General features: G+C 41.3%; 9 protein-coding genes and 2 long non-coding RNA genes across 15 annotated transcripts; 2 read left to right on the top strand and 9 right to left on the bottom strand.

Moving 5' to 3' along the window:
* Positions 1-2,318: 2,318 nt before the first annotated feature.
* Positions 2,319-10,880, bottom strand: LOC103460653 (ras-related protein Rab-35). The gene is made up of 7 exons (XM_008402928.3): positions 10,710-10,880; positions 7,525-7,985; positions 6,181-6,231; positions 5,163-5,286; positions 4,964-5,088; positions 4,228-4,352; positions 2,319-3,212 (listed from the first exon to the last, which is right to left on the bottom strand). The coding sequence occupies exons 2-7, from the start codon at positions 7,577-7,579 to the stop codon at positions 3,063-3,065; spliced, it is 630 nt and encodes a 209-aa protein (XP_008401150.1). The 5' UTR covers positions 7,580-7,985; positions 10,710-10,880; the 3' UTR covers positions 2,319-3,062.
* A 2,620-nt stretch (positions 10,881-13,500) lies between these two features.
* Positions 13,501-24,546, bottom strand: srrm2 (serine/arginine repetitive matrix 2). Of its 3 annotated transcripts, none has more exons than XM_081610344.1 (14): positions 24,328-24,546; positions 22,204-22,455; positions 21,934-22,029; positions 21,374-21,559; positions 20,882-20,965; positions 20,730-20,798; positions 20,617-20,643; positions 20,426-20,536; positions 19,467-19,602; positions 16,311-18,607; positions 14,580-15,191; positions 14,427-14,501; positions 13,993-14,100; positions 13,501-13,871 (listed from the first exon to the last, which is right to left on the bottom strand). In XM_081610344.1, exons 2-14 carry the CDS (start codon positions 22,449-22,451, stop codon positions 13,817-13,819), a joined length of 4,104 nt encoding a protein of 1,367 aa, XP_081466470.1. In that variant the 5' UTR covers positions 22,452-22,455; positions 24,328-24,546; the 3' UTR covers positions 13,501-13,816. The 3 variants fall into 3 exon arrangements, with proteins under 3 accessions (XP_081466470.1, XP_081466468.1, XP_081466469.1); XM_081610342.1 differs by having other exon boundaries at positions 19,467-19,605; positions 24,328-24,545; XM_081610343.1 differs by having other exon boundaries at positions 19,467-19,605; positions 20,730-20,795; positions 24,328-24,545.
* Positions 24,547-25,731: 1,185 nt separating this feature from the next.
* On the top strand, positions 25,732-34,050 carry arl6ip1 (ARL6 interacting reticulophagy regulator 1). Of its 3 annotated transcripts, XM_008402917.2 has the most exons (7): positions 25,734-25,899; positions 27,752-27,885; positions 28,532-28,651; positions 29,941-30,058; positions 30,793-30,877; positions 33,256-33,379; positions 33,791-34,050. In XM_008402917.2, the coding sequence occupies exons 1-6, from the start codon at positions 25,864-25,866 to the stop codon at positions 33,372-33,374; spliced, it is 612 nt and encodes a 203-aa protein (XP_008401139.1). In that variant the 5' UTR covers positions 25,734-25,863; the 3' UTR covers positions 33,375-33,379; positions 33,791-34,050. The 3 variants fall into 3 exon arrangements, with proteins under 3 accessions (XP_081466467.1, XP_008401139.1, XP_008401138.1); XM_008402916.2 differs by having other exon boundaries at positions 33,256-34,050; XM_081610341.1 differs by lacking the exon at positions 28,532-28,651 and having other exon boundaries at positions 25,732-25,899; positions 33,256-34,050.
* Positions 34,051-36,331: 2,281 nt separating this feature from the next.
* LOC145552647 (uncharacterized) lies at positions 36,332-41,017 on the bottom strand. Its single transcript, XR_014088784.1, has 4 exons — positions 40,980-41,017; positions 40,800-40,897; positions 38,950-40,618; positions 36,332-37,855 (listed from the first exon to the last, which is right to left on the bottom strand). It is a non-coding gene; the product is annotated as an uncharacterized LOC145552647 (long non-coding RNA).
* LOC145552649 (uncharacterized) lies at positions 37,854-38,961 on the top strand. The gene is made up of 3 exons (XR_014088787.1): positions 37,854-38,094; positions 38,166-38,749; positions 38,823-38,961. It is a non-coding gene; the product is annotated as an uncharacterized LOC145552649 (long non-coding RNA).
* A 77-nt stretch (positions 41,018-41,094) lies between the features above and the next one.
* On the bottom strand, positions 41,095-59,749 carry LOC145552684 (transmembrane protease serine 9-like). Its single transcript, XM_081610467.1, has 16 exons — positions 59,555-59,749; positions 56,051-56,071; positions 55,765-55,930; positions 53,212-53,480; positions 52,981-53,126; positions 52,589-52,898; positions 52,236-52,398; positions 51,625-51,899; positions 51,263-51,417; positions 50,915-51,173; positions 50,315-50,474; positions 44,123-44,391; positions 43,780-43,934; positions 43,417-43,690; positions 41,406-41,530; positions 41,095-41,226 (listed from the first exon to the last, which is right to left on the bottom strand). The coding sequence occupies exons 1-16, from the start codon at positions 59,607-59,609 to the stop codon at positions 41,095-41,097; spliced, it is 2,934 nt and encodes a 977-aa protein (XP_081466593.1). The 5' UTR covers positions 59,610-59,749.
* A 5,782-nt stretch (positions 59,750-65,531) lies between these two features.
* Positions 65,532-81,293, bottom strand: LOC108165988 (transmembrane protease serine 9-like). The gene is made up of 18 exons (XM_081610466.1): positions 81,130-81,293; positions 80,741-81,047; positions 80,388-80,550; positions 79,775-80,049; positions 79,413-79,567; positions 79,065-79,323; positions 78,466-78,625; positions 76,354-76,628; positions 76,011-76,234; positions 75,615-75,921; positions 75,265-75,424; positions 71,833-72,101; positions 71,602-71,747; positions 70,775-71,519; positions 67,581-67,752; positions 67,191-67,441; positions 67,009-67,106; positions 65,532-66,827 (listed from the first exon to the last, which is right to left on the bottom strand). The coding sequence occupies exons 1-18, from the start codon at positions 81,283-81,285 to the stop codon at positions 66,516-66,518; spliced, it is 4,434 nt and encodes a 1,477-aa protein (XP_081466592.1). The 5' UTR covers positions 81,286-81,293; the 3' UTR covers positions 65,532-66,515.
* A 3,051-nt stretch (positions 81,294-84,344) lies between these two features.
* On the bottom strand, positions 84,345-88,776 carry LOC145552646 (transmembrane protease serine 9-like). Its single transcript, XM_081610340.1, has 4 exons — positions 88,654-88,776; positions 88,307-88,565; positions 85,002-85,164; positions 84,345-84,665 (listed from the first exon to the last, which is right to left on the bottom strand). The coding sequence occupies exons 1-4, from the start codon at positions 88,696-88,698 to the stop codon at positions 84,371-84,373; spliced, it is 762 nt and encodes a 253-aa protein (XP_081466466.1). The 5' UTR covers positions 88,699-88,776; the 3' UTR covers positions 84,345-84,370.
* Positions 85,320-88,241, bottom strand: LOC145552673 (trypsin-like). The gene is made up of 5 exons (XM_081610446.1): positions 88,230-88,241; positions 87,965-88,158; positions 85,969-86,240; positions 85,742-85,886; positions 85,320-85,659 (listed from the first exon to the last, which is right to left on the bottom strand). Exons 1-5 carry the CDS (start codon positions 88,239-88,241, stop codon positions 85,320-85,322), a joined length of 963 nt encoding a protein of 320 aa, XP_081466572.1.
* A 387-nt stretch (positions 88,777-89,163) lies between the features above and the next one.
* Positions 89,164-116,489, bottom strand: LOC145552683 (transmembrane protease serine 9-like). Its single transcript, XM_081610465.1, has 12 exons — positions 116,295-116,489; positions 107,480-107,500; positions 107,196-107,361; positions 98,269-98,543; positions 97,907-98,061; positions 97,559-97,817; positions 94,256-94,418; positions 93,643-93,917; positions 93,281-93,435; positions 92,933-93,191; positions 89,625-89,787; positions 89,164-89,287 (listed from the first exon to the last, which is right to left on the bottom strand). The coding sequence occupies exons 1-12, from the start codon at positions 116,347-116,349 to the stop codon at positions 89,164-89,166; spliced, it is 2,070 nt and encodes a 689-aa protein (XP_081466591.1). The 5' UTR covers positions 116,350-116,489.
* Positions 94,574-97,525, bottom strand: LOC145552672 (mast cell tryptase-like). The gene is given in 6 exon segments (XM_081610445.1): positions 94,574-94,884; positions 94,887-94,914; positions 94,997-95,142; positions 95,221-95,495; positions 97,218-97,377; positions 97,483-97,525. Coding segments are annotated over 6 exon segments (963 nt in total).
* Positions 116,490-118,935: the final 2,446 nt, after the last annotated feature.

The following is a 118,935-nucleotide window of genomic DNA, read 5'->3' as shown; positions in this document are numbered from 1 at the left end:
AACGGGAAGATACAGGACGGAGGACGGGGCGTTCAGGGAAACGGGAAGATACAGGACTGGAGGACGGCGTTCAGGGAAACGGGAAGATACAGGACTGGAGACGGGCGTTCAGGGAGACGGGAAGATACAGGACTGGAGGACGGGGCGTTCAGGGAGAACGGGAAGATACAGGACGGAGGACGGGGCGTTCAGGGGAAACGGGAAGATACAGGACTGAGGACGGGGCGTTCAGGGGAAACGGGAAGATACAGGACTGGAGGACGGGGCGTTCAGGGGAAACGGGAAGATACAGGACGAGGAGGGCGTTCAGGGGAAACGGGAAGATACAGGACTGAGGAACGGGGCGTTCAGGGGAAACGGGAAGATACAGGACTGGAGGACGGGCGTTCAGGGGAAACGGGAAGATACAGGACCGAGGAGGACGGGGCGTTCAGGGAAAACTGGAACATACAGACTGAGGAGAAACACCTGACTGCTAAGATAAAAACCACTGAATAAAAGTTTTCAGTGTTTTGCTTCAGGAATTAAACTTTTGAGATGAAGATGAAGATGATGATATTTTTTTCTAAGTTTTCATTGAAGTTTCAAAACGTTATGAAGATTGACTTTATTTCTGATGACAGAATATCTGATATAAAAAAGTTGATTTAAAATCTGTAACTCACCAGGAGATAAAATTAAAACTCCAGATTTTACTAAATCGGTTTATTACTTATATCTGCAATTTAATTTGCACTAATTGATCAATAAATCTTATTTAAAATAAGATTTAAATAAGATTAAATGAGATTTAAATAATCTTATTTAAATCTCATTGTATATTCAAAATATACAAGAGATCGAATTTAGTTATAATTTAATACATTTTCACTACAGATTTGTTGATCTGAAGCCCATGCATCTTGTTCTGTCATTTTTAATCCACCGCAACAATTGACGGACATTTTTCTAACTTCTGAACCTCTAAAATAATTTAGACTTTAGCAAACTAATTTGTTTTTAATCAAATAACAGAGTGTCCACTCTAACCAGTATCACTTAGTGTGAAAGTCACATGACCTCCTCACTTCCTGCCTGAGGTAAACGTCAGTCACAAACCTGAACAAGTCAGTGAAATATTAAATGAGCAAATAGAAATAAAAATTTTGTACATATGTCTTTCAAGTCTTTTACTATATGAAGAAAACGAATCATCCATATTTTGATCATAAGCAGAGTGAATGTGAGACAGTATATATACTGCATGTGCCACGTTTGCTGTTTATTCTATATGCACAGATTTAAACTGTCAGATATTTTACATCTTCTAACCTGAAGGAAACTCAAACTGTCTTTTACATCCCACAGCTGAAGCTCCTCCTGTTTCAGTCGGCTCTCTACTCAGAATGTGCTTTTGCTGACTGAGCTGCGAGGCGCCTGAAGCCAGTCGAGAAAAGCTCGTTGGTCCGGTGGACGAGGACGACGTCCTCACATGCACATCTTCATACCAACATTTCACCTGATTTTGCCTCTGATGAAATAACATGAGGTCAAAGGTCGCTCGGCACATTGAGACAATTTTTTGTTTCTAAAATATTTCTGAACGCTCTTGTAACCGTTCTAACAGGTTATGCATGTCATGATTTTTATTGTTTTATGTGTGTAAATGTCAGATTTGTGCAGTTTAGACTGCGCTGCCGTTTCCCACCGAGGATAAAACCTGTATCTTAACCAACATAAAATCTAATAATCCAAGGATTGAAATCCAAGCACTTATTTTTCAGGAGAAACGTGGGGATATTTTAATTTTCCTGTATTTTTCCTGTATTTTAACCAACATAACATATTGGTTATCCCCACGTTTCTCCTGAAAAATAAGTGCTTGGATTTCAATCCTTGAATTATTATTGAATTATTATTCAAGGATTGAAATCCAAGCACTTATTTTTCAGGAGAAACGTGGGGATATTTTAATTTTCCTGTATTTTTCCTGTATTTTAACCAACATAACATATTGGTTATCCCCACGTTTCTCCTGAAAAATAAGTGCTTGGATTTCAATCCTTGAATTATTATTGAATTATTATTCAAGGATTGAAATCCAAGCACTTATTTTTCAGGAGAAACTTGGGATATTTTAATTTTCCAACATTCAGCCATAACCTAACAGCTGATTTTATGTTTTTTCATTTTCCTGCCGTTTCCTCTGAACAGAAGCTTCAGTGCGTCGGAAACACCAGAAACTTTAAACGTTTATTTTCTGTAAAAAGCATCACAAACAGCAGCAGACGGATGCATTTCTACACGCCAGGCAGAACATTTTACAGACATGAGGAGGATTTAGTGAACATCTGGGCTTATTGCTTTATTTGAACCTTTTCATGGCAGCAGACATTAAAAGCTCACAGGAGGTTATGAAGCCATTCAGACTGAAACGAGGCAGATTACCAAACTCATCATTTAGTAACAAACTGTCCCTTTGAGGATCAAAACAGAAAAACCCAACAGGTTCAGGAGTGAAGTTAAAGGAACAGGCCGGTGTTTTTACCCCGTCAGCTGCCGTCGGACCAAACGTCTGGAAGCTTCTCCAGAAGATATTAGTTCACTTCAGGAGGAATTATTAATCACAGCCTTTTTAATGTTTAGCTTTTTAACGATTACAGTTTTCAGGGGGAAAATAAATCTGATTAAATGGGATATTTCTACAGCTTCAGGTGGGAAAAGCTGATCATTTGTTTCATGTCCAGTTTAATCCATAAAACCACAAACTTTCATCTTATTGTCTTAAGTTATAAAATATGTATGAATGGATCAGATTTGCATCCGAGTGCATATGGAGGAATATTTAGTTTTCCTAAACGTGGCGGAGCCATGCAGAGAGCGTGAAACAGGTGAAACAGCGGCCTGCTGCCTCAGCTCCTGGTCAGTGCTGCAGACTTTTCCCTCAGGTTGAACCATGAACCGCCGGCCGCTCTGTGCCGCAGCAGCAGCTCCGTGCTGCAGCAGCGCCGCAGCAGCAGCTCCAGGTCGCAGCAGCGCCGCAGCAGCAGCTCTGCGCTGCAGCTCCGCGCCGCCACAGAGCCTCAGCAGCACTTCTTGGCTCGCTTGCGGTGGCCGCGGTCCTTCTGGGTGCTGATGTTGACCGTGTCTTTCTCCCGGAAGCGCTCCCTCTCGGCGCGGTCCCGGCTTTCCTTCTTGGCGTGGAGCACCATGCGGGTAAACGCCATGAACATCTGGAGAGGAAAACCGAACATGAGCAGCAGACCTGGATGTGCTTCAGAAAACGTCCCGGTTAAACCTGGAGGTTCTGCTGGTCAGAAAACATTAAAACATTTTAACTGGGAAACATCAGATGTGACCTAAATGACTAAATTATTCATGTTCATGGTTTTTAAATCAAACACTTTAGTTTTCTGCTGAAAATTCATTTTGTCTTTTATTCTGTTTGACAAAAAGTCATAATTCACTTTTGACAAACCAAAGACAGGAAGTATAAATAACATTTAGTTGGTTTTTCTGCAAATTAGTAAAACTTCATTAGATCAGTACGTTAGTGTTTATATTCATAGCAATTATATATTTAGGATGCAATCAATCCTTAAAAACATGTTTTTGAATTTAGATCGTTTTCCAGAAATTAACTTGACTTAAAAATTTACAATTTTTATTATTTTAATCATTTTTTTATTGCATCTTCTACTTTATTTCAGCTTCATTTTGAAAACGACAGAATGTGAAATAAACAGCCTTAGAAAGTAGTTTGTTCTTCAACATGAAAAATAAAAACCAGAAATTCTGATGAATAATTAAACATTTTTTCTCATCATTGGAAAAGCTAATGTTAGCAGCCTCTGTCAACATTAGCTTTTAGCAACAACTATGCTAACAGATGCTAACAGTAGCTTGCTAGCTGTCCTTGATTCTGAAGTCGAATCCATTTTAACCTGCCATCAGGTTATTTGGTAAAAATCAGGTTAAATGTTTTCTATCATTTTTTATGCAGGAACTGAGAATCTCGAGATAAAATCATTTTTTATCCATAAAAAAAAGCAACAATCCCATTAAAGTAAAGCGTTTCAAACGTTTTCAGGATTTCTGAGCGTCTGCTCAGGTTTTATTTGGACTTTTGTTGCTTTTTTTAGCTGAAAATAAACATTTAAAACTTTGACAGAAAATATAATTTTAGCTCCAATAAGTTGATTAGTTGGAATCTTTAGGTAAAAATGTCAAAATAATAAAATCCTTCACCTCTTCTACGTTTTTATTTTCTTTGGCACTCGTCTCGAAAACAGGGACGCCCAGCGACGCCCCGAACTGCACGGCGTCCTGGGTGTCCACCTTCTTCTTGGCCGGATCGTCGTTCTTGTTCCCCACTGAGCAGAAATGAAGAAATGAAAACAAACAAAAAGCTGGTTTTGATTTTCTGTTTTCAACGACTCCACATTCAGAAGGAAGTTCAGGCGGTTTGAACAACGTGAGAGCGCTTCAGGTTGCAGTATGTTACCTTTTCCTTCCTCAGAGCAGACAGAGCGTCTGCATGGTGCAACAGATTAACTAATTATAGCTGCAACATTTGATCAGCGTCTCCGTTTTGTCACATTACAACATAAACCTTAAACTTATTTTATGCTATAAACCAACAGAAAGAGAATCGCTATGAAATGGAAGAACTATTTTTTTTACAAATCTGAAAAGTGTGGCATACATACTTTGTAGAAACTGTTTGATGTAACAACAGCTGCAGAGTGCTATAAAAAACATCCAGCCGTTTTATGGTGTCTGGAAATTGAGCCCTTTCAAAATCCTCCTGATTACCCAACATGCTTCACCAGATGTTCAGGGTTTGTTAGTCTTTTTATTTTACGCACTAGTGTAAGTAGAAAAAGTGCTACTCTGTTTTAAATCCATCGCCTCCAAGTCCTTAAATCTGCAGAAGAAGTGAAAACGTTTCGGGGTGTGAACGCTGGCGGAGCAGCCGACCCACCCAGGATCTTGCAGACGTTGTCGCAGTTCTCCGAGATCTCGTTCAGCCAGCGCTTGACGTTGACGAAGGACTCCGGGTTGGTCACGTCGTAGACGATGATGACGCCGTGCGTGTTCCTGTAGTATCTGTCGGCACAAGGCGCAGGATCAGCGCTACGATGCGGCACGAGAACAGAAAGCCAGCGGAGAGGCAGCGTTACGTGGAGGTGATGGTTCTGAACCGCTCCTGGCCCGCCGTGTCCCAGATCTGCAGCTTGACGCGCTCGCCCTCCATGTCCACCGTCCGGATCTTAAAGTCCACTCCGATGGTGGTGATGTAGCTGCCTGCAGGAAGTTAGAAAAGCATCACAAACCTGCATTTTTACCGTTTTTAACTAAATATTTGAATCTGTTGCTTCATTTTTCTGTGCATCATTGATTCTATGCTGAATCCATTGAATCACTATAATTTATTCCTATTCAGTCGTTTTTACTGCCGATTTTTATCTCATGTCAGAAATTTAATCTTCTCTCAAATAAAGGATAAAAAAATGTTTTTACTAAAACAGACTAATTGCTAAAATTAGCTTTTTATTAGTTTGTTCAACATCAACAAATAAAAATGAGTATTTATATTGGACTTTTGTTACTCATAATAAAAATATGTTGATAAAAAGATTTTAAAAACATTTTTCTCATTTGGAAACAGATCAGTTGATGTTTCAGAGACTCCTGGGTTCAGAAATGTCCCCAAATAATTCAATTAATAATAAATAATACATATTTTATTTAACAACAAATACAATTTAATTACTAAAACTTCTTAAGTTTATAATTTCAGAGTTTGTATGGATATTAGCTGCACATGTTGAGGCCAAAACAACAAAAATGGCTGAAAATACATTTTCACTTTGTTCCTTTATTCTTATATTTGCTGTAAAGTTTTTATGCTGATGGTTTGATACGGATCAAATTCTTTGTTTTTTCACCGAATCGGTTTCTGACTTCCACGGAGCGTTTTGAAATAAAACCGGTTTGCAGCGCGGTTCCTTCAGTGTGGCGGGGGAGCGAGCAGGAAGCCTGCGGGTTGGGAAACAGAAGCAGCAGCAGAGAAGCGGCTCTGCGGCTCATTTCCAGTTTTTCTTCATAACTTCGCCCTGCAGGCGTGTCGGGACGCCGGCGCAGCGCCGAGGTGCCTGAACCTGATGAAACGGCCGACCTGCAGCCAGAGAAACTCACCGGAGAAGGAGTTGTCTGCGAAGCGCAGCAGCAGGCTGCTCTTCCCCACATCTGAGGAGGAACAGATGAGACGCCAGATTAGAGTCGCGGTCAAACTGGTCCGAGGAACCGGCAGGCGCCGCGCCGCGCCGCGGCTTCCTCCCAGTAAAACCAGCAGGGAGAGGCCAGCTGAACCAGAAGCTGCAGGAGCAAAACTCACACTCCGCATCAAAATGCTCATTTGCTTTAGTAAACCAGACTTTTACCTTCCACTAAACTTTCCAGCGACCTGTTGGCTCAACCAGCCTCACTGTCATGTGTCCTTCCTGCTTCAAGTAAAACCAAACTGGCTGTTGCTTCATGGAATCAATAAGATTTTTACTGCTGACTAAATTACTCAGAAATAAATAACCGATATTCTAATTTACTGAGTGGCATCAGTTACACATCAGCAGCTAATCAGGAAAAGCCGACAGCGAAACAGAAACGGTTCAGACTGAAGTCCAGGATTCTCCAGGATTCTCCAGGATCCGCCTGGTTTCTGCTGCCAGATCATTTTATTTATTAGTTATTATAACTTCACATAAAACTTTTTTAACATTTCTTTCATCTTAATATGTTGCTGTGGTTTAAAGGCTCAACAACAAAAATTACTTTCCGGGTGGAAATGTTTAAGATTTGGACAAAAACTGAAGGAATTAATGTTGGACTGAGATTTTTTTCCTTAAATGCAATAAGACACAATATTACCAGAATAAAGTTGTAAAATTACTGGAAAAAAGTTGTTTTAGTGAGAAAAGCTTCAGTTACGAGCAGCTCGTCGAATCATTTCAAACTTCTGCTGCTGATCATTTATTATTTTCATGTTTTACTTTTTGTGTAATTCTAAAAAAAGGCGACTTCATTCTGCTAATATTACAACTTTATGTCAAACTGTTACAGCTTTCTAGTATTATAACTTCTTTTTTCTCATATTATATAATAAACAGAAGTTTAAAGTTCTGTTTATTATTCAAACTTCATTGTCAGACATATTTATTCTCATATTATTGCGATTTTTAAAAAAAGACTAATGTATAATTTTGACTTTACTCTCTTATTTCAGCTTCATTGTTGTAAATTTGTAGTCTTGTCATTAATTTTTTTTAGGCTGGCTCTAACACTGAGCCATAAATTAGACTGCAGGTAAGATACTGACTGCTCCTACTTACTTCACACAACCACTATAAACGTGATAATTATGTGTTTGTCTTGATCTGTGGATCCTGCAGTTCAGGATAATAAACTCTCCTTTATGGGGAAATGAAAACATTGAGCTGATTCTGCGGTGAAGGAACTGAAGGAGTTTTAGTAAAACATACTAACTGGAGTCTCCAATGATGAGCAGCTTAAAGAGATGATTGTAGTCTTTTCCTGCCATCTGAATGGCCGCGTTTCCACTTTCCCAGTAAAACCAGTTTCATATGAGGAGGTGACCTCTGACCCCCCCAGGAGCACATGCAGTTTGCGTTTACTTCAGCAGCTCCGGTCGGGGAACATTTCCAGGTGAATCCAGACGCAGCGTTTCTGCAGCGCCGCAGCGTTCAGCATGTCACAGCCGCCCTCCTGCAGCCGATCCCCGTCCCGCCGGAGCAGCGCCGCACCCACGGCTCTGGACCCGCAGCTACTCCATCACCGAGGCATTGTGCCGGTTCTGGTCCCAAATCAGCCGGAGCGAGGCGTTCCCGTTTCTGTTCCCTTGTTTCACTTCGCTTTCCCCAGCGGTCAGGTGGAGTCACAGATCTCACTTCTTCTTCTTCTACTTCAGGGTTTCAGGATGAGGGAACCTGAAACAGACAGGAGGAGAAATGTGACGATTTTTACTGACTGAGCTGCAGGTGCAGCTTTCCGGACGATTCCCGACCTTTAAAAAGTCGGACCTGCCCAGTCCGATTTTGGCCCATAATTTTTTTTTGTCTGAAATAAAAGTTGCCGAGTTGGCAACAGGAGGGTCACTAATGTTACCTGCAAACCTGCAGGGCTCAGCCCGGTGGGCGGGGCTATGCCAGTGGGCGGGGCTCAGTCCGGTGGGCGGGGCTAAGCCCAGTGGGCGGGGCCAACAGTCAAACCTCTCATTGCAGAGCAGAAAAGGTCTGTGGCTGATTTTCAGACTTTTGTTGAGGAAGATCTGCTTCCCATGCAAGTATCAGCGATCACCAATCTCCCAAAACGAAGGAAATCGGCGCCGATAGAAGGTGCTGCCCTGGACTGAGCCGCTCCCGAGTCACTAATCACTTCCTGCTCTCTGACTCAGCTGGATCCGGTGCTGGAGGAACCCAGCAGGGCGCCAGCCGGGCCTTCAGGGCTCCATCCACACGTCACGGAGACGTAAATGCAGCAGCTTCTGTAGCAACTTCCTGTTTCCAGCGCCTGCCTGCTGGAGAACCGTCAGCTCAGCTTTTCAATCGGCCGAAAGGTTTCACCATTAAAAGATTTTTATTACGTTCCGTGAGATCCGACTACTATCCAAGATAATATCTTATTCATTAGGTTGGCAAAATAATTATTCATGCTTGAAAACAATTTAAAGTTACTCATTTGCATCAAAATCGACAAACAGATGCATTTATATCTGCCAAACTGCTGCTAACCAGGCTAACAGCAGCGTTGTTTGGTACTTTCCCCTGAAGCAAAGGAATAAAGGGAATACTGAAGGATTCCACATGCTAACATTGCTAATGCTACATCACTGACCATGGAGAGGATCAGATAAACTCAGTTAACTGAAACAATGAGGCTTTATCTTCCTGGTCGCGTTAAGCTAACGCTAGCTGGTCAAATATGACACTCCGTCAGTCTGAGCGCCGTCGAGATGCGCTTCCCAAAATCCCACAATGCTCCATTTTACTGCGGCATGAAAAATGTTCATCAGCTGCTCAGTCAGCTTTAAACAGTGAATCAAACAACCAAACCATTGCAAGCTGAATTTGATCACTACAGAAAATATGATGCAATAGAAAAACTTTACAGAGTTGCTGTTTTATAGATCTACCTGGAGTAGACCCGTGTTTGTTTTGTTTGTTTATTTTAATGATCCTTTATTTGTTCCTCAGTAGTAAAATTAATTTGTATCAACAGCAAGCAGACAGACAAACGGAAGCAAACAATATAGATAAGCAGCTATAATAAAATAAAACAACTGACTTAAATGTTAGAACAGAAAAAAATGAAAAAACCTTCTGATGGCCTTCAGACAGACGCAACGTTTGCTCCTCTTCTGACCAGCATCTTGAATATGATGTGGACCAGCACAAGCTTCCCCCAACATCTCTGTACTGTAGTCACAAACTGCGAAAATTTCACTTTTCTCCACATAACTGGTGCACATCTTACTCATTAAGCTGTTTAACAAAAAGTTATTCAGACAATAACTTCTGTCTCACCATTCAAAGTTTAACTACATGGTGTTAAAAAGCTACCTCAAGCTAATGCTAGCTCCTCAAGCTAATGCTAAAACACTCTCCTTCATTTAGCTTAGACACAGAGAAAAATGGTATGAACTGAAGGATGAAGCTAATTATCGCGGCTACACCTAAAGGAGAGAATTAGTTTAGCTTTGTTCTTGACGTGGTCCGGCTGTTGACTCCCTTCTCAAGCCATTTATGCTCAGTGCATCGTTTCTCTGTCGTCTATGTGCACACAGGTTATCCTGTAGAAAAGTTTGTTTTGTTAAAAACAAACTACTATGACAGATTTTGACAGGGTGCTGTGAGGCATGTGTCACTGCCCTTTTATGGAGGTGCGTTTCCGGTTTTGAGGGCATGACTCAACAGGCTCCTTTTGCTTTAACACTTAGGGAAAAAAACTATGGAAATGTTGATTATGAGTCTTTTTTTATTTACTTTCAAGAAGTTGTTTGGTTCTGGAGAATTTTGTTTTCCAAGGAAGTGTAGCCAAGAAGCGATGACATTATAACAATATTAATACTTTTAACATAGCTTCAAAATTTAATCAACGCATTTCACATTTAAACATTAATTATTTCCATATCAAAACGTTCTCATTCATCACATGATCCTTAAAATGGTTTCAGTCCATTAAAAGAAAAAAAAATGTTTATAGCTGAACATAAAAACGCAAAAACGATCATTTTCAGATCTCCGTATCGTTTCCTATCCCTGACATTAATCGGAATAACTTGTAGTAAAACTAGTTCTCCATTTAACAACATGTCACTGCGGACTTTTCTGGATGTGAAACTGATGTTTTGCACCAACGGTCAAAAGTTTCAGCTGCGAACCGAACCGGTGGGCGGGCGGGCGGGTGGTCGCCCCGGTCGGTCTTAAACCCCCAAAACACACACAAAACACGCATTTTAACAGCAGGACAGTCCAGCAGGGAAACAAATAAACATTTAAATGAGTTTGTTGGAGAGTGTGAACAGTCGCGCAGCCCTCCAGGTTTGTTTTCCCACCCTGGAATGACGGAGTGGGCCCTGAATCTGGAATGTCAGGAAACTTCCAACGGCCCGGACAAACTCCGGAGCAGCTGCGGGGAAATGGAGCACTTACTTCGGTCATCTGGCGGACTCGGTGCTCGGACGGCGGCTCATGTTTCCAGGCTCCGCGGCTAGTCGCTAGTTTTAGCCTCGGCTGGAACAGCGCTGTCTCCGGTCGGAATGCCTCCCCACCGCCGCGGCCACACCTGACTGACTGACGGCGGCGGCTGGTGATGAGCTGATGCTGCGTTCAGGAGGGTAGGAAAATCCAGAGCTCCGACGTGTTTCCCCGGGAAAATCATTAAATACGGTGAAAATGGAAATTTCTACCAAAATATATTTCTAATCTTAGTTTTTAATGCAAGATAAACTAATCTTACCTGTCGAGTAGTCAATAAACGTTTCTTTAACGTAGCTAAAGTACAATTCGGTGTCATGATCTATGGCAAGCTGTTAGTGACAAATATCTGCTCTTTTCCAATATAGACAATTTGTTATAAAAATTACCATGTCTGAATTGGGACACTATAAAAGTCAGAGAAAATAAACAAAACATTGTAAAGTGCTCAAGACTGCCAAATTCCCACTAATATTTTTATTTCATACATTAATATCTATACTTATTTTTTTACTGGTCTTTTTTATATTTTTTGTTTATTATTTTATTTTTTGCGCATTACACCAAAAATGTTCTCAATATGTGCTTCATAAATGTGCAGTTGAATGACAATAATGTTTGCCTATGTGCTTCAGAGCAGATAACAATTCTGCTAAATAGACATAAAAAGAAAAAGCTTGGAAAAAACACACTAAACACAGTAATAGTTGTTGAAAACTATGCATATGTTGCTCCTGGGTGATTTTGAATCCTTCCTACAGAGGAGACATGGATTTCTTTACCAGCAATTCAATACATTTTTCTGATACTTATATGGTAAGCTGTTAGGGTCAAATATTGGCTCTAGAAATCCATCTAGGGGGACAAACTATAAAACATTGTAGTTCAATCAGTCAAAATACTATAAATATGACTGAAACTCCATCAGATAGCCTGGGGAAAGCATCTTAACACTTATTTTTTTGAGCAGTGAGGAGAACAACGCTTTTTCTTGTCTTCTTTTATATCAACACATTACTTGATTGGTGGAAAAAGTGGTGTTCACAGATTAAATAGATTTGACACCAACGGCTTGCCGTAGCCTCCCACCAGTTGCGCTTCTGCACTGCGGGTGCAGCATTTCATCTCTATGCTGCATTCAAGTCAACTCGTACACTGGATTATCCGCCTTGATATGACTCAAAATGCCAAAACAAAGCCTTTTTAACTATTCCACATAAAAAATTATCACAAAATTTAAATGTGAACCCAATCTACACTGAAAACAAAATAAGTGAAGCTAATTTTTAAAACCTTTTCTGTATTGATAGTTACTGGAGTGTCTTACATTTTAGGGTATAAACAAAACACTGAATCCATTTAGTTAAAACATTGAGCTATACGTTTTTCTACGAAAGCATTTATATAAATTATAGATATGGATTTGGTTCAGTAAAACCTTTGGTAACATGATATCACCTGTGTTTTTGTTTAGTTGTTTCTTGGTTAAAGGTTCAAATTTCACAGCGAGACTCAAATGAAACCAGCAGAATTTTCTGGAGCAGATTTGAGCTTCAGCTGATTTGCGATGACAGACGCTGATGTGGACATCAGCTTCCTGGTTGCAACATCAGGGAGTCGCATCCTGTCACTGTTAGCGTTGAGAAACAGAGTTTTCCAAAACCTCCGAACTTCTGCTTCCTGCTCAAGGTTGAACCATTATTGAATTTCGATCCAAAATGTCGGATGAAATTCAGGAAATCGTATTTTTTAACCCAGAGAAAATGCAGATGGTTTTAAAGTGAGATTTCTTAGAGCACACATAGACTGTGTGTTAAATATGTAAAACAACAGATCAGAGTTTTATCTAGTTTGGGTTAAATAAAGTTTGGGTTGTAAATGTCGCAGATTCTTGCGCTAATCCGGGGTGTCCAAAGTGTGGCTCAGGGGCCATTTGTGGCCCTTGGAGCAGCTTTGTGTGGCTCTTTATCTTAGGAATGGTTTACTTTACTCCATTACTGAGGCAGATGGAGACTTTTCGTGGATTTTCTTTGTACATTTTCAATGACAAATTTACATCTTAGAAAAGTTTAGGTATAAAACAAATGTTTTTCTTTTATTAGCCGTGCGTTTTGTCTTTTTCATTTCATTTTAAAGTCATAGTAAGCAGGGCAAACATCTCCAGCATCGTTTTACATCAGACTTAGTCACACCCAATAATTACAATGTGTTAAATCCAATTACGGGTTTTCAAAGACGGTTCTTATTTTCGCTCCGGCATAATTTCCGTTTGCCTGATTTGTCATTTTTCTCTTTCTACCCAAAACTGGATGACAAAAGTCTTCAGTCTGTTGTTTCGGTCTCAACCAGACCCTTTTTCTGAAGGTTTACTGAAACTTCATTATTCATTTTATTTGCCGTTTCTGTTTGATTTATTCTGGATATTTAAGATTTCTTCCAGTTTGATGTAAAAATGTTAAGATTTTAAATTTTATTGGTTTTTGAGAACGTTTTCTTGCATTAATATTAGTTGAAATGGTCTCAAAACAACAACTTTGTTTATGGCAACAACTTCTGGGACAATTTATCATCCACCAAAGTTCATCACGACAGGCCAAGTTATATAAATAAGTAAAAATGATTTTTTAAGTTCTCCTTATAATACTGAGCTGGAATTTGAGATAAAAGCTGATAATCTGCATTGATCCAAGAGTTCAATTATTAAACTAGTAAAAATGCATAAAAACCAAGAAAATTTCCACCCAAATAAAATTTACAATTACTTTTTATTAATACGATGAATCATTTTCAACAAAAGACATTACCCTAGTTTCAGTTTCTGCTCACATTGCATGGAATCGTTTACCTGTTACATAATAATAACCAAAATACGGACAGCTCATATCTACAGGAAGGACGACATTCAGCACAGGTACAGTTGGGGTGAGGCGGCTGCAGCCTGCGACGCTCCACCAAAACAAAAACAGATCACTGCAGGAGCAGTTCTCCAGACCCAGTGCTGGAGTCCAGGCTGGCAGGAGGAGGAAGAGGAGAAGGAGGAAGGATGTGTTTCTGATGATCGCTCATTTTCTCCTCCTGCTGCTGGACGAGGATCTGGGCGACCGCCGGCCTGCGCTCCTGCAGGGAAAACAGAGACGCCTTCAGGAAAGTCTCACCGAGGCCGAACAACACGACGGAATGCAGATTTATTTATTCAGAACTGAACTAGGATTGGAAATCAGGAAGTTTTTCTGCTGACCTGGGAGCGGGAGAGGAGCGAACGGCTCGGATGTGTCTGGGAGGAGAATAACTGAGAGAACGGGAATCTCTGAGCGAGTCGGCCGGGACGCGGTGAGGCCGAGCAGGGCTGAGGGGGAAACAGCAGCAGCTGCATTAAACTCACACAGTACACTAAACATACACAGGACACGGAGGAGGCAGAGAAGGAAGGAAGGAAAGAAGGAAGGAAAGATGTCTGCCTGAAAGGAAGAATAGGAAGAAAAAGGACAGAAGGACCGAGACGAAGGAAGGAAGGGAAAAAGGGAAGAGGAAGGAGGTAAAGAAGGAAGGAAACAGTCAAAGGAAGGAGAGGATGCATTCTGTCTCAAACTTTAGTCCATCATAACTGAATAAACAAACTGATTTTATTCCAGATTTTGGTCTAGTTAAATCACATCACTCCATTTCCGTTACCTGTTTTTCTTGGCTTCCCCTTCATCGCTGGATGAGGAAGAGGAGGACTGGGAGCTTCGTCCTTTCTCTGGCTTCCTGTTGAGAAGGAAACAGTTTGATGAGGAAACCAACGGATCCAAAACACCCGTCGGTTCCTCAGCTGCTCCTGCTCACCCTTTGCCCTGCTCCGCCTCCGAGTCAGAGCTGTCTGAAGACGAAGACGAGGATGACGAGGAGGAGGACGATGATGAAGACGAGGAGGATGAAGAGGAGCTGGAGCTGCTGCTCCTGCTGGCCTTCTCCTTCCCGTTCACAGCAGCGTCCTTCCTGGTGGCTGTCAGTGACTGCTTCCCTTCGGGACCAGCTGTTGGCTGCCTGCCTTCTGATTGGCTGATGGCCGGCGACCTCCTGATGGCGTCATGAGGCCGGCGCGGGTCGGACGGCGAGCTCCTTCGACCCGGTGCCGCCGCGGCTCGGGCAGAGTCCCTGGGGGGACCTTGAGCCGACGAAGATCGACCCGCCGGCTTCCCGTCGTCCGGAAGCGGCCTCTCTCTCTCCGCCGGAGGCTTCACCTCCTTCCTCTCCGGCGGCAGGGAAGGAGACGAGGAAGAGGAGGAGCTGGAGCTGGACGAGGAGGAGGAAGAGGACGACCTTTGGGGCGGGGAGGCGACCTTTGCAGGCGGCGGTCTCTCTGGCTGCCGGCCCCTCTCTCGCTCCCTCTGCCTGTCTGTGGAGGGCGAGCGACTGGCCCGCCGCCGCTGCTGAGGAGACGGCGAGCGGCGGAACCTGGAGGCAGAAGCAGCAACATTTCAGGGCGTTGATAAAAAAACTAATCTGTTCTTTTCTAAACTGTGTGACGGACAAACAGGCTGATTTCCTCCACGTCAGTTAAAACGACATCAGTGACTCTCTTCCTGCGCAGGAAGGAAACGGCCACAAAATATGAAATATTTTCATTACCTCCATCAGCGCTACGCTCAAATTAAGTTCTCTGAATGTCAATATGTGGATAAAATCTCTAAGGAGGAAATTTAATCCATTAATTTAGAAAAATCTAAATAATCCATAAATTAACTAACTTTAGACTTTGGAACAGTTCTGGGTTCACTTCTGCTAATCAGCGAATAGCAGAGCTAATCTTTCTTTTAGCCATTTTACCGACTTTGAAAATGTTTATGTTTTAACAATTCATTTCAAAAATATTTTTTTGATCCCAAAGGGAAATTAATTGCTGATGTTTTATATTAAATGTCTGTTTTTTACACCAACTGGTTTTATTTTTCACATTGGGTTTAGTAACTGAGCCAGGTGAAGGTCGCCGTCATGACAAGCGTTCGCCAGCAGGTGTCACTGTTAGCATTCCAGCTAAATACCCTGAAACTCTGAACACTTGAACAAACATCCGAGTTCATGTAGAAAAACCGTTGCCTTCTGAAGGTCATTACATTATTTTTCTTTGAGTGTTTATTCAGGAATATCACAGATGAGAAGTGTTGTTTTCCTTAAATTTGGAGGTGAACCACTCTCTAGCTTTTGGTAAACACAAACAGCCTTAGATGTCTGTTAATGGAAACATTACAGTGGCTTAATAGCCAATAAAACCAGGTTATAACCTGCTTCATCAAAGTGAAGACAGCAGGTAAGACGTTCACTTTTAAGCCAGAAACCTTTCACATGTGGGGTGTCTCAGGGTTCAGTCCTGGGACCCCTCCTATTTAAATCTATATGCCCCCACCGGTTCAGGTTACAACAGGAAATAAGAATAGTTACCATAACTACGCAGATGATGCACAGCTCTACAACCCACCCAATCACTGATCAGATGCTTAGAACAGATAAATGTGTATGAACGCTTCCTTTTAGCTTGTATTGTTGACGGCATGTTCATAACTTTACTCGCATTACCTGCTGGGGGGACTTGGCCGTCTGAGGATTCTTGACGTGGATCTGCTGCGTTTCCTTGGACTTCTGGACCTAGATCTAGTGCGTCTCCTTGGACTTTTAGGCCTAGATATAGGCCTTGACCCACTGCGTCGTCTTGGGCTTCTGGGCCTAGAACCGCTACGGCGTCTCAGATTTCTCAGCCTGGACCCACTACGCCGCCTCGGACTTCTGGGTCTAGAACCACTGCGCCTTCGGGGACTTCTGGGCCTAGAGCCGTAGCGTCTTCTCGGAGGACTTCTGGGCCTAGATCCGCTGCGTCTTCTCGGAGGACTTCTGGGCCTAGATCCGCTGCGTCTTCTCGGAGGACTTCTGGGCCTAGATCCGCTGCGTCTTCTCGGAGGACTTCTGGGCCTAGATCCGCTGCGTCTTCTCGGAGGACTTCTGGGCCTAGATCCGCTGCGTCTTCTCGGAGGACTTCTGGGCCTAGATCCGCTGCGTCTTCTCGGAGGACTTCTGGGCCTAGATCCGCTGCGTCTTCTCGGAGGACTTCTGGGCCTAGATCCGCTGCGTCTTCTCGGAGGACTTCTGGGCCTAGGACTTCTGGACCGGCTCCTTCTGACTATTCTGTCCCATTCTCGTCCCTTGTCCCTGTCCCATTCTCGTCCCTTGTCCCTGTCACGGTCTGATGGGAATGGAGGCGGTGACGTTCTTCTGGACCGGGACGGGGGTTCCTGATACTGCCTTGGAGGAGTGCGGGCGGCTGGTGGGATGGTAGCGGTCCTCTGGGCTGGAGAGCGTGGGCTCCTGGCGTTGGGGCTGGCCCTTGTGGTCCTCTTGGAGGCGTCCTTGTCCTTCGCCCGGTCCCCAGCTCTGGCCTCAGGCGGAGAGAACCTCCTGCCTCGGTTGTTTTCGGGTCTCCTGGGTGTGGAGGGAGACGGACTCCGGCTTTCCACTTGCGTGGGGCTGTACCGCTCTTGTCCTTTAGCTTGAGACGGGCGATCCTGGGCGGGATCTCTGAGCGGTGGTCTCTCACGCTCGGGTTTGTCCGGTCCAGGTTCTCGGTGGGGACGTCTGGGTCCGTCGCCTTCAGAACCAGCGGCGCTTTCTTTCCTCCCATTGGCCAGAAACCTTTCAACAGCAGCTCCGATGGCCGACGGCACACTTTTCCTATGAATGCTTCTCTCTTGTTCTGGTGATGCAGTTTTATCGGCGTTATCCTCGTCCTCAGAGGAAGATGAAGAGGAGGAGGATGAGGACGAAGAGGAGGATGAGGAGCTGTCACTGTCACTATCGCTGCTGCTGCTGCTACTGCTGCTGCTGCTGCTTTCTGTTTGTTTCAGCTTCTCCTCCAGTCTTTTCTCTCTCACTGGGCTCCTCTGCTTCTCCGGAGGTCTGGACCCGTCCCCTCTACCGTCGGCAGTCGGCCCGCCGTCTTTCCTACGTTTCTCACCACTTTCTTCCTTTTGCTTATTCAAATGCCTGTCTGTCGATCGTTCTTTGTGCGTTTCTTGTCTCCTCTCAATCTGGCTTCCATTGGTGCAGGATGGGGACAAATCTCGACCGCCTGCCATCTTGTCTCCTTTCTGTTGGCGAGGAGACGGTTGTCTCTCTCTATCCTGCCGCTGAGCTTCACCTTTCTTGACGTCCCTTTCATTTCGTCCCCGTGTCTTTGACTGAATGTCCTTCTCACTTGTACGTTCTTTATCTCCACTCCTTCCTCTTTGTGCCCTTTCCTTTACAGGAGGAGGAGACGGAGATGAAGAGTCATGTCTCGTCGTTCTGTGTTTGCTCCCGTCTTTTTCCCGCTCAGGGAGCCTGCTTCTTTCCCCCCTTGTTTCCTGCTGAGGAGGAGGAGGAGGAGGAGGAGGAGGAGAAGGAGAACAGGAAGACGAAGAGGAGGGCTCCCGTCTGATCCTCTGAGGTACTTTCTCTTTCTCTGTGTTTCTGATTTCTCGACTCTTTAACCCCTTCTCATTGTTTCTAGATTGATCTCTTTTGTCCACCTCTACGCTCCTGGAGCGCCTCCTCTTCTCCGCCTCTACGCTCCTGGAGCGCCTCCTCTTCTCCGCCTCTACGCTCCTGGAGCGCCTCCTCTTCTCCGTCTCCTGATTCCTGGAGTGCTGTCTTGAGTCCATGTCCGTGCTCCTGGCTTGCCCTTTTTCTCGCTCCCTTTGTTTGCTTCCGGATTTTCTTGCTCTTCCCCGATCAACGTTTCTGTCTTTCTCTGGAGACGGAGAGGGGGACGAGGAGTCATGTCTCCTTTGGGTCTTCTCCGTCTCCCGGCGTTGCTCTTTCTCCCTCTCAGGATTGGGCCTCCTCTGCATGACAAGGGAAAACATGTTTGAAATCGTCCTTTAGACATTTTCACTCTAAATCACAACAGTACAGTTTTCAATAAGGATGCATTCACTCCAGCCCTGTTGGACCAAACTAGTTGGCTTAGGAAATCCGGTTCGGTTGTGAGGAGTGAATGCTAAGCTAACTCTGGTCCTCCAAACCTCGGTCTGTTTACGGTTGAAGTGAACTCGGGTTTGGTTTGAATGTGAATGGAGGACTGGAGACCGCTCCAAAAGCAGGAAGTGGACCACAGTGCAGGGCATTCTGGGTAAATACAACCAAAACAAACGCACTAGCCCAGTGCTAGCGGGAAAAGTGACTCGTGGTCTTTAGCCAGAGGCAAAAGAGAAATCCTCCAACCGCTAAAATCTGGCGCCTCCATTTTTGCTTCCATTTTGTGTTTTTTTTTAGAGGTTTTAGTGTCGTTTCCTTCAATAGTTCTTGGTGCAGCGCCCCCACAGGCGAGGAGGGGAACAGTTTGCTCAAAGAGTTTGGTTCGTTTGACTCAGTGCAGTGTGAAAGAAAACTGCACCAGCTGAAAATACAGCAAATGTAATTTTGGTCCTGAATCAAACAGAGTCTACTGGACAATCAGGTGTGAAAACACCCTAAATCTGTCTGTGCTGAATGTAAAAAGATAAAAGCTGATTACCCAGGCAGAAAACCACCCTGAACACTTCTACTCTGAATGTTACTCTAAACCTCATTTCCTTTAGTCACCTCAGGATCGGGGATGTAAGCTAGTAAAACAGAAACGCTGAGCGGAGATGAAGGTATTTCTGGGGGATGAAGGTTCGGGTAGCAGAATGGAGAGTTGCTAATGAATCGGTGAACTCTCACCCCGTCGCCCGCTCGACGCTGTGGGCTGCGCTCCTCAGAGCCACGGCGCCTCCTGTCTGGCGACCGCCCCTTTCTGCCTTCTGTGGTTTTTGCGGTTTGGTCCTTTGGATGCAATCTGGATGGAGGTGGAGATCTGCTGCTGTGATCAACAGGAACAAAATAAAACATCAGCTTCTCCCCGTCATTCTGGAAGTTTACAGTACTGGATAAAAGTACATTATTTTTTATTTAAATGGAGTCAGGCTCCCTCACAATCTTTAAAAATTATTGAAATGTTAACAAAATCTTAATTTATTCCAGCAAATTTAATTATCCATAAACCAAATTCATCGATGGATTTATAGATTTATTCAACACTGATATATTTAAGCCCTTATTTCTGCTAAATGATTTGAGGTAAATCAGTTTGTCTTATTAAATACTGTAATTTTAGAGCAACTTAACAGCCAGTATAAAATTAACAGTAGAAATGTATCACTAAGTATAATACACCTTGAACAGATTTAGTGAAATAAATCAACTTTTCAATAAATTTCTATTTAATTGCGATAGCATCTGTTGTTGTCCAGGCTTTCCGAATGTCTTACACATCAATTCAAAATCAAAAATGCTTTATTCGCCTACAAGGTCAATTAAATCTTGTTGCAACACTTATTAAATTAAAATAAGTGTTAAATATTTAAATCTCCAAGCAGAATTAAAGACGTGTGTCAACCAAAGGATTTTGTTTTTAACGGCTCAGAGATCTGATTAGGGTTTTGATCATAATCGTGGTTCTGGATGTTGAGCAGCTGGAAATATCTTTTTCTTCATATCTCTGATTCGTAACCATGGCAACAAGCCATTATTTTCAGAACTGCTGATTACCATCTCAGGAGCCCAAATAACTGCTGAACTACGACCACAGATGGCTGAATAAAGTTTTTCTGAGCTGAATATGAAGAGCGCTCGGTTCAGACCTGTGATCTGAACTCGAGGAGACGCTTCTGCGCCGACCCGACTTCGTTTTCGGAGGACTGGAACTTCCACTCCTTTTCTTCTTCGCCACTTTCTGCTTCTCGTCTGAGGAACTAAACACAAAGGATGGAACATTAGAAATCAGTCCACAGATGAACTCAGAAGACGTTAAAAAGAGTTGAAGAGCAGCTACCTGTCGTCTTCGTCCTCAGACGCCTCCCTGAAACAGAATCACATGAAGCACCAACATGAATACAAGCACAGCAGGAGAAACGTTTTGTTTAAAGGAGGAACTTGGAGTTGTACCGTTTCTTTTTCTTCTTTTTGGATTTCTTCTTCTCTTTGCGAGGAGATGAGGACGAACTCTCTGAGCTGCTTCAAAGTCAAACCAGAAAAATCTCAGATGGATCCTCATAATTCTGTCCTTCCTTCTTAACCAATCAGCGTCATTTCCTCACCTTTCTCTGCTCTTGTTTTTCTTTTTCTTCTTCCGGCTGCGCTTCTTAGGAGGAGAATCTGAGTCATCTGAATCTTCCACCAAGCTGCCAAACAGAGACACATTATAAACAGCGACTCCTTCAGCAGTGAAATAAATTCACACTGGCTGCGTTTCCATCGACATTTCGACAATAAGTTTCTTTAATAGAAACATGGCAATTTAGAAAAAAAACTCTTGTTTTTTGATCAAACGTTTTGGCGCTGGATGAGGTGTTTTTGTTCGGCCGTATCAAAATTTGTTTATCTTGCAAAACTGCAATGGAAAGATTTTTTGCCTCATGATCAACAAGTAGTTAGAGGATGATGGTATGGCATGTTTTTTACTGACTTATCACATGAACAAACTAATTCACGTGTGATTTTAATTGAGTTTTTCCCGACATTAGAGGAATATTAAAGTTTGTGGAGATTAGTAACAGAAATGCTGAAACATTGAGAGTGTTCCTGCTCACGTGTATTTCTGCTGCTGCAGTTTCTCCCGCTCCAGACGTTCCTGCTCCCGCTTCTCTTTCTCCTTTTCCTTGCGGTCGGCGTGGAAGGACGACCCGTCCACGTAGTCGCTGGAGATGCCGAAAGCGGCACGAAGACGGTCGTTCTTCTGCTGGTTGGCTGCAGCCAGGGCGTGTGTTTCTGTCACACTGGAAGGACAAGACATCGGCCAGTAAAAGAACAAATCAGAATCTGTATCTGTGCAGTAAAAACTCTCATTTGATTTTGTTGATATTGCCAAAATGTCACAGTTTCTTTTTAATATATTAGAAAACATTCTGGTTCCATCTAATGAAAGACTATGAGTCCATGATTTGTTTGGAAACATATATTATTGTTATTAAGCCAAACATATTTTAGAATTACATGAAACCTTCATTTCATCTGAGCAGAAAACATCGTTTTAGGGAGACTCTAGCTGGACTTGGAGGTTTTTCTTGTTATTTTCCTTCAGGTTCCTACAGAGATGGTGTCCAACATGAACACAGCCTGTGCATGACGCATGTTTTAGTTTCATGCTCACGTTGGTTTCTGAGCGGCAGCGGGAGGCGGCTCCTCCTTCTCCTGCAGCATCATGCGGAAACTGTTCACCTTCTCCTCGATCTCCTCGGCCGAATATCTGAGCAAGAGAAGAAACAGCAGTCAGATCGTCAGAATACAGAACAAGAATTACATTTTTTACATTTCGAATCACAAATCTAAAAAGACTCGCTTTTTTAAAGATCAAATTAGAGCAATAAATAGAAAAGCAGGAAATATTGCTAAAATGGTCAGTGAAAGCTTTTTTCTTCACCCCTGCTCCTCCATCATGTCCTGCAGCTCAGCGCATTTGACCTCCAGCTGCCGCTTGCGCTGGTGCTCCAGGATGTCGGCGTTGGGCTGCCGGTTGAGCTGACTCTCCAGCCGCTCGCGGTCCTTCTCGTCGCGCTCGCCTCCGCGCTCGTCTCGGGGCCTCTTGACCCGCAGGCTCGACAGGTTGCGCTGCACGTAGCCATTGGTGCCGCTGCCCCGAGGAGTGGTCAGGCCAATACCATTGTACATGGCTCTGGATGGATCAAACGTTATGATTGAACTGATAACGGCGTAAACATTCAAACAGAAAGTTATTTATTTTTAAATCTACTCACACTGTTCTCTAGTGAAATAACAATACATGACTGTAGTAAAGGGTATAAATCAGCTTGTTTGGTTTTAATCTGTCATCAGAACAAACTGGTCCAAACAGGGATTAAAATATGATGTTAGTCTCTTTAAGTACCCAAATACAAGAAATCAACTTGTGTGACATGTGAGGTGATTAATTAGCAAGGTCAAAGTTTGAGTCAATCAAAACTAAAAGATAAGTTCTGAGATGCCAGAAAAATGTGTGATAATTGTGACTATTTCATTTGAATGATGAGTAAATTTTGTTGCCGTTTTAAGTTATAAAAATACCAAATTCTCTACCAAAACTGATAGATAGGCTAAATTAAATGTAAAACGACATTTAATCCAACAAAAAAAAAAGAAAAAGAAAAAAAGGCAGAACATTCACCAAGGACCGTCTCATGAATGAATCACTGATGTTTTTTAAAATAAGTAAATTTTGTGACTGTCACTGATTTAATTCCGCAGTTTTTGTTTTAATCTTCACACAATCAAATAAAAAAAATTATTCATCTCCCTGGCAGATTTAAGGTGATATTTTAATCTTACCAACATCTTTAATGACTAGAAACAATATCAGCGTCTTATTGCGGTCCGGCTCAGGACTCTGATTTGCTTCTGATCCAGGAAGTAAAGATTAGGGTGAAGTTTTCCAGAATCAGAGATTTATGATTTGCTGTAAACGATGCGTCATCAAAAATACAAGGGGAAAAATACAAAACGCATTTAAGAAATTACTAAAATGCCTTTAATTGTTGCAATAAAAAGAAATGCTTTTTTATTGATTATTAAAAAGCCACAATTTTTAAAATGTAAATTAAAAACAGCTTTTCCTACAGAAACATCATCCCTTTTACAGTTTTCATATCTTTTGGGAGATGCATGTTTCATTTTTAATCAGAAACAAACTTCCTTATACAATAAAAGTGTCTTAAAATTTAATTCTGGGCCAGACTGTACATAATCCAAGTATAATTTAAAAAAATTACACTTTTTTTTGTTCTGTCAGATAAGATAATGTACTTTGATTTCTGAAAATGTTACTAATAAACCTATCATCATCACAGCTTGTGTTGTAGGTTTTTCCTAATCTTACACTATATTTGTATTAAAATAATCATCTCACGTCACATTTATTGATCCCCATTAGAGTCAAAAGTTCCACCAAAATTTCTCCCAGAGCCACATTTTGTTTTCCCAGCAAACAAAATTGTTAAAAGAAATCTGACATTTTACGAATGATTAACAACGTTGTCCTTAACGCAGACCACTATGACACACCGCACACGGTGCCCAGACACTCAACAGTGTAGTTGTCCTTCATAAACTGCAGTTTAAAGGTTTCAGTCCCCATAAAGGAACACCTCCACCAGCCCAGAACACAATAATTCCGGGAGACATTTTGTTGACAGCTTCTTTGTGCGGTCTGGGCCTCCAGACAGTAAAATGCTGAGGATATTTCAGTCTTTCTGGCCTTTTTTTAAAACGAACACCGTCACCATAAATTCATATTTTTGGTCAGAAAAAACGGTTATATTTGTCGCGCTTTGGCACGTGCGTCAAATTAGGCCCGTCGAAGCTAGTTTTCATGAACGTTAATAAAAATCACGTGAATCCAAATAAAATCGACATTTAACTCATCATATATATGATCCTTAACGAATGATTGTCTAGACAGTTAATTAACTATTACGTTTAGGATATATTTAGCTCTGTTAAGAAAGAGGCCTTCTTATTACCAGCTAAGCTAGCTAACGTAATCATTACGTACCAGCAGTCTTTCTCCAGGAGAAACCTTAGCAAAATGGCTCCTTAAAGAGTCTGGTGTTTGATAACTTCCCGTAGAACCACTCAGCAACACTAATCTTAACGACAACCGTTTGAGTAAAAGTGTGGCAAAATAAAAGAAGTGCTGCTAGCTTCAGCTAACAGCTTCGCTTTGCAACTACAGGATGAAATCCATCTACGTCACACGTAAGTTCGTACGTTTAAACTGCGGCGTTCAGGTGCTGGAGGAAATGAGAGCTCTTCTCTAGTTTGTAATTTAAAAAAATAATGATTGATACAACAAATTTTCTCAATATTCAACTTGATCAATAAGCCTGATGAATAGGCTGTGCCAGAGGTCTAGTTGTTTAAGCAGTTGTATAAACAACAGCTTAAATATATACGATCTTAATAGTCAATATAACCTCTATTTGTGTATAACAAAGAACTTGTTTAAGCTTAATTAATATTATTACATTATTATTACTAATTTAAAAAAAGAATTAATTTATACCAGGGAAAGTACATTTTATCATGACTCTTATCATCTAAATATCATCAAAGAGTTGTTGTGGATGGTGATGCGGTGGGCACTAGATAGTAAGGATTTTCAATAGCAGTCAGTCTCGCCTGTGTCTGAATATTGTTGCTGCATGACAGTTTCATAACTGTCATGACATGCTAACAGCTCGATATCTGGGCAGCAGGGGTGATATTACACAGTAGTATATTTTGTATTTCACCATCATTTGTTGGCAACTTGTCCTCTTTAAATATCTCTCTCACCATACGGTTAAAAAGATGGATGGAAGGAAGAGATGGTTTCAACTTCCTCCTTCTCTCTGCTCTTTGGTCCTACTCTACATCCAGAAAGCCTCTTCTGGGATTTGGGGTCATAATTCATGTACCATTTGAGCTTATGGGATCCTAATCAGCTGCACGAAGTTGTAAACTACATGATAATATGTCATAACAGCTGTCTAAGAGTGAGAAAGTAACTGCAAATATTCTTTCAGTCGCACAGCATCCAGAGCCAGAGAGAATAATTGTCCGAACATGCAACACATCAATCAAAAACTATGAACAAAATTCTTCAGAACTAACATAACAACGGTTCGCCAAACTACTGCCCCCATAAGTGGCACAATTACAATTTTATCTCACAAAAACTAAGCAGTGTATCATAATTATTAGGTAAATATATTTAATTTTTCATCTTACTGTCAGAAAAGCAATTTATATATGTATATATAAAAAATTTGGTTGTAGTTTTAAAAAAAGTTTTACATGCGTAAGAACCACGGTTGAGCTTGTTTCCTGGATTTTTCGTATTTAGACCAGTAAAACTTCATATCCCAGAATGCACCAAGAGGAGGGTGTGACGCAGTCAAATAAAAATTCCCTGCGTCAGTCGTCGACCGTTAGAGACGCTGCAGTAGCAGGTGGGGAGTGTTGCAATCTGTCGTCCTGCGGGTTGTTTCTCTGGAAAAGAACCTGATTAAGTTAAGCTCACAGAACCGAACCGAACCCTTCAGTGAAAATGGCCGAAAGCGACAACAAAAGCGCAAATCTTTTAGTAAGTATGATGGGCCTCTTTTTCTTTTAAAGATCGGCTCTGACTGATCTGGGAGCGTTAGCATAGTTAGCCGAAGCTACTGCTAATCTTGTTCTCCCGCTGCGGAGGCTGGTGGTGAGTTTGTGCAACTGGTTTGAATTATGACACAGTTTTTTTTTAGAGACTTAAATAAACATTAGACTCAAATCATTATCTTTAAGCTACCCACCGCATCGCTTCCGCGGGTTTTGGCCGCAGCTAGTGTGAGGAAGCTCGGAGGGTTTATCTTCAGCGCGTTCATCCTCGGAAACGTTACAGACTCAGTTTGACGACCTTTGTCTCGGTTTGATCTGTTCAAATCAGATTGGTTTAGTTCAGACATCATTTCCCCGGTTTGATTTCTGCTACGTCTTGTGAAATAATTTTTTTTTCATATATAGCTGCTTATCTTTGTGAAGGCCCTCGCCTCCAGGAGCACCAACTTAAAAACTGCTCTAAACCCCATTTTGTACTTATCAGTTTAGCCGTACACCGTTTTTATTTAATTTAATAAATACATAAATTTAAAAGCAATGTTTAACTGTTTTTAAATATTATACTTGGATTTTTAGTAGGCTGTTTTTATAATATTCCTATAGCTTAATTTAAGAATTATTTTCCATCTAATTACTTTGTTTCAAGAAGTATTCCATTAGCATATCCTTAATTGGACAATTGGTCTTTTAATTTTGTTTTATTATGAGTTGGTGCAAGGCCAGGTTAGAACTGAACAAAGATCTGGAGACTGCAATAACATCCTTCCCAAAACCTTGGTTCCAATAAGTAGCAGATCATGAACCTGCACATTTTCCTGAGAGGTCTATGTAATCCCTGACCTATGACCCCAATCCAGGAGGAGTTGAAAAGGAGGCTTCATGGATGCAGAGAGAGAAGGAGGAAGTTCAATCTCTTTAATTACTCCCAGTAGAGAAGGATCATATCCTCTACTCCAACATCTCTGCAGTCTGGCCCAACCATGTGGTTTAAATTGTCAAAAGAAATGTGGATGAGCAGAGCTGCTTAAAACTGATGGAGTCATGTATCATTGAGCTGAATAAAACTATGGCATGCGAGTAGAAATGTGTTTGTAAGCTAAACTGAGCTTATCATTGTAACTCTTGTAATGGCTTTCTGTTGAAAATCGGATTGAAATTTGTCAGATGATTATTTTTTTCCTCCCTGAATGCAGCTTACAGAGGATCATTAAATAGGTCAGGAGTCTGTTAGCAACTGGAGGAAGGATGAAGGTTTGGCTGAATAAAACCATTTAAAGACTGATGTTATTTAGTAATTCAAAAGGTGGAAATAATTTAGTAGAGTGGCGTTTCCCAACCTTGGTCCCAGGAATGCCGCCGTGCGCGATGAAGAGCGCTCTCTGCTGTAACACACCTGATTCAGACGAAGGAAACGCAGCAGCAGCCGGTTGATCAGGTGAAATCAGGTGTGCTGACTCAAGGAAACGCCTAAAACATGCAGCGATGGGACGTCCCTGTCAGTTAATGCAGAGATGTATTTCCTACATTTAGTTGTTTTGGTTCATAGAAAAGAAAATGTAACTTGCATCAAACCAATAAAAGGGGAAAAAATGTTCCTGTTTGATCAGGAACACAAAGAGCCAGAAAGTTGAGTGGAAGGAAAAATGTTCACAAGCAGCAGGATTAAGTGGTTACTGGTTCTGGCCCACATCTCTGTGATAAAATCCTGCGGTATTAAGTTTAGATTAATGGAATAAATGTTTTAATTTGAGTTGAACCTGAATTGCATGTTACTAAAGTTCAGTGTGTGTGTGTGTGTGTGTGTGTGTGTGTGTGTGTGTGCGTGTGCGCGCGCGCAGGCTCAGGAAACGGCCCAGCTGGAGGAGCAGCTCCAGGGCTGGAGGGAGGTGATCCTAGCCGGAGATCGGGTTCTGCGCTGGGAGCAGCCCTGGTTCCCTGGAGCTCTGGTTGGTGTGACCACCGTGGTTTTCCTGTGAGTCCGCTTCACATCGCAGCGTTACCCAGACGACGTTAACAAGTCTTAAACTATCTGAATACGAATGTTACATGACTGAACGGTCTATAATTTCTCAGTTTTATACTTGGAGATGTTTAAACCTGTATAAATGTGAACACTTCCTGCCTGCATGGCGTCTGCTCGTCTCACTGTGTTCTGAGTTTAAACGGCTCTGATTTGGTTTAGTTTAGGTTTTTGTTTCTGCTTCCATCATTTTTTAACCACCTTGGTGTGTAAGCAGAGCAGGCATCTAAAATGTCATCCTTTCTGCTACAAAGAGAATGTTTTGGTTGTAAAATGTTTTTGCCTTTGCTTCCTTTGAGCTGCTCTGCAGGATCTGCTGACTGATTCTGACTTTGCTCTTTTTAGTTGCTGCTTCTGGTTTCTCAGCTGAACTGAAGAAAATGTAAAGTTCTTGTTTAAAGGAGTCATTTATTCCAGGCTGGACTTGAGCTTCAGTTTCCTTTATTTTATCAGTTTATTCAACAAGAAGTTCCTGTTTTATTCTCTGAGTTTGATCATTAGCAGCAGCAGCAGATCGATAACAGGAAGCCGAAGCGTCGGCTCCATTAGCGCCCTTCAGGCTGAGCCGCCTGATGATGACTTCCTGTTTGCTCTGCAGGCTGATTTACTACCTGGACCCGTCGGTGCTGACTGGACTGTCCTGCACCGTCATGCTGCTCTGCCTGGCTGATTACTTTGTTCCCACCGTCGCTCTCAAAGTGTTCGGCTCCAATAAGTGGTAAGAGCTCACGCTGCTCCCCAACCAGAGGACATTTTGTTCTCTAGAAGGTTCCTCACTTTTGGATTTAAATGTTCCAGTCTGGTAAAAACTGGGTCAAAGTCCCCATAAAAGCACCATTAAGAAAGCTGAAGTTCAGAATTGTTGATTTTAGTTTCAGTTCTACTGTGTTTACTGCTGTGACCTTAAAGCAGCCCACAGTCTCCCTGGGCTTTGACTAGACTCCATCTGGGTGGCGGTGTGTATTAACGGCTGAAAACAAGACGACCGACTCAGGATAGAGTTTCATTCTGCTGGACCTTCATCTTCCAGCTGTCGTCCTGAGCCTGGTGATCCTCTTCATCAATCAAACTTGTTGCTATAGCAACAGAAATGAACACTGGAAGTAAAAGACTGTGTAATCTGACTTAATAAAAACCCAGGATCCAGTTTATTAGAATAAAGGCTTATTAAACGTGGGGCGACTGAATGGTACTGATGCGTACGGTTTAGTGCTTTCATTGGTCTGGGCTCCTTTTGCATGAATTACTGCATCAATGTGGCAGTAAATAAACTTCACACACTGCTCATCTTTTTATCACATGTTTTCCTTCCACTACACCACGTGTCAAACTCGAGGCCCGAGGGCCAAATACGGCCCGCCGCAGCCCTCTGTTGTTTTCAGGACTTTGCAACACAGTTAAATTCACACAAAGTAAACAGAACCCTGCACTCTAATGTGAACTGCAAATTTTCAGCAAAAATTGTGAAAAACATTGGGTGTAAGTGATGCCAACTCCCACCTGCAGGTGGCAGTATGTCTTCCAGCTGCCGCCGCCGCAGCCTGACTAGATGTCGTTATAATCCATGATCGATACAAAAAGGCACATTTACTGTCAGAAGTGGAAATATTTCTAAATTAGCTTCACAAAATCTAACTTTTGTGAAGTTGCACAAGTTTGAGTTGCTTTGATAAGCTTCTGATGATGGAGTGAAACGCGGAGCTGCAGCAGCGGGTCGGGGGGAAGACGAGCCGCCGGCCCGGTTCTGGTTCCTCTGGGCTCATCTCCAACCGGGACTGAAATAGAAATGCTGGCTCAGCAGAAATAAAGAGCGCTGGGATTTTCTCACCCGAGAAGGAAACTGAAGAAGTCAACAGTTCACACCTGAATATGGAACAAGTTTGGCTTTTTAATATGAGGATTATAAAGATTTAGGAGCAGTTTTTATGGAATCACTCTGAAAGTTTTCATACTTGAATGTATTTTTGAAGTTGCTGCTGTGTAATTTGAGCTCCGCTTTGTGTGCAGGACCACGGAGCAGCAGCAGCGTTTCCATGAGATCTGCAACAACCTGGTGAGGAGCGAGCGCCGCGTCGTCGGCTGGGGGAAGCGTCTCTGCGCCCTGAAAGAGGAGAAACCCAAAGTGGTTCGTTTTTACTCCGTTTGTCGCTCTGACAGCTGTGTGCTCCGCTGCGGCACGACGACGAGCCTTTTCTGGGTTTCAGATAAAAATACCAGCTGACTCGACTCAGCTGCTCCACTTAGCAGAGCTCAAACTGGGTTACACGCTGCAGGAACTGGGTTGGTTCACTTCAGCCTCCAGGTGATGCTAAACGTGAACCTGGCAGTTTGAGCTGCTCATACAGAACCTGATTAGATGGAGGAGGGATTGATGGAGTGGTTTCAACCCACCGATCTGCTTGTTCCACTTCTGATGCCGATATCTGAGGTCTGGTGTCGACAGAAAAACAGCTGAACTGACTTTAAACAGGCATAAATGTACCGAATTACACATTTATTATTTAACTCTGCAGCAGCATAACACACCAAACACCGTTAGCTTCACTAGGGGGCCAAACGAGTAAAAATCACAACTTTAATTGATTAAATTGGGAGTTAAACAGCCAATATAAGGTAAACTGACAATTAACAGGTTGACTATTTTGGTCAAACGTAAGAATAAACTGGTACAAACCATTCAAATGGTTCAGAAAGTAGGAATTTTAAGTATAATATAAATAATAAAGCCTGATGATGTAGAATTGTTCTGAATAGATCTGCCCTGATGTGTGAGGCTCATTGATCCCTGATCTATAACTGTTTTATTGATCTGGTATTGGTGCCTTTCAGTGTCTGTATGATGATGTTTTCTCTCTGCAGTACTTTGCCTCGGTGATCAGCGGCCTGCTGGCGGTGGCCTGGATCGGACAGCAGGTCCACAACCTCTTCCTCACCTACCTGATCGGTAAGACTGCCCCCATGTGGCCACTGGCCTCTGCATCAAGCTGCTGATTTCTGCTGAACCAGGTCCATCTGCCCTGCTGAAGTCTCTGTAACTCTGGAAACATCCCGAGTCTTTACCACCTGCCAGGCTGCTGCAGTGACTCAGGAATAAAACGCCTTTTGATAAATGATGATCGTACCTTCCAGTAACTGTGACGCGTCATCAGCTGCATGCGCTCAGGCATGCTGGGTTTGAGTTCAGACACGACTGCCGTCTCCGACATTTCTAAGAACAATAAGCTGAATGATTGTAGTTTTCTCCTGCCGGTACATGACTGACTAATAAAACCTAGTTTACATTTCTTAGCTCAGTTTTAAGAAATCTTATCACGTGACACACGTGCTCCACTTCTATTCATCAAGTCAGGAAAATGACAAAGATACAAAGAATCTTAAAAGGGACAAAATGTTTTACTATTGTCAACATTACGACAGCTAGATAAAAAGATCCCAGATTTAATTTAAAGAAAATGATGAGGAAGTAGGTGAGTTATTCCAGCTTGACTTGGACAACATTAACATGTTCCTGCTGTTCAGTTTGATGTCTTTCTGTTCAGTTGACACTAAAATAAGGCGACCTACACTCTGACCGATCATCAGCAGGGCAGACGATTAAATCAGCTAATCTACCGCCGCTGTGTCCATGTGACCACCTATTAATAACCATAAAGTGAACATCAAGCCAGAAAACATGAAAGTGTATCAGATGGTTCTGCTTGGGGTTGTATTTCCTGTTCTCTGTGGGTGAAATTTTTTACATTTTTGGCATTAATGTTCCCTATGTGGCTGAACGCCATCTCTGCTCTAGTTTTGTGACAGATTCCTGCTCAATGGAACAGTTTGTTTTGTTGACAAGAGTCAATGAAAAGTAATGGAGCCACTAGCTATAGGGGCTAATGGAGCCTCTAGCCTTAGAGGCTAATGGAGCCACTGGCCGTAGCAGCTAATGGAGCCACTGGCCCTAGAGGCTAATGGAGCCACTGGCCGTAGCAGCTAAGGGAGCCACTGGCCCTAGAGGCTAATGGAGCCACTGGCCCTAGAGGCTAATGGAGCCACTGGCCCTAGAGGCTAATGGAGCCACTGGCCCTAGAGGCTAATGGAGCCACTGGCCCTAGAGGCTAATGGAGCCACTGGCCCTAGAGGCTAATGGAGCCACTGGCCCTAGAGGCTAATGGAGCCACTGGCCCTAGCAGCTAATGGAGCCACTGGCCCTAGCAGCTAATGGAGCCACTGGCCCTAGCAGCTAATGGAGCCACTGGCCCTAGAGGCTAATGGAGCCACTGGCCGTAGCGGCTAATGGAGCCACTGGCTATAGAGGCTAATGGAGCCACTGGCCGTAGCGGCTAATGGAGCCACTAGCTATAGGGGCTAATGGAGCCACTAGCTATAGAGGCTAATGGAGCCACTGGCTATAGAGGCTAATGGAGCCACTGGCCCTAGAGGCTAATGGAGCCACTGGCCCTAGCGGCTAATGGAGCCACTGGCCCTAGCAGCTAATGGAGCCACTGGCCCTAGAGGCTAATGGAGCCACTGGCCGTAGCGGCTAATGGAGCCACTGGCCCTAGAGGCTAATGGAGCCACTGGCCGTAGCGGCTAATGGAGCCACTGGCCCTAGAGGCTAATGGAGCCACTGGCCGTAGCGGCTAATGGAGCCGCTGGCCCTAGAGGCTAATGGAGCCACTAGCTATAGAGGCTAATGGAGCCACTGGCCGTAGCGGCTAATGGAGCCACTGGCCCTAGAGGCTAATGGAGCCACTGGCCGTAGCGGCTAATGGAGCCACTGGCCCTAGCAGCTAATGGAGCCACTGGCCCTAGAGGCTAATGGAGCCACTGGCCGTAGCGGCTAATGGAGCCACTGGCCCTAGAGGCTAATGGAGCCGCTGGCCCTAGCGGCTAATGGAGCCACTGGCCCTAGAGGCTAATGTGCGATGTCCTATCCAGTTCTATATGATCAATGATCTTATCCTTTATTACAGAAATCAAGGTTCAGATTGCATCAAAAATGATTTCAGAATTTAAGTATTTACCGTTTAAAAAATAAGAATAAAGGTTGAATCTGTTGTTTTAAGACAGAATATTCTGTCACTGAACAATGGCCACAAAATTTGCCACAAGAAAAGAAATCAACTTTACCATCTTATTTGATTGTACAGTTGAATAAAAGCAATGAATACTTTATTTAAAAAATACAGAATATAGAGAGTAATTAAAGAAACCAATAAAATGGATGTTTCTACATTTATTGTCAACTTTGGCAGGATCGGTCCTCCATACACCAGCTCCTGTTTATGGGGATGTAAATACTTAAGGAAATGTGTTGATGTTTTGTACTGTCTGCAGTGAGCTTTCTGCTGCTGCTGCCGGGTCTGAACCAGCATGGCGTCATCTCCAAGTACACCGCCATGGCCAAGAGGGAGATCAACAAGCTGCTCAAGCAAAAGGAGAAGAAGAACCAGTAGAGGAAGTGAGCAAAATGGAGAGAAGAAAGAGAAGAAAGTTTGTAGAAAAGAAAAAGCAAAAACCAGAAGTTTGTGTCTGAGCAAAAAGCACTTTGTTTCCACACATCGGATAAGTTTAATTTCTTCACACTTCCCACCGTGTGACATTCAACCGTCATCATCCTTCCACAGGCACCATGACGTTAATCACGTGTGAAAAATCCTTTTTTCATAGATCAGCTGTGCTTTGTTTTACAGTCAGCAATGCTTTAAGCCATTCCTTCAGATTAGACGGAGACTACTGAGCAGTTCACTCATTGCTGCATATTTTAACCTGTTTATTCACAGTAATTCTTTCAGGGGGGCTTATTTAGGGTAAAATAGCAGAATATGAACGTTTTTATGTTTGTGCTTTGTTGCTTTATATTTGAACACAGTGCTGAAAACTAACTGGATTTAAAGCTGAGCTAATCAGGAGAGGAGCTGCCTGGAGATGGAGGTTCTGCTGTATCTGCTGGATGAAAACGGATCTGATGCTTTTAAAACCACAGAGATGTGATGTTAAGGGGGTCTCTGTTGAAGACTGTCCTGTCTTGTTAGACATTTCTTTTCTTATTTATGTGTTTGATCTCTTTTCTGTTCTCATTTCATTGTCTTTGTGAGATCCCAGCAATCAATAAAGTTTGATTTTAAATGACTGGTGGCTTCTGAGGCTCATCCTAAAATGTTTGGAATGGTCGCTCAAAGCAGCAACGTCTGAGGAATCCTTTCATTTTTCCTTATCATGGTGAACTCATCCACTTGGCATTAATCAGAAAAGCAGCAATGGTGGTATCTGGAGGAGCTGCAGAGTTGACTACACTCAACATTTAATGCTAATTTTGCAACTTTTCTGCAAATCTAAAACTTTGTTCAAAGCTGTCAAAGTTCATGATTCTGTATAATTCTAGACCAGTCAGTCTGTTGAATCTTTTTCTGATTTCAGAAACTTTTCTTCTCCCGGCTCCTGTGCAGATTTCTACCACGTGTCTGACAGCAGGAGTCGTTTCCCTGCAGGGCTACTTTTAATTTCTTTACATTCTCAAAGTGAAGATCTGCAAAGCAAAACCTAAAGAGGCGTATCACTGCTGAACAAAGGTCATGGGGGGTGTACTTGGTTTTATGAATGTTTTTTAGTTTGGAGAAACTGCATGAAATATGAGTCTGCTTAAATATAATTAACATTTTTGCATAAAGTGCATGTGGTTACTTAGCAACAGAAAACAGGAAAAAAAAACATTTGCATATAAGATCTCAGTGAATCTACTGATCTGAAAGATTTCCATTTTGCTCCCGTGTTGAATGCAGGAGCAAAATGGAAATATGTGGGTAAAACAATATATTATGTTTAATGATGGTTATTATTCATATCATGTTTGCAATGGATAAAATATGAACCATGTAAACCTTTTATTTTTTCCTAATTCCTTCCCTCCTTGTTTCACCTTTCTTCTTTTACTCCCACCATCTTCCTTGTGTTCATCTTTGTCCTCTTTTTCATTGTGTGTTCGTACCATTTTCTACATTTTCTAGTCTTACCCACAGCCGTCCTTCCAGTTTCAGTTACAGAAAAGTTTTCCATTTTAAAGTGAACTCAAACCACTGGAAACTAGAAAAAGTAGGGAAAAGGAAATTGCATGAAGTCTGACGAAGGTCACATCTACAATTCAATGATGTTTACATGAGAAAAATACATTAGAATAAATTTGTTTAATTTTACGAAAAGCAACATTTAGAAAAAAGTAAAACCTGCTATTGTAGTTTGTATGTTTTGAAGAAAGTTCAGGCTCTCGGTTCCCAACATTTTTAAAAAGGAAAGGGCGCCCCATAGCACCGCCTGGTGGACAACCAGGGCTTCACATCGGAGTACGTTTCCAGCGTCCAGCCTTTTTAGAGCGAGTTTATAAATTTCAAGGTTGAAGTTTGTATTTTTCCTCTGTTCAGATGTGTTTCATCGTTTAAATACAATGTACAGTGGTGTAAAAAAGGCATTTCTTGTGTTTTGATCAGACTTAAATGTTTCTGATTATCAGACAATAATAACCTGATTAAACACCAAGTCAGATTTTATTTTTCAAGGAGATAAAAGGTATTCAAACCAACCTGACCCTACAGTATTTACCATCTAAAAAGAATAAGTGGCTTAGAAAAAAAAAAAGATAAAATAAGTTAATAAAATAAATATACAACATCCTAAATACTGTTCTCAAGTGATGAAAATAGAGTAGTTTAAGTATCTTTCATCACCAACATCAGCTTCAACTGTTTCAGTTATGCTTACCACAGATTTCCTTTCTGGTTCAATACTGATCCAATACCAATACTTTGTGCAAAAGCACCCATTGTGTCTGGTAAAGCTAAAGAAATGAGCTATAATTCAAAAATGGACTTCATAAAGAGCACAAGTGTGTCAACACTTGTATTAATTTTAAAGAACGTTGAGGAAGCAACCTTAGCCTGCCTATGTTAACATCAGCAGACTGTTACACAAAATATGTTAAATGGTGTTGCAAACTAAATAGAAAAAGAAAATTAGTAAAGCAATAAACCAACTGAAATAAATAATTGTTTAATTAATAACTACTGTAAAATGAAAACTGACTACACAGGCTTTACACATCCACCAGGCGGAAGAAAAAGTAGCTCCCATCAACCCGGTCTCATTTAGGCAAGATCTCCAATTTAGTCACTTTCTGCCTAAATTATTAGTCAAAAAGACGCTTTATCTCGAAAGACAGCAGTATTGAAAGTATGGATAGTTGGATTTGAGAATAAATTTGAAACCATATCGACGGTATTGATATTTCAGTATCAGTCCGCACATCACAAGGTTAAACCGTTAGCTGAATACCAACGTCTGCGTTTCAGCGTCTCAAACTCTCGACAACGAAAGTAAGAGGTAAAAGTATAAACTTGTGTTTTTTTAGCTTTCCATTTAAAGTTTCTGAATTAAGTTATTTGAAGAATTTAAACGTGAATACTTAATTATTTTAAATGAAACGCTAATAAATAGGTAACGTTAGCCGACCAAAGATGGCGGCGGTCCCATTTCAGAAACTAGGAACATACAAACGCAAGTCAAGCGTTTGTATGTTCACCTTTTGTTGTAAAAATACATTTGCAGTTAATTATAGTAAAATAGATTTTCGGACACCATTAAATTGAACTGTTAATGACTCTTTTTCAACTAGGGTTGCCACCTTTCAGAAATCTAAATAAGGGACGCCCGACTCCTGGGGTGGGATGTCCGCAGCAGTGATAGATATTTTTTTGTCCTTAAAAAGCGATCCATAAAGCAACCGTTCATACATAGAGGTCGGTTAGAGCAGTGGTCCCCAACCTCCGGTCCGTGGACCAATTGGTACCGGGCCGCGCAAGAAATAGTGAAATATTTCCGTTTTATGTATTATTTGAGTCTGGAGGATATTTTATTTTGAAAATCCTTTAACTGGATTCTCTCGGTTACTTGTGCGCCAACACTGAGGCCACAAGCAGCAAAATGAGTAAGAAACAGATCAGATGTCTGGAAAGTTTCTTTGCAAAGGGGAAAAGGCCCAGAGAAGAGACAGGAGAATGGATTTATCCCGGACCGGTAGGTGAGTCCCACATTACAAGCCGCTCTGCGTAACATGTGGCGACCGGCTGCTAATGAGGCGATGAAGCTTCAAGCTGCTTCGCCACGTAGAGACCAAGCAGGCTGTGGATATAAGCAATACTTCAGGTGTTATTGTCTCTCATCACTCCCAGATGGGACCGTCTCGTTGCAGAGAAACAAGTTCAGGGCTCCCGTTAGTCAGTATCGTGAGTTAAAGTTTTCACGAAAGTAAAATGTTCGTTTTTGTTGCGCATCTGTTTCTTATTTTGAAGAGATATGTAAACGTTACCATAGCGACCAGAGTCAGAGAGGGTTTAGGCTGTGGTCGAGAGGAGAGGAGTAGAGCTTGAGTCTTAAGTCTGGTTTAGACACAGAAAGATTTAAGAATGTCGGCCGATTCTCCAAACCTCTGTGACCACAGAGCTGATAAAAGTCCAACAGGTTCGATCGGTTCGTGTGTCCAATGCAGGAGCAGCACGAACTGATTCCAGTCACGAACATCCCGATTCCAGAGGATAATCCAGTAAAATCCCCAACATAGCGGGAATTTAGAATAACAAAACACGGATGACGATGTAGAAGCGATAGCGATAGTTTGTGGAGTCATTTTAAGAGATAAAAGACCTAACAAAAAGAAAAGGCGGTGGATAAAAGACGACTGGAGCAGCCGCTCTATTTGCTGCACTAGGATTTGGAGGTGAAAATGTTTTTTCATAGTTAACATTTTTAACTGAATAAACATAATAATGACCTTTAGATTTAATAATGAACATTTCCACATATCATCTCCGATATCCACCGGACTCAGTTGCGTGATATGTCAGGATTCCCCTCTGTTCTTACGTCACCGCGCTTTTTGATTGGCTACCTGTGTCAGGATCCGTGTTTCCCCAGTTATGTTTTTTTTTTGTTAGTCTTTTGTTTGTCTTCCATCCTGGTTGGAACCGGCATTACGCCGGGTGTCCACCAGAGGGCACCACCTCGCCACCCCTGAGAAGCCGCCTGGGTCAACCCATACACACACCTGCAGCTTGTTGAGGAGGCGTTGACGGTGGATATAAGCAGCGGCTCCACTTCATCTCACCGCCTGAGTGTTTGCTCGCACTGGTAAACACTACGTTCCAGAACTAGGCCCTCTGAGTTTTGTTTGGATCTAACCTCTGTTGTTTCCTCGCCAGATTCTTCCGCCGCCTCCTCGTTGCTCTGGTTCGTTCCATCGTTGCTGGCTTCTGAGTGAGTGTGCCTTTCCCTCCGTGGATCATCTCCCTCTGTGTCCTCCCTCGACGCTACCGGTATTACCGGCCTAGACGCCACCCCTCGTGAGATCCTCCCGTCTGTGTCCTCCCTCGACGAAGCCGGTGTTACCGGCTGTCGCCAACCCCGAGTGTGTGTGCGTACTACTCCCTGTTGTCGATCCGTCTCCGGTGGATTCCCCTTCGGGACGCCACGGGTCAGGAGACCCGCGCCCGAACCCTCCCGGAGAACAACCTCCGACAGACCTAGCTCCAGGCTGTCACCTCAGGTGAAGTCACCTGACCGTTCCAGGATTACTCACCGTTCCCGGAGAACAACCTCCGACAGACCTAGCTCCAGGCTGTCACCTCAGGTGAAGTCACCTGACCGTTCCAGGATTACTCACCGTTCCCGGAGAACAACCTCCGACAGACCTAGCTCCAGGCTGTCATCTCAGGTGAAGTCACCTGACCGTTCCAGGATTACTTACCGTTCTCACTCCACTACATCTACTTCATCCTCCTTCCAAGTAAGCCCTCCTCAGTCGTTATTATTCAACTCATCACAGCTCTCTGTCTAACCCTGTGCTCCCCTGTTGACAGTCAGACGACCCGGTCCGCAGTTCCAGAACTCGCCTCCTTACCTTTCAATAAAATCATTGTAAACCTTACTGCCTGTCTGGTTGTGTTCTCGCATGTGGGTTCGTAAACTACCCCCCAACATGACAACCTGTCACATTCAGCAGGTCGTATTCTCGTTCCCAGATATGGAAAAACCCCACAGGTTGCGATAAAAACTCCAAGACAACCCATACTGGGTATATTCAGGATTTAGTGGGAAGACCAACACCCCCCCCCCCCCGGCCGCAGCAAAGTTTTCCAAGTCTTGACCGGTCCGCGGTAATAAAAAGGTTGGGGACCACTGGGTTAGAGTACCCAAAAACTGTACTCCAATCAGAGTAGTATACTTTAAATACGTTTAATTAAGCAAGTGTAAAAAGTATTGGGTAAACGACTGAGTAACTGATCATAACACCTGATTTAATATTCAAAATGTGTCCTCAGACAACTAAAAGTATAAAAAAAAAGGTGATCCACCACTGAATATTAACAGAAGACATTTATTTAGAATAAATTCATTGGTACCCCGTTAGTCCCCACCTAGAACCGCCCATGGCTGCAGGTCTGGGTCTGGTGCATTAATAAAAATGATAATAATAATGATTTGTTCTTTAAATAATCATCTGTATTATTTTGGATGATATTATTATACATTAAATAAGCAAATAATCAAACCAATATAGTCTACTAAAAGTACAATAAGAAACTTAATCATAGCAAAATGTTACCATATCAGGGTTTTCCTCCTGATCTATTCTTCTAATAGTCCTTTATTTAGCCAAAATGTCAAGATTGTTATTGTAGAGCGTTATCTTTTGGCTGTTAAACTCAAACTGTTGTTATTTTGATGTAAACAAAAAGGTGTACTGCTTGAATTTTCCACACCTTGCTTTTTATTTTCTAAAATGAAGATAAAAATTTATTGATTGTTTTTATAATGTTTCTTGAGACAATTTTTTATAAATCAAAATAAATTTTTTTTTATCAGCATCATAGCAGTGCGCATAATAATATAAAATGAATGATTTTTTAAAATAAAAAAACAGAAACAAGTCATGTTTACAATATATAACAGTAATCCGGTAAAGATAAATGACACTTCAAAAAAACTGGATACGATTGAACTTTGCTTTTTTTGAGTACATTTCTGTTGGTTAATCTTTATAGATCTGATACATTTTTGTTTTGATTTTTCAAGGTTGGTTTTACAACCATTTAGCCTTTAAACTATTTTTGTTTTATGTTTTTAGTTTCTTCTGTGGATGAAAAGAAAAATGTTTTCAGATTGAAAGTTGCTGCCAAACACTTCTGATCCTTTAGATCTGCATTGAATAACCAAAACCAGAAACACGCTGTATATTACCAGGGAGCATTTTGGGCTAAAATTAAAACACCATCACCTGCTTTCTCTGTGTCATATCTTGTAAATCAGACAGTGTAAATGCTGCTTATGTGAAGACTTGGAGACATAAAGCTAAGAGGAGAAGATGGCCTAAGAGGACAGAGGGGAAGTGAGGCATTGTCACCCCACTGGTTGTCATGGGATTGAGGGTTGTGGTATTTGTGGTATTTGTAATGTTGGTGGTGACGGCGGTGACGGCGGCTGCTGGAGATAAGAACGATCCCAGTGTCTTGGTCAGAAAAGACTGAAAACGGTTCAGTTTTTCAAAGATCTTCATGCTGGCCCGTTTCCTTCTGTTGGAGGTATTATATGAAAGCACCACTGCCTGGAACCAGGAGCCGTCCTGCTTGCACATGAGCGGACCACCAGAGTCGCCCTGAAACAGAGAGAAGACGTATAAATATTCTGACTCAACCTTTTAAACCATCTTACCAACAACCAAAGTCCCTCTAGTTTCCCCACATTCTAACCATAACCCTACACTTTTAGCAGCTTAAATTATTTTTTATAATTCTGGAAAACACAAATTCAGAATTCCTCATAAACCACCGGTGTACCTGTCCCAGAGTAAAGTCTTGTGTGCACATGCTGTCTGCTGTTGATGCATCCCCACAATTTAGCACTGTTGTCTGGAACTGCTGCAAAGGTTCCTCCCCTAAAGTTGGAGAAAATAAAGAAGCTGTAATTTCTGGTAAAGTGGTTGATCTGCATTGGTTCTCATGATAGTCCAGCATCACCTCCTGCTCCAGCGCTCCAGCCGGCGGCCCAGCATACGCTCCCTCTGGAATGTTCTTCCGTTGCCCAGGCAGATCGGCCAAATGTATTTGTTCAGGGTGGGGGGGGACGACAGCGTCAGCACTGGCGATGTTGGTTCCCGGTCAGGTTGCTCACGCTGATATTTACCACATCAAACGACGCCTCAAACTGGTTCACGCCGTTCTGATGCAGCGACCCAACACAACCGTCCACTAGAGGCGTTAGGGGCTGAGGGAGAGAGGATGGACTGAATTAGAGCGGAACAGAAAATTATTTTACCAGTTTAAAAATCAAGTTGTCTTTATTAATGGTAATAATGTATAATGTTGTCATTTTTTCTCTCCTGTCATGCTCAGCTCAGCGTACCCTGAGAAGCAGTTGGCGTTGGTCAGCACGTCCTTTCAGACACCAGCGTCCTCCAACATGTGCTGGCCGTTCTTCAGTAAGCTGGCCATCCACGGCCATGCACCGGCCGACGCCACAGAAACCCACCGGAAATCTTGGAACCAGTGGGCCTGTCCACAGACCACACCTGGAGGAGGAAGACAAGGTAGACGGAATGAAACATCTCTCACAAACCCATTTGTGATGCTAATTGGCACAGATGTCATTCAGATTTCAGAACTTCACCTCAAGTTTCCAAATGTTTCCTTAAACAGTGAGGAACATTTGAGCTAAATAACTCTGAGCTAGCTGGGGTCTTTCTGCTGCACTTATTGGGCGATGCAGTTTCCTTCCCACAAACTTTCTAAGCTCGGTGGTCGGGGCGCTGAGGCGGTTCACCAGCTCTACACCATGTTTTTGTATTAAAAGATCAATCAATCAATCAAATTTTATTTGTATAGCACCTTTCAGCAACAAGGCATTTCAAAGTGCTTTACATCATAAGAACACAAAAATACAACGTGATAGAACACACAGTCAACATTACATTTTGCACATCAGATTATTGTTTAATATTTCATGATTAGTTTTCAAAAGCATTTGATGTTCTGTCAATTTAAAAGATGTTAAATTGACAGGAAATGTAAAAATATTACTGGGTAATTATGTTACGAGAAGACATTGTCAGTGAAAAGCTATTTAAACTCACAATTATAGAGAATTAAAAAACAAATAATAAAAAAAACCAATTAAAATATGTTGGCATCGAGGGATGGCATAGTTACTTTAAAAAACTCTAAGAAGGATTTTAGAGTTCCCCTCCCTGACTCAGCCTCCAGGTTCTGTGTTTACTGTCAGAGCGCAGCGCACAGAGCTCCTCCTGCGGCTCCACAGCTCAGATTTATGACAATTACAATTACATTAAAGATCATAATGGCGCTTCTCCCTCCATTGTTTACATTTCTGTCCTGGCGAGCCATCAGCTGCTGGCTGTCGCATAGAAACGGCGATCACTCCCCAAGACACACAGAGGAAATGATTTACAAAAATAAAAAAATAGTAACGTACAGTGATTTGGACAAGTAACTTTGATCTGATTACTTGATTTGAAATAGCAACACGTTAGATTACTCATTACTGAAAAAAGTAGTCTGACGTCACTGTTGGCATCACTGAACAACAGGGAAAACTGTAGTCCGTGCCGAATTACAACAAAGCGAAATACAATCTGATAAATAAACTTTTTCATTCCATTTTCTCTTTATGTGAACCACTAGCAGAACAAGTCAGCGTCGGGCCGGGGGGCTGGGCCAATGACCGGGCCCCTCACGTGTATCACCTTCGTTTCATTTTTACCTAGAAGCACATTGGCTAAACCGTGAGTCAAAAAGTCACTGACTACTGACTACTATATATTCCATTGAGGGACAGAAACTTTAACATTACATACACCTTTCTGAACAGGCGAGGGCGCACTTTCTCCATCTATAATCAGACATTAAAGCGACTTGAAACCATTCCTCCCTCCCCGACCCCCATCCGGGCCGGGGGGCAGCAGCCCCCCCCCATAACTCCGCGCCTGATGTGAACCTTCATGCCACAATATCCCATCACTTTGCTGCTGCTACACCTGAATTTCCCCACTGTGGGACAGTAAACATAATTCTATTTTTCAGTTTTATTTTATTCCCACAGGTGATTGAGATCTTTCAGATTACAATCCCAAATGTCAAGGAGATTGTTAAAAACTTGACAGCATCTATGTACAAAGAATCAGCATCTTTAAATAGACCAGGCAACAATGTCTCAGATTGAAGCTGTCCCTCTGTATCATTAGAGGATAATATTGATCTCTCTATGACAGAAAACAAGTGGCTGATTACAAATACAATAAAACATGACAAGAGTCAGGTTTACTGTTACCTCTGATAGGCTACAGAAAGGAGACTTTTGTTAAACATTTTTGTTGGTGCGATTGAAATCCTTTTATAGGTTTTTTGTTTTATCACAAAATCAATAAAATCAGATACTCACGCTGAGGTTCAGTTGTTGTTGTGGTTGGAGGATGAATTGTAGAGTTGGAGGTTGTACAGGAAACGTTTAAGCCACCGTCCGTCCCGTTGGACATGAATCTGATGAAGCCCGGCTGGTTTCTGGTGATGTGACTGTTGATCCAGTCATTGTACTGGGACACTCTTGCATAGACTGCTGGGAGATTTGGCTCAGCACAACCAATATCAAAACTCACAATTCCAGCCTGAATCCATCGATCACCCTGCTTGGTCACTAGTGGACCTCCAGAATCTCCCTGTAGGACCAGAAACATTTAGTTTGAAGCAGGTGAGGAGAAGAAATCAGTGCAGGAAGTGGAATCTGATGAAAACAGTTAAGACTTACAAAGCATGGTCCCTTCCCTCCTTCACGAAACCCCGCACATATCATGTTGTCAGTAATCTGGTCTCCTAATATTTCACTGTAATCACAGCTGCATTGACCATTTCCCACAATATCTGCCTCAACTTCCAAAAGGTTTCCTGGGGAAGGAAGTGACTCTAAAGGAGACACAAATTCAAAGAAAAAGGATAAGAAATGACGAGAATAACATTCAGGAAACTGCCATCAGGATTTTGTGACAGACATCACCACTTATTTGTGATATTTTTTATTTCTACGAAACTGTCGTCAGGCCTGTTTTAGTATGTTCTCTGATCATAAATGGAGTTAGATATTTCCAGCTCACCAGAAAATCCGGTGTTGCCCCAGCCAGTAACCCAGGATGGATCCCCGCTGTAGAAGGAGCTGTTTGAGTCCGCCAGGCAGACCGGGGAGATGTAACTGGTGAAGTTCACTGGTTCAGAGAGCCTCAGCAGGGCAATGTCATTGTTGAGAGAACTGTAGTTAGGGTGAGTAGTGATCTGTGCTACTTTCCGAATAACTTCGTTTGGGTTGGATCCCTCCTGACTCTGACGACCCAGATACACCGTCACAAGAGATGGGATTGCAGCAAGCCTGTTGTAAACAAAAGATAAAGACCATTATATATTCAGTTAAACCACCAATGAGGTAAGAGAACACATTTTACCTTATATAATCTGCTATACACAGGTATTGTTAGCTTCAGCTCCTCTTTGTTAAAGACAGCAGGCAGCAGTGTGAAAACGGTCAATCTCTCCATGATGATCTCTTATGAATCAACATCTCCCAGCGACAGAACAGTCTCTGAACTCAACTTTTTTTATTTTATTTTTTTTACATTTTTTATTTAGAAAGACAGATTTCCATTACAATCGTTAATTACTACTTAACCCATTTAAGGTTGTACATAAGGATAGAAGGAGAGAGTCAAAGTAATTTCGTACATACATACTGCCTTTCTGGTATTTTCTTTTACAGACTTACTAATTTTAGTTGTGAACGATAACAAAAATTAACAACATTGAACAAAAATGGGGATTGTACCAACTCGAGCAATAAAGACCACATGAACATAAAAAGGCAGGACACATAATTCACAAGAATAATCAAAGGAAGTCAGATCTAATTGGTTTTACATACTCAGTCCATTTGGTCCAGATCTTATAAATTTTCCTATTTCAACTTGGAGGGAAGAAGAATCTTTTCCATAGCATAAATCCGGTAAACATCTCATCCATTCATCAATAATGGGTGGTCTGGTTTTAGCCATTTCCTTGTGACGGCTTTCTTACTGGCTGCCAGTAGAATTGCCAGCAGTTTTTGTCCTTATTGGTCCATGAGTCTATTGTAGGTTGCCCAGTACAAGGATTCACATTTGAACGGATGTTTACATTGAATATATTTCATATGTAGTGGAGCTCTTCCCAATATGGTTTTATTACTGGCATCCCAAAACATAGAAGTGGTTGGCTCCCTTAGACCCACAGAGTCTCAGCAGGCGTCTCCGTTCTTTGATATCGTCTCTGAATGGGTGTAGCAAAAACGTGTATGTTTTCCAGCAAAACTCCCGCCATGTGTTTGAGCCGGTCGAGATCCACTGCCGTTGACATATTTCCTCCCAGATTTCTTGTGAGATTATACTTCATTTCCTTTTCCCATTTTCTCTTTATATACTCTGTATTCTCTTGTTTAGATAGCTGTATGGCATTATATAATTTAGAGTAATTCTGCTGTCTGATCTGGGCTAATTAGTGATAGAAATACCCCCATGAAACTTGAATCACTTTTTCTCAACCTCTTTTACATTTTTAGTAAATAATGTCTCACCTGTAGGTACCTAAAAAAATCATCTTTTCCCAGTCCATGATCCTTCTGCAAGGTTTCAAACTCTTATATCCCTTGTGAGGAATGATAAATGTAGTTAATCCTTTGAGATCCATAACTTGAATCGTCATCAATTCTATTTGGTGCAAATCTGAATCGTAGCACACCACTCATAATTTGGACGCATCTCATTCTGCAAATTTTGTCAATTCCTGCAGGATCGAGAAGCTATTGATATGGAATCTTCTGGGATCTGCTGTTCTTCTGTACTTATCACTAAGTAGGGCGTTATTGGATTCCTTTTATCGTTGTTCCTTCTATTTCTTCCATGCTGCAGTGTATGATGGTGACACAGGCAGATTAAGGTCTTAGCTGGGCTGCATGGTAGTATTCCTGTAACAGGGAGGCCCATTCCACCCTTTTCTTTTTTTAGTTGTAGAGTCTAACTTGATTCTGGCCTTTTACCCTGCCAAATACCTGCTATTATCTACCCATTTAAGAACGTTTAGGTGGGATTCCGACCGGAAGCTGAATAGTACAATACTGTGGAAGGATTCATCTGATAGATTCTATCGGGAGCTTAATTAGAAGGATAATTCCACTATGTAATCTGATTTTATTTCAATTAGTGTCCTAGTTTAAATCGAACAGTTTTGAGAGTCCCTCGATAGTGAACACCTAATTTGATGATTCGCCTCCCAGATCCAGTTGTACATAGTTTAATTGAAGCGGTGGTCATAGTTAAATGTTATACTTGAGTTTATTTATATTAATTTTGTAATCAGGATTAAACTAACTCTCGAGCACTTATCAGTTTTGGGATCGTCTGTGTGGGTGCGTTATACTTTCAATAAATGTCAGCGACAAGGTGTTTTGCTCCCCAGATGTCATTGTACCCTTTATCTGACCTCTGCCTGATCAGTTGGCTCATGGGTTCAATAAATAGGCGAAGGGAGCGGCGACGCACAATCCTGTCGTTCTCTTCTGACTGATGATTGGTCAATCTCCATTATTTATTCTAGCGTTGGTTTAGTATAATGATTTAAATGTGTCATTATCGCTTTATGAAATCCAATTTGAAGCACTTTTATAGAAGACACCCAGCGAATCAATGCTTCTCTGCATCTAAACTATATCGTGCTTCTGTTTTGCTGAGTGACTTCCTCATATGTGTAACGTTTCCTAATGTGTCTTGGTCTGTCTTTGCCTGACAAACAGTCTGGTCTTTATGTATTAAAGTGGTAATATTCTTCTATGCTTTTGGATATATGGAGGTGAAAGTTATAGTCATTGTTTAGAAGCTTATTGGACGAACTCCAGTTTGTCTTTCCCTTCCTTCGTATGACTGAATCACTGCCTCTCTCCATGAGGGGGAATTCTTATTTCTAGACCCATTGATGTTTTCTCTAATGTTGGATTAGTTGGTTTGCATAATTTTGTACCATTCTGTAGTGAATCCGTCCGTCCTGGAGATTTCCTTTTTAGTTCTTTATGCTGATTGAATTTCCTTTTATTTGGATATTTTCTTATTTTTCATCAGCATCTTTGGAATTGATCTTCCAGAAGGCATCTATCGGTTGTCGTTGCTTGTCTGTGATTGGGATATGTTTTAGTTTTTAGTATTTGAAGCAAAATCTTTGAATAGAAACCATCTTCTGATGGTTCTATTTCCTTTGTTCATTGTTTCTAATTTTTGTAGTTCTGCAGTTGTTGTTTTCTTACCTATATGATAAAGTTTCAGGGATTCCCACCTACCTCATAGTATTGTGCTTTATAAAGAAGGTTTTTTTCCATGCTGAGTATTTTTCTTCTTTTCTTTTTTTTCTATTCTATTTTAGTTTTATAATCTTATGTATGGTGTTGTCATCTTTGGGAAACTTTGCATGTTCTCCCTGTAGTCTTTTAATCCTCTTCTAACTCCTGAGCTTTTTTTCTCTGATTCTCTTCTCATATGAGGTTATGGATATGATTTTACCCCTATCACTGCTTTTAATGCATCCCAGATTATACGAGGGGTTACTTCCTCATTATCGTATTTTCTAAATATAAATTAATTTCCCGTTTTAGTTTATCTCTAATGATCGATTTGTTCAGAATGTTAGAGTTCAGTCTCACAGAGTGGACCTCCTCTTATTATTCAGGCAGATTGAGATGTAAATGGGACCATGATCTGAAAGAGTATTGGGACCATTTCACAACTTCATACCTAGAAAGATCTCCCTTAAACATAGAAGTAATCTATGCGGGAGTAGACGTTGTGAGCATGAGAGTAGTGCGAGTAATCTCTACTCTTCTGGTTTCTTTCTCTCCAACGTCCACGCTCCACCTCATTAATCCAGGTATTAATCTTCTACCAATGTTTTTGCGTCGGGTTTTCCATTTGAAGAGTCAATTTTTGGGTTTAATCGGACATTAAAATCTCCGCCACTATTAAATCCCCTGACTTTTTGTTGTCATTATATCGACTATTTGTTTATAAAGGACCAGTCACTCCAGGAGGGATATACACATTAAGAAGAGTTTCACAATTCCTTCTACTTTGCCTGTACCATAACAATCTACCTTCATCGTCGTTATATTCTGAAATATGCTCATAATTACAGCCTTGGATATGAGGGTCGCCACTCCTCTCCGCCTCCTGATCCATGTGAAGAGAAGTAACATGTTTAAATCCTTGTTTATTTAATTTGCCATGTTCTGAATCGTTGAGGTGCGTTCTTGCAAAAAGCAACTTGATTTATTTTCTTTAATTTGATAAGATTCTTTCCTCTTAACTGGATTGAGTACTCCATTATATTAAATGATGCTATTTTTAAAGGTCGGTTTTGCATCTATGTAATTCTCCCCCCCATCTCACTCAGATACCTGGTGCATTTCCCCCTCCCCGCGAGAACCGACAGGGAACAAACAATTAACATCCCACTCATAAAACTGAACACAAATTGTCCATGTAACTTCCTCGGTAGCGGTCTATTACCCTGACCCTGTTGAGATCCCACAAGGGGCTCGAAGGAAAAGTCCCCCTCTTCGGTCCAGAGGGAGAGGCCTTACCTGCAACGTCGCATGTCGGAAAAAGGAAAAGTGTCCCAAGGAAAAAAAAAAGGTCCAGAACGAACCGGATTATTCTATAGTTTGTATCCACCACTAGTTACAGATTTGGTTGAAAGTATTTCACCATTCCTCCCGCCGTCTTCGGTCTGGAGAAGGTCCTCCTTTAGGTCCCGGAGGGGGCTGCAGGTGTTCTCCTGAAGGCCCGCAGCTTCTCCTTGTAACTGGAGCCCCGTCCGGCTTTAAATGCGGCCTTCGTCGGTCCACTCTGGTCCAGGACAGCTGCTGCACCTGCTCCATAAGCGTCTCCGGAGGTTTGATGGTTGATACGGCGAAGCCTCGTCTCAGCAGGTCGTCTGATGCCTCCTCTACTGTATCATAGGTTTTGGTTCCATCCTCATATCTAACACGCAGCTTCGTGGGGAAGAGGGTCTGGAAGTGGATGTTATTTTCCTTCAATACTTACGGATTTCGGTATATTCCCTTCGTCTTTTAAGTATGAGAGGTGGGTAGTCGTGATCCAGGTTTATGCGATTTTCTTGCCAGGTAAACCCCTTCCTCTGCCAGGCTTTGCGGAGTATCATCTCTTTAGTTCTGAAGCTTAAGAACTTGATTATGATGGAACGTGGTGGCGCATCGGTTGGTGGCTGCGGCCCCAATGACCGATGAGCTCTTTCAATATGGAGGTCAGGGGTGTCCTCATTTAACTCAAGACCTTGACGGAGTAGGGTTTCGACAAACGAGATCAATGTCGATTCCTTCTCGGATTCCTCCGGGACCCCATACATCCTTATGTTCTCACGTCTGGACCGACTCTCCAGATCCATCAATTTATCCTCCAGCTTAGCATGTAGCTTTAGCATTTCCGTGATGACCTCCTCTGTGTTTAGGATCCTTTCTTCTGCCTTCTCCATCCGTCCCTCCACCTCCTCCATCCTGGTGTTCACCTTCGCAATTTCTTCTCTTATCGTCTCAAATTGTTCTTTATTTTCTTGGCGAAACCCTTTTAGTTCTTGCAGGATCAGTTCGGTGTCGGTCATTTTTAGACGCTGCTCCTCGTGGCTTGTTGTCTTCAACCCGCTAGCTGCTAATTGTTGCTCCGTCTCTCTCGCCCCCTTGATTTCAGTCGGCGTTTATTTCTCGAAGTAGTGGTACGGTACGATCATACCCCCTTTTTAATTAATATATTGGTATATTCACTTGAGTTCTAAGGGGGGAATTTCTCTAGTTGCTCCGGTTCAAAGAGGAGCGCTCTCACTATGCGACCATTGTGATGGTGGTCCGATCCGGAAGTCTGAACTCAACTTTTATGTTCTCAGAATATTAGTTTTCTCCACCGTGAGTGTTCATGTTATGGAGCAACCATTTGTCAAACCTGAAGGCTTTCATTTTCTTATAACTTGAACATCTGCTTTTTAAGTCAGAACTTTTAGTATATAGGGTACTTTATTTTAATTACAGTTTTTATGCCTTATTGCCGATACTGTGTTTATAATCATTGAATAGAGGTATTTTTGTGTATCTTAATTTTATTTTGAGTAAAAATTAAACAAAATCTGAAGCTCCTGCTTCACCACTTCTTTTCCAACTGATCAGTTATTTCTGGCTCCTCAGATGAGGTGTTTCCCCTAGTCTTGTTGCTTACCCTTGGACACAGTGAGCCGCAGTCAGCACCCACTGGTCGTTGATCAGAGATCCTCCACAGAAGTGGTCAAAGGTGTGCAGACTGACCTGCCAGGGCCAGCTGCCTGGAGGAGCTGCCTGTCCTCCAACAATCCTGGTGTTGAGTGAAGGTTGACCACAAACTGAGAAAAACAGGAGATGGGATTATAATTCTGCTCCTAGCAAGTGTCTATCTGACACTCAGCAGGCTGATCCTGGGATATATCTGAGGCATACCTTTCAAGTCTCCCGTTGTGGCTGGGAAACTACCGTTTTTTACCTCCTGTCCTGCCATTGTCCCATATTACTATTTTCCCATAAATGTCCCAGATTGTGCCGACGTTAGTTGCTCTCCCAGGTCTTACGGTATGGTATACGGTTCCCTCCCACCGCCCTTACGTAATTACTCTCTGTTCGTGTGCCCCCCCCCACCCCTCATCGCCGGACAGCGGCGGATACCGTATTATACCAAAACTTCACCGGTATGATCTGAGGTCAAGAGGTAGAACTGGTTTTCTTCCATGTATGAGAACCGCTTTTGTGTTACCATCAAATTGCTTAACAAAGATTATGCGAGTAGTACCTTCAGATATGTTTATTGTTGTTTGGGTGAAGGAGGGTGTGCAGGAAACGTTGCGGTCACTTTCAGTCCCGTTGGATTTAAAGTTGATGAAGCCCGGCTGGTTTCTGGTGATGTGACTGTTGATCCAGTCATTGTACTGGGATACTCTTGCATAGACTGCTGGGAAATATGGTTTGGCACAACCAATACCAAAACTCACAATTCCAGCCTGAATCCATCGATCACCCTGCTTGGTCACTAGTGGACCTCCAGAATCTCCCTGTAGGACCAGAAACATTTAGTTTGAAGCAGGTGAGGAGAAGAAATCAGTGCAGGAAGTGGAATCTGATGAAAACAGTTAAGACTTACAAAGCATGGTCCCTTCCCTCCTTCACGAAACCCCGCACATATCATGTTGTTAGTAATCTGGTCTCCTAATATTTCACTGTAATCACAGCTGCATTGACCATTTCCCACAATATCTGCCTCAACTTCCAAAAGGTTTCCTGGGGAAGGAAGTGACTCTAAAGGAGACACAAATTCAGATTAACAAAAAAAGTTTAAAAAAGGAAGAGATCAAAACTAATTGTACTACAGTATCAGGAAACTGCCATCATCGTTTTAATAAAAGACTTCACCCAGTTATTTACGATATTATGGACAAAGCTGTTGTCAGTAGTATGTTGATGCGTTCTCTGATCATTAATGGCATTAAGTCATTTCCTGCTCACCATAATATCTGGTGTTGCCCCAGCCAGTAACCCAGGATGGATCCCCGCTGTAGAAGGAGCTGTTTGAGTCCGCCAGGCAGACCGGGGAGATGTAACTGGTGAAGTTCACTGGTTCAGAGAGCCTCAGCAGGGCAATGTCATTGTTGAGAGTTATAAAACTGTAGTTAGGGTGAATAGTGATCTGTGCTACTTTCCGAATAACTTCGTTTGGGTTGGATCCGTTTTGAAACTGACGGCCCAGATAGACCGTCACACCAGATGGATCACCACCAAGCCTATTGAACGAGAAAATCACAACATTGAAAACCACATTTTAACATCAACATTCAGGATTTATTTGAAACACAAATCTTTGTTGGCAACGCTCACTGAACATTAAAGCTCAGTTTCATGAAATTATTTCATACGCTATCATGTCCATGTTAACTTTTCATGGTAGTTTTCATGTTTACATTTTTTGTGCTTTGCTGGAGCCGACAGCAAAATTAATACCAGATCTAGACCGTACCTATTTTACACTATTTACAAGTGTAATGTGAATGGATCTGGATTTGTTTATGAACTGATCGGTTATCTGACTGTGAGGTGTTTCCTCTAGTCTTGTTTCTTACCCGCTGACACAGTGAGCCGCAGTCAGCACCCACTGGTCGTTGACCAGAGATCCTCCACAGAAGTGGCTGGAGGTGAAGTGCAGACTGACCTGCCAGGGCCAGCTGCCTGCAGGAGCTGCCTGTCCTCCAACAATCCTGGTGTTGAGTGAAGGTTGACCACAAACTGAGAACAGATGAGATTAAATCCTGAATGGTAAATCTTTTGTGAGCTTTGTCAGATAAATACAAAACAGGATAATCCAGAGAGCGAGATCTGAGGTCCAAATGTAGAAATTGATTCAACATATTCAGCAATGCAACACTGCTTATGTGTTACTATCAAATAGTCTACTTGTATGGTTTGTGTGTAGTACCTTCAGATATGTTTATTAGTGGTGTGAAGGTGGGAGTTGTCAGAGTCGTTGTTTTTGTGGTTGGTGGATGAATTGTAGGGTTGGAGGTTGTACTGGAAATGCTGAGGCCACCGTCCGTAATGTTGGACGTGAAGGTGATGAAGCCCGGCTGGTTGGTGTTGATAACGCTGTTGATCCAGCTCTCGTACTGGGACACTCTGGTGTAGACTCCTGGGAAATTTGGCTTAGCACATCCTTCTCCAAAACTTACAATTCCTGATTGAATCCAGAGGTTCCCCTGCTTGCTCACCATGGGGCCGCCTGAATCCCCCTGGAAGATCAGAACATTTTCCCAGATGAGAAGAGAACTACTGTCTGCAGACAATAACAAACTGATGTGAACAGATGATCACCTGACAGGAGTCCTTCCCTCCCTCTAGTAACCCGGCACACATCATGTTGTCAGTAATGGCGCTGTCCCCATAGCTAGACTTGCACTGTGAGTTTCCCACAACTGGCACCTCCACCTCCATCAGGTTTTGAGGAGACGGAAGAGCAACTGAGGACATAATGAATACATCTGTAAGTGTTGAAAACCTGGTTTATCTCTTCACTTCTTTGTATATTGTTGGTTTACTACCCACCTCCACTCCCAATGTTGCCCCAGCCAGTGATCCAGGAGTCAACCCCGCTGGAGAAGATGCTGCCTGAGGCGGCTAGGCAGACTGGTTTTATATAACTGGTGAAAGTGACTGGTGCAGAGAGCCTCAGTAGAGCAATGTCATTGTTGGAAGATGCAGCATTATAGTTAGGATGAGAAGTTATCTGTGCTGCCGTCCGAGAGACTTGGTTTGGGTTGGATCCCTGCTGACTCTGACGACCCAGATACACCGTCACTGTCCTACCATTAAGCCTATTAAATGAAAACATTTAATTCATTAACATTTAACTTTATGTCATCAAAATTCAGGATTTACTTGAAACACCTGTTGGCAAACTTTATATGTGTGCACTGTAAAACATTTAGTTTTTTCTGCTGTCTTCTACTATTTAAGTCAAATAAATTTAGCGAGTTTTAGATTTTGAACCTAAATGTGCGAGTTTGTGACAGATAAACCCACAGTAGTAAGTTGTAAACTTTTTATTAATTTGGTCAAACCTCCAAGAGCTGAATTAGAGTTTTTAGGTCAGCACTAAGAAAAAGACAGGAGTGGGAACTATTTCCCAGGGTGCATAGCGACATGATTTCGTATCGTGTGTTGCACCCTGAGTCAGATGAAAGTTTGTTACATTCTTTACTTTCATGTGTTATTAAGGTAAATGTTTATTTCAAAGCTTGAGGATAATATTCTGTTCATACTAAATGTTTCTGAGCAGAATCCATTATGATATTTAATAACATTCATTATTAGATCAGAAATTTTGTCCATGCAATTTGAAACAAGAATTTAAATAAGTAGTTATTGTAACTTGGTATTGAGTAAATATAATAGAGAAATGTGGCTCTTTAACTAGGTCAGGGTAGTTTTTTCTTACATATTGTGAAATAATTAGTTGGTCTAAATTGAAGCATTAAGTTAACTTTCACAATTCAAGATTAATGAAGTTAAAAAACAATGTTTAGACATTTTGTTTCTCGTTTTGTTGAATCAACTTCATGAAACTTTGAGTTAAAAACAAAACAGTTTTCTTGTTAATTTAAATTAACAAGAAATCTTTCAAGTTAAATTGCCTTCAAATGTTTTACAGTGTAGATGGCAACACATAAAGAACATTAAACTCAGTTTTCTTAAATTATTTCATACGTTATCATAACCATGATAACTAGAGGTGTGCCGATCGATCGGCCACTGATCATAATCGGCCGATTTCCATGAAAAAGTGTATGATCGGTAATTGTCGATCACGGTCTCTTGTTGCCGATACCGATCACCTGCATCTCATTTCTCAGCCTGCCTGTGCAGCTGGTCTCCTCTTTCCTTCACTCTGCCAAACGCGCAGCAACAAATCCTAAGCGATATGGAACTATAACGCACTGAGTGAATGGGGAAGTTTGCGTGTTGAGGCGGAAAATTGAAGCAGGTCAAAATGCATCAACACAACGAAGCTAATACGACATATAAACAATGCCATACTTGACGGAGTTTGGCTACATCGAGGCTCACTGCAGTAAAAAGACATATGGAGGATCAGATAGCAGGTAAAGCAGCGCACAGCTACAAACACTCACCCGGATTAGCATGACGGTCAGAAAGCTAAACAAATAACCCGCAAAATTATTTAAGTCTTGGAGCTGTGATGTAAGACGCTGGTTCTGCTCTCGCTGTTGAACCGCTGCTACGCTACAGGTAGTAATATTTCACAGACGGAGCACCGCTTCTGCTCCACCTGGTAGTGACTCTCACACCGAACCTCAGCTTAAAGCTGCAGCATCTAACCTAAAAAAATACATTTTACATACGTATTAAAACTTTCGCTGTCCTAACATGAGACAGATAATCTCTAAAAAATAATCGATCTCCTCCCTGCTCTGCATAATTACTCCGCTCAGTCAGAAACAGCCACTCAGAACTAGCAGTAATCAGCTAGCCGCCATGCTAACAGGAAGTTTTCATTCAGTAACTCAGGATTGTTTATTGTAATGGATCCTGTTTTTGCCTTTGAATGTTAAGTTTTATACTTGAATTTCTTTGGCAATGTTGAGAGGTTTTATTTTGGCTCTTTGCATTATTTAGCCTCTTCAGAGCCTCCATATGTTATCAGTCTGTTAAAGATAGTATTATTGATAGTAGTACAATTTGCACAATGCCTGTTTTGTTTAGTTTTCTTCTTGGAAAAAGTTATTAAAAACAAGTTTTTGTCTAAATTAAGGTGAATTCATGGTTCCTTTTTCCACATAATATAACTGGTAGTGCTTATGATAAAAAAAAAAAAAGAATTATGTGATCGGTATCGGTGATCGGCCCTCATGGGTGATCGGAATCGGCAGGAAAAAACCTGATCGGCACATCTCTAATGTTAATTAGTCATGGTAGTTTAGATGTTTAAACATTTTGTGCTTTGCTGGAGCTTACAGGAAAATGAAGACGAGATCTAAACTTGACATATTTACAAGTGTAATGTGAATGGATCTGAATCGGTTTATGAACTGATCGGTTATCTGACTGTGAGGTGTTTCCTCTCGTCTTGTTTCTTACCCGCTGACACAGTGAGCCGCAGTCAGCACCCACTGGTTGTTGATCAGAGATCCTCCACAGAAGTGGCTGGAGAGGTGCAGACTGACCTGCCAGGGCCAGCTGCCTGCAGGAGCTGCCTGTCCTCCAACAATCCTGGTGTTGAGTGAAGGTGAAGGTTGACCACAATCTGAAAAATAGAGATTCAACATTCACTCTGTTCTGTTATCATCCAATCACAGCAAGTCTGTCCCAATAGCAACTGTAGGAAAACTGATTTCATGTGTGAAGTTTTAGAGATTTGACCTACCAGAGAGCTGTGAGTCACACTCTGAAAAATGGGGAGAAAAAACACATATTTTCATAAATCTTTAAAATACATTCTTTCCTGTTTCAGTTCTTTATTAAACAGTAGCCAAAGCTACTGATTAAGGGACACAGTCTCACAGGGACGGGGCAAACGGGACATACTCTGCTCATACACAAATGCAGCTACTTCATAATAATTAATTAATTTTTAGAAGATTTTGAAACAAAAGCAGCAGATTTCAGCTTCCTGGGGTGTGTTGGGTTGTGCATTAAACTTATGAGATGAAACCTGTTTGTCCTTTGCTCATCCCTAGCGGTGTATGGATAATATATATATATATACAGTGGGGCAAAAAAGTATTTAGTCAGCCACCAATTGTGCAAGTTCTCCCACTTAAAAAGATGATAGAGGCCTGCAATTTTCATCATAGATGTACCTCAACTATGAGAGACAAAAGGAGAAAAAAAAATCCAGAAAATCACATTTTCTGATTTTTAAAGAATTTATTGGCACTATATGGTGGAAAATAAGTATTTGGTCAATAACAAAAGTTCATCTCAATACTTATATTAGGGTTATATACCCTTTGTTGGCAATGACAGAAATCAAACGTTTTCTGTAAGTCTTCACAAGGTTCTCACACACTGTTGCTGGTATTTTGGCCCATTCCTCCATGCAGATCTTCTCTAGAGCTGTGATGTTCTGGGGCTGTCGCTGGACAACACAGACTTTCAACTCCCTCCACAGATTTTCTATGGGGTTGACATCTGGAGACTGGCTAGGCCACTCCAGGACCTTGAAATGCTTCTTACGAAGCCACTCCTTCGTTACCCGGGTGGTGTGTTTGGAATCATCGTCCTGCTGAAAGACCCAGCAACGTTTCACCTTCAATGCCCTTGTTGATGGAAGGAGGTTTTCACTCAAAATGTGACGATACATGGCCCCATTCATTCTTTCCTTTACACGGATCAGTCGTCCTGGTCCCTTGGCAGAAAAACAGCCCTAAAGCATGATGTTTCCACCCCCATGCTTCACCGTAGGCATGGTGTTCTTTGGATGCAACTCAGCATTCGTTCTCCTCCAAACACGACGAGGAGAGTTTTGACCAAAAAGTTCTACTTTGGTTTCATCTGACCATATGATATTCTCCCAGTCATCTTCTGGATCATCCAAATGCTCTCTAGCAAACTTGAGACGGGCCTTGACATGTACTGGCTTAAGCAGGGGGACACGTCTGGCACTGCAGGTTTGAGTCCCTGGCGGCGTAGTGTGTTACTGATGGTAGCCTTTGTTACTTTGGTCCCAGCTCTCTGCAGGTCATTCACTAGGTTCCCCCGTGTGGTTCTGGATTTTTGCTCACCGTTCTTGTGATCATTTTGACCCCACGGGGTGAGATCTTGCGTGGAGCCCCAGATCGAGGGAGATTATCAGTGGTCTTGTATGTGTTCCATTTTCTAATATTTGATCCCACAGTTGATTTCTTTACACCAAGCTGTTTACCTATTGCAGATTCAGTATTCCCAGCTAGGTGCAGGTTTATAATTTTGTTTCGGGTGTCCTTTGACAGCTCTCTAGTTTTGGCCATGGTGGAGTTTAGAGTGTGACTGTTTGAGGTTGTGACCAGGTGTGTTTTATACTGATAACGAGTTCAAATAGGTGCCATTAATACAGGTAACAAGTGGAGGACAGAGGAGCCTCTTACAGAAGAAGTTACACGGCTGTGAGAGCCTGAAATCTTGCTTGTTTGTAGCTGACCAAATACTTATTTTCCACCATATAGTGCCAATAAATTCTTTAAAAATCAGAAAATGTGATTTTCTGGATTTTTTTTTCTCCTTTTGTCTCTCATAGTTGAGGTACATCTATGATGAAAATTACAGGCCTCTCATCTTTTTAAGTGGGAGAACTTGCACAATTGGTGGCTGACTAAATACTTTTTTGCCCCACTGTATATATTATATATATATATATGGGAAATATATATGTATGTTTTGTAACGATACAACAGTAAACTTCAACATATTTCATTGAGATTTTACATGATGACCCAACACAAAGCTGTGTTTAGAGTTAATATTAGACAGCTGTGCAATGCATTTAAATTCAACCTCATTAACTACGATGCCCCTAAATAAAATGCTATGATACCAGTTGCCTCCACACGTAACTAGTTAATAGGTTTACCTGTATGTAATTTAATCATGGTGTTCAGTTGAAATATTCTCTTTCAGAGTATTACATATTCTTCATCATACTGGCATTCCCAGTATGATGACTGGGCATTCCCAGTCATACGGTTCAGGAAGGAAACAGGTTCCGTTTGTTCTGTCTTGGAGGAAAACCTCAGGGTCAGGTGAAGATGCTGGCCAGAGCTGCTATCAGTTCTGAATGCACTAACAGGTCACTCAGCCAGGAAGAAGCCAGTGCTCCCAAAGCAACTTAAAAAGCCAGATCACAGTTTGCAAACCAGAATTTAGTTTTGTTATTGTTCATGTTTGGACCCAGTAAATTTAGTTTATGAAAAATGTTTCCAGACTCTTTCTGTTCTCCTGGTGTGTAAAAGTTGGACATTTTCCAAAAACAGTTTCTGAAGAAAGTGAAGTAACTTTCAGACTGATCATTTGTAACAGTTGATAAAATGGACCTGAAAGCCTCTGTCCTTATTACTCTGTCCTGAACTAACATTATATCTTCTTTAATGCCCAAGAAAAAAATCATTTTTGTTTTTTTAAGCTGGTCGTGTTCAACCGGATTTGTAACTTAACACACGTCATACGAGTTGTTCTGAAACCTCAGCAGTTTCCTGTTCTACCAGTTCATTTATGCACCTGATTCACATAAATGAAAGTAAAAAAGATTAATATGTTTTAAAAGAAAAGACTTTAAAAAAGCAGACAGGGTGAAACTCCTTGGTCAGTTTACTTATCATATAGCAGCATTTTTACTGAGTAAATAATATTCTCAGTAAAGTACACAGTTATCCAGGAGGAACTCTAGTGTTTCTGTGAAAATAATATGCCTCAAGCATTGTTAGGATGTCTTAGTTTAAGGTCTTTCATTGACCTTGGGACTGAATAAAAACCTCTGCTCTCTTATTCATGCGAAAAACAAAAAAGCTTAACAATGCAGGTTCTTTAAAGAGCATTTTAAAGAGCCTGCTGTATCAGGTGCTGCAGATGTCCAAAGAAAAATAACTATTTATGTGTTAGATTAGAGTAAAACATCTCCTAATAATTTAGACATTAAAACATCTTTCAGACTTTAGGTGGCTGTAGAAGATCGCTTCAGTTAGTTGTTTGAAAATCGATATGCTATTTCTAACCTTATACATTTTTTCCTAATACTCAAATTTGCCCTCACTATACAGTCTTTTAACTTATTAATTTTTGTAATCTTATTGCCTTGTTTGAATCACCATGCCTTAATTTGTCTACAACTTTGCTGCTGTTACATCTGATAATAAAGGACATTTCTGTCCAGTTTTTCTAATCTTTGCATTCTTACCTGTGATCAGCAGCGTCAGCAGAGCCGCCACACAGATCAGCTTGTTGAAGGCCATCACTGTCGCTTGTCTGCAGCTGATCTGCTCTTGTTTATATAACCAACTTTTTAAAGACACCCACAATGAGTCAGCTGCTTAGCGACATGCCAACAACTCACTTGATATTCAGCATGTGCAGGAAGTGGACCGGCTTCATATGTGGGTGTTTTTATGAGCATCAATTTGTGGAAAAAATGATCTTAAAACGTACAAATGAATGTTAATGCTATAGTGAAAACAGATCAGTTTTCTATTTATTGCAGGTCTATATTGTGCCAAGTTCCAATACAGTCAAGCAGTATAAAAATCAAGAAGGATCGGTGCTTCTCAGAGGTGAACTATGATTAATAACTTAATAACAAAGTTATACAGGAACTTCGCCAACATCTGGGTGTTGTCTGTCTATTAGAAACGCTTGAGCCTGTCATTAACTGAAGAATTAAATCAACATAAACCAATCTAATCCAGTTACGTTACATTCTATTGTGTTGATTTACTTTCATATTTAATCATAGTTCAGTAAGTCACGTTTATTTAAGCACATTTTAGCGACAAGACATTTCAAAGAGCTTCACATGAAAATAACAATGAACAAACAGGAAAACATCACATTACAGTGGCATAAAAAATAAGTAATGTTACAGTTAAGACCTTATCAATCAATGTTCCAGTTATTAATCAAACCCCTAATCAGGTTAGTTTTTAGCCCTGATTTAAAGGAACTCAGATTTTTTCAGAGTTTCTTCCAGATAAGAGGAGGATAGAAGCTGAATGCTGCTCCTCCATGTTTGGTTCTGGTTCTGGGGATGCAGAGCAGACCAGAACCAGAACCAGAAGACCTGAGAGGTCTGGAAAGTTGATGCAACATCTGATCTTTGATGTATTTTATGCTAAGCCATTCAGCAATTTATAAGCTAGCTACTAATTACTAATTTAAAGTCTGTTCTCTGAGCTCCATGGAGCCAGTGAAGGACTGTAGAACTGGGTGATGTTCTCTATCTTCCTGGTTTTAGTCAGAACTCCAGCAGCAGCGTTCTGGATCAGCTGAAGCTGGACCATTGATTTTTTTTCTAGGCAGACCTGTGAAGACACTGTAATCAATGTGTCTAAAGATAAACGCATGGATGAGTTTCTTTAGATCTAGCTGAGACAGTAGTACTTTAAACCTGGAAATGTTCTTCAGGTGATAAAAGGCCGACTTTGTAATTGTCTTTATGTGGCTCTGAAGGTTCAGGTCAGAGTCCATCGCTACTCCCAGAGTTCAGCCTGATCTCTAGTTTCCATCTAGTTTGTAGATCGCTCCTCTTTAGGTCCAAAGATAATGAATTCAGTTTTGTTTCTGTTCAGATGGGGAACTTTTTGGCTCATCCACACATTGATCTGTTCTAAGCATCTGTTCAGTGATTGGATGGTTCAGAGTCACCTGGTGACATCGTGATGTAGAGCTGAGTATCATCTGTGTAGTTATGGTAGCTAATCGTATTTCCTGTTACAACCTGAGCCAGTGGGAACATGTAGATACTAAATAGAAGGTGTCCTAGGATTGAGCCTTGGGTTCCCCACATGTGACTTCTGTCCGCTCTGATGAAAAATGACCTGTTCTGTAGGTCAGACTGGAACCAGTCCAGTACTGGAGCTCTCCAGTCACATCAGTAGTATGTCATGGTCAACAGTGTCACATGTTGCACTGAGGTCCAACAGAACCAACACCGTTTTAGACTGTGGTTTTTCAATAGTCTCTAATGTGGTTGTAAAATGCCAGTAAGTAAAATTAATTACACTTTATTTTAATCTGAAATTCTACAACTGGAATGTAATCTAACCATAAATATAGATAAAACACTAAATTACATGTTATTGATGATAAAATTTCAAATTGTGGTAAAAACTAAGTTACAATTGTCACTGTATTATAATTATGATTGTATCAATACAAAAGAAATAGAAAGTAAAGAATCAATGTATACAAAGGTTCAAATAACCATACTCTGAAAATAATAGTTTATTATGCTCCCATTCTCAATCTTTTATTCATTATATTTCTATATAAGCATTTTTCTAACTATTTTCATAATGTGGCCATGAAATGACCACTGAGTGTACGGATTAGTTGTTTGGTTAAAGGTTTAGCTAAGACGAGACGCAACATACAGCGACCTCTGTGAAGCCCAGGATTGGTTGCTACATGTTGGCAGCATCAGTTTTAATTGATCGGCCATTGATCAGTTTAATGAAAGAAAGATGCCTGATTCATAACCTACAGAGCCACCAGAAGAGCATCTATGTGGACGTATAGCAGGGACCCAGCAGGGCTTTCAGATCACTTGTCTGACGCTTCCTTGAATGTTTGTGGTGTTTGTCATCTTTGAAAACATTGAGCTCTTCCAGTAAGAAATCTAGTGTGAGGAATGTGACGGCCTTATCTACGCTGTAGTTAAAAGAGAAAAACTGGATCTTCCAGTTGGACAATGTCCGACAAAAGGCTAATTAGTGTCAGACAGGGAGCAGAAGGAGGAAGTTTCAGCGCCAGTGTCAAATTACTGAACTTAGTAGTTTGACAACTTTTATTGCCAAGTAAAAAACAATTAATTGTTGAAGAAGTAATTTTCTGTTCCTTTAAGGTCCTGACAGCAGCATTGAAGTCAGATGTTAGATGTTACTTTGCTTTCTGTCCAGTTTATGAGTCTTTCAGTAGCAACAGTCTCTCACAAACATGAAGCAGACAAAATTGGAACATGAGTTCACACACATCTTGATGTTTTACTTTAAAAAGTTTTCTTCTTCCAGATCCCTTTGAGTGGCTTCATCTGGCTTTGTATTTGGTCCAGATCAACTCTTTCCTGATCTTAGTGAGCTGCCCTGTTTTAAACAATGAATGTTCTTGTTCACTGTTCTAATCCTGTGTGTTTCAGAGACGGGTAGCATCAGCTAACACTGAAGTATGTAAACATTTTATTTTGGACTTCTTTTAACAACTGGAGTAGGAAACTGGATTGAATCATAAGCACAGACGTAACTCAGCGTTGCTCTCTTCTAGTCAAACAGCAGTGAATCAGCACTTTGTTCAGTAAAGTCACTGCAGGAAGGATTTAACAAAGTGAAGGAGTTTTAAAAATCAGATTTTCTTTTGTGAAATTATGAGTATTATTTATATTATAAATATTATTCTTCTCAATAATCAATTGAAAAGGTTTTACTGTTAAAGCATTCACACCCATTTCTGAAGCTCAGACATGGGTGTGAATGCTTGTTTCACTGGTATTTTCCCATTTCTCTTTGGTGAAGTTCACCGTAATTCAGACCCGAAGCCCTTATTATCATCATCATTATCTCCAGCTACCTGCATGGATTCTCTCAGACTGAAGATCGGACTCTTGCTGGGCCGGTTCTGAAATGTGATAACTTCCAGTCAGAAGAATATTTTAAACCTAAATACAGCAGGACTGAATGGTCTGGTGTTTAACTGTGTTTGGGATCTATATTTACACCTTTGGTTCTCCAGACTCGCAGTTTGTTCAAACATCAGGTTTCTTCATTCCACACTGATCAGTTTCCTCCTTCCACTCCACCCATGTATCATTTTAATTTACACTTCCTTAAGATTATAATCTAGATTTCAGTTTTAAATCTTTCTGCTGCGCAGATTTGACCCAAAGCTCTGAGATACTTTGGGGGGAGACGGAGTCCATCAGGGAGACCCTTAAAATGACTAACAGCCTCTCAGATTTTGGAAGTTTCAGATTTTCATACAGTAAAGTCACAGAGGGGAACATTTTCTATCAGGTTGATTCTGCTGAAACTTGTTCCGTCTGTCCAAATAATGGATAAACAGCTTCGTGCCTCTTTGTCTTTCAGCTCCAAATTACTTATCACCATGACTGCGTGTCATTTCAGATCGCCGCATCCAGCCTGCATGCAGGAGTCTGGCTTGCTTCCCTTTTTCACAGCAAAGAATATGCTCTACATGTAAGGGTTTTATTTTTGTTTAAAAAACAGAAAAGTTAAAAACACAACAGCTAACTGTAATTGTTTTGTTAGCAGCAAAATGTGGAACTGTTAAATGATAAAAACTTGAAAGCTATTTGTAAAATAAATGATTCAGGATCTGTTACTGTGAACATGTCTAACTCAATCTGGAGTGACTCTGTTTGCATATTAAACATTTTTAATACTCTAATGATAATCAGGAAGAGAACTCTGGAAATAAACCCTTCACATAAAAATATAAAAATTGGTATATAATTTAAACTTTTTGATTATGCCAAGTTAAAACTGTAATAAGTTAGAAAACTGGATTCTTTAATCTTATGAACACAACTAGAATTTGCTTTAATAATCTGCAGTGCTCTGCAGTATATTTGTAGAATCCTTCTACAAATAATTAAAATTATGCTGCACATTTACTGATGAAAGCAGGAAAGTCTCTTGATTTGTATATTTTCTTTTAAGGGGATTTTCTGACCTGTGGAGTTAGTTTGTCTGTGTCGGGATCAATGTTCTGTAGCAGCGTTACAGCGCCACCCACTGGCCTGCCTTTCCTATTACATCAGCTTCTGTGGCGCTGCATCCTGACCTGTGAGCACTTTTTTTTAAATTACTATTTACATAAATATATCACACTCATCTCTGTGCACAAGGCTTCAGTCTGTTATGTAAATATAAAAAAACCACCAGATCAAAATGTAAAACTAAATATTTTGTCTCACGATAAGAAACCCTCAAATCCAGATCTGAACTGAATATTTATCTAAATTTAACTCCAGACTAAGAGGGCAGATACATTATGAGTAACATTATTAAAAACAGGATGCAGCTGAAGTTAATCTTCCTTGAAATAACTGTTGGAGTTGTTTATGGCAGCAGGTGAGAATCTCAGCAGCAATGATTTATTCCACAAAGGACTCTGGCCAACCACCAGAACCAGAACTTTTATATTTCATGTGTTTAACTCTAATCATTTGGGTGACTGAGGCTTAAAGCTAATAAAAACTAACATTTGGTTTCTTAGGCAATTTGATAATTAACAAATGTGACCCTTGACATGGATACATACTAAAGCTCTGGCTCCTTGCAAACCTTTTCCTTCCACTTAACTTTCAATACAGGTGTCAGTTAACAGCCTGATTCTGGCTTCTTATGTGACTATACATATAAGTTAAATGTTTTATTAATGTTTGCTAATTTAATACATGAAGATAATTTTATGACCATAAGTCTCTGTTACTTTTAAATAGTTTTTTTCTCACATTTGTATTAAGCACAGGCACTTTATTATTATTTTATGTTAAAATTCATTAAAGGATTTAATGTGATGTGAGCCTTTCTGCCATATTTTTTCATAAATAAAGACATCATGGCGTCCTGAAGTCTGTGGTCGACATCATTTAATCGTTTCTTCAGCCTTCAGAAACAAAGGCACACATTTTCCTCCTAAAGAGGAAAATTATTTATATAAGAAACTGTTATTATTTTTGATGTAAACAAAAATATATTCTGCTTGAATCCTTCTCCACACCTTGCTTTTTATTTTCTAAAATGAAGATAAAATGTATTGTTTGTTTTTTGTGCCGTTTCTTGAGACTGTATTTGTTGTAAATTTACAATAGACTGCATTGAAACTGAGTGGAGTTAAATTATTACCTCAGCAGTTTGAACCATTTCTAAAATAAATTATGACTGTTTTAAGGGTCAAAATCTAGCAAATTGTCTTACGTTATTATTTTTCCACTTTTGATGTAGATACCAGCTTTTGCTTGACTTAAAAGAAAAATTAACTTAGTTATTAGTAACTAGAATAAATTACAAAATATAACATGGGTGAAGAATATTTAAGAATATAATTATTTAAAGTATAATTTATTTGAATGGTTATTAAACATAATAAACAGATAAAGTAACAGGGACACAAATTTGTAACATCTGTAAACAGAATGAACGAGTAAAAATAAGTTTAATTTATTGCTCATGTATTTATTTTATTCAAGTTTAATAAAGGACACAGAGTCACATCACACATACGAAGCGACGCTTGTTTTGTACATAGATTTTCTAGCTACAAGCTATTTGCAATTTTTTTAAGACAGCACAATTATAATTTATCCAGATATATTTATAAATAAACCTCAATCAAAATATTGAATCAGCATCATAGCAGTGTGCATGATAATATAAAATGATTTGTTTTAATAGAAAAACGGAAACAAGTCATGTTTACAATATATAGCGGTAATCCGGTAAAAATGACATTTCAAGAAAACTGGATATGATTGAACTTTGCTTTTTTTGAGTACATTTCTTTTGGTTAATCTTTATAGATCTGATACATTTTTGTTTTGATTTTTCAAGGTTGATTTTCAATCAATCAATCAATCAAATTTTATTTGTATAGCACATTTCAGCAGCAAGGCATTTCAAAGTGCTTTACATAATTAAAATAAAAACAGAAATAATCAGTGAGAAAGAGAGAGATTTAAAAAAAAATAAAAAAAACAAAATAAAACAAAAAAACAAAAAACATTACATCATTAAAACGTTGAAAAGAAAGAAGAAGAAATTTAAAACATTAAAGACATAAAAAGATGGAAGACATCAAAACCCACTGTAACCCTAATTTAGCCATAAGCAACTCTAAACAGGTGAGTTTTAAGTTGAGATTTAAAGGCACCCAGTGTTTCAGCTGTTTTACAACCATTTAGCCTTTAAACTATTTTTGTTTTATGTTTTTAGTTTCTTCTGTGGATGAAAAGAAAAATGTTTTCAGATTGAAAGTTGCTGCCAAACACTTCTGATCCTTTAGATCTGCTTTGAATAACCAAAACCAGAAACACGCTGTATATTACCAGGGAGCATTTTGGGCTAAAATTAAAACACCATCACCTGCTTTCTCTGTGTCATATCTTGTAAATCAGACAGTGTAAATGCTGCTTATGTGAAGACTTGGAGGCATACAGCTAAGAGGAGAAGATGGCCTAAGAGGACAGAGGGGAAGTGAGGCATTGTCACCCCACTGGTTGTCATGGGATTGAGCGTTGTGGTATTTGTGATGTTGGTGGTGACGGCGGCTGCTGGAGATAAGAACGATCCCAGTGTCTTGGTCAGGAAAGACTGAAAACGGTTCAGTTTTTCAAAGATCTTCATGCTGGCCCGTTTCCTTCTGTTGGAGGTATTATATGAAAGCACCACTGCCTGGAACCAGGAGCCGTCCTGCTTGCACATGAGCGGACCACCAGAGTCGCCCTGAAACAGAGAGAAGACGTATAAATATTCTGACTCAACCTTTTAAACCATCTTACCAACAACCAAAGTCCCTCTAGTTTCCCCACATTCTAACCCTAACCCTACACTTTTAGCAGCTTAAATTATTTTTTATAATTCTGGAAAACACAAATTCAGAATTCCTCATAAACCACCGGTGTACCTGTCCCAGAGTAAAGTCTTGTGTGCACATGCTGTCTGCTGTTGATGCATCCCCACAATTTAGCACTGTTGTCTGGAACTGCTGCAAAGGTTCCTCCCCTAAAGTTGGAGAAAATAAAGAAGCTGTAATTTCTGGTAAAGTGGTTTGATCTGCATTGGTTCTCATGATTAGTCCAGCATCACCTCCTGCTCCAGCGCTCCAGCCGGCGGCCCAGCATACGGCTCCCTCTGGGAATGTTCTTCCGTTGCCCAGGCAGATCGGCCAAATGTATTTGTTCAGGGTGGGGGGGGACGACAGCGTCAGCACTGCGATGTTGGTTCCCGTCAGGTTGCTCACGCTGATATTTACCACATCAAACGACGCCTCAAACTGGTTCACGCCGTTCTGATGCAGCCGACCCAACACAACCGTCCACTCAGAGGCGTTAGGGGGGCTGAGGGAGAGAGGATGGACTGAATTAGAGCGGAACAGAAAATTATTTTACCAGTTTAAAAATCAAGTTGTCTTTATTAATGGTAATAATGTATAATGTTGTCATTTTTCTTCTCCTGTCATGCTCAGCTTCAGCGTACCCTGAGAAGCAGTTGGCGTTGGTCAGCACGTCCTTTTCAGACACCAGCGTCCCTCCACACATGTGCTGGCCGTTCTTCAGTAAGCTGGCCATCCACGGCCATGCACCGGCCGACGCCACAGAAACTCCACCGGAAATCTTGGAAGCCAGTGGGGCCTGTCCACAGACCACACCTGGAGGAGGAAGACACAGGTAGACGGAATGAAACATCTCTCACAAACCCATTTGTGATGCTTAATTGGCACAGATGTCATTCAGACTTTCAGAACTTCACCTCAAGTTTCCAAATGTTTCCTTAAACAGTGAGGAACATTTGAGCTAAATAACTCTGAGCTAGCTGGGGTCTTTCTGCTGCACTTATTGGGCGATGCAGTTTCCTTCCCACAAACTTTCTAAGCTCGGTGGTCGGGGCGCTGAGGAGGTTCACCAGCGGTACACCATGTTTTTGTATTAAAAGATGTTAAATTGACAGGAAATGTAAAAATATTAGTTGGTAATTATGTTACAGGAATACATTATCAGTGAAAAACAATTTAAACCCACAACTATAGAGACTTGAAAACAATAAATAATAATAAAAAATAAAATTAAAATGTGTTTGCATGACTGATGGACCACAGGGAAAACTGGAATCTGTGCCAAATTACTGTGAAACTAAGTATGATTTGGACATTTTGTGTCAAGTGACCTGGACTTATTCAGTAAAGGTTGGTTCTTCTTGATGGTCTTTTAGACTGAGCAGGAATAAATGCCAAAGTTCTGCAGCAGTTAGGAGATGAGCTTCACTCTGAGTTTATGGAGGGCAGAGAGCCATGAAGGCAGTTGGAGAATCACAAATCAAAACTGCAGCAGATCTAAAACGGAGACTGTCAGGCGCACATGTGATGCTCTAAAACCTCTGACATCTGCAGCAGATGCTGCAAAGCTGTGGGCAGGAGCTGCGTCTGGCGAAGAGAGATGCTCGGCTTTGGCTATGAGTTTAAATATTTTTATTATATTATTATATTATGCACAGCACAGTTGGTAGAGCTGTTGCCTTGCAGCAAGAAGGTTCCGGGTTCGATTCCCAGCCCGGGGTCTTTCTGCATGCAGTCTGCATGTCCTGTGCATTCTGGGTTCTCTCCGGGTCTCCGGCTTCCTCCCACAGTCTGAAAACATGACTGTGAGGTTGACTGGTTTCTCTAAATTCTCCCTAGGTGTGAGTGAGCGTGTGCATGGTTGTGTGTCCTGTCTGTCTGTTGCGACAGACCGGTGACCTGTCCAGGGTGACCCCGCCTCTCGCCCGAAACGTTCACTGGAGAGGCACCAGCAACCCACTAGGGACAAGGGTGAAAAGAAAGTGGATGGATGGATAGTGTAGCTATTGTTGCAGGTAGAATAACATATTCTTTTATTTGTGGCTTTTTTTAACTGACTTGACATTCAGTTTGTGTGTTCTGTTTTCTTCCATCCTTATTAACAAAGTTTTGTATATATATTGGGGTTGAGTTCTGGAGACTGGCTAGGCCACCAGGACCTTGAAATGCTTCTTATGAAGCCACTCCTTTGTTGCCCTGACGATGTGTTTTGGATGTTTGTCATGCTGAAAGACCCAGTCATGTTTCATCTTCAATACCATTTGCTAATGGAAGGAGGCTTGCACTCAAAATCTCACGATACATGGCCCTATTTGTCCCTTCATGTACACGGATTAGTCGTCCTGGTCCCTTTGCAGAGAAACAGCCCCAAAGCATGACGTTACCACCCCCATGCTTCACAGTTGGTATGGTGTTCTTTGGATGCAACTCAGCATTCACTCTCCTCCAAACACAACAACGGTTTGTGTTTATACCAAACAGTATGACTTTGGTTTCATCTGACCATATGACATTCTCCCAGTACTCTTTTGGAACATCCAGATGCTCTCTACTAAACTTCAGACGGCCTGGATCTGTACTGGCTAAAGCAGGGGATCGTCTGGCACTGCAGGATCTGAGTCCCTGGAGGCGTAAAGTGTTACTGACTGTAGCCTTTGTTACATTAGTGCCAGCCTTCTGCAGGCCATTCAGCTCCTCCTGTGTGATTCTGGGACTTTTGCTCACACCATTTTGACCCCACAGGGTGAGATCTTCTGGAGCCCTGGATAGAGGAAGATTATCAGTGGTTTTGAATGTCTTTGATTTGCTAATTATTGCTTACATCGTTGATTTCTTCACACCAAACTGCTTGCTCATTGCAGATTCAGTCTTGTACAGGCCTACAATTTTGTTTCTGGTGTCCTTGCACAGCTCTTGGGTCTTCACCTTGGTGAAGTTTGAAGGGTGGCTGTTTGAGGTTGTGGATAGGTGTTTTTTATACTTATAACAAGTTCAAACAGGTGCCATTACTACAGGTAATGGGTGGAGGAAGGAGGAGCTTCTTAAAGAAGAAGTTACAGGTCTGTGAGAGCCAGAAATTTAGTTGAAGAACTTACATAATTGGTGGCTGACAAATTTTTTCCCCAAAAAAACATATTTGGTCATTTGTTATTTTGTTCCCTTTTTTGTAGTTGGACAATGAGTCTGAAAAATGACGTTTTTCTTTTTATTCCGTCCGTATCCCCTTGTCCTTAGTGGGGTCAGCAGGGGTGCTGGTGCCTCTCCAGCGAACGTTTCGGGCAGGTCACCCTGGACAGGTCGCCAGTCTGTCGCAGTTGTATTTTGTCTTTGTATGAAATTTCACACCACTGTGTCCCATCACTTTTCTGCTGCTCACCTGAATTCCTACATTTATTGCAAGACAATTAATATAATTCTATTTTATTCCCACAACTTGATAGAGATCTTTCAGATCACGATCCCAAATATCAAGGAGCTTGTCGAAAACTTGACAGCGTGTACATGCAGAGAATCAGCATCTTTAAATAGACCAGGAAACAACAAAAAGTGAAAGAAATCCTGTGCATGTAATGTCTCAGATTGAAGCTGTCCCTCTATAGCATCAAAGGATAATATTCATCTCTCTAGGATAAAAGGACAGAAAACAAGTGGCTGATAACAAATACAATAAAAAACCTGACAAGAGTCAGGTTTACTATTATCTCTATGATAGGTTACAGAAAAGAGACTCCTGTCAGCAAACATTTTTGTTGGTGTGATTAGCAAAGAACCGATACATCTTGGCATCCTTTTTATAGGTTTTTGTCTTATCACAAAATCAATAAAATCAGATACTCACGCTGAGGTTCAGTCGCTGTTGGCACGGTCGTTGTTGTTGTCAGAGTCGTTGTTGGCACGGTCGTTGTTGTTGTCAGAGTCGTTGTTGGCACGGTCGTTGTTGTCAGAGTCGTTGTTGGCACGGTCGTTGTTATGGTCGTTGGCACGGTCGTTGTTGTCAGAGTCTTTGTTGGCACGGTCGTTGTTGTCAGAGTCGTTGTTGGCACGGTCGTTGTTGGCACGGTCGTTGTTATGGTCGTTGGCACGGTCGTTGTTGGCACGGTCGTTGTTATGGTCGTTGGCACGGTCGTTGTTGGCACGGTCGTTGTTATGGTCGTTGGCACGGTCGTTGTTGTCAGAGTCGTTGTTGGCACGGTCGTTGTTGGCACGGTCGTTGTTGGCACGGTCGTTGTTATGGTCGTTGTTGGCACGGTCGTTGTTAGCACAGTCGTTGTTGTTGTCAGAGTCGTTGTTGGCACAGTCGTTGTTGTTGTCGGAGTCGTTGTTGGCACGGTCGTTGTTGGCACGGTCGTTGTTGTTGTCAGAGTCGTTGTTGGCACGGTCGTTGTAGGGTTGGCAGTTGTACTGAAGGTGATAAAGCCCGGCTGGTTGGTGTTGATAACGCTGTTGATCCAGCTCTCATACTGGGACACTCTGGTGTAGACTCCTGGGAAATTTGGCTTAGCACATCCTTCTCCAAAACTTACAATTCCTGATTGAATCCAGAGGTTCCCCTGCTTGCTCACCATGGGGCCGCCTGAATCCCCCTGGAAGATCAGAACATTTTCCCAGATGAGAAGAGAACTACTGTCTGCAGACAATAACAAACTGATGTGAACAGATGATCACCTGACAGGAGTCCTTCCCTCCCTCTAGTAACCCGGCACACATCATGTTGTCAGTAATGGCGCTGTCCCCATAGCTAGACTTGCACTGTGAGTTCCCCACAACTGGCACCTCCACCTCCATCAGGTTTTGAGGAGACGGAAGAGCAACTTAGGACATAATGAATACATCTGTAAGTGTTGAAAACCTGGTTTATCTCTTCACTTCTTTGTATATTGTTGGTTTACTACCCACCTCCACTCCCAATGTTGCCCCAGCCAGTGATCCAGGAGTCAACCCCGCTGGAGAAAATGCTGCCCGAGGCGGCTAGGCAGACTGGGGAGATGTAACTGGTGAAAGTGACTGGTGCAGAGAGCCTCAGTAGAGCAATGTCATTGTTGGAAGATGCAGCATTATAGTTAGGATGAGAAGTTATCTGTGCTGCCGTCCGAGAGACTTGGTTTGGGTTGGATCCCTGCTGACTCTGACGACCCAGATACACCGTCACTGTCCTACCATTAAGCCTATAAAATGAAAACATTTAATTCATTAACATTTAACTTTATGTCATCAAAATTCAGGATTTACTTGAAACACCTGTTGGCAAACTTTATATGTGTGCACTGTAAAACATTTAGTTGTGTCTACTGTCTTCTACTATTTAAGTCAAATAAATTTAGCGAGTTTTAGATTTTGAACCTAAATGTGCGAGTTTGTGACAGATAAACCCACAGTAGTAAGTTGTAAACTTTTTATTAATTTGGTCAAACCTCCAAGAGCTGAATTAGAGTTTTTAGGTTAGCACTAAGAGAAAGACAGGAGTGGGAACTATTTCCCAGGGTGCATAGCGACATGATTTCGTATCGTGTGTTGCACCGTGAGTCAGATGGAAGTTTGTTACATTCTTTACTTTCATGTGTTATTAAGGTAAATGTTTATTTCAAAGCTTGAGGATAATATTCTGTTCAGACTAAATGTATCTGGGCAGAATTTTATTGTGATGTTTAATAAAAGTCATTATTAGATCAGAAATTTTGTTTATGCAATGTGAAACAAGAATTTAAATTATTCTAAAGTAAAATAAGCAGTTATTGTAACTTGGTACTGTGAGTAAATATAATAGAGAAATGTGGCTCTTTAATGAGGTGAGGGTAGTTTTTTCTTGTGACATAATTAGTCGGTTTATATTACAGAAGTTAAATTTCACAAGTCATGATTAATGAACTTAAAAAACAATGTTTAGACATTTTGTCTCTCATTAAATCAACTTCATGAACTTCAATTTCTGAGTTAAAACCAAAACAGTTTTCTTTAATTAATGTAAATTAATGTAAATTAACAAGAAGTCTTTCTTCCAAGTTAAACCACCTTCAAATGTTTACAGTGTAGATGGTAACTGTGCCGTTAGTGTTGTTGCAAGTGTAACTTTCGCACCCCCAACAGGTGATTTTGTAAATAGCCAGAACAGTGACTTCACAGGAAGTAGGAAATCGATGGATGTTTACATGGTGCTTGATGACTGACTGTAATCCACCTGCGTCTGCCTCCGTCCTTCATCTTTTCTGGTATCGTCTATACTCTTTATTATTATCGTGTATACTGTTTATTATCTACTTATGTTTAGTTCTTTCACTATATTTTTCTGTATCAAAAATAGTACATGTTGTAATTGTATTTTTGTTGTATTTTATTTCAGTTTCACACTTTCTACACAGGGGTGAAAGTAGTTTTAAATTCTTGGGGTACTATGACAAACAGTTTCTGTGCTGATTAATTTTTTTGTGAAGCAATAAAAGCTGGTAGCTCTTGAATTACTACAAAATAAAGCTGTATTTCCTCCTTCAGCCAACTGGCTGCAATGTTGACACCTTGAGATGCCATGAGACCTAAATCCTGAACTTCATGGCATGGAGAGCATCCCAGTTTTCCATGTCTGGCATATAACCGTTCATTTTAGCTTTTAAACTGGTTCTATTGATCCTGTGTCCAGACAGAGGGATAATCAGTAGCCCAGCATCATGACCTGTTTGTTCTGAAGATCCTGCAGCTTCTCTTCCTAACCTGGCGCCTCCTCACCCTGACTCTCACACTGACAGGAGGAACCACAGAGCTCTGTTAGGTTAAAGCTCATCTTCTGAAGTTGGGATGTTTTTCCTCCAACAGGATCCAGAGAATCACCTCAAACCAGATGTTGGACTGGATTTTATTTCATTTGTGAATGTTAGAGCCTCATTTTCAACAGTGGAGCTATACAGGTAGAAAAAGGTTATTATGTTGGAGAAAATCTCATCAACATCAATATTTCCACTAAATAAGAAGCAAAAAAATAGTTTGATAGAGGAAAAGCCTTTCAGACTCTGAACTCAAAGATGCCAGAGAGCAATAAAACATTTTTTTTTTTTATTAGACAATTCGTTTAATTTCACTTAATTATCGCAGTAGAAGCCATTTGTTTGTTAAATACTTAATGAAACATATTTACCGTGTTTGATGTTTGTTGTAAATGACGTATAATCACAAAGAACGAGGTAATTAGTCCAAGTTTGTCGTTAGTTGACCGTTCAGAAACTACAGCGGCTGTGATGAGCCACAGCAAAGGTAAAACAACCTGAACAGGTGATCAACTCTAAACCACTCGCACCTTTTTACTCTCCGTCTCTCTCTGTCATTTAAGCACAGCCGTTGCCATGGCAACCTCCTGCGCTCCCCAAACCGACCAGAGATTACGTTAAAAACATTGAGTCCGTTACGATATCAGGTTTTCAGGCTTGATATTTATTTTGCGGTCATTAATAAGCCTCCCTGAACACAGCGGTGGTTGATTAGTTAATTTTAAACTCCTGCTCTGCTGGTTATTTTGATTATGGAACCGAAACACACAGAATTGCGCAACACCTTGTTGAAACAATAATCACAGAGATTATTATTTGTTGTTGGGTCATTCATTTGAACATGTTTTTTTTGTTCTTTAATAAAGTTATGAACGTTTTGATAAGGAGCCAGAGGAGGACGTGCTGCTCTCAGCCTCCTGGCTGCGTTCAGTTTGTCACCTACCGCCAAATCGACTAAAATCCTTTCATGATCGACGTGTTGCACCCCTGGTCTAGCAAAGCACGAACAGTTCAGAAACAATATGAAATGGGGAAAGAAGTTATTTATTATCTGATCTAGTCATGTTTTAGATTGTTCTTCAGAAATTAATCAGTCACTGTTGATTAGCGGGTGAACTCACGGCTGCACAGTGAACCCATTCATTCTTTACAGCAGACAGCCGCTTCTCTCTCTTGCAGGTACTGCGTACCCCCACTAAATCTTTTAGGGGTACGCAGTACCCTACTGTATCTGCCTACTTTCACCCCTGTTTCTACGTTATTAAACCTGTGGACAAAGAGAACTTGTCTTCCGAGTCTTAATGGAAGAAAAGTGTTGGACCTTTCTGCCGGTCCTCCTCTTCATAGTGCGAAGTGGGAAAGACAGTACAGTAACACTCAAGAACATTAAACTCAGTTTTCTTAAATTATTTCATACATTATCATGTCCATGTTAAAAGGTCATGGTAGTTTAGATGTTCAAACATTTTGTGCTTTGCTGGAGCTGACAGGAAAATGAAGGCGAGATCTAAACTTGACATATTTACAAGTGTAATGTGAATGGATCTGAATCGGTTTATGAACTGAATCGGTTTACCCGCTGACACAGTGAGCCGCAGTCAGCACCCACTGGTCGTTGACCAGAGATCCTCCACAGAAGTGGCTGGAGAGGTGCAGACTGACCTGCCAGGGCCAGCTGCCTGCAGGAGCTGCATCTCCTCCAACAATCCTGGTGTTGAGTGAAGGTTGACCACAAACTGAGAACAGATGAGATTAAATCCTGAATGGTAAATCTTTTCTGAGCTTTGTCAGATAAATACAAAACAGGATAATCCAGAGAGCGAGATCTGAGGTCCAAATGTAGAAATTGATTCAACATATTCAGCAATGCAACACTGCTTATGTGTTACTATCAAATAGTCTTCTTGTATGGTTTGTGTCTAGTACCTTCAGATATGTTTATTAGTGGTGTGAAGGTGGGAGTTGTCAGAGTCGTTGTTGTGATTGGTGCATGCGTTGTAGAGTTGGAGGTTGTACAGGAAACGTTTAAGCCACTTTCAGTCCCGCTGGACATGAATCTGATGAAGCCCGGCTGGTTTCTGGTGATGTGACTGTTGATCCAGTCATTGTACTGGGACACTCTTGCATAGACTGCTGGGAGATTTGGCTCAGCACAACCAATACCAAAACTCACAATACCAGCCTGAATCCATCGATCACCCTGCTTGGTCACTAGTGGACCTCCAGAATCTCCCTGTAGGACCAGAAACATTTAGTTTGAAGCAGGTGAGGAGAAGAAATCAGTGCAGGAAGTGGAATCTGATAAAAACAGTTAAGACTTACAAAGCATGGTCCCTTCCCTCCTTCACGAAACCCCGCACATATCATGTTGTTAGTAATCTGGTCTCCTAATATTTCACTGTAATCACAGCTGCATTGACCATTTCCCACAATATCTGCCTCAACTTCCAAAAGGTTTCCTGGGGAAGGAAGTGACTCTAAAGGAGACACAAATTCAAAGAAAAAGGATAAGAAATGACGAGAATAACATTCTGTAAACTGCCATCAGGATTTTGTGACAGACATCACCACTTATTTGTGATATTTTTTATTTCTACGAAACTGTCATCAGGCCTGTTTTACTATGTTCTCTCATCATAAACGGAGTTAGATATTTTCAGCTCACCATAATATTTGATGTTGCCCCAGCCAGTAACCCAGGATGGATCCCCGCTGTAGAAGGAGCTGTTTGAGTCCGCCAGGCAGACCGGGGAGATGTAACTGGTGAAGTTCACTGGTTCAGAGAGCCTCAGCAGGGCAATGTCATTGTTGAGAGTTATAAAACTGTAGTTAGGGTGAGTAGTGATCTGTGCTACTTTCCGAATAACTTCGTTTGGGTTGGATCCCTCCTGACTCTGACGACCCAGATACACCGTCACAAGAGATGGGATCGCAGCAAGCCTGTTGTAAACAAAAGATAAGGATCATTATATATTCAGTTAAACCACCAATGAGATGAGAGAATACATTTTACCTTATATAATCTGCTATACACAGGTATTGTTAGCTTCAGCTCCTCTGTGTTAAAAACAGCAGGCAGCAGTGTGAAAACAGTCGATCTCTCCATAATGATCTCTTATGAATCAACATCTCCCAGCGACAGAACAGTCTCTGAACTCAACTTTTATGTTCTCAGAATATTAGTTTTCTCCCTTGTGTGTTCATATTATATTGGTCTGTTGCTGAAATGGAGCAACCATTTGTCAAACTTGAAGGCTTTCATTTCCTTTTAACTTTAACATCTGCTTTTTAAGTCAGAACTAGGCCTGTCACAATAACAAATTTTGCTGGACGATTAATTGTCTCAAAAATTATTGCGATAAACGATAATATTGTTTCAAGACCTTTTGACACTGATTTAATGTAAATGACTAATAATACATGCGATTTCCTGATAGATACACTTTATTTTCAAAAGAACATAACATGGAACTGATCAACTAAATAAACAAAACAACCAAAAACAAAAACAAAATGTATTCTCATTCTCCATTAACAAAAAACGTACTTGAATAAAAACTAATCAACATAAAGCCAAAGTGGAAATGAATACTGCATTCATCCAAAAGAGTGCAGATTATGAAGTCTGTATACTATATTGCCCTTCAGTAATCACTAGATTTAAATAGAGAAAACGGGCACATCCGTCTACCTATTGCAGTAGTTCACACTAGACCATTTTTTTGCCCCTATTTTCCCCTTATGACAATCTTGGATCATTGGCCGTGTGTGGTGTGTTACGGTAGATCGTCGTGGCCGCTCCGATCTAAGTCAGGAGTTTTCCCCGTCTGGGAGCTTAACACAGCCTGTTGAATGTGACAGGTAGCCAATCAGAAAGCTGGATTCTCCTCCGTGCTTTCTGAGGGGAAATTACGGAGGGGAATCCCAAACAGCTGAAACGGCGCAACCCGAAGTCCAGCGGACATCGGAGATGATTTGTGCTATCAATTATGTTTATTCAACATTTTGTGCAAAGAATATAGAAATGACAAGGGGAGGAGTTGGAGCCAAATTGCTACCTCAGTTGATAAACCCGGTAAGTTTTCAGCTGTTCTTCGTTAACGTGACATAAATAGGTTATAATGATTTTCATTCAGTCAGGACTTTACGCTGACTCTAGCCACATGCATTGCAGGTAGATTCTAGTAAAGCATTGATTAATGCCTGATTTTAAAATTAGTTAACTGGACTTGTAGCCATTATTTTATGCCCATGTGGCTGGACACTACATCGAACCCGATCGAACCGTCATACCTAAGATTTCTGTCTGTTAATGTGTGTCTCAGGGTGTGAAAATGGGCCGACAACTCGTGTAGTGTGCGCTGTACATTAGACTAAGGAAATGAGGAAAGGAGGGTCAGTGGAGAGCACCGGAGCTGAGCCTTTTTTCATTTAGTGTCATCAACAGAAAAAAGGCTGGAAGGGACGATAAAGACGATAATTAAAATGAGGTCGATAGGTTTAATTTATCGTCCGATTAATTGATTCATCGTTTATCGGGACAGGCCTAGTCAGAACTTTTAGCATATAGGGTACTTTATTTTAATTACAGTTTTTATGAAAGCCTTGTTGCTGATAGTGTGTTTATAATAATTGAATAGAGGTATTTTTGTGTATCTTAATTTTATTTTGAGTAAAAATTAAAAAAATCTGAAGCTCCTGCTTCACCACTTCTTTTCCAACTGATCAGTTATATCTGGCTCTCAGATGAGGTGTTTCCTCTAGTCTTGTTGCTTACCCTTCGACACAGTGAGCCGCAGTCAGCACCCACTGGTCGTTGATCAGAGATCCTCCACAGAAGTGGTCAAAGGTGTGCAGACTGACCTGCCAGGGCCAGCTGCCTGGAGGAGCTGCCTGTCCTCCAACAATCCTGGTGTTGAGTGAAGGTTGACCACAAACTGAGAAAAACAGGAGATGGGATTATAACTCTGCTCTCAGCCAGTGTCTATCTGACACTCAGCAGGCTGATCCTGGGATATATCTGAGGCATACCTGTCAAGTCTCCCGTTGTGGCTGGAAAACTACCGTTTTTTTACCTCCTGTCCTGCCATTGTCCCATGTTACTATTTTCCCATAAATGTCCCAGATTGTGCCGACGTTAGTTGCTCTCCCAGGTCTTACGGTATGGTATACGGTTCCCTCCCACCGCCCTTACGTAATTACTCTCTGTTCGTGTGCCCCCCCACCCCTCATCGCCGGACAGCGGCAGATACTGTATTATACCAAAACTTGACCGGTATGATCTGAGGTCAAGAGGTAGAACTGGTTTTCTTTAATGTATGAGAACTGCTTTTGTGTTACCATCAAATTGCTTAACAAAGATTATGCGAGTAGTACCTTCAGATATGTTTATTGTTGTTTGGGTGAAGGAGGGTGTGCAGGAAACGTTGCGGTCACTTTCAGTCCCGTTGGATTTAAAGTTGATGAAGCCCGGCTGGTTTCTGGTGATGTGACTGTTGATCCAGTCATTGTACTGGGACACTCTTGCATAGACTGCTGGGAAATATGGTTTGGCACAACCAATACCAAAACTCACAATTCCAGCCTGAACCCATCGATCACCCTGCTTGGTCACTAGTGGACCTCCAGAATCTCCCTGTAGGACCAGAAACATTTAGTTTGAAGCAGGTGAGGAGAAGAAATCAGTGCAGGAAGTGGAATCTGATAAAAACAGTTAAGACTTACAAAGCATGGTCCCTTCCCTCCTTCACGAAACCCCGCACATATCATGTTGTTAGTAATCTGGTCTCCTAATATTTCACTGTAATCACAGCTGCATTGACCATTTCCCACAATATCTGCCTCAACTTCCAAAAGGTTTCCAGGGGAAGGAAGTGACTCTAAAGGAGACACAAATTCAGATTAACAAAAAAAGTTTTAAAAAGGAAGAGATCAAAAATAATTGCACTACAGTATCAGGAAACTGCCATCATCGTTTTTATAACAGACTTCACCCAGTTATTTACGATATTATGGACAAAGCTGTTGTCAGTAGTATGTTGATGCGTTCTCTGATCATTAATGGCATTAAGTCATTTCCTGCTCACCATAATATCTGGTGTTGCCCCAGCCAGTAACCCAGGATGGATCCCCGCTGTAGAAGGAGCTGTTTGAGTCCGCCAGGCAGACAGGGGAGATGTAACTGGTGAAGTTCACTGGTTCAGAGAGCCTCAGCAGGGCAATGTCGTCGTTGAGAGTTATAAAACTGTAGTTAGGGTGAGAAATGATTCGGGATACTGTCCGGGAGACTTCGTTTGGGTTGGATCCGTTCTGAAACTGACGGCCCAGATACACCGTCACACCAGATGGATCACCACCAAGCCTATTGAACGAGAAAATCACAACATTGAAAACCACATTTTAACATCAACATTCAGGATTTATTTGAAACACAAATCTTTGTTGGCAACGCTCACTGAACATTAAAGCTCAGTTTCATGAAATTATTTCATACGCTATCATGTCCATGTTAATTTGTCATGGTAGTTTTCATATTTACACTTTTTGTGCTTTGCTGGATCCGACAGCAAAATTAATACCAGATCTAGACCTCACACCTATTTTACATTATTTACAACTGTAATGTGAATGGATCTGGATTAGTTTATGAACTAATCGGTTATCTGACTGTGAGGTGTTTCCTCTAGTCTTGTTGCTTACCATTCGACACAGTGAGCCGCAGTCAGCACCCACTGGTCGTTGACCAGAGATCCTCCACAGAAGTGGCTGGAGGTGAAGTGCAGACTGACCTGCCAGGGCCAGCTGCCTGCAGGAGCTGCCTGTCCTCCAACAATCCTGGTGTTGAGTGAAGGTTGACCACAAACTGAGAAAAGATGAGATTAAATCCGGAATGGTAAATCTTTTGTGAGCTTTGTCAGATAAATACAAAACAGCATAATCCAGAGAGCGAGATCTGAGGTCCAAATGTAGAAATTGATTCAACATATTCAGCAATGCAACACTGCTTATGTGTTACTATCAAATAGTCTTCTTGTATGGTTTGTGTGTAGTACCTTCAGATATGTTTATTAGTGGGGTGAAGGTGGGAGTTGTCAGAGTCGTTGTTGTGATTGGTGGATGCGTTGTAGAGTTGGAGGTTGTACAGGAAACGTTTAAGTCACTGTCTGTCCCGTTGGACGTGAAGGTGATGAAACCCGGCTGGTTGGTGTTGATAACGCTGTTGATCCAGCTCTCATACTGGGACACTCTGGTGTAGACTCCTGGGAAATTTGGCTCAGCACATCCTATTCCAAAACTTACAATTCCTGATTGAATCCAGCGGTTCCCCTGCTTGCTCACCATGGGGCCGCCTGAATCCCCCTGGAAGATCAGAACATTTTCCCAGATGAGAAGAGAACTACTGTCTGCAGACAATAACAAACTGATGTGAACAGATGGTCACCTGACAGGAGTCCTTCCCTCCCTCTAGTAACCCGGCACACATCATGTTGTCAGTAATGGCGCTGTCCCCATAGCTACACTTGCACTGTGAGTTTCCCACAACTGGCACCTCCACCTCCATCAGGTTTTGAGGAGACGGAAGAGGGACTGAGGACATAATGAATACATCTGTAAGTGTTGAAATCCTGGTTTATCTCTTCACTTCTTTGTATATTGTTGGTTTACTACCCACCTCCACTCCCAATGTTGCCCCAGCCAGTGATCCAGGAGTCAACCCCGCTGGAGAAAATGCTGCCCGAGGCGGCTAGGCAGACTGGGGAGATGTAACTGGTGAAAGTGACTGGTTCAGAGAGCCTCAGTAGAGCAATGTCATTGTTGGAAGAACTGTAGCTCGGGTGAGTAGTGATCTGTGCTACTTTCCGAACGACTTCATTTGGATTGAATCCCTCCTGACTCTGACGACCCAGATACACCGTCACAGCAGATGGGAACCATATGTACCTGTCAGAAGGGTTGGAAAACAAAAGATAAAGATAATTTTATATTTAGTTTAACTAGCCACAGATAAGAGACCTATGACCTGTTACAGAGAATCCATTTGCCTAATGCTATCTGCTACCCACCTTATTCTTACGCCCCATGATGCTTCACGTGAATTATGGGCGCGACGTCCGCCGCAAGCCGGAACTGTCGTTTGTTTACATGGTATCCTCACGCTAACCGGCTTTCGTCAGAGCTTTTAGGCTATAAATATGTTGGATCACCAACGATCGAAGCTTAAATGTGACGATATCGGTTTTCCGCAACCTACAGCTATTTCGGGGACATATGGAGAAATGGCTGCCTTTCTTCAAGTCTCACTAGCATATGTAGCTACTTTACTGATTCAGTTGCTTCAGATGCAGATGTGGGTTATCTTGAACTTGCTGCAGCCACAAACTAAATGTGGTCTGTTTTTTAGAGTACAGCCACGAACAGCACAACAGTTACCCGAGCTCCTCAGGCATTTTACGACACTTTCCAGTGGCAAGTTGCTCTCTATCACAGGTTAATGTGTGATTCGGTTCGGTTCTAGTCCAGTGGGGAGATTCAGCTGTTCCGCAAGATCTGGAGCACAGCAGCTGAGGTTATTTCTCCGCTGATTTGCAGCGACACTCAGCAACGGAGAACCTCAAGGTTCTGGTTCTGATGGACTAAATAATCCAGATATTTATTTTGTCTTATAAATAAAATTTCCAGGCCCAATCATAATGATAAATACTCAGATCCTGAACTTCATTATTTTTAAAATTCAAACGAAAATAAATTCACATCACACCAAGCTAATATTGTGCAGTTCTGGTGTTTCATACTGTCGGCACAACTCAGATCTATGACAGATCTCAGCTATCTTCTGCTTTTCTCTTTATTACTGTCAGTTCTTCAGAGAAACGAGCTGTTGGCAGCGCTGCTAATTCACGGTCATTCCGTTACAAAACTTGACGATCCTGTTCCTGTCGCTCCGCGTGATTAAACTCACCATTACAATAATCTGTACTGAGCAGCTCTCTGACAGCAGACGGTGTGTCCGTAAACAACTTGTACTAAATATTGTATTATAACCGAAAAGAGAGATGTAACTTCTATCATGAATATCGATTAGCAAAAAACCCTACAAGTTCCAGTGAAATACTGCTACTTCCGCTAGCCGGCGGAAGTAACACCCGTAATCGTTTCCCCAGTAAGCCCCCCAGGAATAAGGTCAATAGACTGGTTTTGTTAGCTTCAGCTCCTTTGCATTAGAGACAGCAGGCAGCAGAGTGAAAATATTAGTTTTCTCCATGATGATCTCTTATGAATCAACTTCTCTCAGTAACGGAGCTGTTTCTGAACTCAGTTTTTATGTTCTCAGGAAATTAGTTTTCTCCACCATAGGCATTCTTCTTTAGTTTGGTAGTTGCAGAGATGGAGCACCATTCTTGCCAAACTTTAAAGTTTTCATTGCTTTAAGATAAACGTGTGCTCTGCTGGCTACGACATACTTAGTTTTAATATCAGTTGTCATGAATTCTGTTTTGTGGACATTATATTTGTAAGTGATAAAGGTCTTTTTGTGTATCTTATTTTATGTTGAGTAAAACTATTCCATAAAATGAAGTCCTGCTTCACCACTGCTTTTCCAATCAATCGGCTGTAAGGCTCTGAGATGATGTGCTTTCTGCAGTCTTGTTGCTTACCCTTCGACACAGTGAGCCGCAGTCAGCACCCACTGGTCGTTGATCAGAGATCCTCCACAGAAGTGGTCAAAGATGTGCAGACTGACCTGCCAGGGCCAGCTGCCTGCTGGAGCTGCCTGTCCTCCAACAATCCTGGTGTTGAGTGAAGGTTGACCACAGACTGAGAAAGATGAGACTGGATTATGAGTCTGCTCTGAGCGATGTCAGATAAGACACACAGTAGGCTAAGGATGATCCAGGGAACTGATTTAAGGGCAGGATGTACAACAAGTTTCATTCCACGACTTAGAACTGCTTTTGTGTTACCATCAAATTGCTTAACAAAGATTATGCGAGTAGTACCTTCAGATATGTTTATTGTTGTTTGGGTGAAGGAGGGTGTGCAGGAAACGTTGCGGTCACTTTCAGTCCCGTTGGATTTAAAGTTGATGAAGCCCGGCTGGTTTCTGGTGATGTGACTGTTGATCCAGTCATTGTACTGGGACACTCTTGCATAGACTGCTGGGAAATATGGTTGGCACAACCAATACCAAAACTCACAATTCCAGCCTGAACCATCGATCACCCTGCTTGGTCACTAGTGGACCTCCAGAATCTCCCTGTAGGACCAGAAACATTTAGTTTGAAGCAGGTGAGGAGAAGAAATCAGTGCAGGAAGTGGAATCTGATAAAAACAGTTAAGACTTACAAAGCATGGTCCCTTCCCTCCTTCACGAAACCCCGCACATATCATGTTGTCAGTAATCTGGTCTCCTAATATTTCACTGTAATCACAGCTGCATTGACCATTTCCCACAATATCTGCCTCAACTTCCAAAAGGTTTCCAGGGAAGGAAGTGACTCTAAAGGAGACACAAATTCAGATTAACAAAAAAGTTTTAAAAAGGAAGAGATCAAAATAATTGTACTACAGTATCAGGAACTGCCATCAGCGTTTTAATAACAGACTTCACCCAGTTATTTACGATATTATGGACAAAGCTGTTGTCAGTAGTATGTTGATGCGTTCTCTGATCATTAATGGCATTAAGTCATTTCCTGCTCACCATAATATCTGGTGTTGCCCCAGCCAGTAACCCAGGATGGATCCCCGCTGTAGAAGGAGCTGTTTGAGTCCGCCAGGCAGACAGGGGAGATGTAACTGGTGAAGTTCACTGGTTCAGAGAGCCTCAGCAGGGCAATGTCGTCGTTGAGAGTTATAAAACTGTAGTTAGGGTGAGAAATGATTCGGGATACTGTCCGGGAGACTTCGTTTGGGTTGGATCCGTTCTGAAACTGACGGCCCAGATACACCGTCACACCAGATGGATCACCACCAAGCCTATTGAACGAGAAAATCACAACATTGAAAACCACATTTTTACATCAACATTCAGGATTTATTTGAAACACAAATCTTGTTGGCAACGCTCACTGAACATTAAAGCTCAGTTTCATTAAATTATTTCATACGCTATCATGTCCATGTTAATTTGTCATGGTAGTTTTCATGTTTACACTTTTTGTGCTTTGCTGGAGCCGACAGCAAATTAATACCAGATCTAGACCTCACACCTATTTTACACTATTTACAAGTGTAATGTGAATGGATCTGGATTAGTTTATGAACTGATCGGTTATCTGACTGTGAGGTGTTTCCTCTAGTCTTGTTGCTTACCATTCGACACAGTGAGCCGCAGTCAGCACCCACTGGTCGTTGACCAGAGATCCTCCACAGAAGTGGCTGGAGGTGAAGTGCAGACTGACCTGCCAGGGCCAGCTGCCTGCAGGAGCTGCCTGTCCTCCAACAATCCTGGTGTTGAGTGAAGGTTGACCACAAACTGAGAACAGATGAGATTAAATCCTGAATGGTAAATCTTTTCTGAGCTTTGTCAGACAAATACAAAACAGCATAATCCAGAGAGCGAGATCTGAGGTCCATATGTAGAAATTGATCCAACATATTCAGCAATGCAACACTGCTTATGTGTTACTATCAAATAGTCTTCTTGTATGGTTTGTGTGTTGTACCTTCAGATATGTTTATTAGTGGGGTGAAGGTGGGAGTTGTCAGAGTCATTGTTGTGGTTGGTGGATGAATTGTAGGGTTGGAGGTTGTACAGGAAACGTTTAAGTCACTGTCTGTCCCGTTGGACGTGAAGGTGATGAAGCCCGGCTGGTTGGTGTTGATAATGCTGTTGATCCAGCTCTCATACTGGGACACTCTGGTGTAGACTCCTGGGAAATTTGGCTCAGCACATCCTATTCCAAAACTTACAATTCCTGATTGAATCCAGCGGTCCCCTGCTTGCTCACCATGGGGCCGCCTGAATCCCCTGGAAGATCAGAACATTTTCCCAGATGAGAAGAGAACTACTGTCTGCAGACAATAACAAACTGATGTGAACAGATGGTCACTGACAGGAGTCCTTCCCTCCCTCTAGTAACCCGGCACACATCATGTTGTCAGTAATGGCGCTGTCCCCATAGCTACACTTGCACTGTGAGTTTCCCACAACTGGCACCTCCACCTCCATCAGGTTTTGAGGAGACGGAAGAGGGACTGAGGACATAATGAATACATCTGTAAGTGTTGAAATCCTGGTTTATTTCTTCACTTCTTTGTATATTGTTGGTTTACTAACCACCTCCACTCCCAATGTTGCCCCAGCCAGTGATCCAGGAGTCAACCCCGCTGGAGAAAATGCTGCCCGAGGCGGCTAGGCAGACTGGGGAGATGTAACTGGTGAAAGTGACTGGTTCAGAGAGCCTCAGTAGAGCAATGTCATTGTTGGAAGAACTGTAGCTCGGGTGAGTAGTGATCTGTGCTACTTTCCGAACGACTTCATTTGGATTGAATCCCTCCTGACTCTGACGACCCAGATACACCGTCACAGCAGATGGGAACCATATGTACCTGTCAGAAGGGTTGGAAAACAAAAGATAAAGATAATTTTATATTTAGTTTAACTAGCCACAAGATAAGAGACCTATGACCTGTTACAGAGAATCCATTTGCCTAATGCTATCTGCTACCCACCTTATTCTTACGCCCCATGATGCTTCACGTGAATTATGGGCGCGACGTCCGCCGCAAGCCGGAACTGTCGTTTGTTTACATGGTATCCTCACGCTAACCGGCTTTCGTCAGAGCTTTTAGGCTATAAAATATGTTGGATCACCAACGATCGAAGCTTAAATGTGACGATATCGGTTTTCCGCAACCTACAGCTATTTCGGGGACAATATGGAGAAATGGCTGCCTTTCTTCAAGTCTCACTAGCATATGTAGCTACTTTACTGATTCAGTTGCTTCAGATGCAGATGTGGGTTATCTTGAACTTGCTGCAGCCACAAACTAAATGTGGTCTGTTTTTTAGAGTACAGCCACGAACAGCACAACAGTTACCCGAGCTCCTCAGGCATTTTACGACACTTTCCAGTGGCAAGTTGCTCTCTATCACAGGTTAATGTGTGATTCGGTTCGGTTCTAGTCCAGTGGGGAGATTCAGCTGTTCCGCAAGATCTGGAGCACAGCAGCTGAGGTTATTTCTCCGCTGATTTGCAGCGACACTCAGCAACGGAGAACCTCAAGGTTCTGGTTCTGATGGACTAAATAAATCCAGATATTTTATTTTGTCTTATAAATAAAATTTCCAGGCCCAATCATAATGATAAATACTCAGATCCTGAACTTCATTATTTTTAAAATTCAAACGAAAAATAAAATTCACATCACACCAAGCTAATATTGTGCAGTTCTGGTGTTTCATACTGTCGGCACAACTCAGATCTATGACAGATCTCAGCTATCTTCTGCTTTTCTCTTTATTACTGTCAGTTCTTCAGAGAAACGAGCTGTTGGCAGCGCTGCTAATTCACGGTCATTCCGTTACAAAACTTGACGATCCTGTTCCTGTCGCTCCGCGTGATTAAACTCACCATTACAATAATCTGTACTGAGCAGCTCTCTGACAGCAGACGGTGTGTCCGTAAACAACTTGTACTAAATATTGTATTATAACCGAAAAGAGAGATGTAACTTCTATCATGAATATCGATTAGCAAAAAACCCTACAAGTTCCAGTGAAATACTGCTACTTCCGCTAGCCGGCGGAAGTAACACCCGTAATCGTTTCCCCAGTAAGCCCCCCAGGAATAAGGTCAATAGACTGGTTTTGTTAGCTTCAGCTCCTTTGCATTAGAGACAGCAGGCAGCAGAGTGAAAATATTAGTTTTCTCCATGATGATCTCTTATGAATCAACTTCTCTCAGTAACGGAGCTGTTTCTGAACTCAGTTTTTATGTTCTCAGGAAATTAGTTTTCTCCACCATAGGCATTCTTCTTTAGTTTGGTAGTTGCAGAGATGGAGCACCATTCTTGCCAAACTTTAAAGTTTTCATTGCTTTAAGATAAACGTGTGCTCTGCTGGCTACGACATACTTAGTTTTAATATCAGTTGTCATGAATTCTGTTTTGTGGACATTATATTTGTAAGTGATAAAGGTCTTTTTGTGTATCTTATTTTTATGTTGAGTAAAAACTATTCCATAAAATGAAGTCCTGCTTCACCACTGCTTTTCCAATCAATCGGCTGTAAGGCTCTGAGATGATGTGCTTTCTGCAGTCTTGTTGCTTACCCTTCGACACAGTGAGCCGCAGTCAGCACCCACTGGTCGTTGATCAGAGATCCTCCACAGAAGTGGTCAAAGATGTGCAGACTGACCTGCCAGGGCCAGCTGCCTGCTGGAGCTGCCTGTCCTCCAACAATCCTGGTGTTGAGTGAAGGTTGACCACAGACTGAGAAAAGATGAGACTGGATTATGAGTCTGCTCTGAGCGATGTCAGATAGACACACAGTAGGCTAAGGATGATCCAGGGAACTGATTTAAGGGCAGGATGTACAACAAGTTTCATTCCACGACTTAGAACTGCTTTTGTGTTACCATCAAATTGCTTAACAAAGATTATGCGAGTAGTACCTTCAGATATGTTTATTGTTGTTTGGGTGAAGGAGGGTGTGCAGGAAACGTTGCGGTCACTTTCAGTCCCGTTGGATTTAAAGTTGATGAAGCCCGGCTGGTTTCTGGTGATGTGACTGTTGATCCAGTCATTGTACTGGGACACTCTTGCATAGACTGCTGGGAAATATGGTTTGGCACAACCAATACCAAAACTCACAATTCCAGCCTGAACCCATCGATCACCCTGCTTGGTCACTAGTGGACCTCCAGAATCTCCCTGTAGGACCAGAAACATTTAGTTTGAAGCAGGTGAGGAGAAGAAATCAGTGCAGGAAGTGGAATCTGATAAAACAGTTAAGACTTACAAAGCATGGTCCCTTCCCTCCTTCACGAAACCCCGCACATATCATGTTGTCAGTAATCTGGTCTCCTAATATTTCACTGTAATCACAGCTGCATTGACCATTTCCCACAATATCTGCCTCAACTTCCAAAGGTTTCCAGGGAAGGAAGTGACTCTAAAGGAGACACAAATTCAGATTAACAAAAAAAGTTTTAAAAAGGAAGAGATCAAAAATAATTGTACTACAGTATCAGGAAACTGCCATCAGCGTTTTAATAACAGACTTCACCCAGTTATTTACGATATTATGGACAAAGCTGTTGTCAGTAGTATGTTGATGCGTTCTCTGATCATTAATGGCATTAAGTCATTTCCTGCTCACCATAATATCTGGTGTTGCCCCAGCCAGTAACCCAGGATGGATCCCCGCTGTAGAAGGAGCTGTTTGAGTCCGCCAGGCAGACAGGGGAGATGTAACTGGTGAAGTTCACTGGTTCAGAGAGCCTCAGCAGGGCAATGTCGTCGTTGAGAGTTATAAACTGTAGTTAGGGTGAGAAATGATTCGGGATACTGTCCGGGAGACTTCGTTTGGGTTGGATCCGTTCTGAAACTGACGGCCCAGATACACCGTCACACCAGATGGATCACCACCAAGCCTATTGAACGAGAAATCACAACATTGAAAACCACATTTTTACATCAACATTCAGGATTTATTTGAAACACAAATCTTTGTTGGCAACGCTCACTGAACATTAAAGCTCAGTTTCATTAAATTATTTCATACGCTATCATGTCCATGTTAATTTGTCATGGTAGTTTTCATGTTTACACTTTTTGTGCTTTGCTGGAGCCGACAGCAAAATTAATACCAGATCTAGACCTCACACCTATTTTACACTATTTACAAGTGTAATGTGAATGGATCTGGATTAGTTTATGAACTGATCGGTTATCTGACTGTGAGGTGTTTCCTCTAGTCTTGTTGCTTACCATTCGACACAGTGAGCCGCAGTCAGCACCCACTGGTCGTTGACCAGAGATCCTCCACAGAAGTGGCTGGAGGTGAAGTGCAGACTGACCTGCCAGGGCCAGCTGCCTGCAGGAGCTGCCTGTCCTCCAACAATCCTGGTGTTGAGTGAAGGTTGACCACAAACTGAGAACAGATGAGATTAAATCCTGAATGGTAAATCTTTTCTGAGCTTTGTCAGACAAATACAAAACAGCATAATCCAGAGAGCGAGATCTGAGGTCCATATGTAGAAATTGATCCAACATATTCAGCAATGCAACACTGCTTATGTGTTACTATCAAATAGTCTTCTTGTATGGTTTGTGTGTTGTACCTTCAGATATGTTTATTAGTGGGGTGAAGGTGGGAGTTGTCAGAGTCATTGTTGTGGTTGGTGGATGAATTGTAGGGTTGGAGGTTGTACAGGAAACGTTTAAGTCACTGTCTGTCCCGTTGGACGTGAAGGTGATGAAGCCCGGCTGGTTGGTGTTGATAATGCTGTTGATCCAGCTCTCATACTGGGACACTCTGGTGTAGACTCCTGGGAAATTTGGCTCAGCACATCCTATTCCAAAACTTACAATTCCTGATTGAATCCAGCGGTCCCCCTGCTTGCTCACCATGGGGCCGCCTGAATCCCCCTGGAAGATCAGAACATTTTCCCAGATGAGAAGAGAACTACTGTCTGCAGACAATAACAAACTGATGTGAACAGATGGTCACCTGACAGGAGTCCTTCCCTCCCTCTAGTAACCCGGCACACATCATGTTGTCAGTAATGGCGCTGTCCCCATAGCTACACTTGCACTGTGAGTTTCCCACAACTGGCACCTCCACCTCCATCAGGTTTTGAGGAGACGGAAGAGGGACTGAGGACATAATGAATACATCTGTAAGTGTTGAAATCCTGGTTTATTTCTTCACTTCTTTGTATATTGTTGGTTTACTAACCACCTCCACTCCCAATGTTGCCCCAGCCAGTGATCCAGGAGTCAACCCCGCTGGAGAAAATGCTGCCCGAGGCGGCTAGGCAGACTGGGGAGATGTAACTGGTGAAAGTGACTGGTTCAGAGAGCCTCAGTAGAGCAATGTCATTGTTGGAAGAACTGTAGCTCGGGTGAGTAGTGATCTGTGCTACTTTCCGAACGACTTCATTTGGATTGAATCCCTCCTGACTCTGACGACCCAGATACACCGTCACAGCAGATGGGAACCATATGTACCTGTCAGAAGGGTTGGAAAACAAAAGATAAAGATAATTTTATATTTAGTTTAACTAGCCACAAGATAAGAGACCTATGACCTGTTACAGAGAATCCATTTGCCTAATGCTATCTGCTACCCACCTTATTCTTACACCCCATGATGCTTCACGTGAATTATGGGCGCGACGTCCGCCGCAAGCCGGAACTGTCGTTTGTTTACATGGTATCCTCACGCTAACCGGCTTTCGTCAGAGCTTTTAGGCTATAAAATATGTTGGATCACCAACGATCGAAGCTTAAATGTGACGATATCGGTTTTCCGCAACCTACAGCTATTTCGGGGACAATATGGAGAAATGGCTGCCTTTCTTCAAGTCTCACTAGCATATGTAGCTACTTTACTGATTCAGTTGCTTCAGATGCAGATGTGGGTTATCTTGAACTTGCTGCAGCCACAAACTAAATGTGGTCTGTTTTTTAGAGTACAGCCACGAACAGCACAACAGTTACCCGAGCTCCTCAGGCATTTTACGACACTTTCCAGTGGCAAGTTGCTCTCTATCACAGGTTAATGTGTGATTCGGTTCGGTTCTAGTCCAGTGGGGAGATTCAGCTGTTCCGCAAGATCTGGAGCACAGCAGCTGAGGTTATTTCTCCGCTGATTTGCAGCGACACTCAGCAACGGAGAACCTCAAGGTTCTGGTTCTGATGGACTAAATAAATCCAGATATTTTATTTTGTCTTATAAATAAAATTTCCAGGCCCAATCATAATGATAAATACTCAGATCCTGAACTTCATTATTTTTAAAATTCAAACGAAAAATAAAATTCACATCACACCAAGCTAATATTGTGCAGTTCTGGTGTTTCATACTGTCGGCACAACTCAGATCTATGACAGATCTCAGCTATCTTCTGCTTTTCTCTTTATTACTGTCAGTTCTTCAGAGAAACGAGCTGTTGGCAGCGCTGCTAATTCACGGTCATTCCGTTACAAAACTTGACGATCCTGTTCCTGTCGCTCCGCGTGATTAAACTCACCATTACAATAATCTGTACTGAGCAGCTCTCTGACAGCAGACGGTGTGTCCGTAAACAACTTGTACTAAATATTGTATTATAACCGAAAAGAGAGATGTAACTTCTATCATGAATATCGATTAGCAAAAAACCCTACAAGTTCCAGTGAAATACTGCTACTTCCGCTAGCCGGCGGAAGTAACACCCGTAATCGTTTCCCCAGTAAGCCCCCCAGGAATAAGGTCAATAGACTGGTTTTGTTAGCTTCAGCTCCTTTGCATTAGAGACAGCAGGCAGCAGAGTGAAAATATTAGTTTTCTCCATGATGATCTCTTATGAATCAACTTCTCTCAGTAACGGAGCTGTTTCTGAACTCAGTTTTTATGTTCTCAGGAAATTAGTTTTCTCCACCATAGGCATTCTTCTTTAGTTTGGTAGTTGCAGAGATGGAGCACCATTCTTGCCAAACTTTAAAGTTTTCATTGCTTTAAGATAAACGTGTGCTCTGCTGGCTACGACATACTTAGTTTTAATATCAGTTGTCATGAATTCTGTTTTGTGGACATTATATTTGTAAGTGATAAAGGTCTTTTTGTGTATCTTATTTTTATGTTGAGTAAAAACTATTCCATAAAATGAAGTCCTGCTTCACCACTGCTTTTCCAATCAATCGGCTGTAAGGCTCTGAGATGATGTGCTTTCTGCAGTCTTGTTGCTTACCCTTCGACACAGTGAGCCGCAGTCAGCACCCACTGGTCGTTGATCAGAGATCCTCCACAGAAGTGGTCAAAGATGTGCAGACTGACCTGCCAGGGCCAGCTGCCTGCTGGAGCTGCCTGTCCTCCAACAATCCTGGTGTTGAGTGAAGGTTGACCACAGACTGAGAAAAGATGAGACTGGATTATGAGTCTGCTCTGAGCGATGTCAGATAGACACACAGTAGGCTAAGGATGATCCAGGGAACTGATTTAAGGGCAGGATGTACAACAAGTTTCATTCCACGACTTAGAACTGCTTTTGTGTTACCATCAAATTGCTTAACAAAGATTATGCGAGTAGTACCTTCAGATATGTTTATTGTTGTTTGGGTGAAGGAGGGTGTGCAGGAAACGTTGCGGTCACTTTCAGTCCCGTTGGATTTAAAGTTGATGAAGCCCGGCTGGTTTCTGGTGATGTGACTGTTGATCCAGTCATTGTACTGGGACACTCTTGCATAGACTGCTGGGAAATATGGTTTGGCACAACCAATACCAAAACTCACAATTCCAGCCTGAACCCATCGATCACCCTGCTTGGTCACTAGTGGACCTCCAGAATCTCCCTGTAGGACCAGAAACATTTAGTTTGAAGCAGGTGAGGAGAAGAAATCAGTGCAGGAAGTGGAATCTGATAAAAACAGTTAAGACTTACAAAGCATGGTCCCTTCCCTCCTTCACGAAACCCCGCACATATCATGTTGTCAGTAATCTGGTCTCCTAATATTTCACTGTAATCACAGCTGCATTGACCATTTCCCACAATATCTGCCTCAACTTCCAAAAGGTTTCCAGGGGAAGGAAGTGACTCTAAAGGAGACACAAATTCAGATTAACAAAAAAAGTTTAAAAAAGGAAGAGATCAAAACTAATTGTACTACAGTATCAGGAAACTGCCATCATCGTTTTAATAATAGACTTCACCCAGTTATTTACGATATTATGGACAAAGCTGTTGTCAGTAGTATGTTGATGCGTTCTCTGATCATTAATGGCATTAAGTCATTTCCTGCTCACCATAATATCTGGTGTTGCCCCAGCCAGTAACCCAGGATGGATCCCCGCTGTAGAAGGAGCTGTTTGAGTCCGCCAGGCAGACAGGGGAGATGTAACTGGTGAAGTTCACTGGTTCAGAGAGCCTCAGCAGGGCAATGTCGTCGTTGAGAGTTATAAAACTGTAGTTAGGGTGAGAAATGATTCGGGATACTGTCCGGGAGACTTCGTTTGGGTTGGATCCGTTCTGAAACTGACGGCCCAGATACACCGTCACACCAGATGGATCACCACCAAGCCTATTGAACGAGAAAATCACAACATTGAAAACCACATTTTTACATCAACATTCAGGATTTATTTGAAACACAAATCTTTGTTGGCAACGCTCACTGAACATTAAAGCTCAGTTTCATTAAATTATTTCATACGCTATCATGTCCATGTTAATTTGTCATGGTAGTTTTCATGTTTACACTTTTTGTGCTTTGCTGGAGCCGACAGCAAAATTAATACCAGATCTAGACCTCACACCTATTTTACACTATTTACAAGTGTAATGTGAATGGATCTGGATTAGTTTATGAACTGATCGGTTATCTGACTGTGAGGTGTTTCCTCTAGTCTTGTTGCTTACCATTCGACACAGTGAGCCGCAGTCAGCACCCACTGGTCGTTGACCAGAGATCCTCCACAGAAGTGGCTGGAGGTGAAGTGCAGACTGACCTGCCAGGGCCAGCTGCCTGCAGGAGCTGCCTGTCCTCCAACAATCCTGGTGTTGAGTGAAGGTTGACCACAAACTGAGAACAGATGAGATTAAATCCTGAATGGTAAATCTTTTCTGAGCTTTGTCAGACAAATACAAAACAGCATAATCCAGAGAGCGAGATCTGAGGTCCATATGTAGAAATTGATCCAACATATTCAGCAATGCAACACTGCTTATGTGTTACTATCAAATAGTCTTCTTGTATGGTTTGTGTGTAGTACCTTCAGATATGTTTATTAGTGGGGTGAAGGTGGGAGTTGTCAGAGTCATTGTTGTGGTTGGTGGATGAATTGTAGGGTTGGAGGTTGTACAGGAAACGTTTAAGTCACTGTCTGTCCCGTTGGACGTGAAGGTGATGAAGCCCGGCTGGTTGGTGTTGATAATGCTGTTGATCCAGCTCTCATACTGGGACACTCTGGTGTAGACTCCTGGGAAATTTGGCTCAGCACATCCTATTCCAAAACTTACAATTCCTGATTGAATCCAGCGGTCCCCTGCTTGCTCACCATGGGGCCGCCTGAATCCCCCTGGAAGATCAGAACATTTTCCCAGATGAGAAGAGAACTACTGTCTGCAGACAATAACAAACTGATGTGAACAGATGGTCACCTGACAGGAGTCCTTCCCTCCCTCTAGTAACCCGGCACACATCATGTTGTCAGTAATGGCGCTGTCCCCATAGCTACACTTGCACTGTGAGTTTCCCACAACTGGCACCTCCACCTCCATCAGGTTTTGAGGAGACGGAAGAGGGACTGAGGACATAATGAATACATCTGTAAGTGTTGAAATCCTGGTTTATTTCTTCACTTCTTTGTATATTGTTGGTTTACTAACCACCTCCACTCCCAATGTTGCCCAGCCAGTGATCCAGGAGTCAACCCCGCTGGAGAAAATGCTGCCCGAGGCGGCTAGGCAGACTGGGGAGATGTAACTGGTGAAAGTGACTGGTTCAGAGAGCCTCAGTAGAGCAATGTCATTGTTGGAAGAACTGTAGCTCGGGTGAGTAGTGATCTGTGCTACTTTCCGAACGACTTCATTTGGATTGAATCCCTCCTGACTCTGACGACCCAGATACACCGTCACAGCAGATGGGAACCATATGTACCTGTCAGAAGGGTTGGAAAACAAAAGATAAAGATAATTTTATATTTAGTTTAACTAGCCACAAGATAAGAGACCTATGACCTGTTACAGAGAATCCATTTGCCTAATGCTATCTGCTACCCACCTTATTCTTACGCCCCATGATGCTTCACGTGAATTATGGGCGCGACGTCCGCCGCAAGCCGGAACTGTCGTTTGTTTACATGGTATCCTCACGCTAACCGGCTTTCGTCAGAGCTTTTAGGCTATAAAATATGTTGGATCACCAACGATCGAAGCTTAAATGTGACGATATCGGTTTTCCGCAACCTACAGCTATTTCGGGGACAATATGGAGAAATGGCTGCCTTTCTTCAAGTCTCACTAGCATATGTAGCTACTTTACTGATTCAGTTGCTTCAGATGCAGATGTGGGTTATCTTGAACTTGCTGCAGCCACAAACTAAATGTGGTCTGTTTTTAGAGTACAGCCACGAACAGCACAACAGTTACCCTTGTTCCTCGGGCATTTTTCGACACTTTCCAGTGGCAAGTTGCTCTCTATCACAGGTTAATGTGTGATTCGGTTCGGTTCTAGTCCAGTGGGGAGATTCAGCTGTTCCGCAAGATCTGGAGCACAGCAGCTGAGGTTATTTCTCCGCTGATTTGCAGCGACACTCAGCAACGGAGAACCTCAAGGTTCTGGTTCTGATGGACTAAATAAATCCAGATATTTTATTTTGTCTTATAAATAAAATTTCCAGGCCCAATCATAATGATAAATACTCAGATCCTGAACTTCATTATTTTTAAAATTCAAATGAAAAATAAAATTCACATCACACCAAGCTAATATTGTGCAGTTCTGGTGTTTCATACTGTCGGCACAACTCAGATCTATGACAGATCTCAGCTATCTTCTGCTTTTCTCTTTATTACTGTCAGTTCTTCAGAGAAACGAGCTGTTGGCAGCGCTGCTAATTCACGGTCATTCCGTTACAAAACTTGACGATCCTGTTCCTGTCGCTCCGCGTGATTAAACTCACCATTACAATAATCTGTACTGAGCAGCTCTCTGACAGCAGACGGTGTGTCCGTAAACAACTTGTACTAAATATTGTATTATAACCGAAAAGAGAGATGTAACTTCTATCATGAATATCGATTAGCAAAAAACCCTACAAGTTCCAGTGAAATACTGCTACTTCCGCTAGCCGGCGGAAGTAACACCCGTAATCGTTTCCCCAGTAAGCCCCCCAGGAATAAGGTCAATAGACTGGTTTTGTTAGCTTCAGCTCCTTTGCATTAGAGACAGCAGGCAGCAGAGTGAAAATATTAGTTTTCTCCATGATGATCTCTTATGAATCAACTTCTCTCAGTAACGGAGCTGTTTCTGAACTCAGTTTTTATGTTCTCAGGAAATTAGTTTTCTCCACCATAGGCATTCTTCTTTAGTTTGGTAGTTGCAGAGATGGAGCACCATTCTTGCCAAACTTTAAAGTTTTCATTGCTTTAAGATAAACGTGTGCTCTGCTGGCTACGACATACTTAGTTTTAATATCAGTTGTCATGAATTCTGTTTTGTGGACATTATATTTGTAAGTGATAAAGGTCTTTTGTGTATCTTATTTTTATGTTGAGTAAAAACTATTCCATAAAATGAAGTCCTGCTTCACCACTGCTTTTCCAATCAATCGGCTGTAAGGCTCTGAGATGATGTGCTTTCTGCAGTCTTGTTGCTTACCCTTCGACACAGTGAGCCGCAGTCAGCACCCACTGGTCGTTGATCAGAGATCCTCCACAGAAGTGGTCAAAGATGTGCAGACTGACCTGCCAGGGCCAGCTGCCTGCTGGAGCTGCCTGTCCTCCAACAATCCTGGTGTTGAGTGAAGGTTGACCACAGACTGAGAAAAGATGAGACTGGATTATGAGTCTGCTCTGAGCGATGTCAGATAGACACACAGTAGGCTAAGGATGATCCAGGGAACTGATTTAAGGGCAGGATGTACAACAAGTTTCATTCCACGCCTTAGAACTGCTTTGTGTTACCATCAAATTGCTTAACAAAGATTATGCGAGTAGTACCTTCAGATATGTTTATTGTTGTTTGGGTGAAGGAGGGTGTGCAGGAAACGTTGCGGTCACTTTCAGTCCCGTTGGATTTAAAGTTGATGAAGCCCGGCTGGTTTCTGGTGATGTGACTGTTGATCCAGTCATTGTACTGGGACACTCTTGCATAGACTGCTGGGAAATATGGTTTGGCACAACCAATACCAAAACTCACAATTCCAGCCTGAACCCATCGATCACCCTGCTTGGTCACTAGTGGACCTCCAGAATCTCCCTGTAGGACCAGAAACATTTAGTTTGAAGCAGGTGAGGAGAAGAAATCAGTGCAGGAAGTGGAATCTGATAAAAACAGTTAAGACTTACAAAGCATGGTCCCTTCCCTCCTTCACGAAACCCCGCACATATCATGTTGTCAGTAATCTGGTCTCCTAATATTTCACTGTAATCACAGCTGCATTGACCATTTCCCACAATATCTGCCTCAACTTCCAAAAGGTTTCCAGGGGAAGGAAGTGACTCTAAAGGAGACACAAATTCAGATTAACAAAAAAAGTTTTAAAAAGGAAGAGATCAAAAATAATTGTACTACAGTATCAGGAAACTGCCATCAGCGTTTTAATAACAGACTTCACCCAGTTATTTACGATATTATGGACAAAGCTGTTGTCAGTAGTATGTTGATGCGTTCTCTGATCATTAATGGCATTAAGTCATTTCCTGCTCACCATAATATCTGGTGTTGCCCCAGCCAGTAACCCAGGATGGATCCCCGCTGTAGAAGGAGCTGTTTGAGTCCGCCAGGCAGACAGGGGAGATGTAACTGGTGAAGTTCACTGGTTCAGAGAGCCTCAGCAGGGCAATGTCGTCGTTGAGAGTTATAAAACTGTAGTTAGGGTGAGAAATGATTCGGGATACTGTCCGGGAGACTTCGTTTGGGTTGGATCCGTTCTGAAACTGACGGCCCAGATACACCGTCACACCAGATGGATCACCACCAAGCCTATTGAACGAGAAAATCACAACATTGAAAACCACATTTTTACATCAACATTCAGGATTTATTTGAAACACAAATCTTTGTTGGCAACGCTCACTGAACATTAAAGCTTAGTTTCATTAAATTATTTCATACGCTATCATGTCCATGTTAATTTGTCATGGTAGTTTTCATGTTTACACTTTTTGTGCTTTGCTGGAGCCGACAGCAAAATTAATACCAGATCTAGACCTCACACCTATTTTACACTATTTACAAGTGTAATGTGAATGGATCTGGATTAGTTTATGAACTGATCGGTTATCTGACTGTGAGGTGTTTCCTCTAGTCTTGTTGCTTACCATTCGACACAGTGAGCCGCAGTCAGCACCCACTGGTCGTTGACCAGAGATCCTCCACAGAAGTGGCTGGAGGTGAAGTGCAGACTGACCTGCCAGGGCCAGCTGCCTGCAGGAGCTGCCTGTCCTCCAACAATCCTGGTGTTGAGTGAAGGTTGACCACAAACTGAGAACAGATGAGATTAAATCCTGAATGGTAAATCTTTTCTGAGCTTTGTCAGATAAATACAAAACAGCATAATCCAGAGAGCGAGATCTGAGGTCCAAATGTAGAAATTGATCCAACATATTCAGCAATGCAACACTGCTTATGTGTTACTATCAAATAGTCTACTTGTATGGTTTGTGTCTAGTACCTTCAGATATGTTTATTAGTGGGGTGAAGGTGGGAGTTGTCAGAGTCGTTGTTTTTGTGGTTGGTGGATGAATTGTAGGGTTGGAGGTTGTACAGGAAACGTTTAAGTCACTGTCTGTCCCGTTGGACGTGAAGGTGATGAAGCCCGGCTGGTTGGTGTTGATAACGCTGTTGATCCAGCTCTCGTACTGGGACACTCTGGTGTAGACTCCTGGGAAATTTGGCTTAGCACATCCTATTCCAAAACTTACAATTCCTGATTGAATCCAGCGGTCCCCCTGCTTGCTCACCATAGGGCCGCCTGAATCCCCCTGGAAGATCAGAACATTTTCCCAGATGAGAAGAGAACTACTGTCTGCAGACAATAACAAACTGATGTGAACAGATGGTCACCTGACAGGAGTCCTTCCCTCCCTCTAGTAACCCGGCACACATCATGTTGTCAGTAATGGCGCTGTCCCCATAGCTAGACTTGCACTGTGAGTTCCCCACAACTGGCACCTCCACCTCCATCAGGTTTTGAGGAGACGGAAGAGCAACTGAGGACATAATGAATACATCTGTAAGTGTTGAAAACCTGGTTTATCTCTTCACTTCTTTGTATATTGTTGGTTTACTACCCACCTCCACTCCCAATGTTGCCCCAGCCAGTGATCCAGGAGTCAACCCCGCTGGAGAAAATGCTGCCCGAGGCGGCTAGGCAGACTGGGGAGATGTAACTGGTGAAAGTGACTGGTGCAGAGAGCCTCAGTAGAGCAATGTCATTGTTGGAAGATGCAGCATTATAGTTAGGATGAGAAGTTATCTGTGCTGCCGTCCGAGAGACTTGGTTTGGGTTGGATCCCTGCTGACTCTGACGACCCAGATACACCGTCACTGTCCTACCATTAAGCCTATTAAATGAAAACATTTAATTCATTAACATTTAACTTTATGTCATCAAAATTCAGGATTTACTTGAAACACCTGTTGGCAAACTTTATATGTGTGCACTGTAAAACATTTAGTTGCGTCTACTGTCTTCTACTATTTAAGTCAAATAAATTTAGCGAGTTTTTGATTTTGAACCTAAATGTGCGAGTTTGTGAAAGATAAACCTACATTAGTAAGTTGTAAACTTTTTATTAATTTGGTCAAACCTCCAAGAGCTGAATTAGAGTTTTTAGGTCAGCACTAAGAAAAAGACAGGAGTGGGAACTATTTCCCAGGGTGCATAGCGACATGATTTCGTATCGTGTGTTGCACCGTGAGTCAGATGGAAGTTTGTTACATTCTTTACTTTCATGTGTTATTAAGGTAAATGTTTATTTCAAAGCTTGAGGATAATATTCTGTTCATACTAAATGTTTCTGAGCAGAATTCATTATGATATTTAATAAAATTCATTATTAGATCAGAAATTCTGTTCATGCAATTTGAAACAAGAATTTAAATTATTCTAAATTTAAATAAGTAGTTATTGTAACTTGGTATTGAGTAAATATAATAGAGAAATGTGGCTCTTTAACTAGGTCAGGGTAGTTTTTTCTTGCATATTGTGAAATAATTAGTTGGTCTAAATTGCAGCATTAAGTTAACTTTCACAATTCAAGATTAATGAAGTTAAAAAACAATGTTTAGACATTTTGTCTCTCGTTTTGTTAAATCAACTTCATGAAACTTTGAGTTAAAAACAAAACAGTTTTCTTGTTAATTTAAATTAACAAGAAATCTTTCAAGTTAAATTGCCTTCAAATGTTTTACAGTGTAGATGGCAACACATAAAGAACATTAAACTCAGTTTTCTTAAATTATTTCATACGTTATCATAACCATGATAACTAGAGGTGTGCCGATCGATCGGCCACTGATCATAATCGGCCGATTTCCGTGAAAAAGTGTATGATCGGTAATTGTCGATCACGGTCTCTTGTTGCCGATCACACAAACCGATCACCTGCATCTCATTTCTCAGCCTGCCTGTGCAGCTGGTCTCCTCTTTCCTTCACTCTGCACAAACACGCAGCAACAAATCCTAAGCGATATGGAACTATAACTATAACGCACTGAGTGAATGGAGAAGTTTGCGTGTTGCGGCGGAAAATGGAAGCAGGTCAAAATGCATCAACACAACGAAGCTAATACGACATATAAACAATGCCATACTTGACGGAGTTTGGCTACATCGAGGCTCACTGCAGTAAAAAGACATATGGAGGATCAGATAGCAGGTAAAGCAGCACAGCTACAAACACTCACCCGGATTAGCATGACGGTCAGAAAGCTAAACAATTTTTTTAAATTTATTTTATTATTATTATTATTATTATATAAACATACAATCAGCTCCATAAAGGTACCGTAATGTATACATTATAAGATCAGAGAACAAAATGTCAACAGAGCCAGACAACTGGGAAAGAGGAAAAGAAAATGAAACAAATGAAAAAAAGAATCAAGACAAAAATGATACAAAAGAAAATGAAAAAAAAAAAAACAACAACAGGGCAGTACATTATAGTATGAAACGTTTCAAAAATTTGGAGAACTTAAAAGCATGTTTTGACTTTACAAGACATAAAGATTTATAGAACAAGTTTAAAACATGCATCCACTGTCTAAAGTTGGGAATAGTTTTAGAGAAGCGATATTTGTGTATATGAAATTTAGCTAACAATAAAACATTATTTATTCCATAGTCAATGAAGTGATCATTGATGAAGAAACCAAATTTAACATCTTGTATGGTTATATCTGCTAATTGTATACCATGGCTGAGAATAAACTGATGAAGATCTTTTGCCAAAAAGCCTGAACCACTTCACACGAGAAAAACAGCTGATTTAAATCTTCAGTAACTTTTTCACAGAATCCACACTTGTCCACATCCATTTTAAACCTGTCTCTCAGGAAGTTGTTAGTTGGATAAATTTTGTTTAAAATTTTAAATTGCATATCTTTTATTTTGGCAGGAATTGGAAAACATAAATATTTTGATCTAATCTTTTTAATTTGTTCTTTGTTGAAGTCTCTAAGGATATACTCTCTTTTAAGCACATCGGTGGCACAATAACTGTCAGGGTCTGTTTTTCCTCCCCTTTTCTTTAGTTTCTTAGTTTGTTTTCTTTAGTTAGTTTTATTTTCACTTATCACTGGAACCACCACTACTCATGACATCCACTAGATGTCACCCACGCTCCACCCCTGGGAAGTGACGAGGTTCAACCCGGACACACACCTGCAGCTTGTTTAGAGGGCGTGGATCTTCAATATAAGCAGCAGCTTCACTCCTTCTCATCGCCTGAGTGTTTGCTTACCTCGATTATCCTGCCGCCTCCTCGTTGTTCTGGTGTAATCCCTCGTCGCTGGGTTCTGAGTGAGTGTGCCTTTTCCCCGTCGTGGATCATCAACCTCCTGTGTGCTTCCCCGACGCTGCCGGTGTTACCGGTCAGACACCACCCGTGTGAACCTACCTCCTGTGTCCTTCCCCGACGCTGTCGGTGTTGCCGGTCAGACGCCACTCCTCGTGTGTGTGCATTTATCCCCCTTCGTTGATCCTTCTCCGGGATTTCCCCTTCGGGACGCTACGGGTCAGGAGACCCACGCCCGAACACCCCGGAGAACTTCTCGGACGGACCGAGTTCCAGGTCGTTCCCGTTTATTGGAGCTACCTGCCCGCTCACCTACGAGCTCATTGCCTGCGCTCCGCTTTGTCCACATCACCTCCATCCCAAGTAAGCTCTCATGAGTTATTTCCTGGAAAGCATCGTTGATCCCCTCTTACCCTGTTTCTCCTGTTGACAGTAAGAATACAAAATTCTTCTGTACACTTTCAAGGCCCTTTACAATCTCTCCCCACCATATCTTTCAAATCTTATTCATATTGCCATTCCCTCTCGCTCCCTCAGATCATCCTCCTCAATCCATTTCACTGTCCCCTCTGCCCGTCTCACCACCATGGGGAGCAGAGCTTTCAGTCGCTCTGCTCCCCAACCCTGGAACTCATTACCACCATACCTTAGAAACATAAAGTCATTATCACATTTTAAAACCAAACTCAAAACTCACCTTTTTAGATCTGCTTTTTCCACATGACACAATTGGTTTGCCTGATTTTACATAGTTTTTATATAGATACATTGTTTTGTTTTATTTATTTTGATCTATTTTTAATTGTTACATTTTATTTGTTTCTGTCACAGTTTTTTTTTTACTATTGTACGGTGTCCTTGAGTGCCAGAAAGGCGCCTTTGAAATAAAATGTATTATTATTATTATTATTAAGACGAACCGGTCCGCCGATCCAGCATTCACTACCCGCTTCCTGATCTTTCAATAAACCATCATTGTATTTTACTCGCTCTGTCTGATTGTGTTCTTGCATGTGGGTTCGAAAGCTAAGTCCCAACATGACAATAACTAGATAAATGGCTTCTTATAAACTTATTATTGCATTTGACATCACAAAAATCAACATTTTCAATCAAAAGAGTCCTTAAACGAGGACAAACCATAGAATACAATAAATCTTGTCTGACCATGGATACAAGCTGACGAGGGAAGGCTTTGATGATTTTTTTGTATTTTGCCTGGGTACAATATAAATGAAATTTGTCACAAAACTCAGAATGTTGTAATATGTTACCATTTGCATCCAAAAAGTGAGCAACAGCCCACACACCTTTACAAAACCAATTCTCAATAAAAAACGATTTTCTATTGATCAATATATATCTATTGTTCCATATTGGAGTGTTGTGTGGAGTGAAGTTGTGTTTGAAGATGAGCTTCCAATACAGGAGAGCCTGTTGATGAAAATCTGAAAGTTTAACTGGTAATCTTCTAAGATCAAAATCACATCTTAACAGGAAATCAAGTCCACCCAAGTTTTTAAAGACCATACTGGGAATAACAAACCAAATGGAATTTAGATTCTGCAAACACAATTTAAGCCATTTTATTTTTAACATTCCATTCATAACATCAAACTCTATGGCATTGCCTCCACCATCTTCATATGATTTAATCAAATCCTGTTTTGCAATATAATGACATTTATTTCTCCAAATAAAGTTGAAATTCAAACTATTAATATTTTTAATTATTTTGCTTTATAAAGGTAAAGAGTAAGCCGGATAAATAAGTCTATAATAACTGTCCATTTTAGTTAAGAGTATTCTACCGAAAACAGAGAGATCTCTTTGCAGCCAACGATTTAAAATTAGTTTATATTTATCTACATTGTCGCTCATATTAAGCTTTTCAGAGCGAGATTTATCTCTAGTCACAACAATACCTAAATATTTCACCTCTTTACACACCTTAAGGTTATATTGACAGAGTAGATCGATCCTTCAGATCAAATAATACACTTTTATCTAGATTCAGTTTTAGACCAGAAGCCTTGGAAAAGTCGTTGATAATATTTAATGCTAAGGGAATTTGAGATTCATCTTTTAGGAACAAAGTCGTATCATCAGCCAATTGACTAATTATTAACTGGTTACCTAATATGTCAAAACCAGTCAAGTTACTATTCTTAATTAAAATAGCCAACACCTCAGCGACCAGAACAAACAATAGGGGTGAGCTGCCACATCCCTGTCGGATTCCTCTTTCAATATTAAATCTCCTGCAGGTTCCATGACCCAAAGAAACACAACTATTTATGTCACAGTGGAGCATCTTGATGATGGTGTTGAATTTTTCACCAAAACCAAAATGCTGCAAAGTATTAAGAATAAAGGAATGCTCAACTGAGTCAAAGGCCTTGCAAAAGTCAAGAAAGAGTATAAAACCCTTATCATCAATATAGTCAGTATAATCTAATAAATCCAGAACCAATCTTATGTTATTATGAATAAGTCTTCCACTTAAAAACCCAGAATGTGTTTCATTGATTACCTCCGATAAACCATTTTTGAGTCTTGGTGCAATCAAACCTGAAAAAATCTTGTAGTCTGTATTCAATAAAGTAATTGGCCTTAAGTTTTCTAATTGTCTTTTGTCTTTGCCAGTTTTTGGGATCAGTATTATCACTCCATGTTTCATTGTTGTCATCAGTTCTTTTCTCTCAATGCATTCTTTCAGCGCTTCAAACAGAACTACTCTAACTTCCTCCCAGAAGTATCTATAAAAATTGACAGTAAGGCCATCTGAACCGGGAGATTTATTTAAGGTCATTTTTTAATCATTGCATCAAGTTCATCAATTTTAAGCTCCGCATCACAAAGATGTTTGTAAGTTTTGTTAATTTGCGGGATCAAATGTGAGCTAGAACTGAATAAGGATTTACAGTACTTTTCTGAAAAATTGGAAGTGTATAATTTGGAGTAAAATAAGTGTACTTCATTCTTAATTGCTTGGGGATCTTTACACTCCTCCCCATCTATTAAAAGACTTGAAATGTTTTTTTTTTTCTGACGACTTTTTTCCAAATTAAAGAAATAAGATGCATTTTTTTCACCAGCTTCTATCCACTTTGCTCTGGATCTAATGTAAGCTCCTTGTGCTCTGTTCAGGTGCAGCTGATCCAATTTAGATTGTAACTCAGAAAGTTTAATCCTGTCATGAGGTGTTAAATCAAAATATTGCTACAACAAACATGTATTTCTTTTATTAAATTACTTTCAGTAAGACACTGTCTTACTTTCGGGGAAACACTGTAGCATGCTCGTTTATAAAAGGGATATAAAATGTAATTTGCTTGTGATCTAGCCACTGTCCAATTTTCAGCTGGCTTAATATTAAAACTCACGGCCTCTTGCCGTACTTTTGAACTCACGGCCTCCTGCCGTATCTAACAAATCGTGATATATTATTAATTAGTCAGCTCGCGAAAGTGCCTGTTCAGAAGAGCTACACCAGGCTTGCTGATATGCAGTAACTTATAACGCGGAATAAAAATTCCTAAATGTTACCTTCGCCAAACGGGCGTTGCCAGACTGACTAAGGTGCTTAATTTTTAGGGTGGTTTGTCTTTCCAAAATGTACTAGATACTAGAGGTGTGCCGATCGATCGGTCACCGATCATAATCGGGCCGATTTTTGTGAAAAAGTGTATGATCGGTGATCGGCGATCATTGGCTCCGCAAGTCAAATGACGCTGGTTCTGCTCTCGCTGTTGAACCGTTGCTACGCTACAGGTAGTAATATTTCACAGACGGAGCGCCGCTTCTGCTCCACCTGGTAGTGACTCTGACACCGAACCTCAGCTTAAAGCTGCAGCATCTAACCTAAAAAAATACATTTTACATACGTATTAAAACTTTCGCTGTCCTAACATGAGACAGATAATCTCTAAAAAATAATCGATCTCCTCCCTGCTCTGCATAATTACTCCGCTTAGTCAGAAACAGCCACTCAGAACTAGCAGTAATCAGCTAGCCGCCATGCTAACAGGAAATTTTCATTCAGTAACTCAGGATTGTTTATTGTAATGGATCCTGTTTTTGCCTTTGAATGTTAAGTTTTATACTTGAATCTTTTGGCAATGTTGAGAGGTTTTATTTTGGCTCTTTGCATTATTTAGCCTCTTCAGAGCCTCCATATGTTATCAGTCTGTTAAAGATAGTATTATTGATAGCAGGACAATTTGCACAATGCCTGTTTAGTTCAGTTTTGTTTTCTTCTTGGAAAAAGTTATTAACAAGTTTTTGTCTAAATTAAGGTGAATTCATGGTTCCTTTTTCCACATAGTATAACTGGTAGTGCTTATGATTTAAAAAAATAATAATTATGAGATCGGTATTGGTGATCGGAATCGGAATCGGCAGGAAAACACCTGATCGGCACATCTCTAATGTTAATTAGTCATGGTAGTTTAGATGTTTAAACATTTTGTGCTTTGCTGGAGCTTACAGGAAAATGAAGACGAGATCTAAACTTGACATATTTACAAGTGTAATGTGAATGGATCTGAATCGGTTTATGAACTGATCGGTTATCTGACTGTGAGGTGTTTCCTCTCGTCTTGTTGCTTACCCGCTGACACAGTGAGCCGCAGTCAGCACCCACTGGTTGTTGATCAGAGATCCTCCACAGAAGTGGCTGGAGAGGTGCAGACTGACCTGCCAGGGCCAGCTGCCTGCAGGAGCTGCCTGTCCTCCAACAATCCTGGTGTTGAGTGAAGGTGAAGGTTGACCACAAACTGAAAAATAGAGATTCAACATTCACTATGCTTTGTTATCTTCCAATCACAGCAAGTCTGTCCCAATAGCAACTGTAGGAAAACTGATTTAATGTGAAGTTTTAGAGATTTGACCTACCAGAGAGCTGTGAGTCACACTCTGAAAAATGGGGAGAAAAAACACATATTTTCATAAATCTTTAAAATACATTCTTTCCTGTTTCAGTTCTTTATTAAACAGTAGCCAAAGCTCCTGATTAAGGGACACAGTCTCACAGGGACGGGGCAAACAGGACATACTCTGCTCACACAAATGCAGCTACTTCATAATAATTAATGAATTTTTAGAAGATTTTGAAACAAAAGCAGATTTCAGCTTCCTGGGTTGTGTTGGGTTGTGCATTAAAGTTATGAGATGAAACCTGTTTGTCCTTTGCTCATCCCTAGCAGTGTATGGATAATTATATATTATATATATATATATATATATATATATATATATATATATATATATATATATATATATATATACTGTTGTAACAATACAACAGTAAACTTCAACATATTTCATTGAGATTTTACATGATGACCCAACACAAAGCTGTGTTTAGAGTTAATATTAGACAGCTGTGCAATGCATTTAAATTCAACCTCATTAACTATGATGCCCCTAAATAAAATGCTATGAAACCAGTTGCCTCCACACTAGGGGTTGAACGACTACATATTTTTTAAGGTCGACTACATCGTGATAATAGTCAAGTCGATGTCGACTAGTCGCTGTGACGTCATAGTGACGTAAGCGCAAAACCCTTCATAACTACTTGGAGGCTTTATCAGCTATTTTCACGGCAAATATTGACATCCCCTCCCCTTCTCCCGCTTTTACTAAGTCTATTATGGAGAATTAAAAGAGCAATAAACAGATCATTCTTCGTGAGCAGCGGAGAAAAGTTCGTTGCACAAAGTCGGGTCTGATTTTTTTTTTTCCAAACACCGGAACTGATGATCTCTGGATAACTACTCGTATAGGAGTCAAATTATCACACTGACCACAATGGTGCTTTTGGAACATCACAAGCCAAACTTATTATGAACGGATCCCCTTTGGTTACAGTTGAATTCAACGAAACCTCCCGCTGCTCCTCCACCCGATGAGCAGCAGGAAGCTCTGCTGACTCAGCAGCGGCTCTGAACCGACATGCAGACGGCGGCAGAGATCGCCTCTATCAGATCCTCAGGATGAAGCTTGGACTTTGTTTCTAGATGTTGTCAAACCATATTTTTATAAGGGCGCAATGCTGCCAGGTTAGAAGCTTCAGTATGCATCGTGACGCTGATCAGTTGGGGGTTGTTGAGGTTGTTGTTGTTTTTTTTTTTTTGTTGTTTTTTTAAAGATTTTTTCGGCACTAGTTTATTTGACAGAAATCTGACTGCAAGGGGGCAGAGACAGCAGAGAGAGGCCTGGGCCCAGCGAATGGAGGACTGGAGTCGGACTCCTGACTACCGCGGGCTAAAGTCTCTGTATGCGGGGCGCAGCGCTAGCCACCGCGCCGCGCAACGCCCCTATTGCGGGAGCCTATGCTGTAATTTACAATTCTCTTTTTTTAAATTATTTACATTTTTATACAATTTGCACTTTCTGACGAACTCACCTAGTCCATCTTCTTTCATTTCCTTGGAAAAATCAGTTTTGTCACGTGATTGCGACTAGTCGACTGGCCCAGAAAAAAGTAATTGCAGAGAAAAGAATCGACTAGTCGACTAATTGGTGCAACACCTACTCCACACGTAACTAGTTAATAGGTTTACCTGTATGTAATTTAATCATGGTGTTCAGTTGAAATATTCTCTTTCAGAGTATTACATATTCTTCATCATACTGGCATTCCCAGTATGATGACTGGGCATTCCCAGGCATACGGTTCAGGAAGGAAACAGGTTCCGTTTGTTCTGTCTTGGAGGAAAACCTCAGGGTCAGGTGAAGATGCTGGCCAGAGCTGCTATCAGTTCTGAATGCACTAACAGGTCACTCAGCCAGGAAGAAGCCAGTGCTCCCAAAGCAACTTAAAAAGCCAGATCACAGTTTGCAAACCAGAATTTAGTTTTGTTATTGTTCATGATTGGACCCAGTAAATTTAGTTTATGAAAAATGTTTCCAGACTCTTTCTGTTCTCCTGGTGTGTAAAAGTTGGACATTTTCCAAAAACAGTTTCTGAAGAAAGTGAAGTAACTTTCAGACTGATCATTTGTAACAGTTGATAAAATGGACCTGAAAGCCTCCTATTGTCCACTGTAATGTTTTTTTTATCTGACAATCATCAGTTGGCCTTGTTAATGTTTAGAAAGAAAGTTAATATTTTTGAGATTACACAGTTCTAAAGGTAAAACATCACTGAGTTTTTCTCAGCAGTAGCAATCACTGTAAGTCGCTTTAATTACTCTGTCCTGAACTAACATTATATCTTCTTTAATGCCCAACAAAAAAATCATTTTTGTTTTTTTAAGCTGGTCGTATTCAACCGGATTTGTAACTTAACACACGTCATACGAGTTGTTCTGAAACCTCAGCAGTTTCCTGTTCTACCAGTTCATTTATGCACCTGATTCACAAATAAAAGTAAAAAAGATTAATATGTTTTAAAAGAAAATACTTTAAAAAAGCAGACAGGGTGAAACTCCTTGGTCAGTTTACTTATCATATAGCAGCATTTTTACTGAGTAAATAATATTCTCAGTAAAGTACACAGTTATCCAGGAGGAACTCTAGTGTTTCTGTGAAAATAATATGCCTCAAGCATTGTTAGGATGTCTTAGTTTAAGGTCTTTCATTGACCTTGGGACTGAATAAAAACCTCTGCTCTCTTATTCATGCGAAAAACAAAAAAGCTGGGGGGCGCTCGTGAGCAATGGAGGAGTAGGCAGCGTTTCCCTCGAGCTCCTGCAAATTTGGAAATATATTTATCACTAACTTGACATTTGGGCAGTTTTGCAACAGAGAAAATAGTCTGGTCTTTATCTAACCGCACCAGGGCAGGATGAAAGCAAATTTGAGGACGCATACCTCCAACAAGGACAAGAAAACGAAAGAACCAGGCCTAGCCGCCCCGGACTCGCCTGAAGGTAGAGCTACCCGATGGCTAACGCTACCATTCTTGAGGCTATAAACTCTCTTCGCACAGAATTACAAGTCACCAAATTTGAAATTTGTCAGACAATAGACACTCGCATCGAAGAAGTGTCCACCACTATTAGAGGAGAACTCCTCAACCTCAAAACCGAGACTCAAAGTGCCATTCACGTCCTGAAAACGTCTAATGACCAACATGGCGCATCCATTGTTGAACTAGAGCGAGCGGCTACACAGTCAGCAGACGCGGTAACTATTCTCCAGTCAGAGGTAAAACGTCTACGCACAGAAATGAATCAGTTAACAGAAAAATGCATGGATCTTGAAGGAAGGTCCAGAAGACAAAATGTACGGATTGCTATGTTAAGAGAAGGAGAAGAGAAAGGTGCAGAATTGAACGGATTCGTCTCGCAGCTTCTGAAAGACGTGCTAACTCTGGATGATTTACCGCTGGTGGACCGCGCTCATAGAGCTCTACGAAGGCGCCCAGACGACACGGGACCTCCTCGGGCGTTGGTTGTGAGACTCCACTATTACCGCGACGTTGCGATGATCCTCCGAAAGGCCATGACTCAGAGAGACCTCACCTATCGAGGGCAGAAGATCCGCATCTTTCCTGACTTCACCCCCGAGGTTGTGAAACGTAGAGCTGCATTTAACGGAGTCAGAGCACTTCTTCGGGACAAACCGGGAGTTCGGTATGGACTTTTGTATCCGGCGAAGCTGAGAGTGACTTTCGGAGGAACAGAAACAATGTTCACAGACGCGAAGGAAGCCCAGAAGTTTGCAGAGCTCCACTTTGGCGCCGAAGGAGATGATACAGGCGATCCCGCTGCGGACAACTGACGCAGACATGGAGCGACCGGGCTCTGGTAGTACTCAATACCTGGACTGTTCTGTAATGTTTAACCGGCTAAGTTAATATAATATAATGTTTAGAAATCTCATTTTGCTCACTAATTGACTGCCTGAATATTGTTGACAATCTCGGGGGTTTGATATCCATAAATAGGCAGCTTATAGTTCCTGTTATGTTTTTTTTTTCAGCAGCTGCCCATGTGTCAGTTTGGTGCTTGAATTTAATATTTTTGCAGAGCTTTTTTCAGCTTCTAATTTGGAGTTAAGAGTAAGGGAAATTGTTAGGTTAACGTGTGTTTGTTGTGTGAGTGTTATGTTTAATCTTATTTTGTTTATTTCTATTTTTTCCTTTATAACTTCCTTAGAGGGGTCGCGCCTTACTTTGCAGGTTCTTCTTAGTATAGGCAAGACAGTAAGGGTTTTGTTTAAGGGGTTAGGATGGGACTTACTTACCATGTATAATCATCTTCATCACAGTTGCGAGGGATTCTATAATCTTTTTCATTTTAATCTGAGTTATGCAGGCTGATGCAACACAAACAAAGAAGGGGGGACAAGTTACTTTGGTCACATGGAATGTCAAAGGTTTGAATAACCCTGTGAAGAGGGGTAAGATACTAGCACATCTGAAGACATTGTCCAGCGACATAATCTTCCTTCAGGAAACCCACCTTAATAAGAATGAGTACATGAAACTGAGATGCAGGTGGACAGGGCAGGCTTATCATTCTACCTGTGCAGTGAGGGCTAGAGGCGTGGCGACATTATTCAAAAAAGGTACACCTTTTACCCATAAATCAACCATATCTGACAGGGAAGGCAGATATTTAATATTAGTTGGAGAGTTGTATTCTGTTCCGATAACTCTGGTTAATATATATGGCCCCAACATAGACTCTCCTCTTTTTTACAAACATGTCTTATCCCAAATACCTGACGTTTCAAAGACTAATCTAATCATTGGGGGGGACCTAAATCTTGTACTAGATCCATACTTGGACCGCTCGTCGACACGTAGAGCACCGGCCTCTAATGCTAGTATTTTCCTTAAGGAATATCTAAAGAATTCTAATTTGTTCGATAGCTGGAGAATATTTAACCCAAAGGGGAGAGCCTACTCGTTTCACTCAAACGCTCACAATGTGTACACACGAATTGATTATTTAATGATGGATGCAAAATTATTGCCCTACACAGGTGAGGTAAAATATCATAATATAACAATTTCAGATCACGCACCCCTCTCTCTAGATTTATATTTAGATAATTTAAACCAAACTGAAAGAACATGGAAATTAGACCCACAACTATTGAAAGAACCAGACTTCTGTAAGTTTATCAGAGAGCAGATTGTTTTTTTCTTTGAAATGAATGATCTTCCAGGAACGCCTCCTTCAATACTGTGGGAAACTATGAAAGCCTACTTGAGGGGAAGTATTATATCTTTTCGAGCAGCAAAGAAGAAAAGGAATCGAACAGAGTTGGCGGATATAGAGCAACAAATTAGGCGTCTGGACAAGGACAATGCTACACTCCCATCTACAGAAACGCATAAAAAAATTCTTTCATTAAGATATAAATATAACCAGTTATTGTCAGATCACATTACTAGAGCTTTTGTTTATACACGACAGAAATACTTTGAATTTGGGGAAAAACCTAATAAACTACTGGCAAGACAATTGAGGAAAATTGAAAGTGACCGCACAATTAACAAAATTAAATCAGAAAATGGGGACATTTTAACCTCTCACAAAGACATTAATCATAGATTTAAACAATTTTATGAATCATTGTACTCATCCAAGGCTGTAAAAGATTACTTAAGCATACAAAAATTTTTGGATAATTGTAATCTCCCAATGTTAGCTCAAGAAGACGTGAGCTCTCTTAATGCAAACCTCTCATGCATAGATATCCAGGCTGCTATTAAAGCACTAAAAAGTGGTAAAACGGCTGGTCCCGACGGATACCCCGGGGAATTCTATAAAGAATTTGGTGACATTCTGGCACCGTATTTGTTAAAAATGTACACCCAAGCAAACGCAGATAACATCTTACCGCCTACGATGAGAGAGGCCACTATAATACTAATACCAAAAAAAGATAAGGATCCTGTGGAAGTGGGTAATTACAGACCAATATCATTGTTGACCTATGATCAAAAGATACTAGCCAAAATCCTTGCTAATAGACTGAGCTTAGTAATTGATAAATTAATTAATCCCGATCAGACCGGATTTATACCAAAGAGACATTCCTTCTTTAATTTACGACGCCTCTATAATGTGATCTATTCTCAGAGGGAGGAATCTTCTGATCTGGCTGTCCTTTCACTCGACGCCGAAAAGGCCTTTGACCAAATAGAATGGCCTTACCTTTTTGCGACCTTGAGAAGATACAATCTTGGTGAACATTTCGAAAAATGGTTAAAAATCCTTTATCATAAACCTTGTGCTAGAATTGTCACGAATAAGATACTATCTCCTGCATTCCAATTACATAGGGGCACCAGACAAGGCTGCTCGTTATCACCTTTACTTTTTGCGTTAGCCATAGAACCACTGGCACAATCAATTCGTTCCAACCCCCTTATACAGGGATATATCACTAGAGGGACTATAAATAAAATTTCATTATACGCGGATGATATCCTATTGTTTGTAACCAATCTTCAAGGTACTATTCCAGCTGTCCTAGATACAATCTCTCAGTTTGGCAGGTTCTCAGGTTATAGGATCAATTGGTCTAAGAGTGAACTGATGCCAATTAAGCTCAAAGATTCATCTATCTTGGATTATATGCCCTTTAAAATTGCTAATGATAGGTTCACCTACCTTGGCATAGAGATTACTAAGGATTTTAGTTCACTTTATGAAGCGAATTTCTCCCCCCTTATGACAAAACTACAAAATAACATTCAGTTTTGGAGATCTCTCCCCATATCCCTGGTGGGAAGAACTAATGCAATAAAAATGGTTTTTCTCCCCCAGATCCTTTACCTGTTTCAAAATATTCCCATTTTTCTACCTAAGAAATTCTTTAAAAAACTTGATTCTATAATCATCCCATTCCTTTGGGACTATAAAACACACCGAATTAACAAAGCTCACCTCTGCAAGGCAAAATTGGAGGGCGGTCTGGCCCTCCCAAATTTTTTATTTTACTATTACTCTTGTGCTCTCCGCATTATGACAATATGGCTAGATCATAATTATGCACAGCCCAAGTGGGTCGCAATGGAAAAGGAGGACTGCAGCCCTCATGAAATTGGTGCTCTTATCTTGTCACCAACAAGTACAGATACCGCGGCATACAACAATAATCGCATCATCCACAGTACTATACGCATTTGGAAACAGATAAAATCCCAATTCGGCATTGAGTATATGTCTACCTTATTACCAATAGCAAAAAATCCCTCATTTGTCCCTTCCACTTTAGATGCAGGTTATATAAAATGGAAAGATTTGGGGGTCAGGACGGTTGGTGATCTGTTGGTGGATGGTAACTTTGCCTCTTTCGCTCAACTTCAGGCCAAATTTGGACTCCACAAACACGATCATTTTAGATACCTACAGGTCAGGGCATATGTCAAAAAACATATGCACACTTTAGAGAATATAATACCTAATGAATTTGACAAACTCTTCCAGTTGAGTGGTGAGGAAGGACATTTAATCTCCCAGATTTACAATGTGTTGTTATCCAGATCCTCGCCGTTCACACAGGGTCTTAAAACAGGCTGGGAGCAGGAACTGGGAATGGAGATAAGTATTGAACTCTGGAAGGCCGCTTTAGAGAATATACACAAATGCTCTGCTAACTCTAGACACTGTCTTATTCAATTCAAAGTCATACACAGGCTTCATTATTGTAAGGTGAAGTTACATAAAATTTTCCCTGACACATCCCCACTCTGTGACAAATGCCAGGTTGAAGAAGCCACACTACTCCATTCTTATTTCTTGTGCACAAAATTAACCCCATTTTGGTCTGGCGTATTCAAAACTTTGTCAGATATGTTCCATACAGAGCTGAGGCTGGACCCATTTCTAATTGTACTTGGAGTTTCTGTTCAGTTTTCTCAATTTAATAAATGCCAACAGCAATTATTATCTTATGCCTTTATCATAGCAAAAAAACTAGTGCTGATGTTTTGGAAGAAGACAGAGGTTCCATCTGTTAAATTGTGGCTGGAAGAACTGGTAAGACTCTCTCACTTGGAAAGAATTCGGTTTTCTTTAGCAAATAAATTAAAGCGTTTCAATAACACTTGGCAACCCCTTCAGCAATACATTGATAACTCTATTTGATATGGATTTAATTTGAACCTCGGTGTGATAAGATATAAGTCCTACGGAAAGGGGGATGGGCGGGTTATGGGAATGTTCTTGCTTATTTATGTAACCTCTGTTTTGTTTTTGTATTGTCTTTTTTATGTTTTATGTTCACATAAGGAAAATGAGGACAAATTTGTATTGCTGACACTGTGAGACCATGTTTGATCCCTCAATAAAAAGGTTGAAACAAAAAAAAAAAAAAAAACAAAAAAAACAAAAAAAAAAAAAAAAAAGCTTAACAGTGCAGGTTCTTTAAAGAGCATTTTTAAAGAGCCTGCTGTATCAGGTGCTGCAGATGTCCAAAGAAAAATAACTATTTATGTGTTAGATTAGAGTAAAACATCTCCAAATAAGTTAGACATTAAAACATCTTTCAGACTTTAGGTGGCTGTAGAAGATCGCTTCAGTTAGTTGTTTGAAAATCGATATGCTATTTCTAACCTTATACATTTTTTCTTAATACTCAAATTTGCCCTCACTATACAGTCTTTTAACTTATTAATTTTTGTAATCTTATTGCCTTGTTTGAATCACCATGCCTTAATTTGTCTACAACTTTGCTGCTGTTACATCTGATAATAAAGGACATTTCTGTCCAGTTTTTCTAATCTTTGCATTCTTACCTGTGATCAGCAGCGTCAGCAGAGCCGCCACACAGATCAGCTTGTTGAAGGCCATCACTGTCGCTTGTCTGCAGCTGATCTGCTCTTGTTTATATAACCAACTTTTTAAAGACACCCACAATGAGTCAGCTGCTTAGCGACATGCCAACAACTCACTTGATATTCAGCATGTGCAGGAAGTGGACCGGCTTCATATGTGGGTGTTTTTATGAGCATCAATTTGTGGAAAAAATGATCTTAAAACGTACAAATGAATGTTAATGCTATAGTGAAAAACAGATCAGTTTTCTATTTATTGCAGGTCTATATTGTGCCAAGTTCCAATACAGTCAAGCAGTATAAAAATCAAGAAGGATCGGTGCTTCTCAGAGGTGAACTATGATTAATAACTTAATAACAAAGTTATACAGGAACTTCGCCAACATCTGGGTGTTGTCTGTCTATTAGAAACGCTTGAGCCTGTCATTAACTGAAGAATTAAATCAACATAAACCAATCTAATCCAGTTACGTTACATTCTATTGTGTTGATTTACTTTCATATTTAATCATAGGTCAGTAAGTCACGTTTATTTAAGCACATTTTAGCGACAAGACATTTCAAAGAGCTTCACATGAAAATAACAATGAACAAACAGGAAAACATCACATTACAGTGGCATAAAAAATAAGTAATGTTACAGTTAAGACCTTATCAATCAATGTTCCAGTTATTAATCAAACCCCTAATCAGGTTAGTTTTTAGCCCTGATTTAAAGGAACTCAGATTTTTTCAGAGTTTCTTCCAGATAAGAGGAGGATCGAAGCTGAATGCTGCTCCTCCATGTTTGGTTCTGGTTCTGGGGATGCAGACCAGAACCAGAACCAGAACCAGAAGACCTGAGAGGTCTGGAAAGTTGATGCAACATCTGATCTTTGATGTATTTTATGCTAAGCCATTCAGCAATTTATAAGCTAGCTACTAATTACTAATTTAAAGTCTGTTCTCTGAGCTCCATGGAGCCAGTGAAGGACTGTAGAACTGGGTGATGTTCTCTATCTTCCTGGTTTTAGTCAGAACTCCAGCAGCAGCGTTCTGGATCAGCTGAAGCTGGACCATTGTTTTTTTTTCTAGGCAGACCTGTGAAGACACTGTAATCAATGTGTCTAAAGATAAACGCATGGATGAGTTTCTTTAGATCTAGCTGAGACATTAGTACTTTAAACCTGGAAATGTTCTTCAGGTGATAAAAGGCCGACTTTGTAACTGTCTTTATGTGGCTCTGAAGGTTCAGGTCAGAGTCCATCGCTACTCCCAGAGTTCAGCCTGATCTCTAGTTTCCATCTAGTTTGTAGATCGCTCCTCTTTAGGTCCAAAGATAATGAATTCAGTTTTGTTTCTGTTCAGATGGGGAACTTTTTGGCTCATCCACACATTGATCTGTTCTAGGCATCTGTTCAGTGATTGGATGGTTCAGAGTCACCTGGTGACATCGTGATGTAGAGCTGAGTATCGTCTGCGTAGTTATGGTAGTATGGAGGAATTCAAAGGTGCTGAACTCATGAATTAAGAGACGATACACAAAACTCCATTCTCTCCGGCTCACAGGCAAACAGGAAGACATTTAATGCACATCTGTGGAATCACATAATACATTTTCATCATCTCATTTTCATCGTCTCAGAATCCAAAATGTCTTGTCTCTTGCTTCTGGCTTCTGACTTTTATACCGTTTCAGTTTGCTATTGTGTATTGGAAAGCGTCTGACCAATGGCGTCACAGACTCACTTCTGGCTTAGTTTTTTACATGAGTGTGTGTTGGAAGTTCCGAGAATTCTGGGGTTGACCTCGTGGAAGTTAAATCTGCTCCCTCAGAGGACCATTAGTCAAATTGTTAGTCTAACAAAGATTATTTTCAGTCCGGGCCGACTTCTTCGCACGCAAGCCGGAAAGACGTTTGCCAGAAGTTTCTTGCACAACAACTTAAAATGTACTGGGTCAGATTGAACCCAGTACATTCGACATAATACATTCCTTTTCAGTAAAATCATACCTTAATGTGAATCAACATAACTTTTAACTATCAACATAATTATATACTTCTACAGTAGCTAATCGTATTTCCTGTTACAACCTGAGCCAGTGGGAACATGTAGATACTAAATAGAAGGTGTCCTAGGATTGAGCCTTGGGTTCCCCACATGTGACTTCTGTCCGCTCTGATGAAAAATGACCTGTTCTGTAGGTCAGACTGGAACCAGTCCAGTACTGGAGCAGAGTACAGAACGGTGTTGGTCCAACAGAGCCAACATCGTTCTGAGACTGTGGTTTTTCAATAGTCTTTAATAACTTTTAACTATTAACATAATTATATTCTTCTACAGTAGAATGTAATTCATAAAATGCCAGTAAGTAAAATTAATTACACTTTATTTTAATCTGAAATTCTACAACTGGAATGTAATCTAACCATAAATATAGATAAAACACTAAATTACATGTTATTGATGATAACATTTCAAATTGTGGTAAAAACAAAGTTACAATTGTCACTGTATGATAATTATGATTATGTAATATCAATATCAAAATGAAATAAGAAAAGTAAAGAATCAATGTAATACAAAGGTTCAAATAACCAATACTCTGAAAATAATAGATT

Source organism: Poecilia reticulata, chromosome 8, assembly GCF_904066995.2.
Source record: "Poecilia reticulata chromosome 8, P_reticulata-male-v2, whole genome shotgun sequence".
Taxonomy (NCBI): Eukaryota; Metazoa; Chordata; class Actinopteri; order Cyprinodontiformes; family Poeciliidae; genus Poecilia; species Poecilia reticulata.
This window is presented reverse-complemented; position numbering and strand designations above follow the sequence as displayed.

Bases quoted from the DNA above. Each gene is read 5' to 3' on its own strand.
- LOC103460653 (XM_008402928.3), bottom strand. From the start codon at position 7,579: ATGGCAGGAAAAGACTACAATCATCTCTTTAAGCTGCTCATCATTGGA. The intron at 5,287-6,180 runs GTGAGTTTCTCT...AACTTCCTGCAG, and splicing joins CGCAGACAACTCCTTCTCCG to GCAGCTACATCACCACCATC. The intron at 3,213-4,227 runs GTGAAGGATTTT...TTTCCTCTCCAG, and splicing joins AAAATAAAAACGTAGAAGAG to ATGTTCATGGCGTTTACCCG.
- srrm2 (XM_081610342.1), bottom strand. From the start codon at position 22,451: ATGTACAATGGTATTGGCCTGACCACTCCTCGGGGCAGCGGCACCAAT. The intron at 19,606-20,425 runs GTCTGAACCGAG...TGTTGATCACAG, and splicing joins TCCTCGAGTTCAGATCACAG to CAGCAGATCTCCACCTCCAT. The intron at 13,872-13,992 runs GTCAGCAGAAAA...TTTTCCCTGCAG, and splicing joins CGCTCCTCTCCCGCTCCCAG to GAGCGCAGGCCGGCGGTCGC.
- arl6ip1 (XM_008402917.2), top strand. From the start codon at position 25,864: ATGGCCGAAAGCGACAACAAAAGCGCAAATCTTTTA. The intron at 27,886-28,531 runs GTGAGTCCGCTT...TTTGCTCTGCAG, and splicing joins GTGACCACCGTGGTTTTCCT to GCTGATTTACTACCTGGACC. The intron at 30,059-30,792 runs GTTCGTTTTTAC...TTCTCTCTGCAG, and splicing joins AAGAGGAGAAACCCAAAGTG to TACTTTGCCTCGGTGATCAG.
- LOC145552684 (XM_081610467.1), bottom strand. From the start codon at position 59,609: ATGGCCTTCAACAAGCTGATCTGTGTGGCGGCTCTGCTGACGCTGCTG. The intron at 52,399-52,588 runs GTACTACACACA...ATCTGTTCTCAG, and splicing joins ACTAATAAACATATCTGAAG to TTTGTGGTCAACCTTCACTC. The intron at 51,174-51,262 runs GTAAGTCTTAAC...CTGGTCCTACAG, and splicing joins GAGGGAAGGGACCATGCTTT to GGAGATTCTGGAGGTCCACT.
- LOC108165988 (XM_081610466.1), bottom strand. From the start codon at position 81,285: ATGTCCTCAGTCCCTCTTCCGTCTCCTCAAAACCTGATGGAGGTGGAG. The intron at 71,748-71,832 runs GTGGGTAGTAAA...TTATGTCCTAAG, and splicing joins GGGCAACATTGGGAGTGGAG to TTGCTCTTCCGTCTCCTCAA. The intron at 66,828-67,008 runs GTACACCGGTGG...TCTCTGTTTCAG, and splicing joins AAGACTTTACTCTGGGACAG to GGCGACTCTGGTGGTCCGCT.
- LOC145552673 (XM_081610446.1), bottom strand. The intron at 86,241-87,964 runs GTAAGCAACAAG...CCCTTCTGACAG, and splicing joins GCGGCTCACTGTGTCGAAGG to GTACATATGGTTCCCATCTG. The intron at 85,660-85,741 runs GTGACCATCTGT...CTGATCTTCCAG, and splicing joins GGAGGGAAGGACTCCTGTCA to GGGATTCAGGCGGCCCCATG.
- LOC145552646 (XM_081610340.1), bottom strand. From the start codon at position 88,698: ATGATATGTGCGGGGTTTCGTGAAGGAGGGAAGGGACCATGCTTT. The intron at 88,566-88,653 runs GTAAGTCTTAAC...CTGGTCCTACAG, and splicing joins GAGGGAAGGGACCATGCTTT to GGAGATTCTGGAGGTCCACT. The intron at 84,666-85,001 runs GTAAGCAACAAG...CTCGTTCAATAG, and splicing joins GCGGCTCACTGTGTCGAATG to GCTTGGTGGTGATCCATCTG.
- LOC145552683 (XM_081610465.1), bottom strand. From the start codon at position 116,349: ATGGCCTTCAACAAGCTGATCTGTGTGGCGGCTCTGCTGACGCTGCTG. The intron at 107,501-116,294 runs GTAAGAATGCAA...CCCATTTTTCAG, and splicing joins GCTGACGCTGCTGATCACAG to AGTGTGACTCACAGCTCTCT. The intron at 93,192-93,280 runs GTAAGTCTTAAC...CTGGTCCTACAG, and splicing joins GAGGGAAGGGACCATGCTTT to GGAGATTCTGGAGGTCCACT.